Source organism: Canis lupus, chromosome 23 (genome assembly GCF_048164855.1).
Source record: "Canis lupus baileyi chromosome 23, mCanLup2.hap1, whole genome shotgun sequence".
In the NCBI taxonomy this organism is placed as follows: domain Eukaryota; kingdom Metazoa; phylum Chordata; class Mammalia; order Carnivora; family Canidae; genus Canis; species Canis lupus.
Window position 1 is genome coordinate 19,255,262 of NC_132860.1, and position 144,179 is coordinate 19,399,440.

Here is a 144,179-nt window from a genome sequence, read left to right on the forward strand (position 1 = left end):
AAAAAAAAAAAGCATCCTGCCTGGGAAATTAGACTGCCTAATGACTGCAAGCCTCAGTGTGGGCAAGATATCCTTACCTCACTTCCATGACTTACTCCTCTCTATACTCCCTTATCACCCTGAGCCCCAATCGCATCAACTGCATGAGAGACAAACCACCCCTCACATACCACCCTCCCCCAGAGCTATTACTCCACTGACCCTGTACCATCACTTTCAGTACAGTCATTTTGGTCCAATACTGCCATAAATCCATCAAAAGAAAAGTAGCTCTGTTCCCAAAGCTCTGGAACAAGGCAGGACCTCCAATCACTTGTCTTCGGTGTCCACCCCAGGCTCCCCTGCCAGCAACCCTGAGGCTGGCACTGCCATGGTCAGGACCGTCAATTCCAGCCTGCTCCATTCTCATTCATCCATGCTGGCCTTTCCAATCACAGTACACATGCCAAGGCTAGGGGTCAGGTACTCAACCAAACACCAGAACCCCAAGAGTGCTTGGGGTCTAGCCTCTTCAACTTCAGGGGAAACAGGCCCAGAGAGCCAAGTGACTCTGCCCAGAGCCAGAATGGGAATTAGTGGAGTAGCCAGGATAGAATCCTGGGTTCTGAACTCCCCTCACAGTGCTCTTTCCAACATATCTCCCTACTTCATAAAATCCAGTAAAAAGCATCACCTCTATAGCAGAATAAGCTGCTTGTGAACTTACGTGCCACAGTGGTCAGTCTGGCTGCACCCAGGCCTGGTCTGCCCCATTACTGCCCAGTGTCTCCCAGCTTCTCTGTTGGTTCTGACCCACTAGCAGTAGGGACTAGAGTTAGCTGGCGCATCCCATGGCTCCCTCTATGTGATCTCTTAACAGTTGTGACTTGAGTCCAAGTCCTAAGAGAACAATCTGTTCAGTGTCCTGATGTGCTCGTGAATTGTTCAGTGGGGCTAAATACCTGGCCCTCTGGAGAAGGTTGAACCTTGTCACCCATGTTACAGGCATTGGCTAAGTTCCCCAGTCCCCAAGTTCCCAACTGACCCTGCTTTTCATCCCTAGCCTGGAGGTCCTGCAATTGTGCCACTCTCACCCAAATGGTCCCAACTGGTACCTGCCAGGTCTTCATCAACCATGTTTCTTCAGTCCCTGGACTACCTGCCTAGGTGCCTCAGCCTCTTCCCCTCACCTGCCCACTCTCCTCACACAGCTCTACCTTGGGGCAGGGCCTACCTGGGCCACTGAACCTTTCCCTGTTGTTCTAAGAGTGATCTAACTTTCAGATTCAACTGGATAGAAAAGTCCTAATATTAGTAGAGGAGCCTTGCTCTGTTCCAGCTCATAATAAAAACAGCCAGCACATAAATAGCACTCACCACTCCCCATGTGCCAGGTTCTGTCTCAAGCACTCTATATTTATTAAGCCTTACAAATCTTAAGTCACTGAATCCTTACAATATTGGTACTATTTCCTGCAGGTACTATTACATCCATTTTAGTGACGAGGCCACGGAGGCTCAAGGCAGTTAAGTAGCTTTCTCAAGGTCACACATGCACTGTGCAAGTGATTTGAATACTGTGAAGGAACAGCCTTCTGGAACATTAGGGAACAGAATCCAGAGCCATTGTTTGGGGACAGCCAGACACTGACTCGCTTCCCTTTCCACTCTAGCCCCACCCTGGCCAAAAGTAGGTGGCTTTGCTGGCACCAAGTTGGATTTAACAACCAGAAAAGCCTAAAAATGTTTTTCTTGTGACAAGAGAGCCTATATTTTGAAAACCGAAGCACATGTTTTGTTAATGTCAAGTACTTTGGGGATGGTGAAGTGAGCCCTAAGGACAAAGGGCTAGACTATAAGAATTTGGCTACTTTCTCAACTTTGCAGAAACCTACCTTTGCAGAGAGTATTGTCAGCACTACATGCCCTGTGTGGGAACCAAGGGCCCAAAGGAAACTTGCACCAGGATGTGCTGTAGAGACTCCTGGCCAGTGTGGGTCCCTGGTCACCAATGAGCCCCAGACCAATTAAATTAGGAACTGCACTTAACCTAATCCTATAGTGGATATGCACATGGTCTGTTTCTAATTCACAGCCTACTTGAAAGCATACACAATTCAATTCTCACAAGGACCTTTCACTGTAAGGAAATCATTACCCCATTTTACAGATGGGGAAACGGAGACTAAATTATATTAAGAAACTATCTACTTGATACACTTCTAAACTGTTTAGACATTGCTTCTTTTAGATCTGTAAGTGGCACACATGATTTTTATAATCCACCAAAACAATAAAGATTTTTGCGGCACCTGGGTGGCTCAGTGGTTGAGTGTTTGCCTTTGGCTCGGGTCATGATCCCGGGGTCCTGGGATTGAGTCTTGCATCGGGCTCCGCACAGGGAGCCTGCTTCTCCCTCTGCCTATGTCTCTGCCTCCCTCTCTCTATCATGAACAAATAAAATCTTTAAAAAAAGGTAAAGATTTTTCCCACCCTGTGCTACATTTACACAGCTAGTAAGAAGTGGAGCTAGGATATGAACTAGCTCTGTCTAATAACAAAGCTCAAGCTCTTTCTACTGCCCCCTTTGTGGCATCTCAGCGACCCAGTCTCTTGGGAGTCCCAGTCCTCCCTAGATATGTTTAGTACAGGTCACATCTTGCTTCCTTGCCCTTCTTTCATATTCAAAACTTACTATAGGAGCACCTGGGTGGTACAGTCCACTAAGTGTCTGACTCTTGGTTTTGGCTCAGGTCATGATCTCAGAGTCATTATCTCAGGGTCAGGAGATCGAGCCCCCTGTTCAACCCTGTGTCAGGCTCCACACTGAGCATGAAGCCTGCTTGGGATTCTCTCTCTTCCTCTCCCTCAGCCCCTCCTGGACCATGCTCTCTCTCACACACACACACACACACACACACAAACAAAACAAAAACAAAAACAAAAACCTAAAACAACACATTACAAAGCTGTAGTAATCCAAACAGTGAGGTATACTGGTATAAGGATAGATATACAGACCAACTGAGAGCCCAGAAATAAGTTCATACATCTATGGCCAGCTGATTTTTGACAAGAGTGCTAAGTCCCTTGTATAGTGTCTTTAACAAATGGTGCTGAGACAACTGGATACTGGATTTCCACAAGCTAAGGAATGGAGTTGGACCCACAGCTCACACAAAAATGAACTCAAAATGGAACAATGGCCTAAATATATGCTGTAAAACAACTTAGAAGAAAATGGTAAATTGTCACAACTATGGATTTGGCAATGAATTTGTGAATACGACACCAAAAGCATAAGCAAAAAAAAAAAAAAATAGACAAATTGAACTTCCTCCAAATTAGAAGCTTGTGCTTCAAAGGGCATTATCGAGAAAGTGAATCTTCGTTCACTGTTGGTGGGATGATAAATTGGTGCAACTGCTATGGAAAACATTATAGATTTCTCAAAAAATTAAAAATAGAGCTAGAACTACCATATGATCTAGCAATCTCGCTTCAGTGTATATTTCCAAAGGAAATGAAATCTGGATCTCAAAGGAATATTTCCACTCCCATGCTCACTGCAGCATTATTCACAATTGCCAAGATATGGAAACAACTTAAATATCCATTGACAAAGGAATGGATGAAGAAAATATGGTATATATGCATGATGAAACAGTATTCAGCCTGAAAAAAATACGGAAGTCACCATTTGGGACCACAGAGATGAACCTGGAGGACATGATGCTACATGAAATATATCAGACACAGAAAGACAAATACTGCACGATCTCACTTTATGTGGAATCTAAAATAGTCAAAGTCACAGAAGTGAGGAGTAGAATTGTGGTTGCCAGGGGCTGGGCAGATGTGGAAAATGGGGAGATACTGGTTAGAGGGTACAAAGTGTCAGTCATGCAAGATGAATGAGTTCTAGAGATCAGATGTATGGCATGGAGACTGTAGTCAACAATACTGTATTGTATCCTTGAAATTTGCTATGAGGATACATCTTAAGTTTTCTCATCACACACACATACACACATACACAGGAAAGAAGAAAAAAAAGAAAAGAAGAAAAAAAACACATACACACATACACAGGAAAGAAGAAAAAAAAGAAAAGAAGAAAAAAAAAGAAAAGAAAAGAAAAGGAAAAGAAAAGAAAAGAAAGAAAACGGCAAGTACGTGAGGTGATGGGTATGTTAATTAGCTTGATTGTGGTCATCATTTCACAATGTATACACATATCAAAACATCAAGTTGAAACAAAACAAAACATCAAGTTGTACTCCTTAAATACATATAATTTCTATGTGTCAATTATATCTCAATAAAGCTGAAAAAAATCAACCACCAAGAAAGACCAACCAAAAGACATGCATTAAAATGTCCAGTGTTAATAATAACCGAAGCCAGGAAACATCTCAAGTGCCCATCACAGTGGAATGGATGAGTTATGGTAACTCCATACAGAATACTACACAGCAATGAGAGTGAACAAACTGCAATTTCATGCAAAAACACAGATGACTCCACTGTTAAACTAAATAAGAAAAACACAGAAGAGTAACCCTTGTACTGTTAAATTAAGTTAAAAATTGGCAAAACTAATCTCTCCAGTTAGAAATCAGCATAATGGAAGTCAGGATGGTGGTAGTCCTTGTGTGAGAGGGCATCGATAGGAGGGGTTCTGATTACAAGAGCATATTCACTTTGTGAAAACTCATCAAACTCTTCACTTATGACTTGTACACTTTTTCATATGCAGGTTAAATACTTCAATAAAATCTTATTTAAAGACAAACAAAAGACACAAGCAAAGGACTTGAATGGACATTTCTGCAAAGAAGATAAACGAATGGCCAGGAAGCACATGAAAAGAGATGCTCAACATTATTCATTAGGGAGATGTAAACCAAAACCACAGTAAGAAACCCTTTCACCCATCCCAGGATGACTTAAAACCAGAAAACAACAAGTGTCGACGAGGATGTAGAGAAATGGGAACCTCATGCACTGCTGGAAATATAAAATGGTGCAGTTGCTGTGAAAAACAGCTCCGGGAGGGACGGGGTCCTCAAAAAGCTAAACAGGGAATCCGTATATGGTGCAGCAATTTCTTTCTTTTTTTTTTTTTTTTAAGATTTTATTTATTTATTCATGAGAGACACAGAGAGAGAGAGAGAGAGAGAGAGGCAGAGACACAGGCAGAGGGAGAAGCAGGCCCCGTGCAGGGAGCCCGACGTGGGACTTGATCCTGTGGTTCTCAGGTCTCCAGGATCAGGCCCTGGGCTGAAGGCGGCGCTAAACCACGGAGCCACCCAGGCTGCCCGGTGCAGCAATTTCTCTCCTATTATATGCACAAAACAATTGGAAACAGGGACTGAAGCAGATACCTGTACGTCAGTGTTGGCAGCGGCATTTTCACAATAGCCAAAAGGCAAAACCCGCCCAAATTACATCATGATGTTGTTACATCAACAGAGTAACAGAGAAACATGTGGTACATGCATACAGCGCAGCATTATTGTGTCAAAAGGAGAATGATGGACGCATGTACACTACAACATGCAAAAACCTGGAAGACATTGTGCTAAGTGAAGTGGTCAGACATGAAAGGAAAAATACCATGTGATTCCATTTGTATGTAATATCTAGAATAGGCAACATCATGAAGACAGAAAGGAAATTAGAGGTTACCAGGGCCTAGAGAGAGGGGTCAATGAAGAGTTACTTCTTACTAAGTGCAAAGTTTTTGTGTGGAGTGATGAACAAGATTTGGAAATAGTGGTGATGGCTATGCAACACTGTGAATATACTTGAGGCCACTGAGCTGTATGTACACTTAGAAATCAAGGAAATGGCTAATTTAAAATTTTATGTTTATATATACTGCTATGTTCTATAGTTTTTATTCTATATACACTGCTACAATTTAAAAAAGCCTGACTGTTATACATTGACAATTAATTCTTGAGAACTGAATAAAAAATATATCATTTACAGTATCACTGAAAACTATGCAATACTTCAGGATAAATCTTATAGAAGAGGTGAAAGACGTATACTCTGAAAACTATAAGACATGTCTGAGAGAAATGAGAGAGGATCTAAATAATCAGAAAGATATATCACATTTATAGGTTGGAAAGCCCAATATGACCAAGAGTTAACTCTCCCCAAATTGATCTGTAGATTCAACACAGTCCTAATCAAGATCCCAGCATGCTTTTGTTTAGTTTGTTTTTGCAGAGCTTGAAAATCTCTTTGTAAAAGGAATGTAAAATTAACAGGGACCCGGAAAAGCCCAACAGCTTTGAAGAAGACCATCCTGGTTTCTCCAGGGCTTGGGTGAAAGAGCCTCTCCCCGTCATTCCTTTGATTTTGCTTGGATTCCACACTCATCAAGTAACCTTTTGACTTTACTTCCCAAGTAGCTTGAGGATTGGGGATGGGCCCTGGGCAGGGCCATAAACACTGCAATAACTGCAAAGAGATCATCACAACTCTAGAGTAATAAATGGGTCTTCAGCAACAACAAAGTTGAAGATCCTAAACTACCTGGTTTCAAGACGCTTTACAAAGCTATAGTCAACCAGATTGTGTGGTATTGGCAACAAGAAAGGCAAATAGATCAATGGAACAGAATAGAGAGTATAGATATAAATACAATGACAATTGGTTTTTGATAAAAGTGCAAAAAAAAGTAAAGTCCTTTCAACAAATGGTGCTTGAACAATTAGACATTTTTAAAAAATGAACCTTCTCTCTCTCAAATTAAAAAAATAATAAAAAGAAATGAACCTCATTCTACATACAAAAGTTAACTAAAAATGAAGTGCAGACCTAAAATGTTAAGCCTGAAATTAGGAAATTCCTAAGAGAAAACCTTTGTTGCCTTGAGTTAGGCCATGATTTCTTAGATAAGACACTAGAAGCACAGTCCATAAGAGAACATATCGGCAAATTGGGCTGCATTGAAAGCAAAACTTCTGCTCTTCAAAATATATGAGACTGGAAAGAAAACCACAGACTTGGAGAAAATATTTGCAAGTCACATGTCTGATAAAGGACGTGCATCTAGAATATGCAAAGAATTCTCAAAGCTCCGTAGTAAGGACACAAATTACCCAATAACAAATGAGGAAAAGATTTTAACAGATATTTCCCCCAAAAAAGATGCATGGGTGGCAAATAAGCACATGGAATGATGCTCAATATCATTAATCATTAAGGAAATGCAAATAAACTCACAATGACCCACTATTACATACCTATTAGATAGCCAAAATTTAGAAGACTGACCATAGTCTGTGCCAGGGATATAGAGGAATTGGAAGTCTCATACACTGCTCAGGGGAATGTAAAATGGTGTAACCACTTTGGAAAAGTTGCAGTTTTTTAAAAAGTTAAATGTATACCTACCAAAAAGCCCCCCATGTATGCCTACCAGGTGATCTAGCCATCCCACTTGTAGGTATTTATCCAAGAGAAATAAAAACATATGTCCATACAAAGACCTGTACATAAAACAATCATAATAGTTGTATTTGTGATAATCAAAACGTGGAAACTACTGAAGTGCCCATAAATAGAAAAATGGATAAAGTATGGTATCTCCACATAATGGAATACTACTTAGCAATAAAAAGAAATGAACAGAGTCATGCAACAACATGGAGAAATATAAAAATAACTGTGGCTGCATGCAAGAAGTCAGACCAAAAAAAAAAAAAAAAAAAGCGCGCGCGCGAGAGAGAGAGAGAGAGAGAACACACTGAATGATTCCAATTATATAAAATTCTAGGATATGCAAACAAATCAGATCAGTGGTTCCCTGAGGATAGGAGGAGAGTAGGGGTTGGCAGAGGAGCAGGAAGGAAGTATTATAAGTATTATAAAGGGACACGAGGACACACTGGCCTCCTTGCTGTACTGAAATACACTTAAGCACACTCCTACCTTAGGATCTTTCCACTTGCTGTTCCCCTTCCATGGAACACTCACTCCCTTACTGAAATATCACCTTATCAGAAAGGGTTTCCCCAACCAGACAATATAATACAACATATTCACCCCCACCCCAACTCCACGCCATCAGAATCTCTCCATTTTGCTCAGCTCTATTTTTCTTCTTTGCATTTAGCATATAAGTCACTAGCAATGGCATATATGCACATTTCTGTGTCTATCCCCCCTGAGTAGACAGTTAAGAGTCGTGGGACTAGAGAGTTGTCTTGTTTGCTGCTCTGCCTATAACGTTGTGGAGCATACAGAAGAAGGTGCTCAAAAAATACATTTTGAGTGAACGGACCACCTTCAAAGGCAGCTACCATTCTTACTATCTTTCTGCAGGTAGATGTTAAGTTCCTTATCAAAAGTCACAAAACTAATTACTAGGGAGCTGGGCTTCAATGTCAAGCCACTGTGTCTTCCAAAATCCAAGTTGCAAGCACTTATGTACATCATTGTCTCAGAGTCTGGGGGGCCAGGCTCCAAAGAGATCACCATGAAACCATGCAGGTAGAGCCTCAGACTGTGAATACACATCAATCCACTTCTTCTGGATGATCATATGGCCACAATCACCCAAATGTGAAACCAGCAACCCCTCAAAAAAAAAAAAACCAGCAACCCCTCTTCAAGGAGTTCATTCTAATCAGATAACCAGAGATGAGGGAAGAATATTATGCATATAAGGATGTTTATCATGGAATTATTTATTATAAGAAAGAATTGGACTCCCCAAAGCAAGTGACTGAGGTGGCATGGCAGTGATTTTGGAGTCAGGAAGTTGCAGAAGGTCATGCCCAGTGTGATCAGTTTTTCTCAAAGGAACAGGAGACACAATTATCTGCTTAGGCTTTGGGGGTATGGAGTAGGGTCAAGTAAGAGGGGCCTTGAGTATGATGCAGAAGAGCCTCTGTGGGGAATGGGAGTAAAGCTTCTTAGCAGAGAGAAGGGGAAGACTGTTGATAGCACAGCTGAAGAGGAAGCCCCCCAATGTGGTGACAAATCAGGAGGGTTGTGTACTTTTTGTGTAGTGTTCTGACACCATGACGACAAAGGAGGTGGGGATTCTAATGCTGGTTCACCCAGGGCTGGAATTGTGGTGAGCATGTGCAAGAAAACAGAAAGTGATGGTAGTGTAAGTCAGATAATCATCCATGTGGTCTGGGCTGGGAAAGGAAGAAGAGAGGTCAGGAAAAGGCTGGCAGGAGAAAATGCAGACACCAAGGCACTGGATGGTTCAATAATATGGTGGGAAGGATGTATGAGGGAGGTGCAGGAGGCCAGAGACTGGGATATTAGTGTGTAAGGTATCAAAAGTAAGGCAATCTCAGGGGGCAACATCTAAGAATGTATCCTGTGAATAACTAAAGAGAATTTTCTAGAATGGGAAGGTCCATTCTAGTTGGTAACTTACTAAGCCCTGAAATCTCTGGGATAGATGACTGGAGCTTGAATGGAGGCAAGAACGTTAACCAAGTGCCAAGCTCTTGAGGACAGATGGACTTGATGGTACATTACTGATCATTTTTCATATATTGGTTTATTTTATCTTCATAAAACTCAGTGATATAGACAAGAATGGACAGATGAAATGGTTAGACTTTGAGAGTTCAAGGAAACTGTCAAAGTTTTGAGTTCGTTTGACTAGAAGGATGCTGAATAGAGAAAACAGAGTTATCAGCGAAGGGTCTGGCTTTGAATACACTGAATTAGGGGTTTTAGAATATCTACATGGAGAGGTCTACAGGCATTTAGAGATGTGTGGTTAGGGCTTAGCAAAAAGATTGGAGTTGAAGATATGAATTGCTATGTTAAAAGCACTGAGGTGATAACTTGGGACTAGGGTGTAACCCAAGAATAGAATGGAATAGGATAGAAGGGAAGAGAGGGGAGCTTTGGCGTGTGCTCACATTGGGGCAGTGAGGACCAAGAGGAATCAGCAATTAGAGAAATGTAGGTCTCATATCGTGGTAGATTGTAAAACATGGCCACAAATTCTTTACAGCTCATCCCTTCAAGAAGTGAAGCTTATTCCTCTCTCCTGAACGTGGGCTGACATTCTGACTGTCTTTGACCAATACCATGTGGCAGAGTGATGTGCATGTCCCAAACCTAGGCTTCAAGGGGCTTTGTAGTTTCTGCTTTCTCACTGGGAATCTTCTACCAGCATGTGAACAAACCCGGGCTAGCCTGCTGGAAGATGAGAGACCATTTCTCTCTCTTGACCTCTCAGGAAAGAGGCTCTAGATAGCTGAGGCACCACACATGGAAGCAAATGCAGCCAAGAAAAGCCATGCCTAGGTCAGACCACAAAAGCTGCCCAGCTGAGCCCAGCCCAAATCGCTGATCCACAGAATCTTGCACTAACTAGATTATTTTAAGACACTAAATTTAAGAGTAATTTGTCACACACAAATAGATAACTGATATATATGTGCCTGAGAAGCAAAGGGGGAAACAAATGAAAAGAACAGATTATATAATGCAGAGAGGTCACCTTCTATGGGAATGTGAAGGAGAGCAGTTTCCTGGCTTCTAAGATGTGGTGGGGGCAGAAGCCAGAGAACAGAGTCAGAAAGTGTTAACTGTTGATGAGGCAGTTTGCTTCTAGGAGCTGCGGATGGGGATGGTGGCAGCATGATCACAGAATTCACTTTTAATACCCGGGTACTACATACATGTGCTGCTTATATAGTATTTTTAACAGTTTATTAAACTGTGCAATTTTTAAATAATTCAATTCTTTAAAACCTTTAAAAACTAAGTACTAACTGGAGAGTGGGGGTAGGTCATATAGATCAAGGTTTCCAGAGGAAAAGCCAAACCAGCCATATCCAAATCATCTGGGAAGGTTTACACAAATCTTGACTCCAGAGTTCCACGTCTGGAGATATGGATTCAGTTAGTTTGGACACAGGCCAGGAAAGTGACTTTCTTTCCATGGCTTCCCAGGTGTTGAGACTGTCAGGGTAAGAAGAAAAGCATGCTGAGGACAGAACCCCAGGAAAGGGCTTTCTTTAGGAGTCTAAAAAAGAGAACAATGATTTACAAACTCAGCCCCTCTGTTCTGAGACATTTACAATATTTATGAATAAAACAGCAATAGGTACCATTTATTAGAAAATTATCTTTTCTAATCCTCATAATAAATAATTTATTATTATCCCAAATAATAAACGGGATTATTTTCTCCCATTTCACAGAAAAAAACTGAGGCCTAGAGAGGGAAAGTAACCTGTTCCAGGTGAGCTAGGTGGAGTCAGGATTTGAACCCAGGCTGATTCCAGAGTCTTGCTGTTTTTATTTGTTTTTGCAGGAAAAAAAGTTTAGTTACTACACAGAATTACCTCAATTTGAAATTTTCTTCCTATATATGTATTAGGCCTTTGGCATATGCTACCACTGGTTTCTACTAGAATGTAGACTGTGAACTCATCTGGGGGGGAAGGAATTATGTCTTCTTCTCTCCTTATATTCAAGGCCCCACACATAGATTGCAGTAAATACATATTTGTTGAATAAGTGAATGAATGTGTGGTTTGGGATCTGAACACAAGCTTGGAGGGTTTGTAATTTTAAGTTTCATACTCTGATCATTTTAGAGTTCCCCTCCATAGGAAACACTACTTTTCAGAAGGGCCCCTTCCCTGGAATTGGAGGGTGGACAGCAACCAGATGGCTAGGATTGTGCAGCGCGGGGTTCAGGAGGGAACAAAATCAACCAATGCAGACCACATTATCCCCACAAAGAAGGCCTTGAAAGCAAAGAAAGTCATGGACCAGTTGCACTCGCCTTGACAAGCCAGTATAGGTTTACAGGCTGAAAGATCAACAGTAAGGGGAAAGGTGAAAAGGGAGAAAGATGGGATCAGTTGGAGGAGAGTTAATAGGGTCCTAGGGGGATGCAGCTGGGGCAGGAGGGCCACCTGTTCCTCTTAATCTCCGAAGACCTGTTGTCAGAGCGGCAGGAAGGTATTTAGCAGAGTGGAGGGAAGGAGAGCGCCAGAAGCAGGACTTGAGGGAGCTGAGAGCAGCCCAGTTCATCAAGTTTCTCCTCCGGTCCTCACCATTTAGGGCCACGGATCAGAAAATTTAACTCCAGGGATCCTCATGGGGTAATGAACTTTGAAAACAACAACAACAACAACCTATCTACTACCATCACTGTGGTTTCACTTCAAAAAGCGAGATGACATTTAACACACACCAAAAATAGGTAGAAAGGACAAAAATCTCAGAATAAATCTCTGCTTGATGACCAACTCACTCCGTTGTCCTCGTTTTCTCACTTCACCGGGAAGGATGATTCCTCCCCGCAGGACGCGTGCGTGGGGAGCGCGGCGCCCCGGAGCCCCTCCGCCCCGGAGCCCCGCCGCCCACGCCGCCCGAGCCCCGCCGCCCCCTCCGCCCCGGGGCCCCTCCGCCCCGCCGCCCCGCCCCCTCCGCCCCGCCGCCCACGCCGCCAGCCGCTCCGGGTCCCCGCGGGCCGCCCCGCCGGGCCCCCTCGCCTGCCGCCCTCGCCTGCCCCCGCCGCGGGGCGCCCTGCCCGCCCCCCTGCGCGGCCCGCCCCCAGCCCCTCCACGCTCCCTCGTGCGGCCGCGGCGCCGGGGCCACCGCAGGGCGAGGGCGGGGGCGGGGGCTGGACTGGGCCGGGGGGGCGGGAGGCAGCTCGCGGGGCCCGGGGCCCTCCTCGGCCGGCTCTGCCCCGCGGGTGTGAGGACCCCCGCCGCTCGGCTCCGGCTCCGGCTCCGGCTCCCCTCCCCTCTGCTCCCGGGACGCGGCGGGGGGCGGGGGGCGGCGCGGGGGCCGCCCGGGGTCGGGGCGCGGACCGCCGGGCTCCCAGCCGGAGCCGCTGCTCGCGCCGGGTGCGCGCGGGGGCGGGCGCGGGGGCGGGCGCGGGGAGCCCACCCTGCAGGCGGCTGCCCTACCTGTCGTAGCTCCAGCGGCTGTAGGACAGGGTCCGGTGGCTGCTGACTCCCTCCATCACCGGCTCCGGGTTCGGCTCCCGGCCCCGCGGCGGCTGCGGTGGGCTCGGCGCTCCTCGCTCGCTGCGGGCCAGGCCGGGGCGCGGGCGCAGGACTGTACCATTCGCCCCCCCGGGGGGTGACCCCCCTCCGGCTCTGCCAATGGCGGGGACGCGCGGGCTGCGGGGACCCGGGCCCGCGGGGCCCCCTCCCCCGCGCTCCAGTCCCGCGGGGGCGCGGCTGCGGCAGCCGGGACGGCTTATTTATTTATTTCCGATGTGTGCTCCGCGTCGCCATGGCAACTGCTCCATCTTTTCCGGCGTCACTAGGGCACCGCTGCTTTCAAACCTTCCCGGGACAGGGACTGCTAAGAGGCCGTCCCTTCTCTCGCCGGACTCAGCCCCCCGCTGCACAGACGCCTCCTCCTTCCTGGCCTGGAGTCTCCTCCATTCACTCCCTCCAATTTTCCACTTAAATTACCCCCCCCCTCAGGAATGGGAATACCCACCCCCGGAATTTTGAGGACTTCCGCCGTCTGCCAGCCCCTTTCCCCCTAGCGCTTACGGCCTTTACCTTTGCCCCCCTCTTCTGAAGGTGTCGAGACTCAGCCCCCGTTACCCAAGTGAAAACCCACTCCCCTTCCCTAGTCCCTCGCCGAGTTCCCTTGGCCCCACCATCTAGCATGTAGTGGCGCCCTGGGGTTGGGAGGACCAAGCTCTGAAAACACTCCCATTTCTAGGCCATCTCAGTTTATTTTCCTTGTGCTTTCCCTTTGTTCCTACTAAAATTACTTTGGAAAAAATCCAGCTGTGTTGGCTCAACTAGCGGAGCGTGTTTTCGTCATCTGTACCTGGCAGAGGGTGGCCCGGGGAAGGCCCTGGGGAGAGAGGCTGAGAGGTGCGGAGGGAGGGAGGGCTGGCCCCTCCTTGCCTTCCCTTCCCCCACTCTGGGCTGCTGGCTGCGGGGATTTACAGGTATAATCTTCTTGCAGAGGTCGTGGAAGCCTAAGAAGGACCTTTCAGGGCAGCTGTTGTAGGGGAGGCTGGAGACCAGGGGCAGGCGGGAGGTGCCAGCATAGGAAGGGAAGAGCATAGGGGGGAGCATAGGGCAATAGCCTTTGAGCTACCCTAATCCAAGGATCAGGGGCAACCGGGTGAAGCCAGACTTTCTGTGACTGTAGGTTGGTTACAGGCTTGCAAATGGCAGCACACCTGTTGCATCCAGCCCGCAATTGTGGTTTGGTTTGTTTTCATTGACTAAGTTGGCAACACTTAAAGGAGAGAGTTAATAGATTAGACTTTTTGTCCTCTTTTGAAAACTAAGAAAATCTGGAAACCCTTGTACCTGCCTTCAGCGCAGCAGGCACAGAGCCGAGAAGTGGCTGCTCTCCTTACAGGCAGCATGTGTTCTCCTACGGGCCTCAGACCCTGCCAGCCACCTTCTTTTACTTACATAACTGGTCCCTGCAGCTTTGGAGTTTGCCACCCTGGGCAACAGTCATCTCGTAAGCCATGGTTTCCCCTGGCCCTCAGAGTTGTGCAAATGCATCATTAACCAGTATTTACCAAGGATCGGGTCCTCAGCAAAATGCTATAAACAGGAAGCAGACACTGTCACTTCCTTGTGAGGCTTATAGACTGACATGCATGAACTGACTCCCAAAGGGAACCACTACTTCTGAACCACATCTGGATGGTGAGACTCTTGGCATATTCATGATCTCGGGAGTGGTGGATTGGGACTCCAGAAGCAACTCATTACAAGTGTGTGGAGCCTTATTTCATTGTTTGGGTAAAGGTGAGTGGAGGATGCCCCTATCTGGAGAATGTGTGGAGTTTGTGGGGCCTCCCACAGATGCTGCAGAACCAGCAGCCACAGCTCCTGACCCATATGTTATTAGACAAGTGTCCAAGGGTGTTCTTTCTCCAAAGGACTAATGGAAGGGCAACAGAATTAAGGGTACTCCCTCAAAAAGAGAGGTCCTGCTCCAGCAGCATCATCCCACTCTAAGCCATGCTAGCTCAGAGCCAGTCATAGGGATCCCCTGAGGATGACAGGGGGCACTGGCTGCTGGGCCCCTGCAGCCTGCCTTGGTGAGGCCACTGGAGGCAATAATAATAAACACATATTCTACATCATCAGAGAACCAGGTGGTTGGCACAAAACAAGAGTTCTATAGCTCTAAGAGCCAATAGCAGGTATGCGGGACTCCCAGATCCTCACCTCCAAATCCTGACACCCCTAAATGTATAAAGAAGAAGCCCAAAGCCAGGTGTCCTGAACCAGGGCTGAACTGTAGAAAAGCTACATCCCAGACATTCTGGGATGCTCTCTGAAGGAGACTACCAAAGCTCCAGAGAAAGGACCCTTGATCCTTATCAATGGCAGGACCCATGTGTCAGCATTCTGTGGGAGGGAGACTGTGGCATATTTAAAGCAGGGTTGCTGAACCTTTGGGATTCCTCTTATTGAGAAGTAAGGTCTGTTACCTCACTGTGAATCTGTATGGTATGTGACTTCTAAGGTGAAGTAATAAAGGGTCTCTCAGTTTATTGGAAGGGACACTATATAAGAAGTCTGACAACCATGTGGCCACTGTGCTGCGAGGAAGCCTAACCTAAAGGAAAGGTCATACCTAGATGCTTCAGTTGATGGTCCCAGCTGAGCTCAGCCTTCATGTCACCCAAGCACCAGACATATAAGAAAGAAGCCTTTGGCAGACCCTAGCCCTTCAAGTCATGTCCAGATGCTTGAGGCCCCAAACATTATGGAGGAGAGACAAGACATCTGTGAGTGCCCTGATCTGACCTAGAAAATCTGTGGGGACACAGAAACGGTTGTTCCTTTACACTATAGATAACCAGACAGGCAGACTTCATCTCAGAGGAGCTGGTTCTTTTTCCTTGAAAGCTGAATGATGGGCCTTTTGGCTGTGAGAGGAAGGCTCCCATTTAGTTTACACGGAAGAGCTACGACAAGGAAACTTGAATGTTCTGCATGGTAAAGCAACAGGAAGGGAAGGCATTGTCCTCTAGTGGCTAACTGATGGGGGGTAAGAATATGGCTGGAGCTGGGAGAGAAAGTACAAGAGGAAGGCTGGGTAGGAAGAGTAGGTGAAGTGGCAGAGGGCTGGAGTCTGAGAAGGAAAAGAGCTGGTGAGAAACTTCTAGTCAGGGCTGAGCAAGGAACTCGAGGAACAAAGGTATCTACTATGCTATTTTAAGTTGCCTCCTGCTCTACCGATCTGTTCTATTCGCCCCAAATCTTCAGAAGTCTGATTTGCGTGTACTGCCACCTTGTTGGAATGATGCTTGGGGACCACGGAAGGCCAAGCATGGTCCACACACGGAACAAAGAAAAGCTGGAGGATGGCAAGTGGAGCAGCTGGTTGGAGACTGAGGATTAAGTTAGGAGCAGGAATGCAAAGGAGATCAGGAGAACTTTCCCTTCTTGGAAATCCTTGGGCATATTAGGGAGGGCTCTCTAGACTTCCCAAATAGGAGGAGATTGGCTGTAGACAGTGGTCCTGGAACTAGGGTCTTAGCTACCCTATAGCCAGGTGGAACCCCTCAGCCATGCAAGGTCAGACTGGCTAGCATGTCTCTGGGAAAGCAAACAAGCAAGGGAGAAATCTAAAACTGGGATTCAGGACCAAGAGTCACTACGGCAAAATGAGGAACAGGACCTGGGAGTCTATGTCCCTGGAGAATAAACCCTGGAAAGAAAAGTCCTCCGTTGTAATAGAGGTGGAAGGCTCTAAAGGGAAAAAACCCCTCCAACTACAAGTTCTGTACCCTGTAATGTAAGACTCTGGAAAAAAGCACTGCTGGCCAGAAAATGTACACACTACTCTCTGCCCCTAAGGCCCACATTTTCTCAGAAGAGAAAATTGTTCTATTCCCATTGTTACCCTGAAAGGCAATGCTCACCTTGAACACTCTAGCCCTGGTAGACACAATCCCTTTATTTTCTTAGTGTAGCTCGAACAGGCTAGATCTTTAAAGACTTCATTAATTTTAGAGGAAAAACAACAGGAAAATAAACCAAGCCATCACATGAAATACACAAATGCAGGGTGCGGGACCATGCACCATTCCTCTGGCCATCCGCAGATTCTAAAAGGTGGAATCTCCTATAGGACTTCTTACCTAGCCATCCTGACACCTGCATGCCCAAGGTCAAGAGGTGAAGATACCCATTTATGTTCTGAGAGATGGGCTTTATCTCCAGGTGAATGGCACTTTGAATAGCATCACTGATGTGATGGGCCATCCCCCTCCCACACTCAGAGTGTGGCTTCACTTTCATAGGCCCACTTAAAACAGCCACAATACAGTCTCACCCATTAACCTCCACCTCTCTTCTCCATCCCAAACACACAGTAACAGGAGGACAAGAACACAATCTTAAGTCTACTTTGAATCCTCAGGACTTTCTATAGGCAAACAAGGTTGGTGAACATAGAGATCTAAGAATTCCACACAAATTGACAGATAATCTTTCTTAACATCCCGGACTCTGTTGTTTAAGGCAGGAACAGACCTTTTATCCCCAGGTATGTGGTCCCATAGTTGCTAGCTATGGCTTTCCTTGGGTTGGGAGATGCTTGCTGTGGACTATTTGGAAACCTGAGCAAGAGACCAGGCAGGGCTAATAGCTGGTTGCAAATCAGTGTCAATGTTCAACCATTAAGCTCCAAAACCAACCAACCAACCAACCAACCAACCAACCACCACCACCACCAAAATGCTTTTAAAATTCATGGTAGAAAAAATAAGTGGGAAATATCAGAAAGGGAGACAGAACATGAAAGACTCCTAACTCTGGGAAACGAACTAGGGGTGAAGGGGAGGTGGGTGGGGGGTGGGGGTGACTGGGTGGTGGGCACTGAGGTGGGCACTTGATGGGATGAGCACTGGGTGTTATTCTGTATGTTGACAAATTGAACACCAATAAAAAATAAATTTATTTTAAAAATTCATGGTAGAGATTTTAAAAGCAATTGCAGGAGTCAGATTATATATGCAGTGAAAAGTTTTGTTAAGTGTTAGGAGGTGCCAGTTTCCCTCTTTTTTTTTTTTTTTCTTTGTTCTATAACCTGACAGTCCATTAGTGCCAGAGGTCCCTATTAGACAAGAACACTGTATGGAGTCTTTGAAAAGTTCCAATAGGAGATCTTTTAGGCTTGAGAGCTAAGCCATGCCTTCTACAGCACAGATTGACTCATATTTGAAAAAGCAGCTCATTGTGTGCTGGGCCCAAGCAGAGCCTGTTAATACCTGATAATGGGATATCAAGACACTATATGTCTAGAAATACCCATTGTAATCTGGGCCAGCAGTCATAAACTGGTGTTGACTAGTTCACCAGTCATAAGTGGGCAGTTCATTGTATGATGACAATAGTACATTTGAGGTTGGGTCCAGACAGATCCAGAGAGCAACAAGTAAGCTGCATGAAAACGTGATTTAGACTCTGTTTTATAGCCTTGTTGCACCAACCTGCTCTCTTAGCTCATAATCATGCTTGTGTGAGTGTTCCCCACAACACTGCTATGGGAAGAATGGAGGCCGGAATATGTTTGACCTCATACAATTGTACAAAAAAAAAAAAAAAAAAATGAATTGTAGCCATACCACATGCCCACTCAGAACAAGTCCTAATCCTCCTAATGGGCGATTTGTCCAACAACTTTGCATGAAAGGGGGAATGGCCTGAGGCAAGAATGTACATGGACCTCTGGGCAGTGGAGAATAACTCAACTGGTTGGTCAGAGGTCTGGATGAAGCAAGATTAGAACAGTAGAGAAGGAAGCCTGCAGAAAAGGTGCATGGGAAGATGGATAGGTGTCGGATTATGCAGACCTTTGAGTGTTGTTCCATGCTCATCAGAAAGCTTCTGCTGCAGAGGAAGCGTACACAGGATGACTTGTCTGCTGGTTTCTGTCTCAACCAAATAAGTGCATGGACCCAAGAATGGAGTGGAGGTGTGACAGGCAGAGATGGAGGCTCTGCACAGGCCCACCAACCAGGGCTCCCCCTCACCAACGCTGACTTACCATTGCTGCTGGTGAATGTTTAACTTGCACTCACAAAGGCCGGATCCTCATCATGGTGTCATTCCTTGAGTAGACTGTCCCAACAAGTGGTGGTAAACTGATTAATCAGACTCTTTCTACCCTGCAGAGGGCAGCAATGTGTTCTTACTGGAACTGAAATCTTTTTGGAATATGGATTTATTTTCTATGCTTGTAGTGCTTCTCCAGGGGCTTACAGAGTGGATAATAGTTGACCTGGGATTCTGTATAGTGAAGTCTCAGCTGAAAGGGTGTATTCTATGGTAAAGGTATGTGACAATGGTTTTGTAAAATAAATGGTCTTTCTATATACTTCATTACCTGGAAACAAAGGATAGAAAGTGGGAATGCCCTTTTAAATTAAAGGCTTAGCTAAGGAGCCAGCTTTGAAGTGACATCCTGTGGAATAGGTCACTCTCCTCCAGGATATAGTATATGCATTAAACTATCAGGTCACATATAGTCTTATGTCCCCAGTAGTCAGAATACACAGGGCCACATAACCAAGGGGTGAGAACAGGATTGGCTCCTTTTATCATCACTCTGGTGATCTCTTTACAGAAACTGTTTCCCATTTCTGTGACCAGCTCTGTTGGATTAGAGATCCTGATTCTCAGGGGACATCTTTCACCGTTAACACAGGATTTTTCCACTTTGGGCTTCTCAAGGCAGTGGACCATCAGGTAAAAAAGTTTTATTATACTGAAGGGAGCAATCATCCCTGACTGTCCAGAGGAGCTAAGGATGCTGCTGCATAATGGGATCAGGAGAGATCCATCTGAAGCGTGTGTACCGGAGTGTCTCTTGGTGCTTTCAGCCCTGGGGATGATGGTAACTAGGCAATCACAGCCAACAAAGCCTGGTAATGGCAAAGCAGACAAGGGCTCAGCCCCAGGGGGAGCAGCCCAGACCAGCTTTGATGGGGTTGCGGGGCGGGGTCGGGGGGGGAGGAGATGATAAATATTAATTGTTGCTTAGAAGTAGCTGCAGTAGGGCAACCGTAGTTTATTCTACTAACCCTCCTGTTGAAACCCCCTTCTTTAAAAAAAGAGCTTGCAGCTGACCACTGCCCTAAAGAGCCAGTGACAGAGTGGAGCAGGAACAGATCTCAGCAAGGCAAGGATACCTTTGCAGACACTTTCGGTGCCCCGTGCCACAGCACGCAGCCTCCCAACTTCCACACAATCATTAAGTGGACAGTTTCGTGCATGTCGCTCTCCTGTTGTCTCCAGTTCTCTTAACCAGCTAAGAAAGGACAGACAGCCCACCTGTGGACGTAGCATACAAGTAGGAAGAAGTTAACCTCCTCAGAAATTCTCTGACCAATGGGAGAACTGGCTATATGTCCCAGTTTTCAAGCCTTTCAGTCGTCTTTCAGAATTCTGAGGGGTATTTTACACAGTTCCTTAGAGGGTTCTCAGTGGAACAGAAATAACCAGTTTAATACTGTAAACTGTATTGATATTCCTCCCTTCCTTGTCTTCATTCATTTCTGCTTCTTGGATCATACTATGGGTTGATTGTATCCCCCCAAAAGATATGTTGAAGTTCTAAGCCCTGACACTTGTAAATATGAGCTTTCATGGAAATAGGGTCTCCCCAGAGGTAATAAAATTAAGATTAATTTTAATTAATTAGGGTGGGCCCTATCCAATATGACTGGTGTCCTTATAAGAACAAAGAACATCCTGCTGGGGGGGCATGGCCCCACAAACCCCTTGATTTCAGACTCCTAGCCCCTATAAATTATAAGAGAACACATTTCTGTTGTTTGTTATCAGACATCAAGTTCATGGTATTTTTTCTAATACAGATCACCTTCCACATAATCTACTTTTTTCCCCCACGTCCCTGTCACATGTTCTGCTATCAGGGGACCCAAATTAAGTATGTTCCCCCTCCAGCTGAATTTTTAGGTCTAAATTTGGGGTTTCCATTCCCAGCTAACACCTCAATCCATGTCCTGCCCTCTCAATCAGCTGAGCAGTCTTACCTGGGCGGTTTGGACACAATCCTGCCTTGCCCCTTCTTTCAACCTTCAGAGTTTGGTGAGGCCCTCACTCACCTGCCAAAAAACTCTAGCACCATGTAGAAAGGCCATATTCTTTTATAGGAGTCCTGGGACTACACACTAGCTCTGGCACCACCCCTTCCCTGGATAGAAAGCCCCAGAGACCTCATTTTGGTCTTTAGGGCCTGGGCCAGGGTTTATCCCGGGAAGTGGCAGCTCCGGGATTTTTGTATACAAGGGCTTGTATATTACAATCTGATGAGAAAGGGAATGGATCCTAGGTGTTTTATTTAAAACTGTGTTTCCAAACCATGTTTTGAAAACTAGTTTGTGTTTTGAGTGGTTTTGGGTGGGGACAGAGTTAAGATCCTTTGGTGTCATCACTCTGTGGCTCAAAGGTGACCAAAGGTGGTTCTGGAGGTGAAGCATCTCTAGAAGGTATGGTCACTCATTTTTGCACCAACCTAGCCCCTGCAAAGCAGAAGGTGCTTTTTCTGTACAAGACCCCCTTGGAAAACTCAGGAACAAGGATTATGAAGTGCAAGGCAGCCCTCTAGTGGCCATGACTCAGAAGGCCTCAGGCATAGAACGGTGCTCCAATTATTACGCAGATCAGGAGGGCCAACATAGTGGGACAGAGACCATTATAAAACTGATGACCATCAACATGTGACAGAAACAGAAGCATGGGGCTGGCAAACCCCATGAGGCAGAATATATACCAGAATATATACCAGGACAGATCAGAAAGATCAGCCGGGAACGAACAAACAAACAGACCTAATCACAGCCTAGATCATTACTAAATGCAATTATTTTCCCTTCTGGGAGACACACCGGGGTAGAGGGAGACAAGTGGAATTTTGTTAGTCCTGGAAGGACTTGCATCGCCGAGCACGCATGAATTCCTAAACGCTGCAAGGAGAAGCAACGTAGTTTCAGGGATTTAGCCTTATTTGAACATTCTTGGAAATGCTGACCATGGCTAGTGTGTTGGAGGAAATGCTAATTTCTATACTAGAACCTGATATCATAGTAATTAGCTGTGCCAAGTAAACTTCCAGTAAGAATGGATCCCTTGATTCTTCAAGGAGGACTGAGTGAGGCTTGTTGGGGTTAGGCCTGACTGTTAGCTATTTTGTGGGTATTGGAAGGTGAAATGGTCTCTCCATCCAGTATGGGCCGGGCAGAACGAAGCAAGATGCCAATACCCTGCTGAAGCCTTCGTCTTACACACCCTGCCCCAGGAGAACAGGAAGACTCAAGTTTACCTTAACTATTCTTGGCCAGAGCAAGAGTCCAGTAAGAGCCCACACCTGCTTCCCTGAAGGGCCCACAGATCACTGGGCCATATCCTTGCTAGAGACACCTCTGTACCAGCCTCCTAGGACCTCCCTTGCCCACCAGGGACAGAGCCCTAAAGCAATGCCCTCTCTCAGGACTCCAGAAGAGCCTGGAGACTCTCTTGCACACAAGCAGCCCTAGGCTCAGTAGAGCAGATAAGGTGGGGTTGATAAAAGGAATCACATTCAGGTTTCCACATTCCTAGAATCCCTTGCTCTCCAAGCTATTCTGAGTTTTCAGAGGGACCCTGGTATAAGCTGATGAAGGAGGAGAGGTCTGTGGCATTTATGGACTCACAGAGGGCAGAAGGATCGTATTTTCTCTCATTCCCTCTAAGCTTCCCATTCCCTCCCTCCACAGTAGAAAGAGGGTAAGAGAAGCTGGAGATGTACTTTCATAATGGTTTCCTTCACATGCATAAGTTGGGTGGCACTGTGCAGGTTTCCCAGGTGACAATGTGCCACAGAGTAGAGGACAAAAATTATTCTAAAGAAATAGAACTCAAGGCATTCGTGTCTGCACATAGCTGTTCACCATGGAGTGATGTATTCACACAAAGCTGGAAACAGCCCACATGTTCAGTACTAAAAAATTGCTTAAATAAATGAGTTTGTCTACATAATAGAAACATAAAACTATTCAAAATAAGGTTTTTGAAGATTTAATGACATGGACAATTATTTTATGTTAAAAATTATTTTGTAAAATTCGGTTAAAATTTCAAAATACAAAGTTGACTCCAAGTTCAGAGAACTTGTAAGATACCCCATGACTTTCTGGAGGATGTGTAAGTGGGTGTCACATTTGCCCCCCCCCCCCCCCCCCCACCGAAGGTAGGAGTGACAGAGATACTGCCTTGTGGCTGTTATTGCCACCTTATTTTACCTCTAGGCTGTTGTATCCTTGGAAGCACAACACTCCACATGTGGGCCATTGTAAAATTAATAATTTGATCTTCATCCCTCTTCCTTCAAAGCTCTTCCTCCTCTTCTGTGCCTAGACACTTACCTATGTCTCTTAGGACTGAATTCCCCTCTCTGACCCTCAGGCAGATTTAAACATGTTCTGTACTATGTCTTCCCAAGACTTGTTTCTATCTCTTATAAAAATTATTCCATTTTGTCATGATTGCTTATTTTTGTGTATCTCCTCCATAAGATTTAAACCCAGAGAGGGCAGAGAGCAGTTTATTTACTTCTAGATTCCCAGTGCCAAACACTGTGTCTGGTGCATAGCAGGTATCATTAGATATTTTTAGAATAAATGAGTAAAACAAATAACGTAATATCTGGTGTGATCTCCCCCTCCAGGCCTTCTCCAAAGGATCCTGATGACTCCTGATGAATCATCATGTCCAGGGTGCCTTGTGGTAATTATCCTGCAAACCACCCAGTATTCCTTCATTCGTGTCACAAACATTTTTTGAGAAGGTATTTTGTTGATTGGCTCTAGGATCCAGGAATATAACAATCAACAGGATAGACAATCCTGACCCTTACAGAGCTTTTGCTCCTATAGAGTGTTAAAAACAGAACAGGTCCAAAACAAGAGTCACTTATGCCAAGCCCACTTAGCATATGCTCATCACCAAACTGAGATTCTGCTAGAGTTTTGGCCTCTCCCAGAAATAGACTCTTAAACCAGATCAAGAGTCAACTGGTCAGCAGTAGTGAGGTAATCTGCCTCATAGAAGCCTGCCATCCCCTAAAGGACAACTAATCCATCAATCCACTGTATAATTTCCTTGTTCTCACTTCTTCTGCCCCTAAGTCTTTCATTTTGTACAGCTCTTCAGAGCTCCCTTCTATCTGCTAGATGGGAGGCTACCTGTTTTCTGAATCTGTGAATAAAACCAGTAAGATCTTTAAAATGTAATTTTTTCCCCCTCTCCCACCCCTAAATTTTGTTTTTTAATGAGAGTAAATAGACAAGTAAATGGTGAGATAAATGCTAAGATATGAGCATGTCGTGCAATCATAGTACAGGAGCACCTTCCAAGAGGAGGCAACACCTAGACTAAAACCTAAAGGAAGAGGGGCAGCCCTGGTGGCACAGTGGTTTAGCGCCGCCTGCAGCCCACGGCCTGATCCTGGAGACCAGGGATCGAGTCCCACATCGGGCTCCCTGCATGGAGCCTGCTTCTCCCTCTGCCTCTCTCTCTCGCTCGCTCTGTATCTCTCCTGAATGAATGAATGAAAGAATGAATGAAAGAATGAATGAAAGAATGAATAAATAAATAAATAAATAAATAAATAAATAAATAAATAAATAAATAAAACAAACCTAAAGGAAGAGCAGTAGTAAGCCAGGTAAGAGAGTGTAAGGTATGTGGTGAAGAGTCAGGCAAGATCATGATGAACCTTATAGGCTGTGTTAAGAAGTGTGGACTTCATCCTGGGCTGTGATGAGAATGGATCAAAGAGGGTGAACAGGAAAACTTTCTACCCTACATTTACTACTCACACCAAATAATTCTGTGACCAGATGTGTAGGTAATTTTCTCACATCAAGAAATTCTCAGACACTAGCTGAGTGTCCTACAATTTAACTCAATTCTGACTCTAAGTCCCTGGAGATAGTGTCAGATTTGAATGTTAGGGGCTCAGTCCCACAAGACTGCCTTCCTCTACCCCCTTCAGATCCCAGTCACAAGTCCCAGTTGTCCCCTGTGCTCTGACATACCAAGTATAAGTTGGACCTCCTCCTTAGGTTTGATTAATTTGCTACAGCACCTCACAGAACTCAAGAAGACAGTTTATTTGCCATCACTGATCTACTAAAGACATTAAAGTGTTTGAATAACAGGTGAAGAGATCCATAGTGTGAGATGTGGACAGGTCTCAAGGACAGAAGCTCCTGTTTCTGGAGTTTGGGGGTACACCACTTTCCTGGCATGCATGTTGTTTCTAGATAGTTGTTGTTTCATGTAGTTTCTTTTTCACCAATCCAGAAGCTATCCAAACTCTGTCCTTTGGGTTCTTATGGAAGCTTCCCTATATAGGCATGATTGATTACATCATGGAAAGGGATGGGGTGAGAATCAAGGTATTCATCCAAGGTTTCTAGTTTTGACAATAGAGTACCTAGTGTGTCATCAACCTGAGAAAGGATATTTAGGAGGTGGCTTGTGGGGGGAGAAAGAGACAATCAGTTCAAAATGGAGCATGTTGAATTTAAGATGCTTTTGAGATATCTGGTGTCCATTAAGTAGCCTGCAAACAGTTCTGAATATGGACCAATGCTAAAGCTGAAGATTGGGCATCTATAACCAACTGGCAATAATTGCAGTCAAAGGATTCAATAAGATCTTCTCAGCACAGGGTGTGGTGTAGACAGTGAGGAGGTCCAGGATGGAAGCCCTGGGAAATGAAACCTTGAGGGAGGCTCAGAGGAGGAAGTGATGTGGGAAGCAAAGGCAGAAGAAAAATCATTACATTTCCTTACTACTTACAGCCCATTAACATGTCCTTGAAACAGGCAGAGTGACACTCCTCTAGGAACTCAGCTGCCCTGATGTTGACACTTTGCTAAGGGCAAAAGACAATCTTAGCATGACCCCCAGGATCCTAGAAGTCTACTTTAAAAAATTTTCTTTGGAATTAATCTCTACTGCCCCCCCCCCCCACATGTTGGCAATCATCCTCCAAGCATATGGCTCACTGATACACATCTGAGTTTTCACTAAAGAGTAATAAATGACCTTTTCCTGACAACAGCTGGCCCCCTCAGGATCCTGGAAACCTTGTTTCAAAATACCCGGGAGGCTTGTGCTATTCCTAACCCCCTCCTAACTTGAAAGTATATAATGGGCACTCCTTACCATTCCAGTGCAGCTCTTTTTGCCCACAGGTCCTTCCCCCTTGCCTTAATAAAACCACCTTTTTGCACCAAAGACATCTCAAGAATTCTTTCTCGGCCATTGGCTTTGAACCCTAATGTCTTTCCTACAGCAGAATGACGAGGCTAAAGCACAGTAAAGGACTGGGTAAGGGGGATTGGAGAAAATCAGAGGACTGTGGTGTCTTAGAACTTTGGCAACACATACTGTTTCACCCAGACACATTCTAAAGTTTCTAGCATATGCACAACCACATACAAAGAGAATGTGTGAACACACATTCACAGAAAAAACAAACTTGTGCACGTTAGCAAGGCTGTAAATAAATATATATAAATATAAAAGTATAAAAAATATATAAGATATTATCCTTTTTCCTTCAACCTAGGCATAGTGTGTTCTTTCCTTACATCTCCTTAGCCAAGAGTCAGCAATGACGGAGGCACATGGTTGATGCTGTCTCTGAGCCTTTCTCAGCTTTCTGTCCCTAGAATGCTGTTTTCCTCTCTCTCCTTTTTCAGTCTGTTTCCTCTTCATTCTTCAAGTCCAGCTTGGATTTTACTTCCTAACTCGAAGCCATCCATGACCTCCAATGCCTTGTGATTCCCAATGCAATCACCTCTACTTGTCTGTCCCCTCCAGTGGGTTCTAAGCAGACACCAAGACTTCTTGCTTCGCACATTTGGGGGCACTTGGTAAGTACTACATGACTAAATGATTAACTTCTTCAGCCTTTCCTCAAGATTTGGTGCAGCCCGTAGTTTATCAAAGATATCTCAGTTACTTAGTTGCATTTAAGACTTCACCATTTGGTTAAAGAACAAAATCCAACTGAGTAAATATGAAGATCTAATTGGCTTTGTTAAGCCTTATTAGTGTTGGTCAGGAAATTTCAGATTTGCCCATTAAAAGGTGACATTCTGGGATGCGCTGAAACTAATGAAGTCTGGGGGAGGGAGGAGCAAATGACTCCATTTTGGGCTTTGTAAACAGGTCCCAACCTACCCCTCTAACCTTAATTCTGGACTCATCTCTGTATCCTCTAAATTTCTGCCACGCTGGAGTAGCCAGGTTTTCCACATACTATCATCCTTTCAATCATTCTTATCAGAAACCAGGCAACATCCCCGTAAACTCCCACATCTCACCAACCAAGTTCAACCAGTCTCTGCACTCGCCGGAGTTTGCCTTATAACAGCTTCTTCAAATGGAGTCTTGTCACCATCTCCATTGCCATGGTCATCTGAACAATCACAGTTGCCCCCTCTGACTCGTTTTCCTGCCTTCTGCTTCTCACCCTTTCCGTTCTTCCTCTACACTACTACCAGATGATCTTCCGGAAATCCCTATGTAATTATCTGGTGCCTTCCCACTTCTAAAATAAAATCTCCATAGTCTGAGGGCCCTTATGGTCTGCCTCCCGCATATGCCCCCTTAGGTTCTGAATAGGTTAGTATTTTTTTTTTAAGTGTTGTTTCCTCTGCCCCGTTTATCCTTTCCTAATCTAGTGAAAAAGAAAGACCAGCTCAGGTATCATGTCCTGGGTAGAATCTTCCCAGACTCCCTAGGACAGATAATATGCTCCTATTATGTTGCATTTTCACCCTATTATTTCATTGGGCCACTTAACTGAAGCAGAAGGCTACAGAAAAAAAAAAGTCCAGACTTGAATTAAAATCATTTCATCACTGTGTTCCCTATCTAAAGTAATGCACTCAACTTCTCTTTGAACCTCTCAGAGGTTCATATTCCAGAGGGAATATATCTGACCCAAACTAAATAGGTGCTCAGTTAAGTGCTAGATCCAGCACTCACTTCCTATTTTCTAACTATTTGTTTTCCCCACCAAAATGTAAACTCAAGACCAGTAACACAGAGTGCACATTTATTCACCTAGTGCTAACATGATATCTGACAAATACTAAAAACTTAGTGCTAAATGAGTAAACAGTGAATATAGAACAAATGGTGTTAGTGTGCATAGGGTTACTACGCACTATCAGTATGTCAATGAGATACCTGCAGAGACTCACTGCCACTGGGCATCAATCTGCCCAATGGGTCAAGTGGTCCAAATTCAAAGTTCTTAGGAGGTTAAGTCCAGAGGCTCAGTATACCTGAAGGATGCATTCTGGTGAGATCAATCTGTTTGCTTAGGAGTCAATATGTACTTCTAGGATCCAGATGTCCAAGGGCTCAGGGTACTTTAGGGTTAGGCCATCCATTCAGGATTCTCTTAATGTCAAAATGCTTATATCTCAGTGTAAATTGGAGCCCATCAAGGAAGGTACAAGAATATGCCATTTATGCCTATGAAGCTAATGTTCTCTACCAAAGCAACCATCAGACTGAAGCTCATTGACACTGGGTAAACTGGTATTAAACTGCTTCTGTGGGGAAGCGGAATTGAGAAATGGAGACGTGGTGGGGCCATGGCTTATGGGTAGTTGGTTGGCATAGTTTGTAGGATTGATTGAAAAGACTAGTTTGGGTGGCTAATGACTGTGGAATATTTGAATATAGTTTTGGGGTAGATAGATTAGTATTTGAAGGTTCTGGTGTGAGAAATGTGTGGAACTGGCCAGGGGATTCTTTGGAAAAGCTGTTCGAGTAGAGGTAAGGAAAATTTGGCTAAGACTGCTGAAGAGCCCCGAACCGGTAACCTCATGTGACAGGAAGGGTGGGATTGGGGAGTTAGCCAGCTTTGGAGAATTTTCTTCATTGGTATAGGCTTGTTCCATTTTTGGTCAGACTGTGCAAGTCTCATTTTAGCCTTAATTTCCTGTTCCCACCAGATTGCCGCTGCTTCTCCTAGTCATGGGATCCTCAGAACTGCTGGGAGTCACTACTTCCACGTGCCACTTAGTCTGGAATGGCAATGTATGTGGCAACCACTAGGCAGGGCAGGTGGCAAAAGATCCTGGATCACGTACTGAACCACAGCATGCCAGGCCATTGCCTCTCGTGTTCTGCCTTCATCTCCTGGGCCTCTTCCAGTCCTAATTCAGGCTACCTGCATCTCTCACTCAGACCACTCCCCCTACCTTACAGATGACATCACCCTGAAAAGCACTTCTCTTTCAGAAACTTTGCTCCCTAAGCTATTCTGGCGCTGACAAGCCTGCATTGACCATTCTCTTGCTAGCTGTCCTTTGTACATCTCTTCACTGTATCCAGGCCACAGTCTGCCTCATTCACTTTATTCTCACTCCCAGGAACCCCTCCTGGCCATCCTTCAAGCTCTTCCTAGGGTCAAGGTTTACCTCCTTAGTGAAAATCTTCCCCAGTGACTCTTCTGGGCTTCTGTAGGTTTATAATCTCAATTCCAGAAGTGTTTTTGGCTGCTGTTGGCTTAAAGACAGCACACTTCTTGAAAAATGGGATTTCTTTTGTCCACTGTCCTATGCTTCTCAGGAGGGTCAAGGGTATCAGGCTCTGAGCAGCCTCTCAGGAAAGAGGAAGTGTTAGATTTTGTATTCTGACTCTATAATATCGTCTCCTGAGACTAGTCTTTTTCACTCAACATTTTAAGATGTTGTCCCTTGCAAAGTATGGCTCAGGTTTGTTTTGCTTTAAAAATCAATCTTTTTTCCTCATTAGTTTAATCCTTTTTACATTTACTGCGGTCCCTATATGTAGACTTATTTTTGCCATTTTTATTTATGTGCTTTACCCACTTTTTCCATGCTTTCTCATTTCTCCAATTTTAAAAACTATCTTTCCTTTTTCTTATTCCATTATTTCTTATCACTTTGGTTTGGAGGTTATATATGTTCAGCAGTTAACTTTAGAATTTTATCACGCATATTTTAAAAAACTAAAGTTCATATTAAACCACCCACCCCCTTGGGGATCCCTGGGTGGTTCAGTGGTTTGGTGCCTGCCTTTGGCCCAGGGCGCGATCCTGGAGTCCCGGATCAAGTCCCGTGTTGGGCTCCTGGCATAGAGCCTGCTTCTCCCTCTGCCTTTCTGTGTCTCTCATGAATAAATAAATAAAAATCTAAAATAAATAATAAATAGATAAATAAACCACCTACCCCAAAAATAGAACACAAATATTTGAACTCTAATCAACCATTTTTCCATTGTGCATGCTATTTTTAACCTCACAATTTGGCATAACTTTTATCATTTCGTGGGTTTATGTCTGCCTACATGTAAAAAAGTATTACTGTCTGTATTTTCTAACCCCCAGAACTTGTATTTCCTAAGATTCCATTAGAATCAGAATTAAGGTCAGGTTGGGGTTCATAACAGCTACCACTTTCTATATGCTTACGGTTACCAGGCATGATTCTCCACATATTAAACCGGTATTAATTCATCAAATTCACACAATACCCTAATGGGCTATTATTATGATCCGCATCTTAAGACCCCCAGATTTTGTCTTTCCTAAGGTTACAGATCTCAAAACTAGAATTAAAATGCAGATCTTTTTGATACTCATTTGCCTTCATTCACCTCTTTACTCCAATATGTAACCAACCCTCAGTCCTTGAATAATGATCTGTTCTCCTTTTCAACCTGACATCTGGCAGTACCCAGGCAGAACACTCTAGAATATCCAATAAAAGGGCTGTCTGAAGTCACCTTTATCCTACAAAATCCCTTGGAAATGTCATCTTGTCATCTTGCTTAGATTGACAGATCTCAACATAACCTAACGGTAGTCTCATGTTACATACAGTACCCAAGAAATTTGTGGAGTTTTGGGGAAATCTCTTTAATCTACAGATCCTAATTTTGCCTCCCCATAGTGGAAAATAGCTCTTGAAATAATAAGTAGTTTGCAACCCTGATCATACCCTCTACTTTTTCAGATTAAGTATCCAACTTAAAAAAATTTTTTTCTCCTCTATAGATTCTCATTTTTAACTTCCTGTGGAAACCACATGACCCATCAAGAAATGGTTCAGAGTATTGTCACTGGACACCTTTCCAGACTGAAAGCCAAAAGAAAAGTTTGGTAAAGTGCAGTTTATCCTCAGAATACTATTTCCACCAGCATGTACTCAGGGGCCCCAAGACTGAGATTTGTACCCATTCCCTTCTTTCTTCCCCACTCACTCACTAGCACATGCCCTAGATACTCCCAACTGCTCATAGGGCAACACTTTGTGCTGCCATTTGTGTTAAGTGCTATAGAAGAGAAGTGGTAAATATCTATTTTTTGGAGATCCAATTTGCTCTAATTATAGCCAAAAGAGTGGGAAAGTACCTCTGTAAAACCAGTGTGCAAAGAAGGCTTTCTGGTCTGGAGTCAGGTGAAGATAAACTGGTGTGGGGTTGGGCTCTGGGCACAACCAATGATGGTGAGTCACACACACACACAACCAACTTCTACCCAGAGTATTCACTTCCTAGTTTCCGCATGAGCTCTAGAGTAGGTTTTCCCCCCACCCAGCAGTAAACTCATGTAAGATGGATTCATTTACAAAAGGTAGGCTAGATTTATTTAGAGTCACAAGCAGTTGACTGACTCAGTGTGACTCAAACCACAAGTAAACCATTCTACTTCACTCCATTCTGAGTCCTAGGGTGGCCCAAGACTGGCAGGAGTACTGCGTGGGACCCATTCACAGGTTTACAAGTTTCTCATTGAGGGCAATCTGTGACTGCGTGAGATTGGCCAGGTAGGTCACCATCAGCAGGTCCTGGAAGAGGAAGAAGCCACAATGAGTGAGGGGTTGGGCAAAGGGAGAAGAAAGTCTGGTGTTGGCCAGCTCCATGGTGAACAAGTGGGTATAAATGACAGCTTAGGAAAAGGCTATGCAAGAGTTGAAGGTGGAAGATAAGAAGGAAACGTTTGAGAACACCTTTTCATCTCTACTGATATACTAATAAACTTGGGGTGCTTTAGCCAAGATCCCAGGGGTAGAATATGGAGGCGGGGGGCTGCCTATGAACTCAGAGGGAGAAGAAGAAATTGCATTGTCATTAGCTTCTGGACTTAGCATTTCTATCAACTATGAATCTAGATAACAAGTCACAGTAGTATCCATAGCACCTGAGATAATGGAATCAAGGAAGGGAAGGCGGGGGCATCTCCAAGCACATGTACTATCTCTTCCTTTCTCCCAACCTGGACTGCAAGGGGCCAAAGGCAAAGCCCCTCCTCCCTTTGTTCCCTTCTGGGTCATCTCCCCCAACTCCCTTTATATTTGTGTGCATGAGCTGAGGTGGGGGAAGACGTAAGCTCCCAGAAGCCCAGGAAAGGCACTCACATTGATGTTGCTGTTGAGCATGGTCTCAAAGTCATCGGGAACTATCTTGGGTACTTGGTTAACCAGACTCATCAAGAAGCGGCCCACAGTATTGTCAGCTGACACCTTTCCAGACTGAGCACCAAACAAAGATTCAATGAGGCACAGTTAATTCTCACCACTACCGAGGACTGCCATATCACCAGCATACCTCTCAGTGATCCCAGAGTGGAGATCTATGCCCTCCTCCTTTCTTTCCTTCCCCCTCCTCACCAGCACATCCTCTGCATACTGCAACACCGTGCTTAGGGCATCTTGGATGCGAGCCGATGCCCCTCCTACTTGCTGCAAGTCGCTTGAGAGTCCAATCACCCGGTTAGGGCTAAAACAGGTCTTCATGATCAGGTCAACTGTGAGAGTGGGATGGGGGATATAAGAGGCACAGAGATTTTAGTCATCCCATCAGGAAAGAGATGATTTCTAACAATTCTGCTAACTCTTTCACCCTCCTCTGGACATAGTCAATTTCTCTAAACTCCTCTGCTCTGCCTTTATTAGCTTTTCTTCCTCCTGCCAAAGCTCAACTTCTGCACCCAGTATGCTAATCACTGGTTTTGCTCTTATACGAATGGCCACACAGCCTCTGGTGCTGAAAATTTCCCACCTCAAATAATTCCACAAATAATTCCTGGAAGCCCATTTATAAAGGAGAACAACTGTGATTTGAATCACAAACCTTATCAATGGTTCACAAACCAATCAATGGTTCCTTTTCAACCCACCCAAGGCCCTCCACTCATTAGAGTGGCAATCCCCTCCCCTGAAAAATGCCAGACCTCAAAAGAGGGTATGGGAAGGTTACTCACCTCCAATACGTTCAGTGTCATAATACGCATATTTCACTGTTAGAGGTGTGAACATCACCCCCATGGTCCTCCCAGGGACACCCATTAAAGTGCTGGGGAGAGAGAAGTCAAGGTAAACAAATAGCCTTGGGAGAGAGCTTCCTAATCTAGGCTGGAAAAGCAATTATACCAAGAGAATGGGTTCCACGGTTCTGAGGTAAGAAGGCTGGAACCATCTGAACCCCAGAGGTCTCATGAGAACAAGTCATTTTTTCCTTTAGCTCATTCCACACACTAAACCCTGGCCTGTGAGAGAGGACTCAGCATTCAGACCTGACCTGGCCCTTTAGAGGACTGCTTCACTCACTGTGCAATTTCAGTGATGAAACAAGACACTGGATTTCCCCATGAAGCTGGCTGCCCAGATATCCAGCCCCATTGAGAGAAGAAACAAGGAAGATCTTCTATGAGACTGAGCCTTTCGTCAGCACTGAAAAAAAAGCCGACTCCAGTCTGCCCAAGACGAGACTGGGTGCTGTAAGTGATCTTACTAAAGGTGACTGTCTTTACTACGTCAACTCTATTTTTTTCAACTGGACCATGAAGAGTCTGAAATATCTGGAAAAACTAAGAAATCAGGCGATGACTAAAGCTTAGTGGTACACCAGCTAGCCCATAAGCACGTGACATCCACCACCATTATCTCACGGCATCAAGACTAACTGGTTACATCACGTCACACAAGGAAACAGCACAAAGTCAAACTATAAGACAGGCACCAACAAATGCCTTCACTCTAACCGGAAAAGATAATCCTTCCAACTCCTCTAGCAGCCCCTTCTGTAGCATGCCACTTGAGCCTTTCCCAACTTCCCCCATTGGCTGGTATTTTAACTGCCTGCAAACTCAGCGTCAAAACTATGTTATTGTTGTCAAAAATGCACTTAACTCTGGGGTAACAGATGTATTAAAAAAAGAACAGTCACCCTTTAATTTGTATTACCCTAAGTCCTGTGTTCAGTTCTCGGGATAATGGCAAACTAAAGGGTGACTCGGAAAAACAGTGAATGTGGTGAAGGATTGTGACCAAAATACCGAGTAGGATCAACTATAGGAGGTGTGAAGAGTTAGCTTATAGAAAAGATGACACGAAAAACATGAGAGTTTGTGCAAATACCTAAAGGGCTGTCATTTGAAATTGGTTAAGAGCAATAAGTAGAAATCTAGGGTACACCAGGTATCAGTGAGTGGATATTTCAGGAATAGATTTTGTTTCTGAGTAAAATCTTTCTAATGGTAACTGTTGAGAGTGAGGAATGGGCCTTCTTAGGAGGCAGTGAATTATATACTGAAGAATTAAACCTGCTTTGGTTGGTGGTGGGTGTCATCCACGCATGGTATGAACTAGATAGATAGCCTTTTATGCTCTTGTGTCCCAAAACACTGGTCACCTGACATAGGCCTTGATGCTCATGCGGCCATTCTGGAGGCTGGTGTCCACAGTGAGGTGAATGGGGTTGGGGGCTTCTCGGCTGTAGTACTCATGGATCAGCACAGAGTGCTCTGTAATGTCATGGCCTGTAGCATACCTGGAAAAAGGAATACAGTGTGGATTCATGTCTAAATGTGACATTAAGACCAAACACAATGATGACATGGGTGTCTCTAGGTACCTGACACTCTTGTAGTAGTGTCACCTCCAGTGACACCCCAAATGCAAAAAGAATACACTGAAAACTGTATCAAATCAAATCAAAGGCTGACTGTCAGAGCTCTTGAAACATTGCAAGTCACCAGCAAGCCAAAAATACTTGCTCAGTAAAAGCTACATTTCAAAGTAAATATGCTTGGCCTCATGAGATCAGAATTACCAGCAAAACACACTAAATTCATAGATCCTGAGGTGATACACTTTCAATATTGTCTCCAAAAGAGAGTATAATATCTAGACTGGTGGCAAAAAATCTTGGCAATCACCAAAACTTCCCATTCGCTCCACTCCAACTTACCAGCCCAAGATGAGCTCATTTGGAGAGACTTTCTTGTGCAATTCATACATGTTCTTAGCGAATTCCATGTCAACAGCCACCTAGGAAGGAAGGCAGAAAAGGAAGCTAAGAAGCCAGAAGTTCAGAGAAAAAATATGGAAGAAAAGGACAAGGGGCCAACCTCCGCAGAGGCCCAGCAAATATGTACACAGAAAAAAAGCTCTTCCAACTGTAGGACTTCTAGTTAGGAGCACAATATATTGCGCAAGAGGAGCCTTGAGGAAAGCCTAACAAAAGAACAGCTATAGATGACATACTGGCAGCTCAAGCTCCTACTCACCTCATCTTCTGACTCATTGTGTGGCACTGAAAAGCAGTTAGTGACCTCCACTGAATGCTTGTCAACGGTTCCTGTGAGAGAGAATTGTCCACATGTTATAAAACCCTAGAGCTCTCAACAGCCTCCGACCACTTTCCAAATGCTGTCAGAGGCTTCCTTGAAGACAATGAACAAAAAATTGAACTCATACGCTCCAAGTTCAGCCATGTGCATCAATGGAACCAGGATCCTCCAGAGAACTGAAGCTCTGAAGTGCCTGTTTTCCTTTAACCATCAATAAACAAGGTCTATTCTTCCTTTACAAGCTCTTCTGCCTACCTGGTCTTTCCTGCTACCAGCCCTGCTCTGGATCTTCACTCTGTGAACATCATTTTTCAGCCACTAGACTTTCTCTTATAATTCATTCTGCAGAATACTTGGAAAATTCTGACAATGTCTACATAGGCCACCCAAACAGAAGCCTAGCCTCAGAGTACAATCTTAGGGAGCTTCACCTTTACCTCCCTTCAGTCATCTAGTCCAATGGTCATGTCCTTAACCCCATCATCATCCAGAAACCTTCTACCTGTGAACCGTAAACATCAGTATCAGTCTTTTACCACAAATTTCTGTTCTAGTTCTGATACCTTTACTCCCACTTAGTTTGTTTCTTGACCTAAGACTGCTAGTCCCTTGAGTTCTCCATGTTTTTCTAATCTACTGGCACCACCCATACCAGGCTTCAAGCACTTCCCCCTCCTCCACAGACCACAATGCTGCCACCCATGTGTCTGTTTAATTCCACTTCACTATGGTTTCTGCTCCCTTTGCTAAAACTATGTCTTCAAACCCAGCGGATAAATATGCTTATTTGACCTCTAAACAGGAATTCAATAAACTTGACCATTTCACACTTCTGAAGCAGTTTTAAGTCTTCTGCATTTCCATGCCACAATATCCTTCAGTTAAAGCATTTATCACATTGTATTCTAATTATTTGCATATATCTTCATCTTGAATTTAAGGTTAGAACAGAAGTTATTTTATCAAACTTTGAATTCAAAATATGTAACAGTTTTATGGTATTTAAACAGTACCAGTCATTTCATTTAACCAAATTAAATGTTTCATGAATTAACATCTGAGAATATTCAGAAGCTCCTCGTGAGCAGTCTGTGTTTAATTCTTCAGTGAAGTACTGTCTCTATAACACTGAGCATTATACCATTATCCCAGTCTGGAAGAGGATCTGAAGAGCTAGACTAGTTGGTCTAACTAGAGTCACTAGAGTATCTGGGGGCTCTGAGCATTCTCCCTGGGTTTCTTTAAATAGCTCCAGTGGATTTGGAAAATTTGGCAGTGCAGCTCAAAGAGTAAATAGATTAGTATTCGTCAAGTGCCAACCTTTGTTGCAAAAATCATTTATTTCAGAAGCTCAAAGCAGGACACATTTACAGAATGCTACTATACTTTGGAGGTTAAGAATGGAGGTGAGGGTGGTAATGTGAGACAAAGAACTGACACTTAACACTTTTCCTGGGAACCCAGGAAATGAGTGAAACTTAAATGAGAGAGAGCAGGGAAGACATTTATGTCAAACAGAATACAAAGGCTTGGTTTGAGAAAAACCTTGATGTTTGGAAGATAATGGATCAACTGAAGGTTCTGTGAAATGCTAAATCTTCAAAGAGAGGGCAAATGTGTGTGTGTTGCAAGGCAGGGATTGGGGGTGTGGGGGTAGCCCTGATGTGGTGGAAGACTGCAGTCAACCGCGGTTTTGTACCTAATGGTCTGCCAGCAGTGAGATGCTTTTGGTGATAGTTTAGTTTCTGCAAAGACTAAGTCTAAGTGCCCCGAAAGAACTAGACTTCAGGTAATTTGTCTCAAGGCACATGTTTTTTTTTTTTTTTTAAGATTTTATTTATCTATTCATGAAAGACACACACAGAGAGAAAGAGAGAGGCAGAGACACAGGCAGAGAGAGAAGCAGGCTCCATACAGGGAGCCCGATGTGGGACTTGATCCTGGGACTCCAGGATCATGCCCTGGGCCAAAGGCAGGCACCCAGCCACTGAGCCACCCAGGAATCCCAAGGCACATGGTTAATATTTGGTGCAATCTACCGTCAAATCTTGTCCCCTTTGCAATTCAGTTGTCTTCTATGCTAGAAAGACTATTACATACATATTCAAGAATAAGAGAAATGACAAACGAGGCTAGAGTCCATTTACAAAGGGATCTAAAATTGGTGACAAGGATGGAAGGAAAAGGACTTTGATGGGATCAGCAGTTCCCAAGAGAAAAGGGCATTATTATCAGTAATCCCTATTTAGCTTCTCAGCTTTACAAATTAACATATCAGGGAGATTAAAAAACATAAGATCAGGATTAAATGTTTAGAAAAGCAGAATATCATTAAAAACCTAAATAGGTTTCTGCCAAACTTGTTGAAAGGGATGTCTTTTTACAGAAGTCCCTACTTCTTTACCAACTGGTTTAAAACGTCCTCGTAAACACCTGGAAAATAAGGACATTTAGACCGTGGAAGGGGGTGGAAGGCGGCGGGGGGGGGTGGGGGGCAGCGTTTAGTCGAACGTTTAGTCAAACGTTTCTGACTTCCTCGTCGGCATCTGAACTCATTTTTGGCAGTCTGGGACTAATCACACTTGACCTCAAATGCTAGCGGGGAGATTAAAAATAAAACATAAAACCAGGGGCAGCCCGGGTGGCCCAGCGGTTTGGCACCGCCTTCAGCCCAGGGCGTGATCCTGGGGACCCGGGATCGATCATTCGGCACACGATACTTATTCAGTAACGCACTACGGCTTACGTATTCTGTGTCGACCAAAGTGACAGCAACCTGGCAGGAAAGTGCGAGTTCCTTCAAGGAGGGAAGTCGCGGCAGAAAGACGGGATGCAGAAATAGGTCAAGAGGTCAATGGGATAAACGGGAGGCGAGAGGGTCAATGCGGTTTGACCACTCACCCAGCAGGGTCCCGATAACTCGGGCAGCGCCCTCGTTGCGTCGCTCGTAGCTGTCCACGATGGAAGCCAAAATGACCGGGTGCAGCCGGACCACGCGGCCCCCGGGGAAGGGGCCTGGGAGAGCAGGACCCGGCAGTGACTGCGCCGGAGTCTGCGCTGGGGCTGGCGTAGACGCCGGGGTCTGGCCCGGAGCCGCAGTCGTGGCCGCCGCAGTCCCCGGGTCTGAGGCAGAGGCTGGAGCCGGAGTTGGAGCTGGGACCGGCGCTGGAGCCGGAGCCGGCGCTGGCGCTGAAGCTGGGGTTGCGGCCGGGGCTGAGACCGAGGTTGGGGCCGCGGCCGGGGCGGAGGCTGGGGCTGGGGTGGCGGCAGGAGCACTCGCCGGGGCTGCCGGTGTGGCCATCTTGTCGAGAGAGAAGGAGCCGGGAGCGGAAGGGAGGGAGTTGAAAAGTAGTAGAACACGATAGGCTGAAGATGCACCACGTGAACGAGATCTTTATGCCGATTGGCTACCGGTAATGCTTCTCACGGCACAGTTTCCGGCTCTGAGTTTGTGCTCTTTGATTTCGGACCGAGGAGCACTCAAGTGAGGACGGAGCTGAATAGTTCCGGACAAACTTGAGACGGCGATGAGAGAAGAAACCGCTCCGACTGCTCAGCGGCCGCCAGGTGGACCCAGAGTTTCCAGACTTCAAAGGGGTAGTGGACGATAAAGTGCGTTTTAAAGGCACTTCTTCACCGCGTCAGAAGGTGTGGGTGCGGCGGCTTCTTCAGTCACCAGTGTGAATAGGTGCCAGGCGCTGTGTTAGGCCCTCGGAATGTAGATCAGAGGACAGAACAAGGATCGTTGTCCTCAAAAATGCCCAATATCTAGCGGAGAGAGACAAAAGGGTATATAGTATGTTACAGGGTGATGGATGCTATGAAAAAGGAAAAACGAGCGGGGAATAAGGGAGAATCAGAAGGTAGGGTGGGTAACAATGAGAGCGTGAGATCTGAGTGGATTGAAGGAGGCAAGGGAGGGGGCTGTTTTTTTAAAAAAATATTTAATTTATTTGAGAGTGAGCATGAGTGGGGTGAGGGGCAGAGGGAGAAGCAGACTCCCTGCTGAGCAAGGAGCCCCGTGCGAGGGCTGAGATCGTGACCTGAGTCGAAGGCAGATGCTCAACCGCTGAGCCACCCAGGTGCCCGTGGAGCAGGTGTTTTTTTTTTTTTTTTTTGAAAAGGTCCTAAGTTCAATTTTGGAGGTGTCACCCTCATTAGACATCCCAGCAGAATTGTTGAGTGGTCAGGTGGAGATGCTAGTCTGTGCTTTGGGAGAGGGTTTCAAGGAGTAACCCTCTGTAAAGCTCTTAGCATGTGCCTGATACATAGAAGTTATTATTATTATTAAATATTTTATATATTGATTCATGAGAGACACAGAGAGGCAGAGACATAGGCAGAGGGAGAAGGAGGCTCCCTGCAGGGAGCCCTATGTTGGGACTCAGTCCCAGGACCCTGGGATCACCACCTGAGCCGAAGGCAGATGCTCAACCCCTGAGCCACACAGGTGCCCCTACAGCCGTTACTATTATTAAGCGGAAGCTATTACCACCGCTATGCAATGGAAAAGAGCTCTGATTCTAACATTGTGTGTAACTTTGGGCAATCTATAATTTTTTCTGAGTCTCAGTTTCCTTCTTGGTACAGTGGGAGTGGTCATATCTACCTGCCAGGAAACCAATCAACTCCTTTTAATTAGATCAAGTCCTGGCATCCAATTGGCAAGTCCAAATTGGGTGAGGTTGGACTTCCTAGCCCTGACCCTTATGTCCAAGAACTGCCTTCTCTTTGGAGCTACCTTCCATAATTAGAATTCACATGATCCAGCTCCCCTGTCAATGTTCTGGGCAGATATACCTTCTTTTAGTCCGCACTCCTACCCCCGCAACACAGTTGAACAGTCTATTGGAGGAGGATTGAAAAGGACCTCAGATTTGGTAACCCGGATCATTACCAACCTTCGCAGAGCAGTGTCCGTGGAACTGCGGGGGGGTGGGGGGGGTGCGCCTGGAGGATCAGAATTCAGGTGTGAGAGTGGTCAGTTTGAACTGATGGCAGTGAGTGCTGGCTAATGTTTCAAGAGAGTTGGTGGGAAGGAGAGGAGACCTTTAAGGCAGTAGCAGGGGGAACAGTAGGATGAGAAAGGCACAATTTAGGCTGGGAAGGTTTTAAGTATTTTTAAACTAAGGGTAAGGATCTAGAGGAAAGAGATTGAAGACACATGTGGGAAGGAGAACCATCCAATGAAACAGGGGGGAAGACAGATGAAAGAGATGGTCTTGCACAGGATGAGGGACATGCTAGAGAGGCTGCCCTAGGCTGTGGCCTTCCTTGTGGGTGCCTAGTGGGAGTCTGCCTTAGCAAGAGCTGATCCCTTGAGATCATTCTGTGGGAAGAAGGCCAGAGGAGAGCTGCCTCTGCTGGAGAGGTGTTGCTGCCCCAAACTGACCATGCATGCCCTTGGGACCGCCTATCTCCGTATTTGAGTTGAGTGTGAATACTTCACCACCAAGAACTTTGCCTTTACATTAATGGCCTGAAGACCTGTCTCTCTGGCAGGAAAAGAAAAAGAAGTGGATGAAGAATCAGAGACACTTTGAATTGGGGAATGATAAGGGAAATTGCAGGACCTAGGAATGCTGACCAGCCAGGACAAGGAAGTACATACACATCCAGGATGTTGGCTTTTCAGTCATTGCCTGAGGGATCCAGGCAGGCTGAATGCTATAAACAGACACTCTCGGGCACCTGCCTTCAGCTCAGGTCATGATCCCAGAGTTCTCAGGCTCCTTTCTCAGCAAGGAGTCTGCTTTTCCCTCTGCTCAACCCCTTCTCTCTCTCTCAAATAAATAGATACAATCTTAAAAAAAAAAAACCCAAACACCAGACACTCTGAGACCCTAAGTTCATCAAAAAAGGGCAGAAAGCATGGGGAGAAAGAAAATGGGTTATTCCCTTAAATATAGGAAATGTATTGTGTATACATGATACATTTATATATATATATATGGGATTATATATATATATGGGATTATATATACATATATATATATATATATATATATATATATATATATATATATATATATATATGATTGGCTCACAAGATTATGGGGGCTGAGAAGTCCCAAGATATTTAGTCAGAAGCTGGAGACCCAAGAGGGCCAATATGTAGTTCTAGTCCAAAAGCAGGCAGACTCAAGACCCAAGAAGAACCTATGTTTCACTTTGGGTCTGAAGGCTAGAAAAGCCCAGTGTCCTGCTCAAGGAGTCAGGCAGGTGAGGTTCCCTCTTACTCCAGGTGGGGACGAGCTCTTTGTTCCATGTAGGCCTTCAACTGATTGGATGAGGCCCACCCACATTAGGGCTGGCACTCTGCTTTATTCAGTCTATCAATTTAAATGTTAAACTTATCCAAAAGCACCCTCACAGATACACCTAGAATAATGTTTGACCAAATATCCGAAGATCCTGTGCCTAGTCAAATTGACACATAAAATTCACCATCACACCTGGGATCCTGGCTATCCTAAGCAGTATGCTTGACAGTCCTTCCTGAAAAATCAAAGGTCATAGCTGCAGGCTCATGTTAAAATTGGGGCCTGTAGCTTGATAAACGCTTCCCACCTCTTCAATGACAGCTGGAGTGAAGGGAGCTCTGACTATAGCTCCCACTATGGGAGGGCCACAAGAGGGAGCCCTAGGCTCTCTCAGGGCTGCAAGTGTGACTTGGGACATCTTGGTGGGGCAGGGCTGTGTGGGAACCATACCTGGGTGGCCAACCACCTGTCCTTCTGCAGACTGGACCCACATAGGCAAGGGCTTGCAGGCTGCCTCCCACTGTTTGTCTCTGCTCATTGCCAGCAGGTTTCAGGAAATTGTGAACTTTATCCAGGCTCCACTAGTGCCAGGACACTCCTCTGCTATGCTGGAATTTGCAAGGAAGGCCCACTGCCTGAAAGCCCTTTAGGACTGGGTGGTGAGGAGCAGCTGCCACACAGTTTAAAAGCAACAGAATAAAAATAAATAAATAAATAAAAAATAAACAAATAAAAAAAATAAAAGCAACAGAATCAGGACACCTAGATGGCTTAATGGTTGAGACCCGGGATCGAGTCCCGTGTCGGGCTACCTGCATGGAGCCTGCTTCTTCCTCTGCCTGTGTCTGTGCCTCTCTCTCTCTCTGTGTCTCTCATGAATGAATGAATAAATAAAATCTTAAAAAGATTTTTTTTTAAAAGATTGTATTCATTCATCAGAGACACAGAGAGAGAGGCAGAAACACAGGCAGAGAGAAAAGCAGGTGTCTTTCAGGGAGCCCGATGCAGGACTCGGGAACATATCCTGAGCAGAAGGCAGATGCTCAACCACTGAGCGCCTCACTCATTATTTTTTAAATAACGTAATGAACAGGACTTATTATCCAAACCAGGAACTAGAATTTGCATTCATTTTTTAACTAATGAACAGAGCCTATAACCCAAACCAAGGATTAGAACATTATCAACAGTACTATTATAAATTAATATTATATATTAGAATACAAATTTATTATAATAGAATGATATACAATACAATTTATTATTATGAAAATTAGAATAACAGATATTATCATTATGAATATTAGAGTATTATAATTCAGTGGTATGCTAGTAAATGTTTGACAACCAGCTCCTTGAAAAAAAATGGCCCTAGTTTTGGCATTGGCCGGTTTCTATAGTATAAATACTCCTACCATGGCCAATTTCAAGCTACTAGAAGTTTAACAACTGGCTCTCAAAATTCCTGAATTTTGGAGCCAGTATGAATTGGCACTAGCACTGCTGCTTTGCATATACCTAGTGCTATCCCCAATATTTCATTGCCCAAGAAATGACTACTTACCTGAATTTTGTGTCCAACATCATTTGCTTAAAAAATTATGGTTTGTTTCAAATATATATGGATGGCTAAATGACATATTATTTCACTCTGCTAGTTTTTGAACTCTATCAATATAGCTACCAGATTTCCCTTGATATGTATATTCTTACATATCTTTTTCCCACTCTTTTCCTTTCAAGCATTTCATATCTTTATATTTTAGGAGTATCTCTTGTAAGCAGCATATACTTGCACACTTAAAAAAAATCCAATCTGACCACCTGTGTCTTTGAATTCACAAGTCTGTTAACATTCTCTGTGTTGACATATTTGGATTAATTTCTAACATTATATATTTTTTGTTTTTATTTGATTGACTTTCCATATTCTTTTTTCACTTATATTTGGCCGTAAAATGAGGTTATTTGACTGAGTGTGTTTTCTTACTGTTTTTGTTTTTCTGCCGGTTAGGAAACAATATTCTTTTAAAAAACATTTTTAATTTAAATTAAATTTAGTTAACATATAGTAGATTATTCGTTTCAGGGTAGAATTTAGTGATTTATCAGTTGCATATTATACCCAGGGCTCATCACATCATGTGCCCTCCTTAATGCCCATCACCCAATTATCCCGTCCCTCCACTCACCTCCTCTCCAGCAACCCTCAGTTTGTTTCCTAGAGTTAAGAGTCTCTAATGATTTGCTTCCCTCTCTGTTTTCATCTTATTTTATTTTGCCTTCCTTTCCCCTGTGATCCTTTGTTTTGTTTCTTAAATTCCACATACGAGTGAAATCATATATTTGTCTTTCTCTGTGTGACTACTTTCACTTAGCATAATACCCTCCAGTTCCCTCCACATTGTTGCAAATGGCAAGATTTCATTCTTTTTGATGGCTGAGTAATGTTCCAATACTTATATATAATATGTATATATATATATATATATATACATATATAATGGAATGTATAAACACACATGTATATACCACATCTTCTTTATCCATTCATCTGTTGATGGACATCTGGGATCTTCCCATATTTTGGCTATTGTGGACATTGCTGCTAGGAACCACATATTCTAATTTCAGGATTTTAATGACTACTTTTGATTTTACCATGCATTTTTCTTATTTGTTAATCATTTATCAAAGAAATATTTCCTTATTACACAATATTCATGTTTCATAGTTCAGGAATACAGTTTAGTGACAAACTTCCATGGAACTCAACCCAATCTTTTGCCTTTGCTTTGAGTCCTACCTCAACTCCTTTGCATTCCAATATAATTTTGCGCTCTGAAAGACACCAAGCTTCTTTTCCTCAAAATCTTTCATGGGATTTGTATAGACTTCTTTTCTTGGCTCAGCCACAGCAAACCTAAGAGAAAGTGGAACCCTATAGGGATACAGTGAATGCTCCAACAGGATGAAATCACAGAGGCTTGGCATCTGCCAAAACTATGTATCTGAAGTTTTGTCAAAGCACTGAAAGCCATGATAGTTATTGTCCTCAACATCAACTCCCTTCCTGACTGTTGGAGAGGTGGTGCTCCAGCAGCACACAGGTGTAGAAATTTTTTTTTAATAAAATAATTTTTTATTGGTGTTCAATTTACCAACATACAGAATAACACCCAGTGCTCATCCCGTCAAGTGTAGAAATTACCATGCATTTTTACTCATTTGTTTTGAGTTTAAACAGCTCCACCAATGATACAAGAGCTTTGAAATGCTCTAGCTCTGATATTTCCCATTCTGATTTGTGCATGTGCTTTGCTAGCCTGCCTGTTTTTCTGACTACCATCTTGCTAGCAGTTGCCAAGTTACTGGGGAGGATGCAGGTTTCCTTCTCCTCCAAGGCATGTAAGAGTACTCTTGAGAAAAGACAGCCTCTCCTGGCAGAGATGGATACTTTCAAATGGCCACGAGGGTCCTCTGTTTCATCTGCTTATTCCTGTCTTCTGTGTTTTTTATTTTCTTACTGTTTCCACCCTGTATCTCTGTCTCTTTTGTCTCTGCCCCTTCCCTTTTGGAACTCAATTGCTCCAGTTGCCAGTTCTGTCCACAACCAAGCCAGTGTTACAGGAGGGAGGCCTCATTTCATGTCCTGCCTCCACTCTTCAATTAAAATATGTTTTTTAAAATATCTCATTTCTCTTCCTTCAGGTGTGACTCTCAGTCCCTGACCCATCATCTCCAGACATGGGACCTTCTAGGAGAGGCCGATCTGAGAGCCTTCTCAGCTAATGGACTCTGTTCTCTGTGTCACATGATCTGTGTGGCTGTGTCTCACTCTATTTTCCCATTTTGTCTCTCGGGCTTGGTTCTTTTCTGTCTTGCTTCTGTCTCTAGCCTTAGCTTGGTTAAGGCTCTGGGAGAGACCAATTTCCATTCCTGCCTATTCTCCTGGACTCTGGCAGAAGTCACTGAGCACTGGGCATGAGAGGCCTTGGAGGGGGAGGGAAAGGTGCATAGAAGAGGCTCTAAATTGTTTCCTCATGGCTTCTCCCCATTTTACCTGCCCTCGCACCCCTAGGAGATACTCCTACTCATCCTTCATAGAGAATACAGGGACCACCAGGCATGAGTACCCTCATCTGACCACAAAACCCATGGAACTGCCTTGCTCTGCCAAATGACCCTGTCACTTTCTTTAGGCATGGATGGAAGATGTACCCTCCATCCTCCCATCAAAGGCCAGTCTTTTGCCTTTACTTTGAGTCCTACCTCAATCCACAGCCCAATTCTCTCCCCTGGTATTTCTCTCTCTTGTCTGCATTTTTTTTTATTCATGAGAGACACACAGAGAGAGGCAGAGACATAGGCAGAGAAAGAAGCAGGCTCCTTGCAGGGAGCCTGAAGTGGGCCTGGATCCCAGGATTCTGAATCACGACCAAGCTGAAGGCAGACGCTCAACCACTGAGCCAGCCACCCAGGTGCCCCTCTTGTCTGCATTTCTAACCCAATTCTTCTGTCAGATGAGTTTTGTCAGCATTCAAATCCTTCCCACCCTCTTCCATGTTAAAACAAACAAGATCTTCTCTTGGCCCCACATTTCTCACATCTTCTCAGGACCTCTCAATTGCTTTTGGTGCCAGGTTTCCTGAAAGATATATCTATACACAATATTTTCTTTCTTTCTTTCTTTCTTTCTTTCTTTCTTTCTTTCTTTCTTTCTTTCTTTCTTTCTTCTTTCTTTCTTTCCTTCTTTCACGTTGAGGTTTAGTTGATGTACACCACTGTATTAATTTCAGGTTTACAACATTATGATTCAATATGTTTATATTGTGAAATGATCACCACCAATAAATATAAATAAATATAGCAATAAATATAGCTAACATCCACCATCATACATAGTTCCAGAAACTTTTTTGTGATGAGAACTTTTGAGGTTTCCTTTTAATAACTTTCAAATATGCAATACAGTATTACTAGCTCCATTTCTTTACTCTCTATTCTTACTTTGCTAATTTTTATGTTTTTTTGTATATATTTTTTATTGGAGTTCAATTTGCCAACATATAGCATATCACCCAGTGCTCATCCCATCAAGTGCCCCCCTCAGTGCCCATCCCCCAGTCACCCCCATCCCCCGCCCACCTCCCTTTCCACCACCCCTTGTTCGTTTCCCAGAGTTAGGAGTCTTTCATGTTCTGTCTCCCTCTCTGTTATTTCCCACTCATTTTCTCTCCTTTCCCCTTTATTCCCTTTCACTATTTTTTATATTCCCCAAATGAATGAGAACATATAATGTTTGTCCTTCTCTGATTGACTTACTTCACTCAGCATAATACCCTCCAGGTCCATCCACGTTGAAACAAATGGTGGGTATTTGTCATTTCTAATGGCTGAGTAATATTCCATTGTATACATAAACCACATCTTCTGTATCCATTCATCTTTCGATGGACACTGAGGCTCCTTCCACAGTTTGGCTATTGTGGACATTGCTGCTATAAACATCGGGGTGCAGGTGTCCTGGCATTTCACTGCCTCTGTATCTTTGGGGTAAATCCCCAGCAGTGCAATTGCTGGGTCATAGGGCAGATCTATTTTTAACTCTTTGAGGAACCTCCACACAGTTTTCCAGAGTGGCTGCACCAGTTCACATTCCCACCAACAGTGCAAGAGGGTTCCGCTTTCTTCACATCCTCTCCAGCATTTGTTGTTTCCTGTCTTGTTAATTTTCCCCATTCTCACAGGTGTGAGGTGGTATCTCATTTTTTTTTAAGATTTTATTTATTTATTCATGAGAAACAGAGAGAGAGAGAGAGAAAAAGAGAGAGAGAGAGAGAGAGAGAGAGAGGAGACAGAGACACAGGCAGAGGGAGAAGCAGGCTCCAGGCAGGGAGCCTGACGTTGGAGTCCATCCCAGGTCTCCAGGATCAGGCCCTGGGCTGAAGGTGGCGCTAAACCGCTGACCCACCCGGGCTGCCCTCATTGTGGTTTTGATTTGTGTTTTCCTGATGGCAAGTGATGCGGAGCATTTTCTCATGTGCTTGTTGGCCATGTCTATGTCTTCCTCTGTGAAATTTCTGTTCATGTCTTTTGCCCATATGAAAAACCCACAGCAAATATCATTTTCAATGGGGAAACACTGGGAGCCTTTCCCCTAAGATCAGGAACACGACAGGATTGTCCACTCTCACCACTGCTATTCAACATAGTACTAGAAGTCCTAGCCTCAGCAATCAGGCAACAAAAAGAAATAAAAGGCATTCAAATTGGCAAAGAAGAAGTCAAACTCACCCTTTTAGCAGATGGTATGATACTGTACATAGAAAACCCAAAAGACTCCACTCCAAGATTGCTAGAACTCATACAGCAAATCGGCAGTGTGGCAGGATACAAGATCAATGCTCAGAAATCAGTGGCATTTCTATACACTAACAATGAAATGAAGAAAGAAAAATTAAGGATTCAATCCCATTTACAATTGCATCCAAAAGCATAAGATACCTAGGAATAAACCTATCCAAAGAGGTAAAGGATCTATACCCTCAAAACTACAGAACACTTCTGAAAGAAATTCAGGAAGACACAAAGAGATGGAAAAACATTCCTTACTCATGGATTAGAATAATTAACATTGTGAAAATTTCAATGCTGCCCAGGGCAATTTACACATTTAATGCAATCCCTATCAAAGTACCATGGACTTTCTTCAGAGAGTTGGAGCAAATCATCTTAAGATTTGTGTGGAATAAGAAAAGACCCCAAATAGCCAGGGCAATATTGAAAAAGAAAACCAGAGCTGGGGTCATCACAATGCTGGATTTCAGGTTGTACTACAAAGCTGTGGTCATCAAGACAGTGTGGTACTGGCACAAAAACAGACACATAGATCAATGGAACAGAATAGAGAATCCAGAAATGGGCCCTCAACTCTATGGTCAACTAATATTCGACAAAGCAGGAAAGACTATCCACTGGAAAAAGGACAGTCTCTTCAATAAATGGTGCTGGGAAAATTGGACAGCCACATGCAGAAGAATGAAACTAGACCACTCTCTTATACCATACACAAAGATAAACTCAAAATGGATGAAAGATCTAAATGTGAGACAAGAATCCATCAAAATCCTAGAGGAGAACACAGACAACACTGTTTTCGAACTTGGCCACAGCATCTTCTTGCAAGATACATCTATGAAGGCAAAGGATACAAAAGCAAAAATGAATTATTGGGACTTAGTCAAGATAAAAAACTTCTTTCTGCACAGCAAAAGAAACAGTCAACAAAACTAAAAGACAACCTACAGAATGGGAGAAGATATTTGCAAATGACATATCAGATAAAGGGCTAGTATCCAAGATCTATAAAGAACTTATTAAACTCAACAACAAAGAAACAATCCAATCATGAAAATTTTTATTTTTTTGAAGTAATATATGCTCATAGTTTAAGAGGGCAATTAACATTATAAAACTTACACTCCAAATCCAGTACTTTCCTGGTCCATCTCCTCAAACCCCCACACTACTACCTTTGGTTCTCTTTTTTTTGGAAGCAGCTGCTAATATATATAAATTGTTCCTTCTTGCATCTCTGCACTTCTAAATAATACATGTCTACTGCTACCTTTGACTCATCAATTTTGTGCATTATCTGTGCACTTCCTATGCCAGAACACTCGAGAACATTCCACCACTAGCCTTTTGACATGATTATGTTTTACATTTTAATTAGATCAATATTCAGTGGTTCTGCTATTATTTCTATGCAAACATTATTCATACCTGAGTATTGTAGTTTACTTTTTTTTTAGATTTTATTTATTTATGCATGAGAAACATAGAGAGAGAGAGAGAGAGGCAGAGACACAGGCAGAGGGAGAAGCAGGCTCCATGCAGGGAGCCTGACGTGGGACTCGATTCCAGGTCTCCAGGATCCCACCCTGGACTGAAGGCGGCGCTAAACCGCTGAGCCACGGGGGGCTGCCCTGTAGTTTACTCTTACATAAACTTCTGTCTTTCTTATTTTTTTTATCCCAGAAGGAGTAATTTCTTTATTTCATTCATTCTTGGTACTTAATGTTAATTTTTCCGTACCTCCTAGTAGCCTCTTGGTAGGGTCGTCCAGAGGGTTTAGTAGCATCAGTTACTCTGTCAGTTCTTCCTTTCCTTTGGAGATGGTCTGAGTGCCCCATTCTCCTCAGTCCTGGCTTCTGTACTGTCACAATGCTCTAGGTCCTCTGATCAGCTGCCTTGAGGGACTTTGCTTTCCTCCTGTTTGGATTCCTGTTTCATGGAGCTTCTGTCTTTCTCCCTTTTCACTTCGATCAAGCACATCCTCCAGTGGTTTCAATAACTTAAAATGGTGCCATGGCTGTGGACATGGTGGTGACAGCACCTCAATTCCTTTGCATCTCAAGTCAAACTTCCCCAGTCTGGCCGTACATCAAGTGGTAGGAGAGCACTGGGATTGCAGAGAAGAAATGAAGGGGCTGTTGGGCTCTTTTATTTTCTTGGAGCCAGAGCAAGTCATCCCTTTGGCCCCTCCTTTGTTTCTCAACTTAATATGTGGAAGAATAAGGTCAAGTTCTCCTCTGGTGAGCAGTACTCATCTACCGACAGATAGAATGTGTGGGTGTTTGTGCTGCTCTGAGGAGGACCAGGAGCACTTCATCTGTTCCAGCCCCACGTGTACCAGGGCCTTTACATATTAAAGGAGAGGTGTCAGGGTTGTCCCACCTGTTTATTTTATTTTATTTTATTTTTATTTTTCAGAGGGAGAGAGCTGGGGGGCAGGAGCAGAAGGAGAGGGAGAGAATGAATCTTAAGCAGGCTCCTCATCCAACACAGATCCCAATCTTATGACCCTGAGATCATGACCTGACCCAAAATCAAGTGTCAGACGCTTAACCAACCGAACCACCCAGGAACCCCCACTTATCCTTTTAATACCAGCACCACAAAGCAGAAGTGAACTAATGGGTTTGGGTTAAGTGGATCTAGGCTTGGCTTGAGGTCTGTTTGACTAGAGGAAAAAAAAATCTGTTTCTACTCAGTCCCAAGGTCATGGCTTAAAATCTGGTGAAGTCATCAGGGAGGTGAGTCATCCCCACCTTACCACCAGCTCTTTGAGTCCAAATGGCCTGAAGCCTAGACCCCACATCTCCATGGAATCCTATAGTGCCATCTTTTCTTGCTCTTTCCTGAATTAGCTCTGCTAACAGCAGAGATTTTCAGTAAGTCTGAGGCTTTATTCGCTCCTATGTCAACAGGCTTGCTTTTGCAAATGACCCTATGACTTGCACCCATAGTCCATTGTAGTCTAATATTCTCCTAAACTTTTTTATCTGTTTTTGGTGTGTAGTTAAAATGCTGATATTTGAATCTCAGCAATGGTCTCTGTTCCCAAATACCTTCTTCTAACTCTCAGCCATTTTGCTATGGAGATGGATTCCCCATTGGTTATGGATTAGAGCGGATAATTCTGGACTCTGAAAGTTTCTGCTAATATTTGCTTGTCTTCTTCCGAAGACTGCCATTCCACCAACATATTAGTTCTATACTTTCAACACAACTCAAGAGCCCCCTCTCCCTTCGCTGCTGCTTCATATCTATATCGGTCTCGGGTGTGGGATAGCAGTTAGTCTAACGACCTACTTTCTTCTCCTGTCTTGAATGGTTTTGTCTTGTCACCTCTTTCTGTCCCTATTTACCTAGGTCATAGGCCATGATATAAATCCTGCCTTTTTGCCCACTGGTCCAGCTCTGGAAAACCCATTCTTCTCTGTCAAATTTCTCATCTGGAGCGATCCCCAAGACAATTTCTGTGATGATCAAAAGAGATAACAACTAGTGAGTCCTCAAAGTACAGCTGTTTCTCTTATTACTTGAACTTAACTCCTTATCTTTTTCTTTTAAGGTTTTATTTACTTATTCATGAGAGAGAGGCAGAAGACACAGGCAGAGGGAGAAGCAGACTCCATGCAGGGAACCCAATGTGGGACTCGATCCGGGGTCTCCAGGATCACACCCTGGGTTAAAGGCGCTAAACCGCTGAGCCACCCGGGCTGCCTTTAACTCCTTATCTGAATTAGAAGATTTCCAGCTTTGAAATTCTGTGTGAAGCCAAGGGAATGATGAGTATAGAGTTTCTACCTTCTTGCCATTCCTCAGCAGTCCCAGTAAATATTCTGTATAGGTTCACAAAGTCAGAGAGAGGCTCACTTGTAAAATGTAAAAAAAAAAAAAAAAAAAAGTGTCTATTTGTAACCCAAACTGCCTTAAGCAGCCACTTAGGGCCTGATAAACCGTGGTGTGAGCAAGAGGAGGGTGGAGGAGAGAGATGGAGAGATACAATCTACACACCCACACACCTTCCTTCTCATTTGCTGGCACAGACACACATCAGCCAGTGGACAAAGGGGCACAGTGGGGAATGCATAGGAAAGCTCCTTGCTGTCTCACCTGCTCGCCTTTCTTGGAACTTCGCGCATCTCTCATCTCTCCTTGGCCTGCGCTCAGCAGCTTGCTAAGTAAAGCAGGCGGCTGAGGTGCCTGCAGGCTGCTCTTCCCTCAGCACCCGCCTCTCTTCCCTGCTCTCCTGCTTCTCCAGATCACGGGTCTGAACTCAACCCTTCACCCCAACACCATGGCCCTGACTCGCAACCCCCGGGAGGCATTGCTCTGGGCCTTGAGTGACCTTGAGGAGAAAAACTTCAAGCTATTCAAGTTTCACTTACGGGACAGAAGCCTGCTTGAGGGGCGGCTGCAGCTGGCACGTGGGGAACTGGAGGGCCTGAGCCCGGTGGACCTGGCTTCTCGGCTGATTTCACTCTACGGAGCACTGGAGGCTGTGAAGGTGGTGGTCAGGGTTCTGAGGGTCATGAACCTGTTGGAACCAGTGGACCAGCTCAGCCACATTTGTCTGAACGGTGAGTGGAGCCAGGGATGAGGGGAGTTCAGGGTGGCACCAGGACTCTCCCACCCCCGTGACATTTCCAGAGACTCCCATAGCCCAGAATTTTTGCTGTCTCTCCCTTTTGCCCTCTTTCTGTGCCTGGGAGCACCAGTGCCCAAGGACCTGGTGGTCTCCAGCTAAAGGCTCTGACAAGTGTAGGGACAGGGCCTGAGCCGAGGCATGGAGATTCATAGAAAGACTACATTAGCCATAATGCCCCACCTCCTGCTTCCAGTTGTAGTGCCAGAGAAGAGGAGGGTAGCAGAGAGGGCTTAGAGATTGAATGAAGATGGTGTTGGTGAAGGGGTTTCCACTAATCAGCAGGAATGGCCTCAGGGTGTGGGGGTCAGATCTTTCCTTAGCTGCTGTCCCAGCGGGCAGCCCAGACTCCTTTCCACAGAGGACAGCCTGCTCCTGCATCCTGCTCTCTGCTCTCTCAAGGAACAGGGGGATCAATGCTGCCCTAGAGAACAATGTGGGCTTGAAGCCCAGAAGGTCGCCTGTCCTTTCTTGTGGGGTTCCAGGGGAGGTGCCTGTGCTCCCTCCAGGGGCCCCTCTTATACCCAAGAGCTCTTCTGACCTATAATCATAGCTTCAGCTCAGGAGCTGGTTTATCCTGAGCACACAGCTTGATCATTACCAAGAACAGGCTCCTGTTACTTATTTCACCATCCCCCAGCTTCCCTTTCCTTTCTCCACTCTGTCCTCACCTTTCTAATGGGGATGTTTCACAGGAGCACTCAGATATTCATACGCACAGACACTTTTGCACATACATGTATTCTTACAAATGCCCATTTGCTGATGTGCACTGATGCACCTTCCTCACACAAAAATACACAAACTTGCGTAAGTGTACTCCCATGAGTGTGCGTGGATACACTCACTCATATCCCACCGATATCCTCACACACATGAAACACACCCTTGCACACTCACATGGATGTGCATATACACACCATGCATGTGTCTGTGTGCAGGAACACACCACATGTCCAGGGGTCCTTCCCCTTAAAGCCCAAAATATAAACTTCAAGAGATACAAGTCAGAGAGTATACAAGATGAAAATAGAGAGCAGAGCTTAGAGTTTGAAGGGCCCTCTTTGTCTTTCTTTCTGTCTGACCCACTAACACCCCATGTGTCTGGCTCAGATTATAGAGAAATATATCGAGAGCATGTGCGCTGCTGCCTAGAGGAGAGGCAAGAGGAGTCAATCTGCGGCAGCCACAGTCAACTGCTTCTGGTGGCCACTTCTAGCCCAGGGAGCCCAGAATCATCTGCCTGCCCTGTCTTGGAGCAGGAATTGGACTCTGTCTTGGTGGAGACTCTGTTTGATCCAGGAGAAAAGTCCTACCAAGCCCCACCCACAGTGGTGCTACAGGGGTCCGCTGGAACCGGAAAGACAACACTGGCCAGAAAAATGGTGCTGGACTGGGCCACTGGTACCCTGTACCCAGGCCGGTTTGATTATGTCTTTTATGTCAGCTGCAGAGAAGTGGTCCTGTTGCAGGAGGGCGTACTGGACCAGCTTCTCTTCTGGTGTTGTGGGGACAACCAAGCACCTGTCAGAGAGATGCTGAGGGAGGCTGAGCGACTGCTGTTCATCCTGGATGGCTTTGATGAACTGCAGAGACCCTTTGTAAGGGGCTTGAAGAGTCTGAGGCTGAGCCCCATGGAGAAAGTGCTGCACTGTCTAATTAGAAGAGAAGTGCTTTCCACATGTTCACTTCTTATCACCACCCGGCCCTTGGCTTTGCAGAATTTGAATCCCTTGCTGAAACAATCACACCATATTCACATCCTTGGCTTCTCTGAGGATGAGCGGAGGAGGTATTTCAGCTCCTATTTCATGGATGAAGAGCAAGCCAGAAATGCCTTTGACATTGTACGAGGAAATGACGTTCTCTACAAATCATGTCAAATTCCAGGCATTTGCTGGGTGATCTGCTCCTGGATCAAGGAGCAGATGGAGAAGGGCAGAGAGATCTCAGAGACTCCCAGTAATGGCACAGACATCTTCATGGCCTATGTCTCCACCTTCCTGCCCCCCAGTGACAATGAAGGCTGCTCCAAGCTTACTCGGCACAGGGTCCTGAAAGGTCTGTGCTCCTTAGCAGCTGAGGGGATCCAGCACCAGAGGTTCATGTTTGAAGAAGCTGACCTCAGGAAGCACAATTTAGATGGGACCAGACTTGCTGCTTTTCTGAGTAGCATGGATTACCAAGAGGGACTTGACATCAAGAAGTTCTATATCTTTCGCCACATTAGCTTCCAGGAGTTTTTTCATGCCATGTCCTACCTGGTGAAAGAGGACCAGAGTCAGCTGGGGAAAGAGTCCCGCAAAGAAGTGAAGAGGCTTCTGGATGAAGAAAGGCAGGCAGAGAATGAGGAGATGACTCTCAGTATGCATTTTTTATTGGACATATTGAAAAAAGAGACCTCCTCGAACTTCGAGCTAAAGTTCTCCCTCAAAATTTCTCCCTTGGTAAAGCAGGATCTGAAGCATTTTAAAGAACAAATGAAATCTATAAAGCATAAAGGGGCCTGGGATTTGGAATTCTCCCTAAATCAGTCTAAAATAAGGAATCTGGTAAAAGGTGTTCAGATAAGTGATGTATCGCTTAAGATGCAACGTTCAAATAAAAAGCAACCCCATGACAGGAACTCATTTTCTGTCAAAACCAGCTTGATTAATAGATGGAAAGAGAAGGAAAAATGTCCTTTTGTGGACGAAGATAATATAGAAAAGACACAAATGGAGGCTTCTAATGGAAAAGGCAGAAAAATGGAGAAACAAGAGATGCTGAGGGTAGGAGCAGTAGGACGGGAAGTGGAGGAATGGGACAGTAGAGCTGAAGGGTCAGGAAGGTAGGAGAGTCAGGGACAGGAAGATGGGGGAAGACAGAGTGTAAAAAAAATGGAGAGATGAGAGATTAGACTAATAGGTACTGGAAAGAGTGGAAGGGCAGAAGAGCAAGTAGAAAAGAAAATTAGATAATACAGGATCAGAAAACTTGGAATATAGGACATAGGGAAAGGCCATGTGGACTGAGTCCCTAGGAACAATCACATTTACCATCAGTGGCTCAAATTCAGTTATTTAGCATCTCTTCCTCCTACAGAAGCTGCTTATAACCTCCTCTACTGTGGAATTTAATGTTAATGTTTATATTAGTGACCAAACATGTGATTGGTAAACTATGGATTGTCCTCATTCAGTAAGATTGGATAATGTGAAGCATATTAATATCAACATTTAAAAGAAATATTGTACTGGGTTATAAGGGAATATCCCCTTGACTCTGTTTTGTGATCAATTGCTGCTTAAATAAATAGTAGCTTCCCATCTTTCTAGAAACTTCTAGAATTTCTGTGTTGGAAATGAACCATGTCTTGTCACAGACCTTTGGTCTTAAAGTCTACTGTGATTTGACCTAGTTCTGTACTAATACCATGTCACTCGTCCCCAGTGATGCCATTACCTCCCTTTTCTTTTTGGAAAGACCAGCCAGTTCCCAGAGATAAGTCATAATCCCTTTTTTTCTGCTCTGGCTCATTCTGTATAGACAAGAAGAGTTCAAAGGAATTTTAAATATAGGTGGGGTCAGTTCCTGACTCTCGTTTCACAGATGAGGAAATTGAAGTTCATTTAGGAGACCCATCAATTTCTGGGGTTCCAATGTTCATAGCAGTAATGTGCACAATAGCCAATATATGGAAGGAGCCATGATATCCTTCAACAGATGAGTTGATAAAGAAGATGTGAGGTATATATATAATAGAAAATATTAGCCATCAGAAAGGATGAATACCTACCATTTGCTTCAGTGTGGATGGAACTGGAGAGTATTATGCTGAGTGAATTAAGTCAATTGGAGAAGGACAATCATCATATGGTTTCACTTATATGTGGAATATAAGAAATAGTGAAAGGGACAATGAGGGAAAGGAGGGAAACTGAGTGGGAAAAAATTAGAGAGGAAGACAAACCATGAGAGACTCCTAACTCTGGGAAACAAACAAAGGGTTGCAGAAGGGGAGGTGGGTGGGGTGAAAGGGTAACTGGGTGACAGGGACTAAGGAGGGCACTTGATAGGATGAGGGCTGAGTGTTATACTATATGTTGGCAAATTGAATTTAAATAAAAATATATAAATAAATAAAAATTTCTGGGGTTCCTCAGAGAGATCTCTTTGGTCCTACCCCTCAGCCAACACAGTAGAGGCCCCTGAGGACCTGGTGTGGGCACCACAAACCTACTCTCACCCCAGCTGTTGCTGCTGGTGCCAGAGCAGCCAAGAATGCCAGTGCTGCCTTGACCTTCAGTGCCCCACAGAAAGGTTACAGACACCCCTCATTTTGCTTTTCACAGATTTTTATTCCTGTCATGATTCCTTACAAGTTGATTCCACACGTACCACTTCCAGCAAACTGCTGGACATGCCCAAACTTCTGAATCTAAGGGAACTTCACTTGGGTGGTCAATTTGGGATATCATAACAATTCACTCTTTTTCACACAGGAAATTTGGTGGCTCCAAATTTGATAATTATATAGATGATATATTGAACACATAGACTGTGTTTGTGTCCAGAATATGTGTAACAAACAGTATGTGTGTACATGTGCTTATTTAAAGAGTAATTTGTACTGCATTGTTACAGAGGCTGGCTGGCATCCAGTGTGGGTGAGGTTGTGTCACTCCCTAAGAGATTAGATATTCACAGCAGACCAACTCCTGAATATCATAGAGAATCTGGGAACAAGGGAACAGGTGCCCAGCCACATTGCTGGATATTCATGGGGTCAAGGAGGACCATTAAAAAAAAACATAGGTCTAACATGCAATTGAGGTTTAGATAATTTATTTTGATTAGGATTCACATTCAGTTCAAACTAGCTGAAGCAAAAAATTAAATGACCCACTGTATTTATTTTTTACAGATAACAGACTTCTAGTTTTAGCTATGTCCAGCTCTTTATAGGTAATGGCATCAAGGCTTTCACTCTCTCTCCCCTCTATTGCTCTTTTTATAGTTGCCCTTCTTCTTATTTCATAGAGTGGCTCTTATGTATCAGAGAAGATGGACATAAGGGGTGTCAACTTAAGCCATCCTTACAGTCAACAACCCTAAAAGAACAGAATCATCTTTACCAATAGGTCTAGCAGAGAAGTTGGAAGAGGCTTCTGACCTGACCCTGGGTATGTGCCAAGCCTTGAACAACCACTGTGGTCTGGAATATGAACTTCTCTGATTACATAGGCTTAAGTCTGATGGCCTAGGTCACACTCACACCTGCGGGCTAAGTAAGAAAGGATCAGCACTTCTTGAAACTCATGGAATGGGAGAGTGGTTCCCCAAAGGAAAGGATTCTGAACATACAGAATAATATGTCACACAGATATTACACAATGGTCTGGGGTTCCCTGAGGGGCTGGGTAAGAGGAAGAGGCCATGAGACACTTGTGTGTAGAAGTCTGAAAGAATGGGTCCAACTGGGATCCAGAGCTTGGTGGTTGAAGGGAGCAGTGATTCTAGGTGCAGAGAGACCCTGGTTTTACCTGGTGCTGACTTAGCCTCCCTCTGGAGAAGGAGAGGTACAAACCATGGGAAAGAGAAGGTTGTGGTTTCCTAGGGAATAACCATGGGGACCCCCTCGGAAAGACTGTGGTTTGAGAGTAGCAGGTAGTGGAAGTTTGTGAGACAAAACACAAGATGCCCAGTTACATCCGAATTTCGGATAAACTATAAATATTTTTTTTTGCATGGGACACACACTAAAAGATTGTTTATACGAAATTCAAATTTGACTGAACATTCTATATTTTTATTTGCTCAATCTGGCAACCCTAAGTAGAGGAGGGTGGTGGGGGCAGGCAGCAGCCATGAGCCACATAGTACATATCTGCTGCTGTAGCTTCAATTAGTCCTGACAATTCCCCTATTTCTTCTCCCCTTCTCTGGACTCTTAAAATGAAAGTGGCCTTTTGCAGAACCCACAAACTGGGGGGAAGGCTCCTAAGTAGGTTAGAAATGTGAGTATTCTTGGAAATATGTGGAGAACACTTGCCAGGAAAAGACTGAATTTATATTAGTAAATCTGTGGCAATTTTGAGATTGGACTCATGTGTAAATTGATTTTTGACATGGTTGTCAGTGACTATGCTTTCTCTCAGATAATTTAGAATTTCCTCTTCCCTTTTTGGAACACTGGCAGAAATGTAACTCCTTCCTTACCAAAACAAAACAAAACAAAACAACCCAAAAACCCCACACACAAAAAAACCCCACACAAAACAAAACATGCTTCTTAATTCGTTAGAGACTCAGGAAGACAATAATTTCTATGTTTCATGCTTCCCATTTCCCACTTCAAGGCCCCAGTGGATTTTTTTTGTTGTTGTTACCATGGAGAAGGTGATGGGGGCATCTATATTGTGCTCTTAGCAATACCCTGTATAGTCCAATTCAGCCTGAATGATGGGATGGTCAATCTCAAGAAGGTCCGTTTTGTTAGTAGGATGTGTAACTATTCACTTCTTGACTTCTTTTATAATCTTTTCCCATTCACTCCTAAACTTGAGAACCAGACCCCGAAGAGTGTGAAGTCCTTGAAGTGATTCATTTACAGATTTTCCTTGCCCTATTTCCATTTATTCTCCATCCCTCCCTCACTAAGATTTGAAATCCTGTCTTCTTCACCCTCTACATTCATGTCCTTCAGGATAGTCCTACGTGGGATTTGATCCCCGGACTGGAGATTACACCCTGAGCTGAAGGCAGATGCTCAACCGCTGAGCCACCCAGGTGTCCCTAGTCTCCTTCCTTTGCCAAAAATACCATTATTTCTCTTGGGGATTTTTTAATTAAACTTTTTAAAGTATGCACTGTTGGGGTAGATGCTATCCTCATTTATGGGGTAGGTACCATTTGGCAGCATTCTCCATCCTCATCAATCACATTGTCTGGTCCATGGTTTCTCATGTAATCCTCCTACAGCAAATGATATGAGAGGGGTCCTCAAATTGTTTTTTGTGAATGAACACCTTTTCCCCACAGGATAACTAGTATGTTTCCCACTGGATACAGATTAGAAAGGATGTATCTCTAAGAATTGGTAGACATTGTCTGTAGTTGGGGAGAGCTTCCTTGAGAATGGAACCTACTCTAGGAAAGCAGAGATGAAAAATAGAGAAAGGGAACCAGATCCTGTTCACCTCATCTGAATTTAGGATAAAGCCAAGCCTGTAAATTCATTCGTCCCTACATTCTGGTGGGACAGAACCAATGGTCTCATTGATTGCTCAAGTCAGTACAGGCTAACCTATGAGTCCCTTGGTTCTTTCACATACCTTGTGAGATTAATAATATCATTTTAGCAGAAAAGTAAGCCAGAGAAGTTATATATTTGCTCATATAGTTAGTTCAGATATTTTCTCTTCAAGATAAAAAGCACGATCTATAAAATCACCTAAATGACTAATGCCCCCCCACCACCGAATTTTCAGTGTTTCCATATTTCTACAGGAAAATATTTAAAAAACTGGTAATGACACCAGGCTTTCCACAAAGTAACTTCAACCTACTTGTCTTAACATGTTTCCTATCACTGTAGAAACTGCCCATCCCATGCAATCAATCTAGATAAATCTGCCTTTCCTTATACCCCTATCCCTGCCTGTCTTCACTGTCTTTACTTTTACTCAGCCTTTGCTTTCATTCCTTAATGGTGGTGTTGGGTGCATCATGGTGAAATTGAGTCTCTTGAGTGAATAGATGTTTATCCCTATAGAAACCTGAAGGAGTGTTGCTTCAAGTTTGAGTAATTGAGCTTTCTTATGTCCATAGGGGGAAGTCTATATAAATTGAGTGTAAGTTTTCCAGAGAATTCTCCAAGGGCAAACATTCAATATTATATAATGTTATATAATCAGTGCATTGAATCACTAAGTTTTATTTATGGGAGAGTATTTTTTTAAACTAAAGAAGTGAAACAGATGATTGAATGAATGAAAATGAGAGGTAAGGAACTGAAGGTAAGGAACTGAAGATTCTGCTTATGTGCCTGTTAGTGGGTTTGCCATTTAAAGTTCTTCTCACTGATAATTGGAGATACTTATCATTGCTCAAGTGAGAATGTCAACCACTCTGTCTTTTATAGTCACATAACATTTTGGGCAATAATTAGAACTTTAAGTAGTTTGCTTGCACTGATCATCAATTCATAGAGCTTTGTAGCTGGGGTGGGAAGTGATCAGAAATAAGGCCAGTCACGCACAAAGATGAAACCCAGAGAAGGGGGTGATTTGGCCAAGGTCATACAGAAAGTTAACAGTAGAACCAGAAGGACATGTCATTGAATCAGTCAGGTCACCATTAGGGTAACTCATGTGAAAGGGAAAAGATGGAGCATTCAGGTTCAGTTGTTCTTTCTTTCTTTCTTTCTTTCTTTCTTTCTTTCTTTCTTTCTTTCTTTCTTTCTTCTTTCTTTCTTTCTTTCTTTCTTCTTTCTTCTTTCTTTCTTTTTTCTATCATACATAAAGACAGTGATTTAGATTTGTTTCATAACTATCGGTCCCCTGAAGTTCATCTATTTTTAATAAGATACTCTAAATTTTAATATTTTTAAAACTTAGTTTTATATACTTGGAGCTTAATATATATTTTTATCTACTACAAATGGTACTTAAATGCTTTTTTTTTTTCTTCAGGGTCCACCTTACTAACTTTAGAGATTACTTGATATCCAAAACATAATTATTAAAGTTAATACAGATATTTGATTTATCACCATGGTTAAACTCTGTAAATCAACTTGCTTTTTACTATCTGTTAATGTCCTAATAATCTGAGTTCAAGGCAACAATACATATATTCAGCTTCTGTCTTCCCGGCTTCTTCATGTCCTACAATGAAATATTGTCAGTTTTCAAAGCACCATCCAAAGACCAGGAGGCCCCCACTCTAGTATTAAGATGTCACAAATACCTCTGATTTGAACAAATCTGCCTTCCTCCTTCTACTTTCTGGCTCTTCCACCCATAGCATCCTTTGATTATGGTTGTTTACTTCCCTTCTCCACTCAGAAGTAATTTTCCCTTTTCAAATTTCTAAAACACTTGTTCCCATCTAGTTTCTCTTAAATGCCAGTCTGAGAAGTAGGCATTTTATTTTATTCATTTTTTTATAATAAATTTATTTTTTATTGGTGTTCAATTTACCAACATACAGAATAACACCCAGTGCTCATCCTGTCAAGTGCCCCCCTCAGTGCCCGTCACCCATTCACCCCCACCCCACGCCCTCCTCCCCTTCCACCACCCCTAGTTCGTTTCCCAGAGTTAGGAGTCTTAAAAGGAGACCCTGAAGATTCTGGGAGAAAGGATGATATTATTTTGGCAGAGGTATGAGGGATAGATTGGAAAAGAAGTCACAAAACATGGAGAAGCCAGTTAGGAGAGCATTTAATGATGAGGGTAGGGAGGGGGAGGAAGCAGGGGAAGGAAAGAGGCCATGACTCCAGATTTTAAATACCTGTGGGTCTGACAGTGAAGAGGATGCTGGGGACAGGGGAGGGAGAGAAGGTCTGAGTGACAAGGGAGGAGAGGGGGGAGAAGCAAGGTGCTCCATCCAGATAGGGGCCCAGAAGAGCAGCTAGACAGGAAGAAGATGGTCAGCTGTGCTTGGGACTGGTAAGCCCAAAGGACTCTGCATATATGCCTCCTCCTCTTTTCTACCCCCCACCGCTTTTCTACCTTCCCTTCAGCCTCCCCCTCATCTGAATGGAAGGGAAGGCTGCAATTTTCTATGAACAAATCAGAGAAACACCATGTCAGGTCTCGAAGGGAGGCCCTGCTCCCAACCACACAGGGGAGCCTGAGTGCAAGAAGACTCAGAGACTCATCTTGGAGGTAGTAGCAGAATCAGGATTGTGGCCCAGCCCTCCAATTCAGTGATATCTCCAATCCTACAGGGGCTGCAAACCTCTACAAAAAAGCCATGGGTTGATTCTGGGGCTCTCTATTCCCTTGATTTATTTTTCATTCAGACAATAGATTCCCTAAGGTCAGAGTCCAGGTTTCTGAATTTTAATATTCTTCCATCTATTCAACAAATACTGGTTTAGCATCTATTATATCTAGTTATTACCTATTCCAGGCACCGAAGATACAGAAAAGAACAGAACAAAGTTCCTGTCTTCCTGGAGCTTACGTTCCAGAAGGGGGAATTAGATAATAAGCATAAAACCCTAATAAATATGTGTGATTTCAGTTGGTGACAAGTGTTATGGCAAAATATAAACCAGGGAGGCGGAAGTCATAGGGTGCTGGAGGAGGGGCGTAGGGGATGCTATTTTATGCTGTTCTCTCCGGGAAGACCTCTCTGTCAAATTTATGTCATGAATGTATCTTTGAGGGTATATGGGCGCCACATGGTGGGTGCACAAACAGTGTTTAATTAATTGTTAATGGTTAAATGAACTTGCTAATAATATGTGTGTGGTGGGGGGTGGAGAGAGACAGAGAGAGAGAGAGAGAAATGGAGAGAGTTTAAATCACGGGACCAGAATAACCAAAAATGGAATTTTGTATAGCCCCCCAATTCATTTTATGGTCATAAGGATGGGCGATGGAGAACTGATCTCTAAAGTTTTTCATTCAGGCAAATTTCAGAATAATAGATCCATTCTAACCAAAAAAAAGATCTGAGATAAAAGCATCTAAAATTCAACCCCTTTTGAGTGTTTCTCTATTTGGTATATTATTCACATATCTCATTTTTAATAAGGCAATATAAATGTATTTTGAACTTTGGCATTTGTAATAAATACTCATCAAAATTTGTTTTAATTTAGAATTAATAGCTATAAATTTTTGTCCTTTTTTGGCTATTTTTTATTTAAAGCCTTTATTGGAAAAATCACATATGAAATACAATTGAAAAGAACAGAAATGCATACATCAATGTAATGGACAATGGATTCTGTGTTTTAAGAATAGGATTTATTTTCAACCTAGCAAAAAAGTTGGCAGAGAACACCTGCTATTTCATACCTTGAAAGCAAGATTTCTGAGCCAAAATTTCTCACTTCATTTGTATTTGAACGACTCACTCTTCCAATATATTGGTTATTCTCAAAATTTGCCAACTTGAAGATCTGACAAATGAATTCATTATTACATCTTCTGCCAAGAATTTAAGACTCAAACTACCAGCTATTGGACTGTGTGACCTCATAATTTGTATACAATGTCCATAAAAACAGCATACTCTTTTCCACTGAAATGAAAAGGCAAAATCAAAGCTCTGTGGTTGAATTCATCCTCTTGGGCTTTTCTAACTTTCCTGAACTCCAAGAGCAGCTCCTTGGGGTTTTCCTGGCTGTTTACCTGGTGACTCTGATGGGAAATGCCATCATTATAGTCATCATCGCCTTGGAACAGACCCTCCACGTGCCCATGTATCTGTTCCTCCAGAACCTGTCTGTGGTGGACGTGAGTTTCAGCGCAGTCATTATGCCTGAAATGCTGGTGGTCCTCACCAGGGAGAAAACGTCCATTTCATTTGTGAGCTGTTTTGCACAGATGTATTTCATCCTTTTCTTTGGTGGCACTGAATGTTTTCTCCTGGGGACGATGGCTTATGACCGATTTGTTGCAATCTGTCACCCTCTGAGCTACCCAATGATTATGAACAAAAGGGTTTTCATGAAATTAGTAATGTTCTCATGGGTCTCAGGGATCATGGTGGCTACTGTGCAGACCACATGGGTTTTCAGTTTTCCTTTTTGTGGTCCCAACGAAATCAATCATCTCTTCTGTGAGACTCCCCCAGTGCTAGAACTTGCATGTGCAGACACGTTTCTGTTTGAAATCTATGCATTCACTGGCACCATTTTGATTGTCATGGTTCCTTTTGTGTTGATACTCCTGTCTTATATTCGGATTCTCTTTGCCATCCTGAGGATGCCATCAGCCACGGGGAGGCAAAAGGCCTTTTCCACTTGTGCCTCCCATCTCACGTCTGTGACCCTCTTCTATGGCACAGCCAGTATGACTTATTTACAACCCAAATCTGGCTACTCCCCAGAAACTAAGAAACTCATGTCATTGGCTTACACATCACTTACACCTCTGCTGAATCCACTGATCTACAGTTTGAGAAACAGTGAGATGAAAAAAGCTTTGATGAAACTATGGCGAAGAAGAGTGGATTCACACACATTCTGACTGTGCTGAGAAGCCAGGTGATATTTGACCAGTGTTTGACTGAACTCTACTTAAATTTAAAAAATGGGCCAAACAGTCTGCATTTCTTGGTATGAACATGCTTAATTTATTATTTTTCCAAGGTCAATAATATTATAGGGATCTGTTTTTTTGATAGTGTACTTGTGTCATTATTTTTATTTTTATTTTTTATTTTTTTATTATTTTTTTTGTGTCATTATTTTTAAATATAATATATAATATAGCAGTTAATATGTTCCTCTATTATGATCATCTAGGTCATTACTGGATTGTCATCATAAAGACAAAGCTTCAATAAACACCTAGTTCCATACATTCGTAACTGCTGATGTTTTATTTCTCTTTTTTTCTTTTAAAGATTTTATTTATTTGTTCATGAGAGACACAAAAGAGAGAGAGAGAGAGAGAGAGAGAGAGAAGCAGAGACAGGCAGAGGGAGAAGCAGACTCCATGCAGGGAGCCCGATGTGGGACTCGATCCTGGGTCTCCAGGATCACGCCCTGGGCTGAAGGAGGCGTTAAACTGCTGAGCCACCAGGGCTGCCCTGATGTTTTATTTCTGACAGATTCTTCAAGGTAGGTCTGATGGAATGAAGAATATGCATGCTTATAAGTTTTCAGAGTTATTGCATAGCTACTTTTCAAAGTCCTTGAAACTTTTCAGAGTAACCTGAAGAGCCACTCTGCTAAACTAACAGGGTAGAGCTTCGAGAGACCGGTACGTAGATGAGATTTTTATTTCTGGAGTGAAAATCCAGAAATTCTGTGAACGAGTAGGAAAATAAATCAGCTATTCTGAGGAGACCAAACTGGTTTTACTTTAAGGATTTACATAGGTTTTATTCAAAACAGGAGTGCTCTTGGTTTATTTTCATATATTCACCCAGTGATGAGTGAAGGACTAAATGAGCACTTCCCTGAGGTCTCACTTGATACAAGTTCTCTTTTTCACTGATAGACCACTGTTTTTAGAGACTTTTGTTAAATTTCCCTTTGTAGGCCCAAAGTGCCCTCAGACACTATGTTTATAAACATAGGAAGATTCATTTCTTTTATTGTGGGAAACCAAGTGATTAATTATTTGTGCACATTTTCTTTGGTCCTGAATCACATCACTAACTGTGGGATCTTCCCTAGAATAATCTCTCATCTGGCAACATTTGGGACATTTGATGGTTACTTGCTATTTTAATGTTGTTATTCATAAATAGTGGGGCCCCTTTATTGGATTTTTATCACATGAGCTCTCTTTCTCTCTCTGCCCTTAGTTTCTGTTCCAGGGATGGTAATAAAGGAGAAAAATGCTATTCCCACTGTCATTCAGCTGTGGGAAAAACAATTTTTAGTTACTACTGCCTCTGATAAACTGATTCGATTTTCACAAAAGGAAATTTTGGCATCAAATGGTCAAAACCAGTTTGAATAATATTTGAAGGTTGTGCAATCTTCTTTTCAGTGGAGCACTAAACAGGCATTTAGAAATCCTTTCATTAGTGTTTGTCCAGACATTTCCTTCTTGTAGTCTTTAAGAGGTTCAATTAAATAAGGCCATTCAGAAAAAAAATCCTTGAAAGTCTAAATCCCAAGACAAATAGTAATAGTCACTTTTGGGGCACCTAGGTGGCTCAGTCGGTTCAGCGTCTGCCTTTGGCTTGGGTCATGAACCCAGGGCTCCCTGCTCAGCAGAGAGCCTGCTTCTCCCTCTGCCTCTGCCTGTTGATCTCTCTGCTTGTGTACTCTCTCTGTCAAATAAATAAATAAAATCTTTAAAACAAAACAAATATTCAGGGATCCCTGGGTGGCACAGCAGTTTGGCACCTGCCTTTGGCCCAGGGCGCGATCCTCGAGACCCGGGATTGAATCCCACATCGGGCTCCCGGTGCATGGAGACTGCTTCTCCCTCTGCCCCTCTCTCTCTCTCTCTCTCTCTCTCTGTGACTATCATAAATAAATTTTAAAAATTTAAAAAATTATTAAAAAAACAAACAAAAAAAACAAATCCATTTTTAATTTAAATTCTAGTTAGTTAACATACAATGTAATGTTAGTTTCAGGTGTACAATATAGTGATTCATCACTTACATACGACACCCAGTGCTCATTAGGACAAGTGCACTCCTTAATCCCCATTACCTATTTAACCCATCCCCCCACCCACCTCTACTCTGGCATCCATCAGTTTGTTCTCTCTAGTTAAGAGTCTGTTTCTTGGTTTGCTCCCTCTTTTTTTCCCTCTATGATCATCTATTTTGTTTCTTAAATTATACATATGAGTGAAATCATATGGTATTTGTCTTTCTCTGACTGACTTATTTCACTTAGCATAGTACTCTCTAGCTCCATCCACGTCTTTGCAAATGGCAAGATTACATTCTTTTTGATGGCAAGTAATATATATATAATACGTCTTTATCCATTCATCACTTGATGGACATTTAGGCTCCTTCCATAATTTGGCTATTGTTGATAATGCTGCTATAAATGTCAGGGTGCACGTGCCCCCTTAAATCAGTATTCTTGTATCCTTTGGGTTAATACCTAGTAGTGCGTTTGCTGGATTGTAGTGTAGTGTATCCATTCTTAACATTTTGAGGAAACTCCATATTGTTTTCCAGAATGGCTGCATCAGTTTATAATTCCCACCAACAGTGCAAGAGGATTCCCCTTTTCCCACATCCTTGCCAACACCTGTCGGTTTCTTGTGTTGTTAATTTTAGCGTTTCTGACTGGTGTGAGGTGATATCTCAGTGTAGTTTTGATTTGCATTTCCCTAATGATGAATGAAGTTGAGCATCTTTTCATGTGTCTGCTGGCCGTCTGGATGTCTTCTTTGGAAAAATGTCTGTTCATATCCTCTGCCCATTAAAAAAAAACTGATTATTACTTTTTTTGTGTGTGTTGAATTATATCAGTTCTTTATATAATTTGGAAACTAATACCCTTATCAGATATATCATTTGCAAATATCTTCTCCCATGCAGTATTAGTTTAGTTGATTGTTTCCTTTGCTGTGCAGAAGATTCTTAGTTTGCTGTATTCCCAATAGTTCATTTTTGCTCTTGTTCCCTTTGCTTCAGGAGACATATCTAGTAAGAAGTTGTTACAGATGATATCAAGGAGGTTGCTGCTTGTGTTCTCCTCTAGGATTTTGATGGTTTCCTCTCTCACATTTAGGTCTTTAATCCATTTAAATTTACTTTTGTGTATGGTGTTAGAAAGTGGTCCAGTTCCATTCTTCTGCATGCTTGCTGCTGTCCAATTTTTCCAACACCATTTGTTGAAGAGACCATCTTTCTTCCATTAGATATTCTTTCCCATTTTGTCAAAGATTAATTGACCATATAGTTATGGGTTCATTTCTGGGTTTTCTATTCTGGTTCTATTGATCACTATGTCTCCTTTTGTGCCTGTGCCATACTGTCTTGACTACTGCAGCTTTGTACTGTAGCTTAAAGTCTGGAATTGTGATGCTTCCAGCTTTACTTTTCATTTTCAAGCCTGCTTTAGCTATTTGGGGTCTTTTGTGGTTCCATATAAATTTTAGGATTGTTGGTTTTAGCTCTATGAAAAATGATGGTGGTATTTGATAGAGACTGCATTAAATCTGTAGATTACTTTGGGTAATGCAGAGATTTTAACAATGATTATTTTTCCAATCCATGAGCATGGAATCTTTTCCCATTTCTTTATGTTCTCTTCAATTTTTTTCATTAGTGTTCTATAGTTTTCAGAAAACAGATCATTTACCTCTTTGGTTAGGTTTATTCCTAGATACTTTATAGTTTTTGGTGCAATTGTAAATAGAATTGATTCTTGGTTTCTCTTTCTGCTGTTTCATTATTGGTGTAAAGAAATGCAACAGATTTCTGTACCTTGATTTTATATCCTGTGACTTTACTGAATTCATATATCAGTGTTACCAAATTTTTGGTGGGGTCTTTTGGATTTTCTATATAGAGTATCATGTCATCTGCAAACATGGAAAGTTTGACTTCTACCTTGCCAATTTGCATGCCTTTTATTTCTTTGTGATGTCTGATTACTGAGGCTAGGACTTCCAGTACTACGTTAAATATTATGTTGAGGATTGTTCCTTCTATCCATACTTTGTTGAGGGATTTTATTATGAATGGATATTGTACTTTGTCAGATACTTTTACTGCACCTATTGAAAGAATCATATGGTTCTCATCCTTTTTAAAATTAATGTAATGTATCATACTGATTGATTTCTGAATACTGAACCACTGTTGCAACCCAGGAATAAAGCCCTCTTGATGATGAGGAATGATTCTTTTTAATGTGTCGTTGAATTCAGTTTACCAGCATTTTGTTCAGAATTTTTGCATTCATGTTCATTAGGGATATTGGCCTGTGGTTCTTTTATTTACTATAGTCTTCATCTGTTTTGTTTCAAGGTAATGCTGGTCTCAAAGAATGAATTTGGAAGTTTTCCTTCCTTTTCTATTTTTGGAATAGTTTGTAAGAATAGGTATTAACTCTTCTTTAAATGTCTGATAAAATTCACCTGTGAAGCCTCTGGTCCTGGACTTTGCTTTGGGAAATTTTTTTACTACTGATTCAATTTCCTTGCTGTTTATTAGTCTGTTCAAGTTTTCTTTTTCTTCCTATTTCAGTTTTGGTAGTTTATACCTTTCTAGGAATTTATCCATATCTTCCAGGTTGTCCAATTTGTTGGCATGTAGTTTTTCAAAATATTATTTTATAATTGTTTATATTTTTGTTGTGTTGGTTATTATTTCTCCTCTTTCATTTGTGATTTTATTTATTTGGGTCATTTTTCTTTTTGATAAGTCTGGCTAGGGTTTATCAATTTTATTATTATTTTTTTAAAGAACCAGCTCCTGGTTTTTTTTTTTTTTTTTTACTTTCTATACCATTTATTCCTGCTCTAATTTATTATTTCCCTTCTGCTGGCTTTAGACTTTGTTTGTTGTTCATTTTCTAACTCCTTTAGGCATAAGGTAAAGTTGTTTATTTGAAATTTTTCCTATTTTTTGAGGCAGGTTTGTATTGCTATGTACTTCCCTCTTAAGAACACTTTGCTGCATTCCAAAAGCTTTGTACCATTGTGTTTTCATTTTCATTTGTCTCCATGTATTTTTTATTTCTCCTTTGGTTTCCTGGTTGACCCACTTATGGTTTAGCAGCATATTGCTTAACCTCCAAATATTTATGATCTTTCCAAATTTTTTCTAGTAGATGACTTCAAGTTACATAGCATCATGTTCAGAAAAATATGCATGGTATGAGGCACCTTGAGTGGAGCAATTGGCTAAGTGCCCAACTCTTGTTTTTTGCTTAGGTCATGATCTCAGGGAGGGTCGTGAGATGGAGCCCAACGTTGGGTTCTGTGCTCAGAGTAGAGTTTGCTTGGGATTCTCTCTTCCTCTCACTCTGCCCCTCTGCTCATGCTCTTTCTCTCCTGAAAATAAATTTTAAAAATCGAACTAGGGGTGGTGGAAGGGGAGGAGGGCGGGGGGTGGGGGTAAATGGGTGACGCGCACTGAGGGGGGCACTTGACGGGATGAGCACTGGGTGTTATTCTGTATGATGGCAAATTGAACACCAATAAAAAATAAATTTATTATTAAAAAATAAAAATCAAAATCTTTTATTAAAATAAAGGAAATATGCATGATATGATCTCAATCTTTTTGTACTTGTACCTGATTTGTAACCTAGTATTTGATCTGTTCTGGAAACTATTCCTTATATACTGGAAAAGAATGTGTATTCTGCTGCTTTAGGATGAAGTGCTCTGAATCTTGTCCAATGTGTCATTCAGAGTCATTGTCTCCTTATTGATTTTCTATTTAGATGATCTATCCATTGATGTAAGTGGAGTGTAAAATCCCCTATTTTTATTGTATTATTACCAATGAGTTCTTTTATGTTTGTATTAATTGTTTTATATATTTGGGTGCTCCCATGTTGGGTGCATAAATATTTATAACTGTTAGATTTTCTTGTTGGATTTTCCCTTTTATTATTATATAGTCCCCTTCTTCAACTCTTATTGCAGTCTTTGGTTTAAAGTCTAGTTTGTCCAATATAGATATTGTGATCCCAGCTTTCTTCTGATGTCTATTTGTACGATGAATGTTTCTCCACTCCCTCACTTTCAATATTCTGGTGTCTTTAGTATAAAATGAGTCTCTTGTATCAGAAATAGATGGGCCCTGTTTTTATATCCATTCTGGCACTCATGTCTTTTGATTGGGGTATTAAGCCCGTTTAAATTCAGAGTAATTATTGATAGATAAGAATATAGTGCCATTGAATTCGCTGTAAAGTCACTGCTTCTGGAGATTTTCTGTTTCTTTCTAGTCTTTTTGCTATTATCTTTCTTTCCCACTCAAAGAGTCCCCTTTAATATTTCTTGCAGGGCTGGTTTAGTGGTCATGAACTCCTTTGGTTTTTATCTGGGGTAATTTCTATCTCTCATTCTATTCTGAATGATAGCCTTGCTGGATAAAGTATTCTTGGCTGCATGTACCCCAAACCATAAGATATCTAGGAATAAACCTTAACCAAAGAGGTAAAGGAACTATACTCCAAAAACTACAGAACAGTTATGAAAGAAATTGAGGAAGACATAAAGAGATGGAAAAACATTCCATGCTCATGGATTGGAAGAATAAATATTTTGAAAAAGTCTATGCTACCCAGAGTAATTTACATGTTCAGTGAAATCTCCATCAAAATACCATGAACTTTCTTCACAGAGTTGGAACAAATCATCTTAAGATTTGTATGGAACCAGAAAAGACCCCAAATAGCCAAAGGAATGTTGAAAAAGAAAGCCAAAGCTGGGGGGCATCACAATGCCTGACTTTAAGTTGTATTACAAACCTGTGGTCATCAAGACAGTACGGTACTGGCACAAAAACAGACACATAGATCAATAAAACAGAATAGAGAACCCAGAAATGTACCCTCAACTCTATGATCAACTCATCTTTGACAAAGCAGGAAAGAATATCCACTGGAAAAAGGACAGTCTCTTCAACAAATGATGTTGGGAAAATTAGACATCCACATGCAGAAGAATGAAACTGGGCCATTCTCTTACACCATACACAAAGATAAACTCAAAATGGTTGAAAGAACTAAATGTGAGACAAGAATCCATCAAAATACTAGAGGAGAACATAGGCAACAACTTTGAACTTGGCCACAGCAACTTCTTGCAAGACACATTTGTGAAGTCAAGAGAAACAAAAGTAAAAATGAACTATTGAGACTTCATCAAGATAAAAAAGCTTCTGGGGGATCCTTGGGTGGCTCAGTGGTTTAGTGCCTGCCTTTGGCCCAGGGCGTGATCCGGAGTCCTGGGATCGAGTCCTGCATTGGGCTCCCTGCATGGAGCCAGCTTCTCCCTCTGCCTGTGTCTCTGCCTCTCTCTGTGTGTGTCTGTCATGAATAAATAAATAAAATCTTAAAAAAAAAGATAAAAAGCTTCTGCATGGTGAAGAAAACAATCAACAAAACTAAAAGACAACCTACAGAATGGGAGAAGATATTTGCAAATGACATATCAGATAAAGGGCTAGTATCCAAGATCTATAAAGAACTTATCAAACTCAACGTCCAAGAAGCAAACAATCCAGTCATGAAATGGACAGAAGACATAAACAGACATTTCTCCAAAGAAGACCTACACATGGCCACAACAAGCACATGAAAAAATGCTCCACATCATTTGCAATCAGGGAAATACAAATCAAAACTACAATGAGATACCACCTCACACCAGTGAGAATGGCTAAAATTAACAAGACAGGAAACAACAAATGTTGGAGAGGATGTGGAAAAAGAATAACCTTCTTGTACTGTTGGTGTGAATGCAAGCTGGTACAGCCACTCTGGAAAACCGGGTGGAGGTTCCTCAAGAAGTTAAAAGTAGAACTACCCTACAACCCAGCAATTGCAATACTGGATATTTACCTCAAAGATACTGATGTAGTGAAATGCCAGGACACTTGCACCCCAATGTTCATAGCAGTAACGTCCACAATAGCCAAACTGTGTAAGGGGCCATGATGTCCTTCGACGGATGAATGGATAAAGAAGATGTGGTCTATATATACAATGAGACATCACTCAGCCATCAGAAAGGATGAATACCCACCATTTGCTTTGACGTGGATGGAACTGGAGGGTATTATGCTGAGTGAAATAAGTCAATTGGAGAAGGACAATCATCATATGGTTTCACTTATATGTGGAATATAAGAAATATTGAAAGGCACTGTAAGGGAAACTGAATTTGGAAAAATTAGAGAAGCAGACAAACCATGAGAGACTCCTAACTCTGGAAAACAAAGGGTTGCAGAAGGGGAGCAGGGTGGGTGGATGGGGTGATGGGTACTAAGGAGGGCACTAGATAGGATGAGCACTGGGTGTTATACTACATGTTGGCAAATTGAATTTAAATTTAAAAAATAAACAAATGAAAAAAAAGAAACAGGTACACTAGGCAAAAGACAGGGAGAGCCTGTGTTTGGGTTGATGCTTTCTGGAGCTGAACAATAAAAATAATTTCTAAATTCCCTTTAAAAAATAAAGTATTCTTGGCTTCATATTTTCCCTATTTATCATGAATATAATATGCCAATCCCTTCTGGCTTGCCAAGTTTCTGTTGAGAGGTCTACAGCTAGCCTTATAGGTCTTCCCATAAGGGAAGGGGCTTCTTTTGTCTTGATGCTTTTAAGATTTTTTGAATTTATTGCTATATTTTTCAAATTTAATTACATTATGTCTTGGTGTTGGCCTGCTTTTGTTGATTTTGATGGGAATTTTCTGTGCTCCTGGATTTGGATGTCTGTTTTCCACCCCAGATAAGAGAAGTTTTCAGCTATGATTTCCTCAAATTAATTTTCTACCCTGTTTGCACTCTCTTCTGTCACTCCTATGATATGAACGTCATCATGTTTGATGGAGTCACTGAGTCCCCTAAGTCTGTTCTTATGTCCCATAATAATTCTTCTTTCACTCTTTTGCTCAGCTTCATTATTTTTCCATTAGTTTGTCCTCTATATCACTTATTCATTCCTTTGATTCTTCCATCGTTGTGGTCATTACATCTAGTCTGTTTCCAGTCTCAGTTATTACATTCTTCATCTCTGATTTATTTTTTATTTTTTAAAAATTTTATTTATTTATTCATAGACACACAGAGAGAGGCAGAGACACAGGCAGAGGGAGAAGCAGGCTCCATGATTTATTTTTTAAAACTCTTTTATCACTGTTGTAAGGGTCTCCCTGATGTCTTCATGCTCTTTTTACTCTCAGCAAGTAGCCATATGAGTGTTACTTTAGATTCTCTATCAAGCATGTTGCTTATATCTCTTTCACTTAAATCTCTGGCTGTGACCTCATCTTGTTTTTTTCATTTGGGTTGAATTGCTCTGTCTTGGCATATTGTCTAAGTCTGTCTTTTTCTCTGTGTTAGATAGAAGAGCTCATTATATTTCCGGCTTCTGGGAGTAATGGCTTTGTGAAGAAGTTATACAGTTTCCAGGGCCTGGCACTTCAGGGAGTGTCCCTGGTGTGTGCTATGTGCACTCTATTGCTGTGTTTTGGCTGCTTTTATCCTTCAGCCCAGTTGTCCACAGAGGTTCTCCTTGCCTGCAGTGGCCAGTAATTGGGTCTTGGTCAGAACATGGCAAGTTTTAATTAGGTATGCTCTGGTCTGCTTGTTAAATGAGATCTGATACTACTTCCACTTGAACCGAGGCCCTGTAGAACTCTCTGTATAGGAGACATGGTGTGGGCAGTGGCTTGTGCTGGTCTTCTGGGGAAAGGGCCTGCTGCACTGGGATTCAGACAGGCTTTACAGAGAAGGGCATTACTGCCAGAGCACAGGGGTGTGGGACTTGGTATAAGCAAATTAGGCAGAAAGAGTGTTGTTTACCACAAGTGAGTGGCTCTGTGTTTATGCTGAGAGATGGGGAAATAAAATGGTGCTGGCTGGCTCCTTTGTCCCTGGAGAGCATCCTCCTGAACATTTCCCTCTCAGGGAGGATCCCAAGAAGGGCAAATAATCCCCTCCCTGTGTACACCAAACATTCTTCAGATTTTCTTTCCATCCCACCACCTGCCTACTTTCTCTCCAGGAGGAGGATAGTACTCTCAGGATGCTATTCCAGCCAAGCCCACTGACCTTTAAAACTCTAGGCTTTAAGTCCTGCTGTTCGCAAGAACTCACAATTAGCCTCTCCCATTTTCCCAGCTGCTGTCTTTGGGGAAGTGTTCTCCTTGTGTGTATCCCCGTGTGCTTCTCTCCCTCTTACCTTTCTCCATGACCAGGGCTCTGTGCAGCACTTGCAATCCTTCTCTCTTTCTCTGCATTTCCTACCTTCCTTGATGTGACATCCTCTCTCCCTTTAGTTCCAAGTATTCACTTTCATTATACTTTTTGTTCTGTTTCCTTTGTTCATGCTACTCTAAATTGCAGCCACTCTGGCAGTTTCAATCTCATGACAGTTGGTAGGATTGACACTTGAAATCACGCTTTCCTGGTGTCAAAGTTGATGCCAAGATTTCCCACCATAGTCAACACGGACAGGAAATAAGTGAACTTTTAAAATGTAAATCTTACAATGTCTCTTCCTGTTTAAATATTTCAGGGGGTTTCTATGTATTCAGGATAAAAAAAAGTCTTTAGTATGCTGTGTGGAGCCCAGCTTAATTGGGCCCTGTCTATGCTTTCTACTCTTCCATGCTGCATTCTGTCCTCTCCCTACTCATTCACTTGCCTACATTCCTGCTGCAAGGTCTGCTTTCCATTTTTGGTGTCACTATCCCATCCTGGGCTGGGACTGTCAAAACATGCCTTTGTCTCTATCTGATATGTTTCTCATTCTACTTTCCAACTAATTCTTACTTTTCCTGCAGACCTCCTGAAAATGCCTTTCCTTATTAAGGTGAACTTTTTTGTTTCTTCTGTCTTATTCTATTTTTTCTCCCCTTGAAAACCCTGTTCTTTCTTCATAGCCCTTTATCTAAATTTTATTTTATGCAACAAAATGGGATTTTTTTTCTCTTAGTGGGAACTTACACTCAGTTTCTAAGACAAGAAATGGAAATGTTTGCAACGTGACATGTGGTGGGGAGGTAGAGACATCTTTAGCTTAGTAAGATAAAGTACAGGACAACAATTCAAAGGAGTTCATCTTCAAATACAAAAAAACCCCAGTGTGTGTTTGTCATCATTCAAACTGACCAGGCCATCTTCCCTATCTCTGAAGACTTCTACCTGCCTCCCTTCCCCAAAGCTCTCACACTTAGCTTTCAATGGCCTGTTCATTGCAGTCAGCTTTTTTGTGATCTACCTTCAGGGGTCAAAGGAATTTTGTAACAACTGTGTAATGCTATTATTTTCTGATATATTGCCTTCTACCCTCTCCTAATTTCAATGCCAGCACATTTCCCTCCATAGTTATATAATTCCAAGTTACCATTTCTGAAAGTTTTTATCACTGAATTTCCTGTTGTGCCCAGGACATGTCTACGTTCAATATAGTAACAAAACAAGGATGGGATCTACAGGCGAGCCAGGTGATAAAGATCCAATTTCCAATCCCTATTTTACTGCCTGCTTTCACTGACTACTTTGTGTACCATCTGTGCTGGATTTTCTGGGGAGCAGATGCTGAGAAGGAGTCTCCCCAGGGAAGGAAAATACCTGGGAAAGATACAGGGTTGAAACAGGATTGTGTAGGAGAAGCCCTTTGACTGCCACACAGGCCTGGAAAAGTCTTCTGCACACCCAATAGGGAGCTCTGGATTGTCCATTAGGGGTATCCAGTGTGGGCCAGAAATGGCAAGACCCTTGCTTGGTCATTGACTGGGGGCTTACCCAGAAGAGTGTGGCCTGGCTTGGAAGCTCAGTCTGACCACAAAAGAGCACACAGCAGTCCACCTCTTTTGCATCTGGAAAGTGAATCTGTTCTTGGAGAGGTATCTGAACAACACATTCTCACGTCTGTCACAATAGGTCTAAAGGTTTGATGTAAGGATGATTTAAATTGCAAGAGGAAAGTATAACTTTCCAGTGATATACCAAGGCACAACCCATGGAAATAACTACTATCTACCATGGGTTTGGGCTACAGGGAAAGCAGATATTAAAAAAAGGAAATTATTTTAGTGTTATATGCTTGTCTAAAGCATGTTTGAAGGATATAGGTTTAATGAACTAGAAAACACAAATATAAATTAAGTATACAATGCTCATTTTGCTCATTCCATATATGCGAAAAATGATTGAAGTGATAGGCAGTGTGACTTAGAGGAAACACCAGGAACATACAACAAGAGTCAAATGACCCTTATTTCATTAAAAAAAATTTTTTTATTGGAGTTCAATTTGCCAACATATAGCATAACACTCAGTGCTCATCCCGCCAAGTGCCCCCCTCATTGCCCATCACCCAGTCACCCCAACCCCCCGCCCACTTCCCCTTCCACTACCCCTTGTTCATTTTCCAGAGTTAGGTGTCTCTCATATTTTGTCACTCTCAGTGATATTTTCACTCATTTTCTCTCCTTTCCCTTTATTCCCTTTCACTAATTTTTATGTTCCCCAAATGAATGAGACCATATAATGTTTGTCCTTCTCCGATTGACTTATTTCACTCAGCATAATACCCTCCAGTTCCATCCACATCGAAGCAAATAGTAGGTATTTGTCGTTTCTTTCTTTCTTTTTTTTTTAAAATTTATTTACTTGTTTATTCAGAGAGAGAGAGAGAGAGAGAGAGAGAGAGAGAGAGAGAGGCAGAGACACAGGCAGACTCCATGCCCGACGTGGGACTCGATCCCGGGCCTCCAGGATTACACCCCGGGCTACAGGCAGTGCTAAACCGCTGCGCCACCGGGGCTGCCCATATTTGTCGTTTCTAATGGCTGAGTAATATTCCATTATATACATAGACCACATCTTTTTTATCCATTCATCTTTTGATGGACACCGAGGCTCCTTCGACAGTTTGGCTATTGTGGCTATTGCTGCTATAAACATCGGGATGCAGGTGTCCCAGCGTTTCAATGACCCTGATTTCAAATATTGGTTCTGCTTCCATGTTTTGACAGCTACTTCTACTTTCTGAAAATTAGTTTCTTCATCATTAAAGCATGATATTGATAATAGTACCATTTGGTATACTGTGAGGATCAGTGACAATAACAATAATAGCAATAGTAATTACAGAAGAACAACAAATGGATCATAAGTTCTAGCTCTTGTGTGCCAGGCATTGTCAAATGCCCAATGCCTTTTTCACATTTTATCCCCACAACAAATCTATGAGCTACATACTAGTCATATCCCTGATCCTTGAACGATTTCTTTTAGATCTACTACTAACACTGATAAATAAATTCAGTGAGGATACAAAATCAAAATACAGAAATCTGTTACATTGTATACACTAATAATGAAGTAGGAGAAAGAAAAATTAATAAGACAATCTTATTTTCAATTGCATCAAAAATAATAAAATACCTATGAATAAACTTAACCAAGGAGGTGAAAGACCTGTACTCTGAAAACTGTAAAAGCACTGATGAAAAAAATTGAAGAAGATACAAACGGAAAGACATCCCGCACTCATGGATTGGAAGAACAAATACTGTTAAAATGTTCATAGTCCTGAAAGCAATCTACAGATATAATCCAATCCCCTCAAAATACCAGCAGCATTTTTCACAGAATTATAACAAATAATCCTAAAATTAGTATGGAACAAAAAAAGACCCTTAATAACCAAAGAAATCTTGAAAAAGAGGAAAAAAGCTGGAGGTATTGCAATCCCAGATTTCAAGATATACTGAAAAGCTGTAATCAAAGCACTATGCTATTGGCACAAGAGCAGACACATAGATCCATGGAACAGAATAGAGAGCCCACAAATAAACCCATGATTATATGGTCAAATAATTATTGAGAAAGGTGGCAAAAATATGCAATAAGAAAAAGATAATCTCTTCAAATGGTGTAGTGAAAACTGGACAACGCATGAATAAGGATGAAACTGGACCACTTTCTTACACCATACACAAAAGGTAAACTAAAAATGGATTAACTTTATTACACCATACACGAAGGTAAACTAAAAATGGATTAATGACCTAAATGACCATAAGACGACCCTGAAACCATAAAACCTACAAGAGTGCACAGGCAGTAATTTCTCTGACATCAGCTGTAGCAACACTTTTTTTTTTTATGTACAGTTAAGCCTCAATAAAATGAGAAAGAATATCCAATGGAAAAAGATGGTCTCTTCAACAAATAGTTGCTGCCAGGGGAGGTGAGCTTCCTTCAGAATGGAACCTGCTCTAAGAATGTGCAGTGAGAAGTAGAAAAAGGTAACCTACATTCAGTCATACTGTCCAGTTCAGGACAGAGCCAAGTCTACAGAGTGATTCATCTCTTCACTCTGTGGGGACTGAGCCAAGTGGTTTCCTTGTTATTCACCCCAGTGTAGACTGAATCCTAAATGCCTTGACATTTCACTGATACTCAATAGAATTAACCATATGTATATATATATATATATTTTTTTTTTTTTTGAGAGAGAGAGAGGGAAGGAGAGTAGGGACAGTGTGGAGGAGTGGGGCAGAGGGAGAGGGAGAGAGAGAATCTTAAGCAGGTTCCATGCCCAGGGTAAAAGCCAATTCAGAACTCCATCTCACAATTCTGAGATCATGGTCTGAGTCCAAATCCAATCAGAGGCTTAACTGACTGAGCCACTGTGACAACCTGAGGAGATTAACCATATTATGTTTATTTTACAGAAAGTTATAGAATCAGTGAAGATAAATGATTTCCTCAAATCATACTAATCCAGATCATTTGAATCATAGCTTAAAAGCTCTTTCAATAAAATCCATTGTAATGATACTTTTTTGAAAAAATTTCAGTGGCTCACATTTCCACTACAAATGATCAAAAGTTCTTTGATGGTAGAAAAAGCATTCAGTTTTCTACAACTAGGCTTCACTCTGCTTGCCTTAACTAGTTTCCCACCATCGCCCAAACCGTGCATTCCACCCAGTTGTCCTCTACCTCTAGCTCACCAGCCTTTGCTCAAGCTCTCACACCATCAATCTCTTCTTTCCAGTTTACAAGTGTTAGTCAGCCTCCGTTATCACCTCCTTTGGAGACATCATGCTGAACTGGGTCTCTTGTGTGAAGAGGCATTTATTCCCCATAGGAATAGGAAGGAGCGATGCTCCAGGTGTGTGCTCTTGAGGGTTTTCACCTGAGGCACCAAGGTCGAGCCCCTTTAGTCATCATGCAAAAATATGAGAGAGTGTTTATGAAGTGATTCCAAGTCCTCCAGGGAGGGATTCTACAGGGCATATGATTCCCTGTCATATAATGTTCTAGGATCAAAGCCCTGAAGCACGGAGTTGTATTTGTGAGAAGATGGCTTTTGAGTAGAGGTAAAACTTTGACAATGTAGCAAGACATTTAAAGAGACAGAGTCAATAGGTAAGAAAGGGAGGATTCTGCTGTGTGTGTGTTGGTGGGCTTTCCACTTATGGTTCCTCTCCAGCTGATCATTGGAGATGCTGTTGAAGTGATGTCTCTGTGCTCAGGATCCCTAGACACAGCTGACACACCGGAATCAGTAGACTCCTTGGTTTTGATGCTGGTTAATTCCTTTTTCTCTTCTTTTTGGAGAAAAGTTTGGGCAATAATTAGGGGTATAAGTACTTGGCAGACATTAATCATCAAATCTTAGAATTTTGCAGCTGGAAGGGAATGGAAAAATAAGTGCAACTCCTACCTCTTCAACTGGAAGGATGAAACCTATTAGGCAGCGCTCTGCCTCAATATTTCTTTCCCAGAGTTCTCCAAGTCGGCATTGAGGTCCCTAAGTTCCAGAGAAAAGGTGCAGCAACTGCAGTCAGTGACCCATTACCAGTCATGAATTTTTTTTCCCCACAAGATGCTTATTATCCATTCTACAAAGCTTTTCTATTTTACTTACATTATATTCTAAATTTTCCAAATTTATCCACTTTTAAACTTTTGTAACTAAATATACTTTATTCTTTTCTCTCATTAGAAATGAATTTTAGGTGTTTGATCCTATGACTATATTTTATTAATTTCAGGTCACTTTTTGAGATGCAACATATAATTAGTATGGTTAGTATGGACATTTAATTTTTATGGATGATATGGTCAAATTCAGAAATAAATCAACTTGCCTTCCACTGTGTGCTAATGTCCTACTGGTCTTTACTCAAGATGGCATGAGCTGTTTCCTTCTGTTCTGCTGGGTTCCTCATCTCCCACAGTGTATTTCTGCTGGCTTTCAAAACATCACACAAAGGCCAGTAGGTCTCCATTGTAATGCTAGGGTGTCATGAAATGCCTTTGACCTGAGCAAGTCATCCCCCTTCAACCTCCTGTACCTTCCACTGGTGACATGCTATGATTGTGCTTGTTCACACACACTCCCTCCTTATTCAGAAGTATTGAATCCCTCGCAGAAACCTCTCATAGCCCCTTGTTATTACCTCTGCTTGCCAGCAATGTGGTGTGTTGGTTTCACTCTTCTTTTCCATATTCTATTCCTAGATGCTATAGTGGACTTCCTCAATTTTAAATTCTATTACTCATCAAACATTGGTTTAGTATCATTTATGGGCCACGACTGTTGTAGACATTGTGAGTATAGCAAAGATCAAAACAAAATCTTGGATTCCTGGAGTTTATATTTAGCAAGGGAGTTAGACTTTATGTGTATATAATATGCAAATATTATTAATATGTAATATCTACCTATGTGTACATGTAAAATCTAACCTCCTCACTAAAATATGTCAGTTACTGATAGGTGAGAAAAACAGCCAAGATAGAAGAGATAGGAATTTGAAAACTGAGGTAAGAGTGGAATGCTATTTTGTGTAATGTTTTGAGCTCTCTGTGGAGTGTGTGAAGCCAATCTGTCCCTGAGGTACCTGAGCCTAGAACATTGTAAGTGCTAAAACAGTATTTATTGAATAATTGACGATTAAATCAACTTCTTGATGAGCAGGGCAGTAGGAGAGAGAAAAAGAGAGACAAAGACAGGAGAGAGAAAGAAAATGTTTAAATCACAGTCACAGAGTGATCACAACTGTATGATTCCTAAATCATTATGGTCACAAAGATTAGCCTTAGAGAACTCTTAAAATTTTTTTGTTTATTTTATTTTTATTTTTATTTTTATTTTTTTTTTTTGATTCTTAAAATTTCCCATGCAGGCCACAGTGCCTGAATGGCTCTCTTTGTTAAGTGTCTGACTCTTGATTTTGGCTCTGGTCATGATCTCCAGGTGGTGAGATTGAGCCCTACCTTGGGCTCTGTACTGGGCATAGTGCTTGCATAAGATTCTCTCTTTCCCTCTCTTTCTGCCCTTCTCTATCCCCTACTCACTCTCTGTCTTTCCCTCTTAAAAAAAAAAAAAAAAGAAAGCTTTTCATACAGGCCGATCTCAATAGAATTGTCAATGAGCAGTCTTTGCAAAAATTAGTAAGTCTAAGGCATTCACACAATTTACAGATCACCTAAGATAAGTACATCAAACCCCTTTGTCTGTCCCTGCCAAGACTGCATATTCAAGCATCACACACAGGCTTTTTGAACATGATGAATATTTATAGTAAGTCAACTGCGATATAACTTTGAATTATTAGATGGTTTAAATAATATTTGTGTGTATCTTTTCTCATTTGTCTACTTTAATGCTTTAACTTTTGTATTTTAAATTTTCTACTTCAATAAAATTGAAAAAAAAAAAAAGAGATGATTCTGATAGCCATGATGTAGGAATGGAGTCTCAACTATAAAATATTGATGTTGTTTTAAGGCTATACTTAATTTGCAAACTATATACTGTACAGGTTATAAAAGTATTTTGATAATATTCAGTGCTTTTCAGATGAAATTTCTGAGCCAGCCTTCTTCACTTCCTCCTTTTTATTGGACGTTTATTAATCTAAGTGATTTCTAACATCACCAAACTGAATTAAGTCAGGATGTGTTCCTTTTTACATCTTCTGCCAAGAATACCTGGGGTGAATTGCAGACACAGACTGTCAGCATTGGACCGTCAGCATTGTATAATTTGTATACAATGTCCATAAAAACGATATGCTCTCCACCACTGGAATGAAAAGGCAAAATCAAAGTTCTGTGGTTGAATTCATCCTCTTGGGCTTTTCCAACTTTCCTGAACTCCAAGAGCAGCTCTTTGGGGTTTTCCTGGCTGTTTACCTGGTGACTCTGATGGGAAATGCCATCATTATAGTCATCATCGCCTTGGAACAGAGCCTCCACGTGCCCATGTATCTGTTCCTCCAGAACCTGTCTGTGGTGGACGTGAGTTTCAGCGCAGTCATTATGCCTGAAATGCTGGTGGTCTTCACCAGGGAGAAAACGTCCATTTCATTTGTGAGCTGTTTTGCACAGATGTATTTCATCCTTTTCTTTGGTGGCACTGAATGTTTTCTCCTGGGGATGATGGCTTATGACCGATTTGCTGCAATCTGTCACCCTCTGAGCTACCCAATGATTATGAACAAAAGAGTTTTCATGAAATTAGTAATGTTCTCATGGGTCTCAGGGATCATGGTGGCTACTGTGCAGACCACATGGGTTTTCAGTTTTCCTTTTTGTGGCCCCAATGAAATCAATCATATCTCTTGTGAAACCCCAGCAGTGCTAGAACTTGCATGTGCAGACACGTTTCTGTTTGAAATCTATGCATTCACTGGCACCATTTTGATTGTCATGGTTCCTTTCGTGTTGATACTCTTGTCATACATTCGGATTCTCTTTGCCATCCTGAGGATGCCATCAGCCACGGGGAGGCAAAAGGCCTTTTCCACTTGTGCCTCCCATCTCACGTCTGTGACCCTCTTCTATGGCACAGCCAATATGACTTATTTACAACCCAAATCTCGCTACTCCCCTGAAACCAAGAAGCTGATGTCATTGTCTTACTCACTTCTTACACCTCTGCTGAATCCACTGATCTACAGCTTCAGAAATAGTGAGATGAAAAGAGCTTTGATGAAACTATGGCGAAGAAGAGTGGATATACATGCATTCTGATTGTGCTGAGAAGCCTTGTGATATATGGTCACTGTCTGACTGAACTTTACTTAAATTTTATATGTGGCTAAACAGTCTATTTTCAATGGTATTAACAGGTTTGCTATTTTTCCGTGTTCCTTTATAGGGTTTCCTGTTTTTAATAGTGCACTGTGGTAAATTTTTAATGTAATGTATAATAAAACAGCTTATATATTCCTGTAGTATGATATATAGGCCATTACTGATTGTCATTAAAATTAGGTCCAATAAACACCTGAGTCCCAACATTTGTATGTACTGATTTTTTATTTCTGATACATACAACAAATTGATTCCAATGGGACAAAATTATGTGTCACATTAACATGACAGTAACATTCTTTATGAAACTGTTACTGAATTAACGGCCAGACACAAGGGCTCCATGGGGAGATGTAAAAATGTGGACTATAAGGTCCCACCCAAGACTTAATGAATTAAAATCTGCTATTTAAAAGGATCTCCAAGTGACTTGGGTGAACTTTCAATTTGGAAAAGTATTGGTGTACAGCGTAGCTTTATCTTTAAAGCAAAGATGAATTCCTTGTTCCTTTACTACTCCTCTGCCATCAGATAATCGGAGCTCACATTGTCCCACATTCCATCTGCTAGACAGCTTCCTGAAACTGTGGTATATTTTTGGGATCCTCTGATCATCCATGCCTACCTGCTTATCTCATGTCAGAGATTTTCCAGGGACTCTTGTACCAGCATACCCACCCAACTCTCTTTGCTGCAAACAGCGGGATGACTGCTCTGCCCTTGGGAGTGTGCCTCTTGTGATTCTCGGGTGTGGTTATGGTATATATCAGAGTCACAGGGATGGAGATAAGGACACAAGTTGATGGCCCCACACAGTGTCTGTTTCGGTAGATCTGTGGTGGCACCTGCTAATTTCTATTTAGAATAAGTTCCCTGGTAGTTCTAAAACTGTTGATCCGGGGACTATGCTCTGAGGACCCTAAGTCCCAGAGAACCTTTCTAGCTTTATCTGAACTGCCTCTGTGGAGTCCCCTCTGGTTCTTCATGCATCATGTTTTAACCCTCGTTGTTTGTGACAACCCCTTCAAGTATTGTAATTCTGGATAAGATATGTACTAGTTTCTTTCAATAGGAAATTTAGGGTCTGTTCTCATTGGTATTGTCATTTGGGGGAAATTTCTAGGATGCTAGTGCCATCTTTACCCCAACTTTTGTGATGTTGCATTTCATTTTGTATTTTTAAATAACACCTTGCTTTTAAACTTCTACAAAAGTCATCACTTTCTAAAATTTAAAGAGTACATAGATTACAAAATAATGTAAAAGTCTCAAAAGCACCTGGACTCTCATTCTTGATATCATTGCCAGAGGCCATCACTCTGCATGGTTTCTGTCCAGGCTCTGATTTTTCCTATGGGTGTCCGAGGACTGGGTATGTGTACATACATTTATTTTTATCAGAATAGGAGGAGGGAGAGTTTCCAACTAATCCATTGTGTGTAATATTTCAAGGTATCACTTATGTCTATATGGATATTGCTTTATTGTTTTTAAATAAGTGCATCACCTTCTAAATGAGTAAACATAGTTACCAGTGACCAGTTTCCTCAAGTGGGTGTTTTACTTCCAACTTTCATTATTATGAAACTGTTTGAACATCCTTCTACACATCTGGTTGTGTGTTTATTATATATAGAATTTTAGGTAACAGAATTGCCAGATCGAAGTGTGTCATGCTAGGTTACTAAGGTGGTACTATTTTAGATTTTTCTGCAGTTGGGTTATTCCAACCACCTCCTCCAACAGAGTAGGAGTGTCCCTTTGTAAAGTTCTTGCCAGTTCTAGACATTCTGTTCCATAATGCTTTGTTCATCTGACTTGTATTTTTATTTACTAGCAAAACACATTATTCAAAAGCTACAGTAGATTCCAACCACTCTGATAATCACATTTGGAGTTTGCCATCTTTCAGAGCCAGTCTATGCAGTCCATATTTCTTATGGACTTTTTCTCAGTATAGGCTTTATACTGTTTTGTTTTTATTTTTAAGATCTATCCAACAAATCCTTGATTCTTAGATATTCTTTTAAATTTTCGTTTTTCAGTATAGATTTAGGTAGGATTGAATTTATTTCTTTCTTAAATGTTTTGCTACATCCACTAAGCATGAAGTTTTCCTTTTTAACCTATAAAGGTTAAATTGTCAATTTCACATCTTGAATAGTTTTGAGACTGTAGGTTTTCTGTTCTTGTTTCAATTTGGATAAGTTCTATAATTTGTTATAATTATGATATTATTATAGTAAGTTCTATATTCTGAGAATACACATAGTCTAAATTTCACATTTGTGGCACAATATTTTTCCTAATGTCTACATGTTCTGTGGTGATACCGTGTTTTAAAATGCCAGGTAATGGTTATATTTCTTTTTCTTTTCTATCATTTCTTAGACCAAATATGGATTCGTGGTTTATTGGATTCTTCAAAGAATCATGTTTGGCTTTTTTGACTCTCTGTATGCTTACTTCCTATTTCATTAAGACGTGCCTCTTCACCAATAATCTTCCAGACCTATTTCCTGTGTTTTGTTGTTCCTATCTAACACCTGGAAGTGCACACTTACTTCATTGCTTTTCATGCTTACTTCAGTGCAATAGAAGCATTCTGGCCTTCATTCTTGTTTTGTGCAACATATTTTCTAATTTTCTTGCCTCGTCTTCTTTTCTCACATGTTATTTAGACAAGTATTTCTCAGCTTTAAACATGTGGTTGTTTTCCAGTTATATTCAATTATAGAGTCTCAGTGGAAGAGTACTGTGATCACACAATCTCTTGTATAGTGTTCAAGGGAACAGTTGTTGATCTTTTTTTTTTTTTTTTGTGGCCCAATATACTGTCAGATTTTTGAATATTGAGCGTGATTGAAAACTATGTGCTTTCTTTCCAGTGCTGGCTGCAGAGTTCTCTATGTGTACTAGACTAAAGTGTGATGGGAATATTGTCCTACAGGATTTTATGTATTTCTTCTAACCGTTATGTAAGGAGGTGTGTTATAGTCTCCCACTATGACTGCCAGTCCTTTAAGTTTCCTTGTGGTTCTGTCAATATTTGCTTGATCTATTTTGCAGCCATATTATTGCTTACTTGCAGATTTCAAATTGTTCTATCTTCTTGGAGAGAGTTGTACCTTTTCTCCTTACGAAGTAACCTTTCTTATCCCTAGTAATGCTTCTTGCTCTGAAGTCTGCTTCTTCCCATAATAATGTAGTTACATAAATTTCCCTTGATCAGCATGTGGGAATCTCTCTCTCCATATTTTATTTTTTAACCTTCCCGTGTCCTTCTGATTTAGATGCATCTCCGCTGAGGAATGCTGTGGAGAAAAATAAATCAAGATAGTAGAGTTAGGGTTGGAGTTGATTGTCACAAATGTTGACTTGGGAGGAGTTCCTGGAGAAGCTGTCCCTGGGAAGAAGGGACATAAGGGAGTTAGCATTTTGAAGAGTAATAGTCCACGTTCAGAGAAAAGCATGGACAATAGCTATGAGATGGGGACAGAGTTGTTGGATTTGAGGACTAGCAAAGAGGCCAGTGGGGCTGGATGAGAGTGTCCAATGGAATGTGGTAGAGTTGAGCTCAGAGAGTTCTAGGGGAATAGATCTTTAATACATGAGTTTGGCTTCTAACCAGAAGAGGAGAGGGTGCTATTGGAGGGTTTTGAGCAGAGGCAAAGGATGAAGAAAGGAGAAGTTGAGAGGCCATGGCAGTTACCCAACTTGAGAGACAATAGTAGCTTGGACCAGGGCGTTAGCCCAAGGAAATGTAGAATGTTCAGATTTGATACCCAGTATTTTGAAGACAGAGCCACAGGTAGGTTATGGAGTTGATGTGATTTGGAGGAAAAACGACTCCTTGATTTGCAGCCCATGGAACTGGAAGCTCTGAGCTCCTGTTCCCTGAGATGAGGAATGTTGATGGTGGATCGGGTTTAGGAGAAGACTGGGAGTACAGTTTAGGACATATTAACACATGAAAATGCGATAACTTCATTTGAAAGTGTTATCTCAGTAATCTGAATTTCATTTCCAGCTTCTGGCCAGCTAAAGAGATATTTTTCTTTTATGCTTTGTGCTGTTGCTCTGCTATTTTATTGCACAGTATGCTATGTCTATCACCCCCAAATATTTGGAGTTATTGACATATCCTTCCTACACGTATATAATGACCCTTTGTAAATATTCCAAAAATATTTTGGAAGGAAAACATAAAGTTAGCACCTTCAAAAAGTAGTGTACTCTCTTACAACTACTGTTATTATCATATGTTAAATCAACATTCTTTTCTTATAACCTTTCATTTTTATATCTTTCTGGTCTATCTTATTGGTGAATCATGGGGGTAGGTGTGTTAGTATTTCTACATTTTGATTCTTCTTTGATCTATTTAGTACTATTGGCTATGAAATTATAATTTTATATTAATATAACTTCCTTTTCATCCCCTTTTGCATGTACCTGAATTGTTTCCGCACACTCTTCATTCATGTCTAATACACCTAGTGGAAAGTGCACAAGTGCTGACTAAATCTTGATGACTCCTCGGAAACTACACATCACCTGCGTTACCACCACTGACAAAAAAAAAAAACGGAACATGTATGACAGAAGCCCACATGGGAACTCTGGTGTATGAATCATAGAGAATACATATCAGGCAGCATTTGCCAGCCTGGTGATGGGACTGGCTCATGCCTGGGGAGTAATTCCACCATAGTGAATGACCTAGGGGGGATCCCTATTTTGGAATGTGAAGTGAAAATTCCTTTACCTCAGGCTAATGGCTACATTTCCCACTGGATACAGAGTAGATAGAATGAATCTCTGGGTGCTATTGACTGCCTTACTGCTGCCAGGGGAGGTGAGCTTCCTTCAGAATGGAACCTTCTCTAGGAATGTGCAGTGAGAAGTAGACCAAGGTAACCTGCATTCAGTCACACCGTCCAGTTTGGGACAGAGCCAAGTCTGCAGAGTGTTTCATCTCTTCACTCTGTGGGGAGTGAGCCAAATGGTCTCCTTGATTGTTCACTCCAGTGTAAGTGGATCCCTGAATCTCTTGGTTTTCACTTATATCCAATGAGATTTAGTGTATTATGTTTATTTTGTAGAGAAAGCTATAGAATCAGTGAAAGGTAGTTGAGGTTACTTAAAGCTTAAAAGCTCTTTCAATAAAATCCATTGTAATGATTTTTTCCCAAAAATTTTCAGTGACTATATTTCTTCTACAAATGATCAAAAGTTCTTTGATGATAGAATGAGCATTCAGTTTTCTACAACTAGGCTTCACTCTGCTTGCCTTAACTAGTTTCCCACCATCGCCCAAACTGTGCATTCCACCCAGTTGTCCTCTACCTCTAGCTCACCAGCCTTTGCTCAAGCTCTCACACCATCAATCTCTTCTTTCCAGTTTACAAGTGTTAGTCAGTCTCCGTTATCACCTCCTTTGGAGACATCATGCTGAACTGGGTCTCTTGTGTGAAGAGGCATTTATTCCCCATAGGAATAGGAAGGAGCGATGCTCCAGGTGTGTGCTCTTGAGGGTTCTCACCTGAGGCGCCAAGGTCAAGCCCCTTTAGTCATCATGCAAAAATATGAGGGAGTGTTTATGAAGTGATTCCAAGTCCTCCAGGGAGGGATTCTACAGGGTGTATGATTCAGTGTCATATAATGTTCTAGAATCAAAGCCCTGAAGCACAGAGTTGTATTTATGAGAAGATGGCTTTTGAGTAAAGGTAAAACTTTGACAATGTAGCAAGACATTTAGAGAGACAGAGTCAATAGGTAAGAAAGGGAGGATTCTGCTGTGTGTGTGTTGGTGGGCTTTCCACTTATAGTTCCTCTCCAGCTGATCATTGGAGATGCTGTTGAAGTGATGTCTCTGTGCTCAGGATCCCTAGACACAGCTGACACACCAGAATCAGTAGACTCCTTGGTTTTGATGCTGGTTAATTCCCTTTTCTCTTCTTTTTGGAGAAAAGTTTGGGCAATAATTAGGGGTATAAGTACTTGGCAGACATTAATCATCAAATCTTAGAATTTTGCAGCTGGAAGGGAATGGAAAAATAAGTGCAACTCCTACCTCTTCAACTGGAAGGATGAAACCTATTAGGCAGCGCTCTGCCTCAATATTTCTTTCCCAGAGTTCTCCAAGTCGGCATTGAGGTCCCTAAGTTCCAGAGAAAAGGTGCAGCAACTGCAGTCAGTGACCCATTACCAGTCATGAAATTTTTTTCCCCATAAGATGCTTATTATGCATTCTACGAAGCTTTTCTATTTTACTTACATTATATTCTAAATTTTCCAAATTTATCCACTTTTAAACTTTTGTAACTAAATATACTTTATTCTTTTCTCTCATTAGAAATGAATTTTAGGTGTTTGATCCTATGACTATATTTTATTAATTTCAGGTCACTTTTTGAGATGCAACATATAATTAGTATGGTTAGTATGGACATTTAATTTTTATGGATGATATGGTCAAATTCAGAAATAAATCAACTTGCCTTCCACTGTGTGCTAATGTCCTACTGGTCTTTACTCAAGATGGCATGAGCTGTTTCCTTCTGTTCTGCTGGGTTCCTCATCTCCCACAGTGTATTTCTGCTGGCTTTCAAAACATCACACAAAGGCCAGTAGGTCTCCATTGTAATGCTAGGGTGTCATGAAATGCCTTTGACCTGAGCAAGTCATCCCCCTTCAACCTCCTGTACCTTCCACTGGTGACATGCTATGATTGTGCTTGTTCACACACACTCCCTCCTTATTCAGAAGTATTGAATCCCTCGCAGAAACCTCTCATAGCCCCTTGTTATTACCTCTGCTTGCCAGCAATGTGGTGTGTTGGTTTCACTCTTCTTTTCCATATTCTATTCCTAGATGCTATAGTGGACTTCCTCAATTTTAAATTCTATTACTCATCAAACATTGGTTTAGTATCATTTATGGGCCACGACTGTTGTAGACATTGTGAGTATAGCAAAGATCAAAACAAAATCTTGGATTCCTGGAGTTTATATTTAGCAAGGGAGTTAGACTTTATGTGTATATAATATGCAAATATTATTAATATGTAATATCTACCTATGTGTACATGTAAAATCTAACCTCCTCACTAAAATATGTCAGTTACTGATAGGTGAGAAAAACAGCCAAGATAGAAGAGATAGGAATTTGAAAACTGAGGTAAGAGTGGAATGCTATTTTGTGTAATGTTTTGAGCTCTCTGTGGAGTGTGTGAAGCCAATCTGTCCCTGAGGTACCTGAGCCTAGAACATTGTAAGTGCTAAAACAGTATTTATTGAATAATTGACGATTAAATCAACTTCTTGATGAGCAGGGCAGTAGGAGAGAGAAAAAGAGAGACAAAGACAGGAGAGAGAAAGAAAATGTTTAAATCACAGTCACAGAGTGATCACAACTGTATGATTCCTAAATCATTATGGTCACAAAGATTAGCCTTAGAGAACTCTTAAAATTTTTTTGTTTATTTTATTTTTATTTTTATTTTTATTTTTATTTTTATTTTTATTTTTATTTTTGATTCTTAAAATTTCCCATGCAGGCCACAGTGCCTGAATGGCTCTCTTTGTTAAGTGTCTGACTCTTGATTTTGGCTCTGGTCATGATCTCCAGGTGGTGAGATTGAGCCCTACCTTGGGCTCTGTACTGGGCATAGTGCTTGCATAAGATTCTCTCTTTCCCTCTCTTTCTGCCCTTCTCTATCCCCTACTCACTCTCTGTCTTTCCCTCTTAAAAAAAAAAAAAAAAGAAAGCTTTTCATACAGGCCGATCTCAATAGAATTGTCAATGAGCAGTCTTTGCAAAAATTAGTAAGTCTAAGGCAATCACACAATTTACAGATCATCTAAGATAAGTACATCAAACCCCTTTGTCCCTGCCAAGACTGCATATTCAAGCATCACACACAGGCATTTTGAACAGGATGAATATTTATAGTAAGTCAACTGCGATATAACTTTGAATTATTAGATGGTTTAAATAATATTTGTGTGTATCTTTCTCATTTGTCTACTTATAATACTTTAACTTTTGTATTTTACATTTTCTACTTCAATAAAATTGAAAAAAAAAAAGAGAGGATTCTGATAGCCATGACGTAGGAATGGAATCTCAACTATAAAATATTGATGTTGTTTTAAGGCTATACTTAATTTGCAAACTATATACTGTACAGGTTATAAAAGTATTTTGATAATATTCAGTGCTTTTCAGATGAAACTTCTGAGCCAGCCTTCTTCACTTCCTCCTTTTAAAAATTTTTAAATTTAATTTTATTTATTTTACTTTTTTTCACCTCCTCCTTTTATTTGATGTTTATTAATCCAAGAGATTGGTCATTTCTAACATTGCCACACTGAATTTAGTCAGGATGCATTCCTTTTTATATCTTCTACCATTAATACCTGTTGTGAATTGCAGACACAGACTGTTAGCGATTGGACTGTGACTTCATCATTTGTATATAATGTCCATAAAAACGATATACTGTCCACCACTGGGATGAAAAGGCAAAATCAAAGCTCTGTGGTTGAATTCATCCTCTTGGGCTTTTCCAACTTTCCTGAACTCCAAGAGCAGCTCTTTGGGGTTTTCCTGGCTGTTTACCTGGTGACTCTGATGGGAAATGCCATCATTATAGTCATCATCGCCTTGGAACAGACCCTCCACGTGCCCATGTATCTGTTCCTCCAGAACCTGTCTGTGGTGGACGTGAGTTTCAGCGCAGTCATTATGCCTGAAATGCTGGTGGTCCTCACCAGGGAGAAAACGTCCATTTCATTTATGAGCTGTTTTGCACAGATGTATTTCATCCTTTTCTTTGGTGGCACTGAATGTTTTCTCCTGGGGACGATGGCTTATGACCGATTTGCTGCAATCTGTCACCCTCTGAGCTACCCAATGATTATGAACAAAAGAGTTTTCATGAAATTAGTAATGTTCTCATGGGTCTCAGGGATCATGGTGGCTACTGTGCAGACCACATGGGTTTTCAGTTTTCCTTTTTGTGGCCCCAATGTAATCAATCATCTCTTCTGTGAGACTCCCCCAGTGCTAGAACTTGCATGTGCAGACACGTTTCTGTTTGAAATCTATGCATTCACTGGCACCATTTTGATTGTCATGGTTCCTTTCGTGTTGATACTCTTGTCTTATATTCGGATTCTCTTTGCCATCCTGAGGATGCCATCAGCCACGGGGAGGCAAAAGGCCTTTTCCACTTGTGCCTCCCATCTCACGTCTGTGACCCTCTTCTATGGCACAGCCAGTATGACTTATTTACAACCCAAATCTGGCTACTCCCCAGAAACCAAGAAGCTGATGTCATTGTCTTACTCACTTCTTACACCTCTGCTGAATCCACTGATCTACAGCTTCAGAAATAGTGAGATGAAAAGAGCTTTGATGAAACTATGGCGAAGAAGAGTGGATATACATGCATTCTGATTGTGCTGAGAAGCCATATGGTCACTGCCTGACTGAACTCTACTTAAATTTTATATGTGGCCAAACATTCTATATTCCTTGGTATGAACACGTTTTTTATTTTTCCATGTTCAATAATAAGATTTCTATTTTCAACAGTTTAGTGTTAATTTTAATACAATATATAATAAAACAGTTTATCTGTTCCTCTAGTATGATAATCAGCCCATTATGGATTATGTCATTAAAATGAGGTTCAATAACCTCTGAGTCCCTGTATCGTGTGTACTGATTTTTTATTTCTGATGGCATTCTTCACAGTGATTACATTGGGGCAAAAAGTTTGTGTCACATTAAGATGACAGTAACATTCTTTATAAAACTGTTACTGAATTACAGCCAGATACAAGGGCTCCATCTGAGATGTAAAAATGTAGACTCTCAGGTCCCACCCAAGACTTAATGAATTAAAATCTGCTATTTAAAGGGATCCCGAAGTGACTTAGATGCACTTTAATGTGGAGAAACATTGGTGTATAGCGTAGCTTGTATCTTGATGACAAAGAGGAGTTCCTTGTTCCTTTACTACTCCTCTGCCATCAGATAATCAGAACTCATATTGCCCCACATTGTCCTCCTGACAGACAGCTTCCTGAAACTGTGGTGTATTTGTGGGATCCTTTGATTATCCATGCCTACCTGCTTTTCCCTTATGTCAGAACAGTTCCAGGGAAGCCTGTACCACCAGCATATCCACCCAACTCTCTTTGTTGCAAACAGCAGGACAATTGCCATTCCCTCAAGGTGTGCCACTTGTGTTGATTCTCAGGTGTGGTTATGGTATACATCAGAGTCACAGGGATGGAGGTAAGGACACCATTCACTATGTGTGGGTTGCTGGCCCCACACAGAGTGTCTGTTTCAGTAGATCTGTGGTGGCACCTGCTAATTTGCATTTAGAATAAGTTCCCTGGTAGTTCTAAAACTGTTGATCCGGGGACTATGGTGTGAGGACCCTAAGTCCCAGAGAAACTTTCTAGCTTTATCTGAACTGCCTCTGTGGAATCCCCTCTGATTCTTCATGAATGATGTTTTAACCCTCATTGTTTGTGACAACCCCTTTCACGCATTGTACTTTTGGATAAGATATGTACTAGTTTCTTTCAAGATGCAATTTAGGTTTCTGTTCTCATTGGTATTGTCATTTGGGGGAAATTTCTAGGATGCTAGTGCCATCTTTACCCCAACTTTTGTGATGTTGCATTTCATTTTGTATTTTTAAATAACACCTTGCTTTTAAACTTCTACAAAAGTCATCACTTTCTAAAATTTAAAGAGTACATAGATTGCAAAATAATGTAAAACTCTCAAAAGCACCTGGACTCTCATTCTTGATATCATTGCCAGAGGCCATCACTCTGCATGGTTTCTGTCCAGGCTCTGATTTTTCCTATTGGTATCTGGGGACTTGGTATGTGTACATACATTTCTCTTTTTCAGAATAGGAGGAGGGAGAGTTTACAGTCTATTTTCCAATTATTCAATTTCACAGAATATTTCAAGGGTATCATTTTATGTCTGTATGGATTTTGCTTTATTGTTTTAATAAGCGCATCGCCTTCTAAACGAGTAAACATAGTAATGTGACCAGTTTCCTCAAGTGGATGGTTTACTTCTGACTTTCACTGTTATCAAACTGTTCGAACATCCTTCTACACATCTGGTTGTGTGTTTATTATAATAGAATTTTAGGAAACAGAATTGCCAGATCAAAGTGTGTCATGCTAGGTTACTAAGGTGGTACTATTTTAGATTTTTCTGCAGTTGGGTTATTCCAACCACCTCCTCCAACAGAGTAGGAGTGTCCCTTTGCAAGATTCTTGCCAGTTCTAGATATTCTGTTCCAAAATGCTTCATTCATCTGATTTGCATTTTTTTTAAAAAAGATTTTATTTATCCATTCAAGAGAGACACACAGAGAGAGGAAGAGACACAGGCAGAGGGAGAAGCAGGCTCCCCGAGGGAAGCTTGATGCGGGACTACATCCCAGGACTCCCGGGATCATGACATGAGCCAAAGGCAGACGGTCAATCCCTGAGCCAACAAGGCTCCCTGATTGGCATTTTTAATTACCAGGAAGTCACAAACATTATTCAAAAACAAAGCTAGATGACAATCACCCTGATAATCACACTTGGATTCACAAGCTACTCTCTGCAACCTTTAATTCACATATTTCATTATGGACTTTGTCTCCAAATAGACTTTATGCAGCTTTTAAAGATACATTCACCACCACTAGATTCTTAGATATATTTCTAAATGTTCATTTTGCAGTATATTTGGAAACCAAAGCAAAAGTAAGCTATGGTGACTACATCAAATAAAAAACTTCTGCACGACGAAGGAGACAATTGACAAAAGCCAACCTACTGAATGGGAGAAGACATTTACAAATGACACACTTGGTAAAGGGGTTAATTTTCAAAATATTTAAAGAACTTTTATAATTCAACACCTCCCCCCCAAACGAAATCCAATGAAAAAGAGGCGGAACATATGAATGAACATTTGATCAGAGAAGACGTAAAAGATGCTTAACATCACTCATCATCAGGGAAATGCAAATCAAAACTATAAGGAGCTATCACCTCATGTCAGATGTCAGAAAGACTAAAATTAACAACATAAGAAACAACAGGTGTTGGTAAGGCTGTGGAGAAAGGTAAACCCTCTTGTGCTGTGGGAATGCAAACTGGTACAGTCACTGTGGAAAACAGTGTGGTGGTTCCTCAAAAAGCTAAAAATAGAACTACCCTATGATCCAGTAATTGCACTATGGGGTATTTACTCCCAAGATACCAAACACTAAATCAAAGGGATACATCACCCTTATGTTTATTTCAGCATTATTTACAATAGCCAAATTATGGAAAGAGCCCATGTCCATCAATAAACAAGAAGTGGCATAGACACCACACACACACACACACACACACACACACACACAATGAAATAATAGCCACAGAAAAGACAAAAAAGAATGAAATCTTGCCATTTGCAACAACATGGTTAGAGTTGGAGGATATAATGCTACTGAGCTAAGTCAGTCAGAGAAATACAAATACCATATGATTTCACTCATCTATGTGGCATTTAAGAAACAAAACAAATGAACAAAGTAAAAAGGAGACAAACCAAAAAGCCAGACCTTTACCTCTAGAGGACAAACTGTTGGTTACCAGAGTGGAAGTGGGTGGGGAGATGGGTGAAACAGGTGAAGGGGATTAAGAGTACTCTTACTGTGATGAGCCCTGAGTAGATTACATAGAATTGTTGAGTCACTATATTGTACACCTGAAACTAATGTAGCACTCTGTTAATTATACTAGAATTAAAATGTAATGATTTTTTATGTAAAAAATCATAAGGAAGAGAAAAAAAGAATCTTTTGGATCTTTAGGTACATCGATTATGCATGCATTGGATCGTTTTTGTTAGCTTTGCCAGTTTATATTGTTTACATTGATCATATTAAACTGTGTTCATGGGGATACCTGGGTGGCCCAATGGTTTAGCGCCTGCCTTTGGCCCAGGGCGTGATCCTGGAGACCTGGGATTGAGTCCCACATCAGGCTCCCTTCATGGAGCCTGCTTCTCCCTCTGCCTGTGCCTCTGCCTCTCTCTCTCTCTCTGTCTCTCATGAATAAATAAATAAAGTCTTTATTAAATACCTGTGTTTGTTTTGATTCATTTTGCTTGGTTAATCTTCTCTCTACCACTAAGTTTGAGTAGTGTCTATTCTCTTTTTTCAATACTTCCAATATGGACATCCTATTTGTGACTTCAAAAAAAAAAAATTTTGACACCTATCCTGAACACTGCTAGCTAAGGTTTCATCACTTTCTGTTGTTTTGCCTGTTTTCCCTGAGCATGTGTATTTTTTGCTTTGTGCTCTTCATTACAGAAGCAGTAAGGTCGTAAAATGGTAAACATTCTTGGCTATGTTTTTGCTGATAAATTGTATCCACTTTCTGACCACATCCTTGAGGTGAGTATTTAATCCATCACCTGCTTTTCCTGTTCCATTCCTCTTTTTACCCTTTAGTTTCTGTGGATTAGTCTGGCTCAGGACCTCTCTGGTATCCCAGAATTGGAGCAAAGTGTACTCTTTCTGGACCCGCCATGTACAGAATGTCTGTTTGGAAATGGGGCCAGGCCATGTTTCTTTCACAAGTCACCAGGAACTAGCCATGGTGAACAGTAGCACTCTTTCTAAATGTGTTACTCAATTATTGGCCACACACAAGGGCTCCATGTGGGATGTAAAAATGTAGACTCTCAGCTCCCACCCAAGACCTAATGATTTCCAATTTGCATATTAAAAGGATCCCTGGGGCACCTGGGTGGGTCAATCTGTTAAACCTCCAACTTTTGGTTTCGGTATTGCTCAGGTTCTGATCTCAGGGTGGTGGGATTGGGGCTCCTGGGGCACAGTTGGCTTCAATTCTCTGCCTCTGTCCCTCACCCTACTTGCTCTCTGTCTCTCTCTAATAAATAAATAAAATCTTTTAAAAAGATAAAAAAATAAAAGGATCCCTAACTGACTTGGATGCATTTTAAATTTGGAGAAGCATTGGTGTGCAGCACAGCTTATATCTTTGTAATAAAGATGTGTCCCTTGTTCCTTTACTACTCCTCTGCCATCAGATAATCAGAACTCATATTGCCCCACATTGTCCTCCTGACAGCTTCCTGAAACTGTGGTGTATTTGGGATCCTTTGATTATCCATGCCTACCTGCTTTTCCCTTATGTCAGAACAGTTCCAGGGAAGCCTGTACCACCAGCATATCCACCCAACTCTCTTTGTTGCAAACAGCAGGACAATTGCCATTCCCTCAAGGGTGTGCCACTTGTGTTGATTCTCAGGTGTGGTTATGGTATACATCAGAGTCACAGGGGTGGAGGTAAGGACACCATTCACTATGTGTGGGTTGCTGGCCCCACACAGAGTGTCTGTTTCAGTAGATCTGTGGTGGCACCTGCTAATTTGCATTTAGAATAAGTTCCCTGGTAGTTCTAAAACTGTTGATCCGGGGACTATGGTGTGAGGACCCTAAGTCCCAGAGAAACTTTCTAGCTTTATCTGAACTGTCTCTTTGGAATCCCCTCTGATTCTTCATGCATCGTGTCTTGACCCTTGCTGTTTGTGACAAACCCTTTCACGCATTGTAATTTTGGATAAGATATGTACTAGTTTCTTTCAAGATGCAATTTAGGTTTCTGTTCTCATTGGTATTGTCATTTGGGGGAAATTTCTAGGATGCTAGTGCCATCTTTACCCCAACCTTTGTGATGTTGCATTTCATTTTGTATTTTTAAATAACACCTTGCTTTTAAACTTCTACAAAAGTCGTCACTTTCTAAAACTTAAAGAGTACATAGATTACAAAATAATGTAAAAGTCTCAAAAGCACCTGGACTCTCATTCTTGATATCATTGCCAGAGGCCATCACTCTGCATGGTTTCTGTCCAGGCTCTGATTTTTCCTATTGGTATCTGGGGACTTGGTATGTGTACATACATTTCTCTTTTTCAGAATGTTGACTTGGGAGGAGCTCTTGGAGAAGTTGTCCCTGGGAAGAAGGGACATAAAGGAGTTAGCATTTTGAACAGTAATAGTCCATGTTCAGAGAAAAGCATGGACAATAGCTATGAGATGGGGACAGAGTTGTTGGATTTGAGGACTAGCAAAGAGGCCAGTGGGGCTGGATGAGAGTGTCCAATGGAATGTGGTAGAGTTGAGCTCAGAGAGTTCTAGGGGAATAGATCTTTAATACATGAGTTTGGCTTCTAACCAGAAGAGGAGAGAGTGCTATTGGAGGGTTTTGAGCAGAGGCAAAGGATGAAGAAAGGAGAAGTTGAGAGGCCATGGCAGTTATCCAACTTGAGAGACAATAGTAGCTTGGACCAGGGCGTTAGCCCAAGGAAATGTAGAATGTTCAGATTTGATACCCAGTATTTTGAAGACAGAGCCACAGGTAGGTTATGGAGTTGATGTGATTTGGAGGAAAAACGACTCCTTGATTTGCAGCCCATGGAACTGGAAGCTCTGAGCTCCTGTTCCCTGAGATGAGGAATGTTGATGGTGGATCGGGTTTAGGAGAAGACTGGGAGTACAGTTTAGGACATATTAACACATGAAAATGCGATAACTTCATTTGAAAGTGTTATCTCAGTAATCTGAATTTCATTTCCAGCTTCTGGCCAGCTAAAGAGATATTTTTCTTTTATGCTTTGTGCTGTTGCTCTGCTATTTTATTGCACAGTATGCTATGTCTATCACCCCCAAATATTCGGAGTTATTGACATATCCTTCCTACACGTATATAATGACCCTTTGTAAATATTCCAAAAATATTCTGGAAGGAAAACATAAAGTTAGCACCTTCAAAAAGTAGTGTACTCTTTACAATTACTGTTATTATCATGTTAAATCAACATTCTTTTCTTATAACCTTTCATTTTTATATCTTTCTGGTCTATCTTATTGGTGAATCATGGGGGTAGGTGTGTTAGTATTTCTACATTTTGATTCTTCTTTGATCTATTTAGTACTATTGGCTATGAAATTATAATTTTATATTAATATAACTTCCTTTTCATCCCCTTTTGCATGTACCTGAATTGTTTCCGCACACTCTTCATTCATGTCTAATACACCTAGTGGAAAGTGCACAAGTGCTGACTAAATCTTGATGACTCCTCGGAAACTACACATCACCTGCGTTACCACCACTGACAAAAAAAAAAAAACGGAACATGTATGACAGAAGCCCACATGGGAACTCTGGTGTATGAATCATAGAGAATACATATCAGGCAGCATTTGCCAGCCTGGTGATGGGACTGGCTCATGCCTGGGGAGTAATTCCACCATAGTGAATGACCTAGGGGGGATCCCTGGATTGGAATGTGAAGTGAAAATTCCTTTACCTCAGGCTAATGGCTACATTTCCCACTGGATACAGAGTAGACAGAATGAATCTCTGGGTGCTATTGACTGCCTTACTGCTGCCAGGGGAGGTGAGCTTCCTTCAGAATGGAACCTTCTCTAGGAATGTGCAGTGAGAAGTAGACCAAGGTAACCTGCATTCAGTCACACCGTCCAGTTTGGGACAGAGCCAAGTCTGCAGAGTGTTTCATCTCTTTACTCTGTGGGGAGTGAGCCAAATGGTCTCCTTGATTGTTCACTCCAGTGTAAGTGGATCCCTGAATCTCTTGGTTTTCACTTATATCCAATGAGATTTACTGTATTATGTTTATTTTGTTGAGAAAGTTATAGAATCAGTGAAAGTTAGTTGAGATTACTTAGAGCTTAAAAGCTCTTTCAATAAAATCCACTGTAATGATTTTTTTCCAAAAATTTTCAGTGACTATATTTCTTCTACAAATGATCAAAAGTTCTTTGATGATAGAATGAGCATTCAGTTTTCTACAACTAGGCTTCACTCTGCTTGCCTTAACTAGTTTCCCACCATCGCCCAAACTGTGCATTCCACCTAGTTGTCCTATACCTCTAGCTCACCAGCCTTTGCTCAAGCTCTCACACCATCAATCTCTTCTTTCCAGTTTACAAGTGTTAGTCAGCCTCTGTTTTCACCTCCTTTGGAGACGTCATGCTGAACTGAGTCTCTTGTGTGAAGAGGCATTTATTCCCCATAGGAATAGGAAGGAGCGATGCTCCAGGTGTGTGCTCTTGAGGGTTCTCACCTGAGGCGCCAAGGTCAAGCCCCTTTAGTCATCATGCAAAAACATGAGGGAGTGTTTATGAAGTGATTCCAAGTCCTCCAGGGAGGGGGTTCTACAGGGCGTATGATTCAGTGTCATATAATGTTCTAGAATCAAAGCCCTGAAAGAAGGAGTTGTATTTGTGAGAAGATGGCTTTTGAGTATAGGTAAAACTTTGACAATATAGCAAGACATTTAAAGAGACGGAGTCAATAGGTAAGAAAGGGAGGATTCTGCTGTGTGTGTGTTGGTGGGCTTTCCACTTATAGTTCCTCTCCAGCTGATCATTGGAGATGCTGTTGAAGCGATGTCTCTGTGCTCAGGATCCCTAGACACAGCTGACACACCGGAATCAGTAGACTCCTTGGTTTTGATGCTGGTTAATTCCCTTTTCTCTTCTTTTTGGAGAAAAGTTTGGGCAATAATTAGGGGTATAAGTACTTGGCAGACATTAATCATCAAATCTTAGAATTTTGCAGCTGGAAGGGAACTGAAAAATAAGTGCAACTCCTACCTCTTCAACTGGAAGGATGAAAACTACCAGGGAGCGCTCTGCCTCAATATTTCTTTCCCAGAGTTCTCCAAGTCGGCATTGGGGTCTCTAAGTTCCAGAGAAAAGGTGCAGCAACTGCAGTCAGTGACCCATTACCAGTCATGAATGTTTTTTTTTCCCCAGAAGATGCTTATTATGCATTCTACAAAGCTTTTCTATTTTACTTACATTATATTCTAAATTTTCCAATTTTCCAAATCTATCCACTTTTAAACATTTGTAACTAAGTACACTTTATTCTTTTCTCTCATTAGAAATGAGTTTTAGGTGTTTGATCCTGTGACTGTTTTTTAGTAATTTCAATTTTTTTATGATGCAAAGTATAATTAGTATGATTAGTATGGACATTTAATTTTTATGTATGATATGGTCAAACTCAAATCAACTTGCTTTCCACTGTGCTAATGTTCTACTGATCTTTACTCAAGAAAACATGAAATTTTTTCATCTCCTGTGTCTTTCTGTTCTCCTGTGTTCCTTATTTCCCACGTTTTTTTCGGCTCCTTTTCAAAACATCACAGTAAAGCCAGTAGGTCTCCACTGAAATGCTAGGAAGTCATCAAATACCTTTGATCTGAGCAAGTGTTCTCTCCTTGTTATGCCTTCCTCCTCCACCTATTGTGGTATTCTATGATTTGTTTTTCGTGTTCCCACCCCATTCCAAATTATTGAATCCCTTATAGAAATGTCTTGTAGCCCCTTATTATTACCTCTGCTTGCCAATAATTTTCCTTGTTGGTTTCACTCTTCTTTTCGACACTCTCTTCCTTAAAGATATCATGGATTTCCTCATTTTTTTATTCCATTATTCATCAAATATTGGTGTAGTATCAATTACAGGCCAGGGACTATTGTAGACATTGTGAATGTAGCAAAGAAAAAAACCAAATTCTTAGATTCCTGGAGTATATATATATATATATATATATATATATATATATATATTTATTTATTTATTTAAAGATTTTTATTTATTTATTTATTCATGAGAGAGAGAGAGAGAGAGGGAGAGAGAGAGGCAGAGGGAGAAGCAGGCTCCATGCAGGGAGCCTGACGTGGGACTCGATCCCGGGACTTCAGGACTGCGCCCTGGGCCAAAGGCAGGTGTTAAACCGCTGAGCCACCCAGGGATACCTTGGAGTTTATATTTTATTGATGGAGTTATATATTACTTATATATAATCTGTAAATATTATAAATATGTAATATATACATGTGCGTACATGTAAATTCTAACTCCATCATTTGTATATATACATATAATACCAAGTGCTGATAATGAAGAAACACAGAGCAAGGTATAATAGATAGGACCTGAAGTACTGGGCTATCAGTGGAATGCTGTTTTGTATATTGTTTCCTGCTTTCTATTGAGCTGAGGATCCAATGTGTTCTTGTGATTACTGAACCTAGAAAATGATACTTGCTCAATCAGTGTTTGTTGAATAATAATAATTAGTGATTAAATGAACTCCTGATGAGAAGGATAATTGGAGATAGAGAAAAGATAGAGAGAAAGAGAGAGACAGACAGGAAACGTTTAAATAATAGTTTTAGAGTGATGAAAACTGGATGATTCTTAAATATAATGGTCACAAGGATTAACCGTAGAAAACTGGCTCTTAAAATTTCCCATGCAGATGAATCTCAGTATAATTGGCCATGACCAGTGTTTGCAGTAATCAATAACCCTGAAGCAACTCACACTATTTATAGATCACTTAAGATAGTGAAATATGAAATATGAAAACTCTGCTGTAACCCACAAATGGGGTTGAACTTAGATGTTTTTTTCATAATTTTTTTCAAAAAAACTTTTTTTTAAAGACTTATTTATTCATGAGAGACAAAGAGAGAGAGGCAGAGACACAGGCAGAGGGAGAAGCTGGCTCCATTCAGGGAGCCCGATATGGGACTCGATCCCAGGTCTCCAGGATCATGCCCTGGGTCGAAGGCAGGAGCTAAACCACTGAGCCACCCAAGGATCCCTGTTTTTTTCATATTTAATAAGCCTCATACCAGTATTTTGAAATGATAAATATTTACAAGAAACATAAATCAACTGTGCTGTAACTTTGAATCATTCAGTTGTTTAAAAAAATTTGTGGGTATCTCTTTCTCTTTCTCTACTTTTTAATACTTTATTTTTGGTGGTTTTAAAAATATCTATTTATATAAATTGAAAAAAAGATGATTCTGATATTTATGACATGGGAATGGAACCACTTATAAAATATCAATGTTTGTTTTAAGGCTATGTTCAAAATCAAACTATATGACGTACAAATTACAAAAGCATTCCGATATAATTTTTTACTTTTCAGACAAGACTTCTGAGCCAGCATTCTTCATTTCCTCCTTTTTATTTGACATTTATTAATCCAAATAATGACCATTTCTAACATTGCCTACTGAATTTATACAGGATGCCTTCCTTTTTACATCTTCTGCCAAGAATACCTGGGGTGAATTGCAGACACAGACTCCCAGCTATTGGACTGTGACTTCATCATTTGTATACAATGTCCATAAAAACTATATACTGTCCACCACTGGAATGAAAAGGCAAAATCAAAGCTCTGTGGTTGAATTCATCCTCTTGGGCTTTTCCAACTTTCCTGAACTCCAAGAGCAGCTCTTTGGGGTTTTCCTGGCTGTTTACCTGGTGACTCTGATGGGAAATGCCATCATTATAGTCATCATTGCCTTGGAACAGACGCTCCACGTGCCCATGTATCTGTTCCTCCAGAACCTGTCTGTGGTGGACGTGAGTTTCAGCGCAGTCATTATGCCTGAAATGCTGGTGGTCCTCACCAGGGAGAAAACGTCCATTTCATTTGTGAGCTGTTTTGCACAGATGTATTTCATCCTTTTCTTTGGTGGCACTGAATGTTTTCTCCTGGGGATGATGGCTTATGACCGATTTGCTGCAATCTGTCACCCTCTGAGCTACCCAATGATAATGAACAAAAGGGTTTTCATGAAATTACTTATAACATCATGGACCTTAGGCTTCATGTTAGGTACTGTGCAAACATCATGGGTTTCCAGTTTTCCCTTTTGTGGCCCCAATGAAATCAATCATATCTCTTGTGAAACCCCAGCAGTGCTAGAACTTGCATGTGCAGACACGTTTCTGTTTGAAATCTATGCATTCACTGGCACCATTTTGATTATCATGGTTCCTTTCGTGTTGATACTCTTGTCATACATTTGGATTCTCTTTGCCATCCTGAGGATGCCATCAGCTACTGGGAGGCAAAAGGCCTTTTCCACTTGTGCCTCCCATCTCACGTCTGTGACCCTCTTCTATGGCACAGCCAGTATGACTTATTTACAACCCAAATCTGGCTACTCCCCTGAAACCAAGAAGCTGATGTCATTGTCTTACTCACTTCTTACACCTCTGCTGAATCCACTGATCTATAGCTTCAGAAATAGTGAGATGAAAAGAGCTTTGATAAAACTATGGCGAAGAAGAGTGGATTTACACACATTCTGACTGTGCTGAGAAGCCATGTGATATATGGTCACTGCCTGACTGAACTTTACTTAAACCTAATAAATGGTGGCAACATTTTGCATTTCTTTGTATGAGTATGCTTAACCTATTGTTTTCTACATATTTGTTAATATATTAAAGATATGTTCATATATTCATGTTTATTCTTTTTTCATTGATATATAATGTTCATTAATACTGAATATAAAAGTTTCTTTAAAATTTGCTTGTTAGTTTTGACCCTTGCAGTATGCTAAATGAAGAAACTAGTTTTATACACATATATATTCGAGCTTTAATTTCTGTAGAATAGGTTTCACAGTGTGGGCTGAATGGGTCAAAGCAACTGTGAATTTGCAAATAAATATAATATTTTATAAATATTACCAACTTACTTTTTAAAAGAAAAATATTTATTTATTTGTTTTGGAGACAGAGAGTGAGAAAGCAGCGTAGGGGAAGCAGAGGGACAGAGAGGATCCTGAAGCCGACTCCCTGATGAGCATATAGCCCAAGGAGGACACAGGGCTCTATCCCACAACCCTGAGATCATGAGCTGAGCTGAAAGCAAGAGTCAGCTGCTTAACCTACTGAACCATCCAGGTGGCCCCCACAAATTACTTTTTAAAAACGTAATTCAGGTTGCCTTTGAAGACCCAGCAAAACAACAAATAAGGAGCTTGGCTTTTTTCTGGGGGGGGGGTGACTTTTTTTTTCTTTTCGAGTGAAAATCTGTTCCATGCATGAGTTGAAAAAAGCAGTTCTTTACTGGGAGGATCACACTGGTCTATTATAGGTCATATCTAGTTTTAATCAGGGTTATCTTAGAATATATTCACCTTGTGTGTGACTAGACAGCAGCAAGGGATTGTTTTTGAAGATCATTTGTTTATTTAACAATATTTGTTGAATGATTTCTATGTACCAGAGACTGTGCCAGGTCCTGAGAGCATCAAGATTGGCAATATAGTCTAATGAGAGAGATAACTATTAAACAAATAACCACGCACTAAAAACACAATTACAGTTGTGATAATTGTTAAACAGGAAAAACACAAGATACCCTGGAATCATCATAAGAAGACCTTATCTGATATGGGGGTGGTGCATAGGATAGCATTGGCACTGGAAGGACCATGAAGGCCTCCCTGAGAAAGTGAATATTGAAACTGAGTCCAAAGACAGGTAGGAGTTATCCAGGCTCAACTCCAGCATGAGGGGGTGGGGAGGAGAGTCATGTATGTGGAAAGAAGGACATGTGTGAAAGTCTGGATAGGAAGGAACTTGATATTATTCCAGTGAAGGCAGGAGGCTAAACAGCAAAGGAGGAATGAGATGAAGAGGTAGGCAGAAGCCAGACTAAGTAAAATCTTGTCAGTACAAGAACTCTGAATTCACCTGCTAGTGATAGGGGACCAGTGAGTTAAGCAAAGCAGTGACATGGACATGTTTGTACTTTTAAAATATCTTCCTGGCTCATTATTGATGGAAGGAGTTCAAGAGTGGAAATAGGCAAGGATCCCTGGGTGGCTGAGCAGTTTAGCATCCGCCTTCAGCCCAGGGTGTGATCCTGGAGTCCCGGGATTGAGTACTGGGATTGAGTCTCTCATGGATAAATAAATAAAATCTTTCTTTTTTTTTTTAAAGAGTGGAAGCAGTGTGGATGATTCTACTCATACTTAAGAAGTCAAATTGACAGGACTTGTTATGGATTGTTGGGAGTGGGGGTAGGAGAGAGAAGTGAAGAATGCACCCATATTTCTTGTTGGAATAGGGAGTGGATGGGGTTTCCATTTGTTGAGATGTGGAACATTGGAAAGGAAGAATTTTGGGGGAGAAATCCAATTTTGGATGAGTAAAGTTTGAGACTTTTGTGGAAAATCAGTCAAGTAGATAGTTGGGATATATAGATCAGGCTCAGAATGGAGATTCTAAATTAGGGGAACAGGCTATAGGGGAATACCTAAAGAGGGATGCGTGATCCAGGGAGGATCTTCTTAAGATGGAATGACTCCAGAATGTTTGAAGTTCCATGGAAAGAATCCAAAAGAAAAGGAGAGGTAATGAATCAGTGCAGTTCAAGCTTGGAGCTGAGATGTTTTTACCTGAGGAAGAGAGAGCTACAAATGGACCAAAGTGTTGTATGGATCATAGAGAGAGGAAGACAGAGCTGTGAAGTTGTAGGCATTCCAGGGACCAAAGAGCTAACATTAGGAGGCTAGGGGAAAGGTATCAAGGATAAAGGAAGTGGATCTGGAAAGAAGCTTCAGGATGGTGCTCTAAGCCCTAAAGGAATGAGAGAGCTCCAGGAGGGATTTAGTGAAGTATGCGGAAAGATAGACTAAATCCTCACTGCCATCTAGTGGCTCAAGTATATAATTGCTTTAATCTCACTGCTGAAAGCTCAGGGAGCTAAATTTGTCCGTGGTTCACCAATACCATCTCTGGTGAACTCACAGAAAGTAATAGAAGCAATCACATCAGCCCTGGGATCCAAGAATTTGGACAAATGACAAATGCAGTGGCAATTTTCATATCCTTAATAGGTGTAGATGTATCTTTTTGTTAGGCTTAGGAGCAGAAAGACTGAGGGACATCTTCAATCTTCCCCTTTTCCCATCTCCATTCCTTTGCCACCATGGTGGCATGGTGTTCCCCCATGACCACCACCACTATCACTACCATCAAAATCACCACCATCACTTTCACCATCACCACCCCCTTAGCCATCACCACCACTAACTACTACCACCATCACCTTCACCATCACTACCACCTTCATCACCACTGTCATTACCACCACCATCACCATATCATCACCATCACCATAATCATTAACCTCACATCCCACACATTATGCAATCACAAGAGTGGGTTATGTCTGTAATTTCATTTGAATATCCATTCATAAATTCAAAGCCACTTATTGGGTACCTGACATGTACCAGTTGCTGTGCTGGATGCTAGGCAAAACTTTCGGGAGATCACTTTGAATGACTGAAGCAAATAAATGAACTCTTAACAACACTGTGTGGTGAGTGTTATAACTGTGGTTAACACTTGTGCTGTGAGACTTCACTGGATAAGACTTCCAGGAGGAGCTCAGTGTGGTTCGTTTCTAAAGACTGATAAGCATTAGCTACAGGGCAAAAACATGAAAGAAGACTCCACATCTAGAGAAAAGCTGGTCTGAAAAACATGTTAGATTTTAAGATCTCGAGTGGAATTGTGTGACAGCTGTGTGGAATACTTGAGGAAGGACAGAAAATAAATTCAGACTGTGAATGACTTTATGAGCTAAACAAAGGAGTTTGCACTCAATGTGGAAAGGCATGGGAGAGTCACTGGAGGATGTTATATAAGGGAGAAACAAAATCAAACTTGCATTTTAAAAATAGCTAGTATTTACTGGACATTCACTATATACCTGGCTAAGCCTCTTACATGGTTGAGCTCGTTCTATTCTTCTCAACAATACCATTCAACAGAGGAGCTGAGAGACACTAAATAATTTGAGTATTCAAGATTATTTTTTGGCTGTATGGGATTAGAACACACCTTTCTTGGACGTCAGAGTTCATGCTGTTGGTCTATAATCTTGCTTTACTGCATCTCACATGATGGAAGCAAAGGAACTAAAAACCCTCTTAAGTTGGGCTTATGTAACCCAGGCATTTCTCCAATGGCCATGCACTGAGCTGTTGTCCCAGTGGACATCGCATGCTGGAGCACACTCCTGGAGGTACCACACTGGCTACAGGTGTAGTCCTAGAACAGGCCATCAGCAGAGATTGTGGGAAGAATTGTTCAGATCAAATCCTAACCATTCTTGCAGGAGAGACAAGACCTGAGATCATCACATGTCCTTGTGCAACCCTCCTATTTTTTGAGTGAGGCCTGTATTGCGATGTATTTCTCTCTTAGGACCGCTTTAGCTGTATCCCAAAGATTCTGAATGATTGTACTTCATTTTCACTAGTTTCCATGGATCTTTTTAATTCTTGTCTAATTTCCTGGTTGACCCATTCATCTTTTAATAAGATGCTTTTTAACCCCTATATGTTTGAGTCTCTTCCAAATTTCTTCTTGTGATTGATTGAGTTCTAGTTTTGAAGCGTTGTGGTCTGAAAATATGCAGGGGACAATTCCAATCTTTTGGTATGGGTTGAGACCTGATTTGTGACCCAGTATGTGGTCTATTCTGGAGAAAGTTCCATGTGCTCTTGAGAGGAATACGTATTCCCTTGCATTCGGATGGAAAGTTCTGTATTTATCTGTGAAATATATTTGGTCCAGTGTATCATTTAAGGCCCTTCTTTCTTTGGTGATGTTCTGCTTAGAAAATGTGTCGTTTGCTGAAAGTGCCATGTTAAAGTCTCTTGCTATTAGTGTATTATTATCTAAGTATCTCTTTACTTTGGTTATTAACTGTTTGATATACTTGGCGGCTCCCATATTAGGAGCATAAATATTCATGATTATTAGGTCTTCTTGTTGTATTGACCCTTTAAGTATGATAGAGTGTCCCTCTTCATCTCTTTCTACAGTCTCTGGTATAAACTCTAAATTATTTGGTATGAGGATTGCTTGTGCAACTCTCCTGACACCTCATGTGAATAATATGGGCATAGGAAAGAGTTGCTTTGGGGAAGTAGACAAAGGCAATTCTTTTTAGAAAGTTCACATTTCTTCTAATTTTCTACTTTTCCACCAGACCTTAAGAGGGGAAAGCAGACATTCATTGCACATGAAAATTCTTTCAATCTCTGTTATTACTGTTTCCAAGTATGACCTGTTTTTTTTATTTTTCGAACATCTTAGCCTTTGCTAATAAATTTTGTGGACTTGTGATATTTGGCAATTTACAGATTATCACGTCAATGTTTCAAAGAAAAATATAGAAAACCTGGTCTTGGTGTTAGGCCTTCTAGGTGGGCTGTTTCTCTGTTTTCCTGATTATCATCCAGAAACAGGAGCTGACCATCCCTGATGTCATTAGAACAATATCCCAGAAGCAGGCCAGAACTCCCTATAGGTTTTAATGGTCAATAGCAGTGGAAATATCAAGGGTGGGGCATAGACATTTCCATCTTAATAACTGCAACCTTTTTTCTTGGTCTATTTCTTTATGTTTCATTTAGAAATGAAGCTATTCAGTGACCATCTTTTATTGCACTTTTCTTTAGAGTAGTGATTCTCAAATTTGGTTTGGGGACCCCTGACAAAAAAATGAGACCCTTTTAGGGGTTCTGCGAGGTCAAAATTACTTTTAAAATATTATTTGCCTTTTATCTCTCATCCTCTCAGAAATGTACAATGGAATTTTCCAGAAGCTACCTAATGCATTTTATCATGACAGATTGCATGTAGAATGAATGAGGATCCAGCTATGTTCTATTATGCCAGACAAAAGAGATTTGCAAAAATGCAACACAATACCATTCTTCTAAATATTTTTGAAGATATAATTATTTTCCATCAAAATGTTATTTCTGTTAATGTGTGATTTAACAATAACTACTGTTATCTTTAAAGGAGCTAATATGTACATATTTTTAAGTGTCTTAGTTTGAATTTCTAATATAGTAAATATCAATTACTGTAATCTGGATAAACAAAAGATCTTTGAGGTTATCTATAAATTGTCAGAGTATAAAGCGGTCCTGAGACTAAAAATTTTGAGAATGGTGGTCCAGAGAATTCACAGTAGACAATTTCTCAATGATTTAAGAGGAGGATGTATGCCCTGATTTACTTGGCATCCCCCTTGTGCTAAAAGAAAAGAAACAGCAGCAGAAATACACATGTTTACAGCTCCCTGGTCTCCAGGTGTCAAACATGCCTCTCTGTACAGTTGATCTGTTTCCTTGGTAACTAAACTGTCGCTGCCTTGTGTGGCCTATTAACCACCTCCCCTGGATGGCTGGATTCCACAGGGTGATGGCTGTCTGGGAATAATTAGTGAACTTCATAAGGAAGTTTCCTCAAGCAGGAAATTGGTTCCTGTGGAACTTGTTAAACATTGACTCCACAGTGAAATCATGAAAACATTTACTGACATCAGTAAGGGTGTCCAGGTCCCCGGGGAGCACTTACCAAGGGCGAACAGTGTCAGGAACCAGGGACTATGAGTTTATTCTTAAAGGTTTAGGTGTCAGTTTTAAGCTGTGATGAGGGAGCAATTATGTTAAAATGACTCTTGCGTTTCAAATGAAGCCACTCTTTGAAGCCTCTTCCCTGAGTTAAAACACTGGTCCAGAGTAGGGATGTTCGATATAATTAAAGTCTACTTAAATCCAGATATTCCCTTTCATTGAACCATTTTTGCCACCACTGACAAATAAAAATAACAAATCCTCCTAATCCTGAAGAGGTTGGCCAAATTTCAGATCGTCTCATATGGTTGAGAATTTCCGACAACTTGACCAATCTCTACTCTGTGTAGAAAGCAGTCAAGCTTTCCCTTGCTAACTCTTTAAGACTTGTCTCACATAAGCACATGAGTGTAAGGAACAAAAATCTATAAGCAAAACACAGCTATATTTTCTCAGAAAAACAGAACAAAAGAACACCAAGAATGCAACACAAGTGAAAAAAAAAAAAGACAAAGAACAGAGCATAGAGGCCTCCACCTCAGTAACACATTTTGTGAGCCTCCCAAAGGAGTCTGTGCTGGGGGGCCGCAGCCTGTGAACCCCAGTTCTGCACCCCATCTCTGGCAGTGCTATCATTTCCCCTTTCTGTCATTCAAATACTTTATAGATGGCCTGAGATGGAAGTTTCAGGAGCTCCCAAAAGATCTTCAAATCACATTGAAAAGAGTATGAGCAGACAGGGAGAACATTTCAACATGAAGATTTTGCAAGAATAGAAGAAGAAAAATAAGGAAATATGAAAATATAATAAATAGCACTTTGGAGTGTACGCTAGGAGCTGGGTTTGTGCTGAGTGCTTTTGTGCTCTCTTTGTTGATGCTCTTAACAACCTTGTCACTTGCACTTGGGCTGTACATGGGAGGACACCTAGCTGGGAGAGCTTACGACGTAGGTTGTCCAAGGTGGAATGGCAAAAGTGGAAGTAGAATCTTTCTCTCTGATCCCAAGTTCCAAGCGTTTGACCACTGCCTATAGTCATCATGTCCCATTTACTTCTTTATTCAACTAATATTTACACCTGTGTCCTTCCATGTCAGACTCTAAAATATGGAGCCAAAATCTACAGTGTTCCTGCTCATATGGAACTCATGGGAAGCCACAAAAGACATAAATCAAATAGTCACACAAATTAGCATATCATTACAAGTCAAAATGTGTTTGAAGGAATATATGATGCAAACCAATGACCACATAAATACACACTTCACCTTGTCTGAAGAGATCAAGAAAGACATCTCTAAGAAAGTGATATCTGAAATTTAGGTAGGAAATCACAAGAAAATTTGTGGAGGGCAGGAGGTAGAAAGAGTGTTGTGAGCAGAAACAACAAAGGCTCTTCATCGGCAACAAGCAAATCCCAGGGAAAGAACCCAGAGAAGTTGGGTGTGTGATTTCTGACTGGAGAGGTAGCAGGAACCAGACATATAGGGCCCACATGCTGTATTAAAGAAGCTACCGGAAAAGTTCAATTGCTTTGTTTTGATTTTGTTTTGTTTGGTTTGAGATTTCTTTGGGGGTTTTTCTTCTGTGAGAAATATTTTATGGACCGAGTTCAGAGAATAATGTAAAGGCTATTCACGTAAGTGCTACCAAATTAAGTGAAGCATCAGAGGATGCTTTTGAATGATATGACTTTGAATATAACTGAAGTCTCTTGTATACTCCAATGACATCGAAAAAGTTTAAGCCAAGGTCAGGAATGAACAGATGGTGTTTTGAAAATGCTTTTGGGTAGTTGTAGAGTAGAGAGTAAATGAAAAGGGAACCAGCAGAGGTTCCAGTCAGTTGACTAATGAAGCTGTCCTAGTGAATGGGGTGCTGGCTGGAGGAACAGGGAGGAAGACCAGGGAGGGATTAAGATAATACTGGCATGACCATAATTGATGGATTGGCGAAGAGAAGTAAGGGGATGGAATGGAGCTGAAGAGAACTTCTGAAATATTCTCTCATGAAATAAAGTAATATTTCTAGGGGGAAAAATGTCTATTCTTAATGATATTTTCAGAATTAAGAAAAAAAGGTACAACCAAATTAAAATAGAAACAGAACAAATAAGGTGATTGTTGAAAGCATACATTTAGATTATGCAAATTTTCAATTTTTCTAGATAATGGTAAACTGTATTCCAAAGTGGGTGTACTAATTTGCATCCATCCTGCTTATCATTCAGGGGGACTTCATAACCTGAAGATTGTTTCTTCTGCTGTATGGGATTTTCTTAAAGTTTACGGTTTCATCTCTTCCATTGTCTTTATTTGCTTTTTTTTTTGGAACTCCTCCCAAGGAGGCCTTGGGTTTCTGGATATATCTTTCATATACAGACTTTTCTCATATGTTTTCCAAATCTTTTCTAAGTTTATTTAAGTAAGCTCTACACCCAATGTGCAGCTCAAACTCACAACCCAAGATCAAGAGCTGCACACACTGCTGATGGACCCAGGCAGGCATACTCAGGCCTACCCAAATTTTTCTGTGCTGCTTTTGGGGGAGAATAACTCGACTTATTTTCTAGTCCACCCGTCCCTTCCTTGGTATCATTCACTTTCATAGTCAACCCATTATCTTTCTTATCTAATAAGTTTTCCAATATTTTTTCAATGGTCATAATGTATTTCTGTTTAATAGAAGCATTATTTTGTAAAACATGCATGATTACATTAACGGAAATAATTTTCACATCCTTTTGTGACGTTATTAGGTATTATCGTTTTAATTTATAAAATTGGGTTCCTCTTTTTCAAAGCAAAGGTTTTCCTCCACTGCTTCACATTTCTTGATTTTCACCTCACTTTTGGATTGAAAATCCCAATTTCTCTAAGTATGGATGTGGTTTCTAGTGAATTCCTTTTCATTTGTGTGGAGGAACAGAACATGCTGCTGTGTGGAGTTGTGTCAATGGTTTTAAAATTTGTTTTGATTATTACTGCACCCATCCATCATGGTTTTCCCATCTTATGTGGAAAACTATCCTGAGTTTCCTTTCCCACTATCCACACTCACTGTTTTAATTTCACAGAAAACGAGATTTTGGGCTACTGTGCAGCATAAGCAGAGGAAAAGGGATTGACCAACCATTAGTAATTTCTTATTAATCATTCTAATAATTAGCCCTCATGCCTCTCCTTCCTACTTGCATCTACTCATTCTGAATTTAGACTTCCCCTGAATAAACGCCAACCCTTCTGCTTCTCTTTCTTAATTGGGGTGTTCTCTATATTATTTCCCCACTAACTTAGATAATAATATCTGAAAAACATGGTAATTTTGGCCAGTTTGTTTCTTTCTTTCAGCATTTTCTTCCTTATTGTCTCCCCTTACCCTCACTTTGGCACATTGCATTGACCAGGACTTCTAAAAGACAGCTTACAACCAGCTAACCATAAAAACAGATGTTCTGGGATGGCCAGAGTTTTGATGGCTGTTGTGTCCAGGCACAAATAAAATCTTGTTTTTACAGCATTATGACATAAACATTATCATTTTCAAAATATGCTCTGTTGTGAGAAAGATTGGAAACTATTGCTCTAGAGTACTGTGGACAATAGCCCCCCTCATTTATGTTTTTTAAATTATATGTTACAAAGTGGTACACCACATCATATTGAACCCAGCAAATTATTTTTACCTGTGGTGATGTTTTTCCTCATTCAGATTTTGTGTTTTCTTCTCTCTTTTCCTACATCTCTTTCTTTTCTTTTTTTAAAAAACCTTCTTCAGACAGACTTGCCCAGGAGGTACCAATTATTGGCCATTTCAAAGAAGTATTTTTCCCCCTTTAAATCAAGTACTGATTTTCTGTAATTAATCTAATTCATGCCATTATATGTATCAATTTATTCTTTTTATTATATTAGCACTAGTATTTTTCTAGCATTTTGAGTTAATGTTTCATTTTATAAGTCATTCTCACTTTTAAATAGTGTTAGGACTAAAATTATCTTCAGTTTATTACTTTGGGCAAATAGTGATATGCCTTGTTTTCTTCTGAGGATAATGACTTATTTTTAATTATGCCATAAAATGGAAGCTATTTTTAAAAACTGAAGTCATTTATAAGAGAGGTATTAATTTCTAAGGGCTTAGAAACATTTTTCCCCCTATTTTCTACAATCAATTTTCAGCTCTAATTTATTTGGGTGAAACACTGTACCCTGCACGATTTCTATATTTTGAAATTTAATGAGATCTTTTTTGTATCCTAATATGTGATTAATTTTTGTGAGAGTGTCATTGGCATTGAAACGTATGTGTTCCTTTTGAGATCTCAAGTTAAACGCACACATTCATACACATGCATTCACATGTACATCTCACGTTTCCTGTGAATCAGTTCAATTGACCATTTGCCTGCTGCCATCTGCTGGCCCGGCGGGAGCTCAGATGCCTTTGTACTGCTATTGACCTCAACAGCCTGATGGTCTTGGCTGCTGGCAGTGCCTCATCCAGGATCACTGCCATTGTATAGAGAGGCCTTGGTTGCTGCTGGAACCATGCTGCTCGATAGTTTTGGCAGTTCAAAACTAAAATAGAGTCTGGTGGAGAGATTCAAGTAATGTTCATGAAAATTGCTCAAATTAGTACTTTTATTGGCCATGGGACATTAGGAAGAGGGAAGAATCAATAATGATATGTGATTTGTGGCTAATATGGAACCAGGCAGCATTATCTTGGACTTTACAGGAAAATAATGATAACTTGGTTTGTTTCTCTTCAATATTTACAGATATTCAAGTCTGATGACTGGCTAAATCATCAGAGGCTTTTCTCAGTCTCAAGGAGTAAGAAAAGCCCAGCTGAGATCTGGTTTATAACAGCAAGCCCCAGCTGACTCCCAGTGCTTCAAGTGAGTTAGCATAAGGGAAAATTAGAACAATAGTTTAGTGCTATCCAGATAGAGCCACAGCTCAATGACTCACTTCCTGTGAGTTCACTCGAAGACGATATGATTATGGAGATAGTTCACCTCTAACAAGGATCATTCTGATTAGAAAGAATTTCTCATCAAGCCAACTCAGAGGAGATTTCAGTCCTCCCTCCATGAGGAGGTTATGGAGAGGACATGAGCACCAGTTGACCCAAGAGCTGGATCCCAGGTAATCAAAGCGCACTTTCTTGTCCTTGGAATGTGCATTCTGCCCACAGTTCCCACAATAACAGCCAGTTTCAAGGACACAGCCTTGAAAGAGTAAGATGTTGTTGAGACCATCTGGGTGGCATATGTAACTAAACCCAGTTAAGGCCTCTGTGTAAACTTTAAGATTCTTTAAGATACCTCCTGGGCAAGTCTGTCTGAAGAAGGTTTTTTAAAAAAAGAAATTTATAATTTCTTGCAGCTGCCCAAGACAAGCCTTGAGTGTAAGTTCCCATGCTTATTAAACCTGCCATCTACCAATCTTGAGTGGTCTGCTTCTTCCTTTGGTCTTTCTCTATGTACAGGAGCCAATTTGCAAACCAAGACTTTATTTTGTCAGTTTTCAATAACCTTGGGTTCATCCACTCTCTAAGGGATTGCAGAAAGAGAAGGCACATTCATAGAGATTTGGAAGAGAATTTAATGAAGGTACTATTTACTAAGGTATAGGCAGGCTTATGGGGACCCATGAAGGATGGTGAGACACTCTGAGACTAGTAAATGCATTAACTAAAAATAAAGCCATTAACACCCCTCAGCAGGAAATGATAAAAAGGAATGAGTTACCAGAGATCAGTGAAGGCTGGAGCCAAGATCTGTGCCAGAGAGTTGCCTAATTGGAGTGCTAGCTGTGGTTGGACCAGGCACTGCCAGAACCATAGTGCCAGAGACAGAGTCTGAGAATACATATTCTGACCTCCTTCTCTCTCCAAGCCCCAATCTGCTGGTGCCTTAGATGGTGGATCCAACTGGAAAGCAGAGGCCTTAGTGCCTGAGCAAAACAAGGGTATGTGTATACATACATGTGTATGTCACCCAGCCAAGCGGACACATAAAATGAACCATCACAAACTTGTAGGATGTTTTTCCCCTTAGAATAAATCCTTCAAAGTGCAATTTTTATGTAAAAGAAAATCAAAATTTTAACTTTGATAAGTATTGCCAGCTCACTCACCAGAAAATGAAAATGCTTTTCCTCCATAGTCTCATTAGCACTAGAGATTTTTATTTTTAAATTTTATTTTATTTATTTTAATTTTTAAAAGATTTTATTTATTTATTTATTTATTTGTTCATGAGAGACACACAGAGAAAGGCAGAGACATAGGCAGAAGGAGAGCCAGGCTCCCTGGGAGGAGCCTGATGTAGGACTCCATCCCAGGACCCTGGGATCACGACCTGAGCTGACACTCAATCACTAAGCCATCCAGGTGCCTCTTATTTTTAAATTTTATTTTTTTGTATTATTTATTTATTTTTTTTAATTTATTTTTTTAAATTTATTTTTTTTAATTTTAAATCTTGGCCAACCTGGTGGGTGAGAATTAATAGCTCACTATTGTTTTGTTGGCATTGTTTTGGTCTTAAAGTTGAGCCTTTTATTCTACATATATTTTGCCTTTTTATGTCATGTGTGTGTGTCTCTCTCTCTCCCTCTCTTTCCCTCTCTCTCTCTTTCTCTCTCCATATATATATATAAATTCTGTGGTGGCCAATGAAAGTACTAAAGGGAGATTGCTGCTTTTCAGTGTTCTGCTCCACTGTACTTTTGGAACTTTTAAAACCACATGCATGCTTTGCTTTTTGAATTAAAATATGAAACAATACATACAAAGAAAAGTGTATTTGCTCTGTGATTCTGCAATTCTACTTTTAGAACCATTATTCTGGAAACATTTGTTATGCAACTGTTCTCTACAGCAGTAACTATAGTAATGAAAAGTTACCCATCAATAGAAAATGATTAAATACATTGTGGTACTTCCATATCATGTCCTGTGCCCTGTGTGGTTGGCATTATTTAGTTCTCCCCACCTTCCTGCCTGAGCCAGGAAACAGGAATATTCATCTTTTAAGTCTGGAAAAATGGGTTCCATATATCCCTCCATCTCTTAATGATAAGTGAAAATGAGAGGAGGATGACTTATCTTGAGACCAGAAGAGACTGGTTTAATCCTTTGTTTGTTCTTTCTTTGATCCATATGTGTTCACTTGTGCTCCCTGCACTAAATCTTTGAGGCAAAGCTCCTTCACTGCAGGGACATCTACAGAGGTCTAGCTGGCTGGGTAAACAAACATACTATGAATTATATTAGATTCCATGTGTTTAATAAAAATGGTATTTGCATATCAAATATATATTATATATATTTCATCCAGAAGATTTGGAAGTATGCATATCAAACTGCTAACTCTTGTTAAGAGTAATTCTTGAAAATAATAGTAGGAGGAAGAAGGACTTCTACCTTTTTTTCTGAAAGATAGTTATTTATTTATTTATTTATTTATTTATTTATTTATCAGGGGCCAGAGGAGGAAAGAGAATTCCAAGCAGGCTCCATGCTCAGCACAGAGCCCAACATAGGTAGGGCTTGATCCCAGGACCCTGAGATCATGAGCTGATCTAAAATCAAGAGTTGGATGCTCAACCAACTGAGTCACCCAGGTGCCCTAAGGATTTCTACTTTTAATCTCAATGTATTGTTAGAATATTTTAGTTTTTATGGCAATAAATTTATTAATATAATTAAAAGAAACTGAAGAATAGGAAAGTCCTGCAGGAAAACACATGAAGTTTTTTTTTTTTTTAAAGATTTTATTTATTTATTCATGAGAGTCACAGAGAGAAGGCAGAGACATAGACAGAGGGAGAAGTAGGCTCCCTTTGAGGAGCCTGATGTAGGACTCGATCCCGGACCCCAGGATTACGACCTGAGCAAAGTCAGATGCTAAACCACTGAGCCACTCAAGTGCTCCCACACATGAAGTTTTAATAGTGCTTATCCCTAAGAAATGAGATTGTGGGAGGCTACATTATTTATTTAAATTTAATATTTTAAAACAATAATGCTTGTTACTTTTGTTAAGATTCATAAAGTATAACAAAAATATATTAATATATATTTTTCCTATCTTAGGCAATAGGTAGCCTCTCCTGAATTGTACTGTGTCTCACATTTTGGGAACCCTTTAGTCTTTCAATTATAATTAACATGTTTTTCTCCCTTAGCATAATATTAACATATTTCTTATTCACATTTGACCTCCTGAAATAAACCTTACCTGATCATGGTGTTGATTGTTTACACATTATTGAATTCAAACGTCACATATTGGATTTAGGATTTTGGCTCTATATTCCTAACAAATCAGACTACAGTTTCCTTTTTTTGTGTGCCTGGTAAAACATCAAGGTTATGCTAGCTTCAAAGAATGAATAGAATGAATTTGGAAACTATGTAAAAAGAGTTCCACATCCTCCACACTTCTGCTATTTTTAATAGTGGGATATATTTATAGGTCAGGTGCTAAGTTCTGTGTTCCCATAGTCTTGTTAAGCTCTCAGTACCTATTAAAGTGCCTGTTACATGTAATATTGTCTTTCAATTTTAACTCTTTCCTTGATTAGATTTTTCTAGAGGTATTTCTACTTACTGAATTTTTAAATAAAAGAACCAGCTTTAAAACTTTTTTGTATATTTTATTATTTTCCTGTTTCTAACCATAATTGACCCTTGAACAGCAGAGGTTAGGATTATGAACCCCCTGCACAGTTGAAAATCCCCATGTAATTTTAGACTCTCCCAAAACTTAACTACTAATAGCCTACTGTTGTCCAGAAGCCTTACTGATAGCATAGTCAATTAATATATATTTTGTATGTATATGTATTACACATAGTGTTCTTATAATAGAGTAATCTAGAAAAAAAGTTAAGAAAATCATAAAGAAGAGAAAATAGGGATGCCTGGGTGACTCAGTTGATTAAGCATTTGACTCTTGATTTCAGCTCAGGTCATGATCTCAGAGTCATGAGATAGGGCCCTGTGTCAGACTCTGTGCTGAGTGAGGAGTCTGCTTAAGACTCTCTCCCTCTCCCTCTGTCCCTCCCCCTGCTCATGCTTTCTCTCTAAAAAAAAAAAAAAAAAAAAAAAAAAAAAAAAAAAAAAGAGAGAGAGAGAGAAAATACATTTATGATACAATACTGTAGTTGTTTTCTTCTTTGGTTATAAAGAAGATGCTTTTTATATTTATACATTTTATTCCTTTTTAATATTTTGAGTTGAATGTGCAGTTAATTTTTTATTTTCTAGGTTTTATAATAATAGTTTTAATAATAGCTTTAATAATTATTTTTAATGATTATGCAGATTTTCTGAATATAGCTCTGATCTGAGGGACTCCTTAGTTTCTTATCTGTCTCCATGATTCAACTTTGACTTCAGCCCAGTAGAAGGGGCAGAACTAGAGCCTAAGTTTGAGATACAACTTGTTTGACTTTTATGTTTCTGGTAGAATTATTTAAATATTGCTCTTTCTCTGCTCTCCATATTGGGATTCTATTTTTCTATTTTATTTTATTTATTTTGGATTCTATTTTATTTTTTTCATCTCACTGATTCTCTGAGATGAGACACATAAAAAATCCTATCATTCCTTGACATGATACTGCACATAGAAAATCCTAAAGACTCCACCAAAAACTATTAGAAGTAATAAATGAACTCAGTAAAGTTGCAGGATACAAATTTAAAACCCAAACAATTGGTAATGTTTCTATATACTAATAACAAAGTAACAGAAAGAGAAATTAAGAAAACAATACCATTTACAATTACACCAAAAAGATAAAAATACGTAGGAATAAACGTAGCAAAAAGAGGTGAAAGTCTTGTACCCTAAGCTATTAACATACTGATGAAAGAAACTGAAGATGACACAAACAAATGGAAAGACATTCCATGCTTATGGATTGGAAGAATTAATATTGTTAAAATGTTGATATTACTCAAAGCAACCTACAGATTTGATGCAATACCTATCAAAATACCAACTGCATTTCTCACAAAACTAGAACAAATAATACTAAAATTTGTGTGGAACCACAAAAGACACCACGTAGCCAAAGTGATCTTGAGAAAGAAAAACAAAGATGGAAATATCACAATCCCAGGCTTCAAGACAAACTGCAAAGCTGTAGTAATAAAAAATCAAAAATAGTATGGCACTGGAAAAAAAATAGACACAGATCAATGAGACAAAATAGAGAATCCAGAAATAAACGCATAATTTAATCTATGACAAAGGAGGTAAGAATATTCATTGGGGAAAAGATAGTCCTCTTCAATAAGTGGTGCTGGTAAAACTGGCAGCTACATGCAAAAGAACAAAGCTGGATCACTTTTTAACATCATAGGCAAAATTAAACTCAAAATGGATTAAAGATCTAAATATGACCTGACCATAAAAATACCCTAGAAGAGAGCATGGGCAGTAACCTCTTTGACATTAGCTATAGAAACATTTTTAGAAGTATGTTTCCTAAGGCAAGGGAAACAAGTAAAAAATAATCTATTGAGACTACATCAAAATAAGAAGCTTCTGTATAGTGAAGGAAACCATCAACAAAACAAAAAGGCAACCTAGTGAATGGGAGAAAATATTTGCAAGTGATATGCCTGATAAGGGGTTAACACCTTAAATATATAAAGAATTTATACAACTTAACACCAATAAAAAACAAATAATCCAATTTAAAAAATGGGCAGAGGATCTGAATAGACATTTCTCCAAAGAAGACATACAAATGGCCAACAGACACATGAAAAGATGTTTAACATCATTTATCATCAGGGAAATGCAAATCCAAGCCATTATGAGATATCACCTCATTCCTATCAGAATGGCTAAAGTCAAAAACACAAGAAACAAGAGAGGATGCAGAGAAAAAGGGACCCTCATGCTCTGTTGGTGGGAATGCAAACCAGTACAGCCACTGTGGAAAACAGTATGGAGGTTCCTCAAAAAATTAAAAATAGAAATACCATACATCCAATAATTCCACTTCTAGGTATTTACCCAAAGAGAACAAAAACGCTGGTTCAAAGATAAATGCATCCCTATGTTTATTGCAGCATTATTTATAATAGTCAAGATATGGAAGCAGCCCATGTGTCCATCAACAGATGAATGGATAAAGAAGATGTGGTACACACACACACACACACACACACACACACACACGCACACACACACGGAATACTGTGCCATCCAAAGACAAGGTTGTGCCATTTGAGACAACACAGGTGGACCTAGAGGGTATTATGTTAAGTGAAATAAAGCAAACTGAGGAAGACAAATACCATATGATTTCACTCATATGTGGAATCTAAAACATGACATGAATAAACAAAAAGCAGGATCAGACCTATAAATACAGAGAACAAGCTGACAGTTGCCAGAGGGGAGGAGTGTGGGCAAAATAGGTGAAGGGGAGGGGGAAATCAGGCTTGCAGTTATAGACTGAATAAGTCACAGGAATAAAAGGAACAGCATAAGGAATACAGCCAACAATATCGTAATAGGGACGGGTCGTGACACATGGTAGCTATACTTGTGGTGAAAGGGGCATAATGTATAGAGATGCTGAATCACTATGTTGAAGACCTGAAACTAGTGTAACATTGTATATTTCAACTGTCCTAGAAACTGCTATCATCCCTGCCTGTCTCCGTCTGGAGTACTTTATAGGCATGCTGGTTGCCATCATTATCATGACACCCTCTAGCTCCACTTTTTGCTCACTTGTATTTGGGGATTTCTAAGTGAAGTCAGGATTGGAGAATGGTATTCAGCACCACTCACAGCACAGCACTGCAGAAATAGAAGTGGAAGGATATATCCTATTTTCTGGTTGGCATTGGCCAGTAAGACTAATTATTGAAGACACAATAACATAAATACTAAATTTTGTGATAAGAAAATGAAAAGCATACCAGAAAGTACATGCCCTTAATTCTCAAATATCCAAAACATATATGAAATGAGATACATACTCTGCTCATAAATAAATACATAATGCTTTCTCTGCATTTCTCAAATAAACTATGTGCACTTATCTTAGGGTCTGCTTCTGAGGGAACCCAACATTTACTATAGGCACACTAATGATACAATATTGAGTGAAGATGTAAAAGCCATTAATATTGTTTTATTTTTATTATGGAAAAGTTCACATAGATCCAAAAGGTGACAGAACGTGGTAATGAACTGCTAGGTACCCATCACCCAGCTTCAACAATTACCAAGGCAATGAGCATGAATGCTTATGGGCCAAAATACACAGAATCAAAGTATATGAAGCAAAATATCAAAAATATCAAAAAGATGTCAGAATAATAGTGAGAGATTTTTTTAAAGATTTTGCTTATTTATTTGAGAGAGTGAGCAAGCATGAACAAGGTGGTAGGGGGATGAGCAGAGGGAGAGGGAGAAGCAGACTCCCTCTGAGCAGGGAGCTGATGTGGGGCTTGATCCCAGGACCCTGGGATCATGACCTGAGCTGAAGCCAGATACTTAACCACCCGAGCCACCCAGGCGCCCCTAGTGAGAGATTTAATACAACTTTCTCAATATTTGATTTATAATTAAGCCAAAATCAAGTAAAATATAGGTAACTTTAAATAATTTAATATTTGTTCTTTTATTACTTTTATAAAAATATTTGCCACTCAAAGTGACAATGCTCCTTTTTAAGTGGTTTTCTAGAAATTGGTAACATAATAGCCTCTTTAATTAATTTCGAGAGGTAGAAGTATGGCACATGCCACATTCCCCCACCAGAATTCAATAAATCTAGACTTATTAACGAAGTGTTAGTTAAAAACAGCATAACCACTTGGAAATTGAAAAAAGTTTCTTCTAGCTTATTCTTTGGTCAAAATGAAAATGAAATTTCAGCAAACTATTTTGAAATTATCATCAATGATAGAAACATAAGTCAAAACTTCTTGGCTGAGGCCAAAGATGTACTCAGAAAGAGTTCATAGCCATATTTAATAGATATAGGGTTTTTTTTTTTTTTTTTTTTTTTTTTTTGGTCTCTTAGCATCTAAATCCCCTTCCAGTGCTTTGGAAATTCTCGTCTTTTTGCACTGCAGTGGGAGAAAGTATACATCTTCCATTACGGAGGTGGAAAATGTCACGTGTTTTTGTAACCTCCCATGCAGTTAGAGCACAGGCAGGTACCCTAGTGTCCTTCAGACTCTGAATCTGAAGCTCCAAAATGTGAAGAACAGGGAGCATAGCAGAGGATTCACCCACCGCCAGTGGCAGTAGTTACAGCAAAATCAAGTGGATAGAACAAGCTTCGGGGAGTCTGCACTACTTTAGGATGACCACACAACCCTTTGTGAATCGTCCTTCACCTCCCTTCCTGGAGCCAGAAGTTGGATGTGGTAGACCCTTGAACCAAGGTCATCCCCTCAGTAGACTACATCCCCCCTGTAACCTGGCATGCATGAGGCTTGATGAAATGAGCTCTTCCCATGAACTGAGCCGGATGGTACTGGGAACTGAAGCTAAACCAGTGAGATAGAGAAGGAGTCGTGGGGCTTCATGGCCACAGTCATTATGATGATGTAGAAATCACTGGGTGGCTCAGCCAGTTAAGCATCTGCCTTCGGCTCAGATCATGATCCCAGGATCCTGGGATGGAGCCCCATAGGTGTTTCGCTGCTCTGCAGGGAGTCTGCTTGTCCTTCTTCCTCTGCTGCTTCTCCCCCACCATGCTCTCTCTCTCAAATAAATAAGCAAAATCTTTTTTTAAAAGACGTAGAAATTATTAATCTAACGAAGGTGATACAGTAGAAATAATGAAATATGGGATATGTAAAGTTGGTGGAAAAGTAAGTCAGTAGTGAAAGGAGGTGGGATGAGTGTGTACTAAGTAGCTGAGTCATGTTAGTGGCACCCACATGCCCACATACTGGACACCCACCCCTCTGCTCAGAACTTTCCGGTGGTTTCCTGGCTCACTCAGAATCATTCCCAAGCCTACAAGGCCCTACATGCCCCGACCTCCCACTGGGCCTCTATCTTATCTCTCTCTTTCCTGCTAACTCCACTCAACCACACCTACACATCTTGTTGCTCCTTCAGTATAGACCAGCACACTTCTGCCTCTGGGCCTCCACACATTCTGTTCCCTGCTGCTTGGAGAACGTTTTCTTCAGCCACTCTCATGACTCACTTCCTTCGGAGATCTCTTCAAATGCCCCCTCTCCAGAGAAGTCTTCCTTAACCAGTCATCCTAGTTGAGGTAGCTGCTTCCTCTCTGTCACACTTCAAACATGTATTGCTAATGTGCTCAGAATCCTTTCAGCTGGTTTTATCTAATCCTGCACACAGAGTCATAAATTTAATGTTCTGTTATTTACATACTTTATGAAAAAAAATGGAGAGAGTTATTTGATATTATTTATGGCAGCTACCCCTGGGCTGATGAGGCCACTTAGATCTTTTAAAATACTTCCTGATCTTTCCAAGTATTTTCTAACAAGTACAGGTAACTGTTCCACTATGGAGTAGAACTTTGAGAAGTATAGACAAGGAAGGAATGCAGAGTAACTGAGGCCCATGGGTGTGTTGAAGATCCTGGCATTTCTGTGGCCTCATCGACCACAAAGCTCCTGTCCTGTCACTTTTAGTTCCTCTCAGAACATTTGGGTTCATTGGCATCTTTCATCTCTGACTTGATGTTTCCTACTATCTCTTTGATTTCCTTTTTCTTTTTTTCTTTTTTAAAAGTTTTTATTTATTCTGGAGAGACAGAGAGAGAGAGAGAGAGGCAGAGACATAGGCAGAGGGAGAAGCAGGCTCCATGTGGGAAGCCTGATGTGGGACTCAATCCCAGGACCCCAGGATCACACCCTGAGCTGAAGGCAGATGCTCAACCACTGAGCCATTCAGGTGCCCGTCGATTTCCTTTTTCTTCTTTTGATTCTTTTTTTCTTTTCTTCCCCTTTCACCCTAGTCCTTTCTTTTCATGCCATTTCCCCCTCTTTATTTCATTTTCTGACTATAAAGAGCCCCATGAAGTGATTTGGCAAGAAGCCCATGTGTTAAATTGCTTGATCTTGTGTTCTGTGATCTGCAGGACTGCAGAGGCCAGCGGCTTCCCTCCTGTGTAGAGTGGGCATTTACTGGGTGCTTACTACGTGCCAGATTCTGCTGCAAGCCCTTTACCTGTGTTCTCCCTTAATTTCCAGGACACATATGTGGCACCGTTTTATGAAGTTGAAACAGAGAGATTACGTGAGTGGTGGCCCCAAGATTCAAACTCAGGCTACCTGATTTCAGAGCCTTTAACCACTGTGTAATCTGGTCTCTTATTCTGGCTCCAGGACTGACCAGGCGTTGTGGTCTTCTCCTGCACCAGGGAAAAGAATTCTACATTCTTATTTGCTGGGTCCTCCATTCATTTAATAAAGGAGGCACTTCAAAATATAAAGGCATTTGGAGATTCCAAAAAATGTATTTACTATACTTAAACCCTCTAAATGCTTTCTGAGGTTACTTAAAGCATTTATGTTCCATCAGTCAGCCTTGCAAAAACATTATTTAATCAATAAAACTGGTCAACCTCAAGGTTCCCTGATATTTCCCGTGGTCCCCTATGTTTTCTTTAGTGCCTTCTCCCAATTGTCTTATAATGAATGCTTTCCTAGTCCTGGGGGATGTTTATGGGAAACACACCTTTTTCCCCCCAAATGTACGTGGGCTCCTCTCTTGCACTCAGGTAGAACAGATGCTTCCCTTCTTTTGCTCCCACTGTGCCCATACAATCTTCTACCATAGGACACAGGACATATTTCCTCTATTTTTCATTCAAGAGACTTGCAGTCTGGGATCACTTCCGATCCAGCCTATCCACTCAGCACCGAGCATGAGGCCGAGAACACACAAGAGAGAATGATTTCAGAGGTAGGTGTGTCACCCAGAAGGGGCCAACTTGCAAATTCACCATCATTTCTTCGAAGAAACTCCTTCCTTGTCCCAGATTTGATCTGATTCGGGGATTCTGAGTCACCCTAACAAAGCTCACAAAAGGCTTCTGATTACAGTCAAATGCTACCTTCCTCAATTACAATAAGAAAAATTAGAAATCCAAGTTCAAGTGACCTGGAAACCTTCCCTGCCCCTAAGCCTGGAATCAGAGTAGGGGAGTTCTGCTATGATGTAGCATCAAATGACAGGAGGTTCTGATATCTTGATGCATCCGTTCTCCAAATCCCAAGGACCAGATATTTGAGTTGGATGCACAGGGCTCCTTGCTCATGGATGGTTTTTAGGTAGTACTGCTATGGGTTGGTCTAACAACTTTCTTGCTTCCTTTGCTGACACATTCTCCTTTTATATAGAACGTTGTTTTGAAGTAAAAAGTATCCCATGTACTATTCGTTACAGATCAGGACCATGCTATAGGAATGGAGGATGGGGGATCCCTGGGTGGCGCAGCGGTTTAGCGCCTGCCTTTGGCCCAGGGCACGATCCTGGAGACCCGGGATCGAATCCCACGTCAGGCTCCCGGTGCATGGAACCTGCTTCTCCCTCTGCCTATGTCTCTGCCTCTCTCTCTCTCTCTCTCTCTGTGACTATCATAAAAAAAAAAAAAAGGAATGGAGGATGAAGTTAGCATCAACAAAAGTGGGAGAAGTTGAGCATCCTGATGAAATTATAATGCATCTCCTGTCCTTAAAGAGCTTCCAGTCCGGGGGAGCAACAGTTATGTCAGCAACCACTTTCATCCTAGGTGGTGGATACCACGGAGGAAGCCTGTGGTTGGGAGAGTGGGCAGTTTTCTTTTGGCCTAGTCCTAATTTTTTGTTTTTGCATTATTTCGACTGGGCTGTTTTAGGCTGTCGCTGCTTTTATAAATAAGAAAGGCACACAAATAAAACTATTTACCAAACACAGAAACAAGTTTTGACTGGATGTGGAATTTGCAAAGGCGACAAAAACTAGGCTGCAATGGTGACCATGATGCTCCTGTTTTTCAAGAGGGTACAAGTGCTGTAACTTTCCTAATAATATCCTCATAATTTTCTCAATAGCAGGATTAGTATTAAACCCTGGGGGAAAGATGCAAGAGCCCATTTTCTCAAGTTATTTAAAACTCAGACTTGACAGATTTCCCTCATTTATACCACAGTATGAACCTGGGAACCCGACATTCACGGCAGCGAGGACATGCGTGTATGTGGCTGCCAGCTGCAATGCCTCAGATGTTTTTTGAAAAGTTAATTTAAAATTAGAACTCATAGGCATTATATGTGGCTTAAAGAAGTTTAAAAAGTCAGACTTAAATTCCTCAGAAGGCGTGTGTATTAGATCTGACAGTTCAGTTCAACTCGAATTTCAAATCAATATTTTAAAATATTTTTATTACCATACATTTGTGTTCGGCAAAATTTTTAAGGTATTGTAACTTGGAACATTATTATTTTTTAAATGCTTTAAAGGCTCTTGATTAAAATGTTTCTTTTTAGTTATTTATTTTTCTGCAGGGGCTTATGAAATATTTGTTGCTGCTTTACTAAGCAAGTGAAGGTTTGTAAGCTTTTAGAGGCTGTCCCTTTCTTGTATTCTTTTTTTTTCCCAGAATTTTAGCAATTGTTAGGTGCTCATATATCACATCTCAAAATTTGGTTTTCACTACAAAACTGAGAGGTTTAACTGGGATTTAAATTGTCAAAAAAATTGGGTCCACTCTAATGCTTTTTGAATCATGCCAGTAATTTGATCCTGTAGCTTAAGAATATAGAGAATATGGAAGTCTAAGGAAAAACAGGGCTCAGACATCTACTCGGAGGCCAGTGATTTAGCAGAATGGCCCAGAAGAGGAGACCCACCTCTTGCCATAAAGTGCCTGAAGTGAGTGTTCTTTGGAAGAGAATATGTGCAGCCTTCAAAAAGCCTACAGATGTGTTTTATTCAGTTTCTTATTGTAGTTTTGTCCCTGAGAACATTGTGGACAAAAGCAAGCTAGGCTTCTGGAGCAGACGGAAAGCTGTGCTGTGCTAGGGTGGCCGCTGAGGAAGGTCTCCAGCCAGGCCAGCGGGGCCTCTGCAGCTCTCCTGTGTTCCCAGCTGAGAGCCAGTGGGGAAGCAGGTCAGTCCCCCCGCTGGGCGGGAAACAACCCCTCACAGCCCACTACCTCGCTCTCCAGGAGCACTTTGGGGCCCATACCCAGCCCTATCTTTCAGCTTTTATGCTATATTCCACTTCCACTCCTGCCTGCCACGTCACCCTATTTCTATTTTTTTTTCTTAAAAGAAAAGTGAAAAATTTAGAGAATAAAGCTGTACAACCTCTCAGGAGGGCCTCAGACCTTAAGCCTCTGTAAGTAACAGCAGCCGACCAATCCTCTCCCCACGTTTGACTCTGACCTCCATCATTTGCGCACCATGCAATCCAGGGTATGTCACTTAGCTTCTGCAAGTTCTGCTTCAGTTACTCCTGCTTTTGTGATGATGAAAGGAGATGCAGCCCTGTGTGCCAAGTGCTCAGCGTTGCCTGAAGGTCACTGAGAGCCCAATGCACGGTAAGTGAGGGACTAAGGCCCCCGAGAATGGCCCACTTCTTTGGGGCTGATATGCTGGGTATTCTGCGTAGACCCTTTGGTGCATTCTTTATGGGAGTTCAGTCCAACACACCATAAGGAAACTAAATATGTCAGCAGCAAGTCTGGACAGGGAGGGCAGAGATTGGTGATTTCCTAGATACCAGCTGAATCTTGACAAGCTAGACAGGTGAGAACAGGAGGAATGGACTTCCTTCTTTTTCTTGAGACCTGATGTCAGGGAAGACCTCTCTGAAAAAGTGGCACTAAAGACCCAGTACGGAACAAGAGGGACCCCTAGGTGGAGGAAAGGGTGAGCAGATGGCTAGTTGGTGGGTAAAACAGGTCTCTCGATTCTCGTGTCCGTGTTTTCTTTATTGCATCAGACTGTCTGCCAGTCTCTTCTTGGAATCCCCAGAAAATATTGCCAATACAGTACTGATACTTCAAACTATAGGCAGGATGACAGGGAACCACGTTCATTCATTAAAGAAACATTGAATTACTGCTACGCTCAAGGTTCTGTGTTGTGTGTTTAAATACCCAGAACCTTCCAGCTAAACCTTTGACCCAAGGGCTTCCCTGTCAGACAGATCTGAAAACCCCAGTATCATTTTTTACTCCTCCATTGACTCATCTCCCCTTCTTACTGCTGTCCTTACTCATGTACATCTAGACTGTGGTAGATTCCATTAACCTGCCTCTGGGCTTGACCCTGGGCACTAGGAAGGTCACTGGAATTAAAAATGTAGGATAGAATCTTGGCTAAGTGTTTAAGACTATATCATAAATTCTTATTTTTTGTTTATTTCTAAATAATCAGTAAAAAGCATCTGGGATTCTACCACCTACAAATAACCAATACCAACCACTACTAGCAATTTTTGTATTTCTATATACTTCACATAATTTTAAAAATGAAATGATATTATATGCACAACTTAAAATCCATTATACATATATCTTACAAAGTATTATACATATTTTCATGAAAATAAAATAGATCCACATTATTTTAATGGATGCATTATTATATATATTATTGTATCACTATTCCTTTATTAAGTCAATCTTTCATTGATTTATCCTTATATTGCTAGTAACATTTTACTGTTATAAACATTATTATAGTAAATTATAATATGCACAGAGTTTGTACATTTCTTGGAGTATTTTCATCAAATAAAGTCTTATATGGGAAATTGCTGTATCAAAAAGGTATTTAAAACTTTTGGTGAATATTGTCAAATTGCCCCCTGGAAATTTTATACCAACGTACACTCCCCAAAGTAGCCTATAAGCATGGCTCTTTGCCTACACTATCACCTGCTTATTGATATTCTTTAATATCTTTGCCAATCTGCTAGGTGACAAATAATCTCATTATTATATTACTTTGTATTTCCTTGATTACTGATGAAATAGAATATCTTTTGCATATTTTAGGCTATCTATATTTATTAGTTTTAAGTTGTCCATTCATATCTTATAACTATTCTTTATTGATTTGTCTGTATTAATTCTGTCATATATACATTACGAATATTTTCCCACTTTATTTTTTGTGTTTACTGATTAGTGTAATATAAACTTAAAATTTTGGTTTCACCAAAACTGTCACATCTTTATTTACAATTTCTGACTTTAGTTTTTTTCTTAGAAAGGATTTTCCTATTTCCAGACTAGCAAATATTATTTATGTTTTATTCCAGTATTTCAAAGTTCCATTTATTGTATTAAAGTCAGACTGATACTGAATTTATGTTGATAAAGGGCATAAGACAAAAAAGTGTGTGTATGGCTTAATTTGCTCTAATTGATTGATAAATTCATCATTTCTCCAGTGGTCTGAAAAGCTGATATTATCACTCACTAAACTCACACATATGTGAAGGGGCAATTAGAAGTAAAGACACATCTTTGTACTCTGTACAAATGGCAGGTACAAAGTAATGATAAGGGCAATATTAAGGATGAAAGGAATAAATGCATAATATAGGAATACTGCATAAATAAATACAGTATAAATCTTATCTGTTCTTTGAAATGTGAAGATAATAAGAAGAGGTCAAGAGTAACAATAATTTTTTTGGCCAAGTAACTGGGAGATAGTTCCATGCACAGAACTGTGAAAAGCAGAAGTTGGCTGTGAAGTAGAAGATGATGATTATTTGATCATTGATGATTAATAATCTTGATCATTGGGATCCCTGGGTGGCGCAGCGGTTTGGTGCCTGCCTTTGGCCCAGGGCGCGATCCTGGAGACCCGGGATCAAATCCCACGTCAGGCTCCCGGTGCATGGAGCCTGCTTCTCCCTCTGCCTGTGTCTCTGCCTCTCTCTCTCTCTCTCTCTCTCTCTGTGTGTGTGTGACTATCATGAATAAATTAAAAAAAAATAATCTTGATCGTTAAGATTTTGAGCTTGTGGTGCCCATGGAGCATCTATGTGGTGATGATGATGATGTGTACATGTGAGAGAGAAAGCGGAAGAGGGGGAAGGAGAGAGAGTAGATTAAACCAAGATTCAGTTAAATTTTATTGAGCATCTACTGTATTTAATAGGCAATGTGGCAAATTTCTGGATGGTTTGTCAGCACTTGAAAGATTTTCCTCTCTTCCTCAGAGAAGTAAGGCAATAGCCCGTGCCACCATGGAGAAATGGCACATCCATTTCTCCCTAACCCTTTCCTCCTGCCCAGCCTCAGAGCCTCACTGTCCCAGGTTCCTGATCACCCTCCATCTGGTGTGAAAGAAGAGAGAGAATTCTCATTCCAGCAGCTGACATGGAAGGTAGAGGGCACTGGAGGGGAAAATGGTAGGGAAAGAGGCTTCTGCAGGACCGGAACTCTGGGGCTATTTCCTTGAAACTTCTTCCAGGCCCACTGCTAGTCCAAGCAGAGGCAGAGGGAAAGGACCAGGAGAAAGTGAGTGAGAGCCCTGACACTGCCCCACCACAGCCTCCATCCCACAGCTCACCTCTAGTTGGTCTATCACAGGTTGGGGTGCAGCCAGAGCAGCTCAGGGCAGTCACCATCGTGAGCATGAGAATGCTGCCTTCCACCAAGGTAACCATAACAAGTACAAGGGGAGTTCCTAGTGGCCCAATCTGGAATTTCAGACCTTTATTCTATGGGAACACGTGAGCAGGAGTGGCTCAGTGTCAAAACAATGTTAGTGGAGGTTCATTATGAATTAAGAAGACTTTCATGGTCTGTTCCCACATGCAACTGCATTTGCATGGACAGTGTGTCTGTGTTCTAAGTCATTGGCTTGAGAACAGACATTAGAACTGAGGCTCCTGGAAATTGGAAATGGGCTGTATTAAGTTTTCAATCAGGTAGGTGAAATAAAAACAAAACAAAACATTATTGGAGACATTGCAAACTTTCATGCCTTTGTACAGACATTTTTTTCAGGCAAGAACTTACCAAAAGTTGCTTCAAATCAAAGATCCTTAAAATTGGACACAAGACAGAAGTGGGAGTCTGGTTATTAAAGATAAAAGCTTTATACTTTTAAATGTTTAAAATATGTCTTACATACCCTATACTATTTGATCTTGTAGTAACCCTGCAAGAGAGGATTTTCCCCATTTTCTAGATGAGAGCTTACGCTAGGATGGACCAGCCCACTTGACTGATGCTTTAGTTCAGAGCAGACCTGGGACTTCAGTGAGGATCTTGTGTTCCACCTCCATTCTTCTCCTTACTACCCCACCAGCAATGCTACAGGCTTTGAAGCTCTGCTTTTTGAGATCACTTTTTTTTTCTTTTTGATAAGCATACATTTTTTTCAGGACTCAGCATGATTTATTTTGCTTGTTTGGCATATAGGCATATGTCACATGTTCCCAAATGTGAATTTACAGGTGTGATCAGAAGTCTGTTACGGGTTTAACAAAGCGATCACACAGGCACAGCCTCCTTTTGATAAATTTAACAATGTAATGTCCTGGGAACATGAATAGACCAGAATGGAAAAGCTTAGCAGATAGTGTTTTAACACCTCATCAGTTAAAGGAGAACAGAGCACTGTACTCTTAGATTAAAGCCCATAGTGTTATTTTGTGCCTATGGATGCTTTAGGAGCTATCTGCGATTTGAGGTAAATATGAGAAGGAAAGATAGTACAACATTTATGGAAGATACTTTAACATTTTTTAATAAAAATGACTCCTCTCAACATAAATAGCATTAATTAGAGTTTCTTTTCAAGTTGCTACATTACAACTACATGCATTTTACCATCAATTTTACATTACATTAGTAATTTTATTACTAATTTAATTACTATATAATTTAATTACTATATTACTTTTATCATTAATTTAAGATCTCTAAATCTTAATCTGAAAGATCTCTAAGGAAAGCTACTCGCTAGTTTTGTGAAGGCAGATGATAAGTAAACATACTATTTATGATACCAGCTTCCAGATGAAAAAGGAGATGATAGGGATAAGGAGAGTTAAAAATAGGTTTAAGAGGAAAGACACGAAAGATGGAATAAAAGCCTGTGGGAAATCCAGACATGAAACTAGGAGCTCTCTCTACTCTTGCCCAAGTATGAGAAACCTACAAGTGATGCGGTGCACTGAGCTGAGGTGACCCAGGTGGGGCTGGAGCAGGCAAGCCTGGCTGGCTCCTTGTCCTATCTCTTCTCCTGGTACCATGTCCCATATAGTCAGCAAACAGGATTGACTGAAAGGAGCAACAGAAGCTGTAGGTTGGTAGGTATCCAGGTGCCAGAGTGGTCAACACAGCCAAGCAAAGAAAGTGAGCTTGTAGGAATAAAACATTATCTTTCAGGACACAGAAGCAAACCTTCTGGGAATTGTCTGTTAGGACAGGTCAGTTGTTGCAGTGATATAACAGATAATCATTTGATTTTTTAAAATAAAGATTACCTTTTCCTCACTGTAATTTGCTTTATCTTACCCGAGATGGAAGTTCTAGTTATTTTTTAAATGTTTGTATTTTTACAGAAAAAAAAGGAGAGCTTGAAAGAATAGGGCTAAATCTGTCACTTCCCAGGAGCCTAACCACCCCAAGTTCTGACCTCAGTGGCTTCCTTCCTGTCTCTCTGGTGGTTGCTCCACTTAATTGTAGGCAGGCAGGAAGCACTCTTGAGCACTGAATTAACATTTTCTTTTCTTCCTTACTCTCCAAAGAATGCTAGAATTGTACATCCAGGACAGAGTTGAATATTTGGGGGCACACATTTGAGATTTTAAAACACTTTTAAGTTTTTGAAATACGTACTGTATATCGAATAATACAAAAGAAAATGGATAGTGTTTGCCTTCTCACATTTTCTTTTTTTCATGATCAACATCAAAAAAATCCTTTTGGCCTGTTTCAAAGCATGCCAAATCAGTAGCATACTAAACAAGGAGAAATAAGACATCCAAACTTAAGCTTATTAAAAATTCAGCATCTATATGCAAAGGAGTATGAATTTATATTTATACATGTTATTATTTATGTTTTAGTTACATATTACATTTGTTAGTGGAAATTGTCTATGTGGTGAATGCTGTCAAATAACATCCATTTTTAGGATTACAATGAGGAAAATGGATTTACATTTTATTTATATGTAAGGGCAGTTGTATGTTCACTTGCAATGAAATGTTGGACTCAGAAAATCAAATTAAGGTAAAACCTTTTTTTGGTAACATTACACATTAAGATATTTGTTTATTTGGGACTGAAAAATTATTATAATATTTATGAGTACTGATTGAAAGAGCCTCACTTTATAAGCAAAGATGCATATTCATGTTGGCTTCTCATATGGCTTAACCATTGTTGTTTTAATACTACATACATGTACAGCACACTAGATATTTTTTTAAATGTCAGTAGTTGATTGGAGAATTCTGCACCTGAGACTTTTCTTACCATAAGGCCCACATCAGGAAGTTAAAGTTGTAAGACTAAGGGAGCTCCATTGGGAAAGGAAATAGAAAATATTATCTCAAATTCAGCTAATTCAGACCCTTCCTCATAACTGACTCTTTGTTTTTTAAAGTCCTTGGGAAATTTATGAACCATGGACCTAAATCCTTCATAATCCATGAATACAATATCCTTAATTTTCTACTTTGTTTTATAGATAATCAAGGAAGCACATTGAACAAAGTCCACAAATTCAATATCTGGGAAGGAATTATGGAGAAAGCACTATGACATATTTTCTTCAGTTTTCTCTAAAAATAACAGAAGAACTGAAGAAATTTACTCTTAGACCAAATATTCCTTTAAAGACATAAGTGTAATTCAGTTGCCAAGAGACATATATTAAAACATGATATCTACTTACTATTTTTTTTCTTTCTAAACTAAACTGACATGTAAGTAGTTCCAAAAATATTTAAGAAATAGGTATGGCTTGGGACACCTGGGTGACTCAGTTGGTTAAGTGTCCTCTTGATTTCGCTCATGTCATGATCTTAGGACCCTGAGATAGAGCCCTGCCTCAGGTTTTGCACTGAGTGTGCAGCCTGCTTAGGATTCTTTCTCTCCCTTTCCCTCTACTGCTCCCTCCCGCCCCCCACCCTGCCATCATGTGCTCATGCTCTGTTTCTAAAAAAAAAAAAAAAGACCTACCAGTGTTTTCTGGGTATAATTATAAATAAAATTAACCATAATGTCAAAATAGAGAGAGAGAGAGAGAAATGGGTATGGCTTTTTATTGAAAACATAAATTTCTCATCTACATGTTGGTACTTGCTCATCTTCTTTATCTCAACTAATGGCAACCTCTTCACAGATAGTAATGGTCCCTTGCCTGTCATGGTCCATTGTCAACTCTAGCTATTACCATCTTCCCAACAAAGCAACTTCCCTGATGCTTCTCTTTGACTGCTCAGATTGCAGTTGCATTCGTATTGTCTTCCTGACTTAAAGATGTTAGTCTCCCTTGTGACACTTGGGTGGTGCAGTCAGGAGAGCCACCAACTCCTGGTTTTGGCTCAGGTTGTGATCTTAGGGTCGTGAGGTAGAGTCTCACGTTGGGCTCCATGCTCAGCTAGGAGTCTGCTTGGAACTCTCTTTCCCTCTGCTCCTCTGTCACTCCCCCCACACTTGCTCTCTCTCTCTCTCAAATAAATAAATAAATAAATAAATAAATAAATAAATAAAGGGGAGGGATATTGAAAAATGGTGTTCCTGCCATGACTGCAGTAACTTCCTTCCCTCTGTTACTTCCCAGCCACAGGGCCATTGCTGGGTACCATGTCCACCCCCCCTCCATTGGAGTCAGGAATAAATATAGAAGAATTCAGTTTGGTTCAGCAAACAGTTATGATGTTTCTGTTCTGTGCCGGGAACTGTGGTAGGTGTTGGGATGCAAAGGGAACACATAACCATTTTAGTCTCAAGGAGGTCATATTTCAATAATCTGTCTCAAACTATCCTTCAGCATTATCCTACCCAATCTGCTTGTTCCTCTCTTGTTCGTTATCTGTCCAAGCTCTCCTACATCCTGCTCTTCCTTCACACCTCTCCTCACTTTGTTCTTTAATCTTGGTAATATCTTTCTTCTTAACCATGGCCAACACCCCATCCCCAAGTGTTTAGAAGTATAGCTTGCAATGTCAGTCTCCAGAAAGGCTTTCTGAGCTAAGTAAAGGAAGTTATAAACATTTAACTATTTTTGTTTTTCTAAGTTACTAGATCATGAGCATCAATAAAACAAAAGATTGCATCATGTTATCTGAAGTGTTAATCTGGGGGCAACAGGAACCCTTTCATTTCTTGATTAAATTTAAATTTCTATATAATTGGTGATCTATGTTCTTAGCTACTTTTTAAAAGAATTCAAAGCAATAATCACATTTGAAAACAACCAAGGGAGAAAATCTAATGGTTTATGGGAGATTGTACATCTTAAGAATTATTTTGGACAAAGGATTAAAACAGGCTTGGAAAGACCATAGCCTGCTCATATTCTTGCCTAAATAAAAAAATTAAAAGAAAAATTTCTTACTCCAATCCTGAACAACAGCAAGAATTTATAGGTTTATATAGATTTATCTCTAAGAAAATTGGATGGTCAGATATGAACTATCCAAAATAAAGAACATGGAAAATGTTGCAAACTAAATTATTTCTCTAGATTATTCCAATTATTTAAGACAATAATTTCATTTCTCAGAAACATACATACTCTGGCCTGGTTACCTTGGGAGACTCTCCCTTTTTCCCTTTCTTGAGATCAGATAGGACTCCTTTCCCCCTCCTTCCCACTAAACTGCACTGTAGCTGTGCTTTCCAGAGCTTGGAGAAATTAAGCCTTGGTTGTTGAATAAATGACCAGTTTTATCATCTCTGAAAATAGCCTAAACCTTATCACTTCTAACTAAACAAACAAAATCTCTCCACATTCCACTGATTCATAGTTTTTCTGTTCTTTCCTCCCCTTATTCTTGCTATAATACTATTACTTCTATTGTTCATTTTAAACATGCAGTATTTCAGCTATATTGAGTAAGCTTTTTGCAATCTGGTCTTGAAATTTAACCACCATCTATAGTAATATGTTATGAAGAAATATGTTTCAAGACTAACAAATGATTTGCTACAACATAGGCTGATTTAAACTGGAAAATGTTTCGAATAACACAGATAGATATTCATGTGTGGGTTTTGTACTCAGGTTCATTAATTTATGCTTTTACCCAGAATGGATCTTTTAAAATTTACAACTTGGGATCCCTGGGTGGCTTAGCGGTTTAGCGCCGCCTTCAGCCCAGGGCGTGATCCTGGAGTCCCGGGATTGAGTCCCATATCGGGCTTCTTGCATAGAGCCTGCTTCTCCCTCTGCCGGTGTCTCTGCCTCTCTCTCTGTGTGTGTGTCTCTCATGAATAAATAAATAAATAAAGTCTTTTAAAAAAATAAAATTTAGAACTCATGTTATTACCTAGTTGGTAGTAAGTGACTTCATTTTCAACATATGAAGGATGTAGCTTTTAACAGTGTCGGTTGTAAATCGATTCTGATTAACCCATGATAATTGGTTGGATTCAATATCATCAAGTCAAGCAAGTGGCCCGGTACTTTTGGTCTTTAAAAAAAATCCAAGCTGGCTTAACTGAGTGGCAATGGACCTGCTAAATTTCAATCATGTTGGTTATGCTGTCTAGGCATATTGTACTTTCCCAAAGCTACATTCTGACAACTCACTGGCTATGGCCCTCTGCCGTGTAGCATCTTTTTCAGGGTGTCCTTTACTTCTGTGTTCCTCAGGGTATAGATCAGGGGGTTGAGCAGGGGAATTACAAGACTATAAAACACAGAGACCACTTTGTTGTACTTCCACGAATCCCCTGCTTTAGGTTGCTGTAGATACATGAAAAACAACGTTCCATAGAAGATGATGACCACAGTGAGGTGAGAGGCACAGGTGGAAAAGGCTTTACATTTGCCTTCGGAAGACTGGATTTTTATAATGGCAAAGAGGATGCAAATGTAGGAGATGAGGACAGTCAGGAGGGATCCAGTGAGATTCACTGCAGAGAAGATCAAGAGCTGCTTTTCTTTGTTGCCGGTGTCAGAGCAGGAGAGGGCAAGGAGAGGAGGGTCAGCACAGTAGAAGTGGTGGATGATGTTGGAGTCGCAGAAAGACAACTGGAATGTCAGAACTGTTTGTATTACAGAGTTTAAGAAGCCGTAGGTGTAGACCCCTACCACCAACTCCTTGCAGACCCGCTGAGTCATAATGGCTGTGTAAATCAGCGGGTTGCAGATAGCCATGTAGCGGTCATAGGCCATTGTGGCCAAGAGGAAGCATTCAGTAGTGGCCAAAGCACTGGAGAAGTACAGCTGGGCAAAGCAGCCTGAGAAGGAGATGGTTTTTTTCTTCACCAATAAGTTTTGTAGCATCTTGGGCCCAATGGTAGATGAGTAACAGATATCGATGAATGCCAGGTGGCTGAGGAAATAGTACATGGGGGTATGGAGCCTCCAATCCACCTTGATGAGAAGAATCATGCCCAGGTTCCCCACCAAGGTGATGAGATACATTGCCAGGAACACCACAAAGAGGGGAAGCTGGAGCTCTGGGCGGTCTGTGAATCCCATAAGGACAAATTCTGTCACTGTGGTACGGTTGCCTCTTGCCATTTTGTTCTCTCTCATATTGGAAAAAAGAAGAAATATGGCTTCAAAATGATTAGAATAAAAATAAAAGCTTCTTACCTCTTTGTTCCAGTACCTGATGACAGAAATTTGGCTTTACCATCCCAATGGTTAAAGACCATCATTAGCCATGGGGCTTTAGTCTGAAAAATAGACTCAGAGAAGTTGGAGCTCATTCATTTTCTCTTTTGATGGAGACTGAACAATCGACCTCCAAGTAAGTTGCATCAAGTCACACTCCCAACAATACTGTACATAAATGCTGGTTTTCCCATAGACCCAAAATTTTATCAGATTTTAAACCTTTGTCACCATGATGGGCAACACATGTCCTCTTGATTTTTAAAAATTATGAGTAGGGGTTAGCATTTTTTCAAACAATTACTTACATGTGTATTTCTTTTTCACGACTGTTCAGTTCAGTCCCTTTGTTAATTGTCCTATTAGGTTGTTGGTCTTCTAAGTATTTTATATACAGGGTCTCTTTGTTAAGGAAATCAACTATTTGTTTAATATGTGTATTGCAAATTATTTCTTAGTCTGTCACTCAACATCGATGTAGTATCTTTTTCTTTGTGTCACGCAGTGTATTTAAAAGGGTTTAGTGTCAACTTTATCAATCTTCTTTTTGAATTCTGATCTTTGTGACATAGTTACATAGTTACTTTCCTCAATTTAAAATTATATTTAAAATTGTCTCCTGAAAAAAAAAATTGTCTCCTGGTCTATTCTAGGGCTTTACTGGATTTCATTTTTACATTATAATCTTTGCTCTATCCAGAGTTTAATTTTGAATAAAGAATGAGGTAATCAACTCTTCACTTATTTATCCAAATAGCTAGCCAGGTTTTCTAATGCCATTTGTTAGTGAAACAATTTTCCAGCTGATTCTGTTGATTTAAAACTCCAGCCTTATACTATAGTAAAACATTCATAAGTATTTGGGTCAATTTCTGATACTTTTTTTTTTTTATAGTCTCTTCTAGAACAAAGACCAAACATTTAAATACAATACTGTAAAACTGATTTTAATATCTGGTAACAAAATATCTGGCTATTCTCATATGTATATTTTCCAGATGAGTTTTGGCATTATTTTATCAAGTTCCAAAAAATAAAAATAATCCTATTTTCACTTAGAATGCTATTGTAATTGAATTAGTATATTAATTTGCTGAGAATTGACAGCTTTATAATCAAAACTTCTATAAGTAAGGTATGTATGCCACTTATCAACCACTTTCCTAAGCAGTCTTAAAATTTTCTTTACTTACAGATAAACATCTATTTACAAATGTTTTATCTTTTTGCAAGTACTGTAAATGAACCTTTTTTTCATTTTGTCATTTATTTGAGGATTGTTTACATACAGAAAAACTGATTTTTATAAATTAATTTTATAATTCTCTTCTTTAGTACAGTTTCCTATCATTTAAAAATAACTCTTAGTCAAATCTTTTGGGTTTTTCAAATACAGATTCATATAATATGAAAAGGATATGAACTTCTTCCCTTACTTCTGTATACGAGCTCTCATTCTTTTTTCTTTTCAACTTGTATTGGCTAGTTCTCCTGGGCTAATAGTAAAAATAATGACAAAGGTGGTAATTTTTGCCTTTCAACCTCTTAAAAAGCACAAGGGGACTCTCAGGCATTTAGACATACAGAATAACCTGTGCAATATAACTGATGTTTGAGAAAGACAAGGCTTTAAAGAACTGCACATATTTGGTGTGGTTAAAATACAGGCTTCTTAGGAGCAAGCCTGCTTTTGACACTGGGAGGGTCCAGGGCAAGAATAACAAATGGGGCCGCACATATCTGTGCCTTAAGAAGTAAGAGTTAAAAGTAAAGACAACAACTTAATAAGATACAGAATTCTAGCTTCCTCCTTGACAAATATACTTTATAATAAGCTGGAAAGCAGAATCCTTGGGGTTCCCATGCTGCAGTGAGGTGGCATGAGAACCTACCTCTAGCCCACATAAGTGGGCTGCACACATATGAACATGCCAATCCATGTGTATGCATCTATTCACACCTTTGCAAATAGCCATCCCTTGGCTGCCCTTAAGTCTTCAGTCTGTGAACATCAGCATTATGGTTTACCCTTATAAGGGTGATCAGGGAATGAGAACTTGTAGACTCTGAGGGCCATCTGGGCAAGGAATTTTAGGGTCTTGGTACCCAGAAGATGGTCTAGAAGGGAAGGATAGAATGAATGCTGTTTGGTGGTGGTGGGGGGTGGGGGCACACATCTCTTTGGCCTTGTCCCATGGAGTGTGGTGTAGTAGGAAGAAGTCCAGAATCGCCCAAAAGAATGTGGCCAAGGTTGGGCCCCTTTCGTTCAGCCATAAGGGTAGTATTGCCTATAACTAACCACATGGCTGGGCTAGATCATTGAGGGCTCACCCATTTTGAGGAGTTTGGTCTGTATCTTACAGGGAGTAGGAAGCCTTTGGAATTAACTGGGATGGTCATTGGAAATTGGAAAGAACCTCAAAAGATGAAAGATGGGTTCAAGGAAAGCATTTTAGGAGGGAGGAGTTGAGCAAGAAGTTATGTCAGAAGAGCTCAGAGCATGTTTGGGGGACTGCGAGCATCCTTTCTGTTAAGAGCAAGGACATCTGAAAGAGATTGATGAGAAACAAACTGGATGGAGGAGGGGAACCAAATTGTGCAGAGCTTCCCATGTCAGGGAGGTTTTAATAACTAGATCAGTAGTAAACATGAACCCATTAAACATCAGAGCAGAATGACATGACTAGAGTTAAGCTTTCAGGGAGCTACTCAGGGTAGATTAAAGGAAGTGAGCTGTCAGTAGTGACACCAGCTAGGATGTTAGGGAGGAGAGATACTCCAAAGACAGAGTCTGTTGCTTGATAGTTTAATTAAATTTTACCTTGTCTCTTTCTTCAGGATCTGACACAATTTGAATACACACACACACACACACACACACACACTAACAAAGTTGAGGACATATTGAGGGAAGAAAAAGAAGCAGATTTCTCCCTGTATTTATGACAAATTACCATGAGACAGTACTTGTAGTAGAAATAGAAAGTCTGGGCCAGGAGTGGAGTAGGAAAGAAGGGTGTTGAACTCAGTTTGAGAGGATAGTGGGCAGTTACACACAGGCACAGCTGGCAGTATTGATTTGGGAGTCATCAATGGAAAGAAGATGGTAAAAGCTGTGGGAATCAATGAGACCATTCAGGGACAGAAAAATAGGTAACAGCAAGAGTTAAGGACACATGTTCGGTAAAATTGTATCTTTAAGGTCTGGGGACAGGCACAGAGGTCTTAGGTGCCCTAAGAGTTTCAGGCTAGCTCATATCAGGAAATGGTAAGGAGCCTTTTAAGTATGGGCCTTTCTAACACTCCTGGTTTATTGATGATAGTTGTGACCTCTTTTGCTGTGGTCTTATTTTTCTCAATAATAGCTTATAGAAAAACCAAACACAGATCTTCAGGAATTACACATAAGCAATCTTACTCAGTAAAATTGTTGTTCTGGATTCTGTGCCATCTGAAGGCAAGAAGACATTCTTTTGTATTTATTTCTAGAATGAGTCAGGACTGCCTACCTCCAAAGTATAATGGCTCTTATTTCAACTATGATGAAAAGAACAAGTTAGTAGCTCTAGAAGGACCCCAAAGTATAATGGCTCTTATTTCAACTATGATGAAAAGAACAAGTTAGTAGCTC

At 40.9% G+C, this 144,179-nt stretch overlaps 7 protein-coding genes across 10 annotated transcripts; 5 read left to right on the forward strand and 2 right to left on the reverse strand.

Moving 5' to 3' along the window:
- Window positions 1-31,645: 31,645 nt before the first annotated feature.
- On the reverse strand, window positions 31,646-38,985 carry EIF3F (eukaryotic translation initiation factor 3 subunit F). Its single transcript, XM_072794199.1, has 8 exons — window positions 38,560-38,985; window positions 35,596-35,666; window positions 35,277-35,356; window positions 34,719-34,856; window positions 33,289-33,380; window positions 32,696-32,832; window positions 32,444-32,557; window positions 31,646-31,873 (listed from the first exon to the last, which is right to left on the reverse strand). Exons 1-8 carry the CDS (start codon window positions 38,957-38,959, stop codon window positions 31,796-31,798), a joined length of 1,110 nt encoding a protein of 369 aa, XP_072650300.1. The 5' UTR covers window positions 38,960-38,985; the 3' UTR covers window positions 31,646-31,795.
- A 146-nt stretch (window positions 38,986-39,131) lies between these two features.
- Window positions 39,132-57,003, forward strand: NLRP10 (NLR family pyrin domain containing 10). Of its 4 annotated transcripts, none has more exons than XM_072794197.1 (3): window positions 39,132-39,270; window positions 52,537-52,855; window positions 54,034-57,003. In XM_072794197.1, exons 2-3 carry the CDS (start codon window positions 52,573-52,575, stop codon window positions 55,752-55,754), a joined length of 2,004 nt encoding a protein of 667 aa, XP_072650298.1. In that variant the 5' UTR covers window positions 39,132-39,270; window positions 52,537-52,572; the 3' UTR covers window positions 55,755-57,003. The 4 variants fall into 4 exon arrangements, with proteins under 4 accessions (XP_072650298.1, XP_072650296.1, XP_072650295.1 ...); XM_072794195.1 differs by having other exon boundaries at window positions 39,174-39,306; window positions 51,642-52,855; XM_072794194.1 differs by having other exon boundaries at window positions 39,174-39,306.
- On the forward strand, window positions 39,168-105,702 carry LOC140614849 (olfactory receptor 10A6). The gene is made up of 3 exons (XM_072794198.1): window positions 39,168-39,306; window positions 97,757-97,840; window positions 104,562-105,702. The coding sequence occupies exons 2-3, from the start codon at window positions 97,775-97,777 to the stop codon at window positions 105,636-105,638; spliced, it is 1,143 nt and encodes a 380-aa protein (XP_072650299.1). The 5' UTR covers window positions 39,168-39,306; window positions 97,757-97,774; the 3' UTR covers window positions 105,639-105,702.
- Window positions 63,754-65,300, forward strand: LOC140615407 (olfactory receptor 10A3). Its single transcript, XM_072795267.1, has one exon. The coding sequence runs from the start codon at window positions 64,170-64,172 to the stop codon at window positions 65,112-65,114; it is 945 nt and encodes a 314-aa protein (XP_072651368.1). The 5' UTR covers window positions 63,754-64,169; the 3' UTR covers window positions 65,115-65,300.
- LOC140615408 (olfactory receptor 10A3-like) lies at window positions 83,338-84,374 on the forward strand. The gene has a single exon (XM_072795268.1). The coding sequence runs from the start codon at window positions 83,338-83,340 to the stop codon at window positions 84,280-84,282; it is 945 nt and encodes a 314-aa protein (XP_072651369.1). The 3' UTR covers window positions 84,283-84,374.
- Window positions 92,839-93,885, forward strand: LOC140615409 (olfactory receptor 10A3-like). Its single transcript, XM_072795269.1, has one exon. The coding sequence runs from the start codon at window positions 92,866-92,868 to the stop codon at window positions 93,808-93,810; it is 945 nt and encodes a 314-aa protein (XP_072651370.1). The 5' UTR covers window positions 92,839-92,865; the 3' UTR covers window positions 93,811-93,885.
- A 33,814-nt stretch (window positions 105,703-139,516) lies between the features above and the next one.
- LOC140615233 (olfactory receptor 5M5-like) lies at window positions 139,517-140,452 on the reverse strand. Its single transcript, XM_072795154.1, has one exon. The coding sequence runs from the start codon at window positions 140,450-140,452 to the stop codon at window positions 139,517-139,519; it is 936 nt and encodes a 311-aa protein (XP_072651255.1).
- Between the last annotated feature and the right edge of the window lie 3,727 nt (window positions 140,453-144,179).

Coding starts and splice junctions, on each gene's coding strand:
- EIF3F (XM_072794199.1), bottom strand. CDS start 38,959: ATGGCCACACCGGCAGCCCCGGCGAGTGCTCCTGCCGCCACCCCAGCC. Junction 35,357..35,595: donor ACAATGAGTCAGAAGATGAG/GTGAGTAGGAGC, acceptor CTTCCTTCCTAG/GTGGCTGTTGACATGGAATT. Junction 34,857..35,276: donor AATGAGCTCATCTTGGGCTG/GTAAGTTGGAGT, acceptor TCCTTTTTCCAG/GTATGCTACAGGCCATGACA.
- NLRP10 (XM_072794197.1), top strand. CDS start 52,573: ATGGCCCTGACTCGCAACCCCCGGGAGGCATTGCTCTGGGCCTTGAGT. Junction 52,856..54,033: donor CAGCCACATTTGTCTGAACG/GTGAGTGGAGCC, acceptor TGTCTGGCTCAG/ATTATAGAGAAATATATCGA.
- LOC140615407 (XM_072795267.1), top strand. CDS start 64,170: ATGAAAAGGCAAAATCAAAGCTCTGTGGTTGAATTCATCCTCTTGGGC.
- LOC140615408 (XM_072795268.1), top strand. CDS start 83,338: ATGAAAAGGCAAAATCAAAGTTCTGTGGTTGAATTCATCCTCTTGGGC.
- LOC140615409 (XM_072795269.1), top strand. CDS start 92,866: ATGAAAAGGCAAAATCAAAGCTCTGTGGTTGAATTCATCCTCTTGGGC.
- LOC140614849 (XM_072794198.1), top strand. CDS start 97,775: ATGGTAAACATTCTTGGCTATGTTTTTGCTGATAAATTGTATCCACTT. Junction 97,841..104,561: donor TTTCTGACCACATCCTTGAG/GTGAGTATTTAA, acceptor GAATTTATACAG/GATGCCTTCCTTTTTACATC.
- LOC140615233 (XM_072795154.1), bottom strand. CDS start 140,452: ATGGCAAGAGGCAACCGTACCACAGTGACAGAATTTGTCCTTATGGGA.